The 144,179-nt window shown below is 34.3% G+C and overlaps 5 protein-coding genes and 1 pseudogene across 5 annotated transcripts in view; 2 read left to right on the plus strand and 4 right to left on the minus strand.

Annotated features, from left to right (window-relative positions):
• Positions 1 to 23,368: 23,368 nt before the first annotated feature.
• LOC139888009 (UDP-glycosyltransferase 88B1-like) lies at positions 23,369 to 32,581 on the minus strand (annotated as a pseudogene).
• A 2,951-nt stretch (positions 32,582 to 35,532) lies between these two features.
• Positions 35,533 to 38,149, plus strand: LOC139891064 (large ribosomal subunit protein uL13c-like). Its single transcript, XM_071873989.1, has 4 exons — positions 35,533 to 35,924; positions 36,505 to 36,690; positions 36,790 to 36,960; positions 37,887 to 38,149. Exons 1-4 carry the CDS (start codon positions 35,688 to 35,690, stop codon positions 38,001 to 38,003), a joined length of 711 nt encoding a protein of 236 aa, XP_071730090.1. The 5' UTR covers positions 35,533 to 35,687; the 3' UTR covers positions 38,004 to 38,149.
• On the minus strand, positions 38,119 to 51,546 carry LOC139888010 (protein trichome birefringence-like 42). The gene is made up of 7 exons (XM_071871047.1): positions 51,417 to 51,546; positions 42,237 to 42,296; positions 41,076 to 41,256; positions 39,364 to 39,535; positions 39,096 to 39,271; positions 38,558 to 38,716; positions 38,119 to 38,477 (listed from the first exon to the last, which is right to left on the minus strand). Exons 1-7 carry the CDS (start codon positions 51,544 to 51,546, stop codon positions 38,186 to 38,188), a joined length of 1,170 nt encoding a protein of 389 aa, XP_071727148.1. The 3' UTR covers positions 38,119 to 38,185.
• A 3,655-nt stretch (positions 51,547 to 55,201) lies between these two features.
• Positions 55,202 to 60,019, minus strand: LOC139891065 (uncharacterized). Its single transcript, XM_071873991.1, has 7 exons — positions 59,254 to 60,019; positions 57,480 to 57,713; positions 56,838 to 56,927; positions 56,467 to 56,616; positions 56,255 to 56,379; positions 55,869 to 55,998; positions 55,202 to 55,490 (listed from the first exon to the last, which is right to left on the minus strand). Exons 1-7 carry the CDS (start codon positions 59,830 to 59,832, stop codon positions 55,365 to 55,367), a joined length of 1,434 nt encoding a protein of 477 aa, XP_071730092.1. The 5' UTR covers positions 59,833 to 60,019; the 3' UTR covers positions 55,202 to 55,364.
• Positions 60,020 to 138,249: 78,230 nt separating this feature from the next.
• On the plus strand, positions 138,250 to 142,294 carry LOC139891066 (uncharacterized). The gene is made up of 5 exons (XM_071873992.1): positions 138,250 to 138,516; positions 139,101 to 139,997; positions 140,080 to 140,280; positions 140,832 to 141,027; positions 141,898 to 142,294. Exons 1-5 carry the CDS (start codon positions 138,442 to 138,444, stop codon positions 142,083 to 142,085), a joined length of 1,557 nt encoding a protein of 518 aa, XP_071730093.1. The 5' UTR covers positions 138,250 to 138,441; the 3' UTR covers positions 142,086 to 142,294.
• A 485-nt stretch (positions 142,295 to 142,779) lies between these two features.
• Positions 142,780 to 144,179, minus strand: part of LOC139891067 (BES1/BZR1 homolog protein 4-like) — a 2,328-nt gene continuing 928 nt past the window's right edge. Inside the window, exons 2-3 of the mRNA XM_071873993.1 lie at positions 143,375 to 144,090; positions 142,780 to 143,040 (exon numbers count right to left, since the gene is read on the minus strand). Coding sequence (XP_071730094.1) covers positions 143,037 to 143,040; positions 143,375 to 144,090 — 720 coding nt within the window. The 3' untranslated portion in view covers positions 142,780 to 143,036. The remainder of the gene's footprint in view (positions 143,041 to 143,374; positions 144,091 to 144,179) is intronic.

Raw genomic sequence — 144,179 nt, forward strand, 5'->3', positions numbered from 1 at the left:
AGATTTTTGGGCAGCTAGTACCCGCACTCGCGGAGCTGTCTGACAGACTGAAACCTGGCACAACATTAATTACGTTTTAGGGTTTTAATTATTATTAATATTATTAATTGATTAAGATTAGGGTTATATTTAATATTAATTAATTTTAGTTAAATTTGTAATTTTAAGTTTTAATTAGTTTTATTAATATACAAATTAATACTTTTATAAAATAATAATATAAAAATAATATATTTATAAAAATTGTACTTTTATAAGTTTTATTTTTATATTTTGTATCTTTTTATTTCGTTTAATCGTAATTTGTATATTTATCGTTTGTAATTAGTTTTAAACTTAGTTTTTGCCGTAGTATTTTATATTTCTAGATTTTTAGGCTTTGTCATAAAATCCCTTAAGTGCTTTTTCTATAGAATAAGATTTAGATGCTTTAGAATTTTGTGACGCTGTTTTAAAATTTTAGTGCCTTTTAAGTTATTGTCGTTTTGGATATAGAATTCCTTTAAGCTTTAATACCTTTAGACGTAAGTTTTAATTCTTAGTTTTTAGGCTTTCAAGTTTCGACGCTCTACTTTCTTATTATTAATTTTCGACTTTTTGTTTTTCGACGATTTTTTTCGACTTTTATTTCTCGACGCGCTTTTTCTTTTTCATTTCGACGCTCTAGTTTTTAGGACATAGAATTTTCTTAAAACTTCGACGAAAAATTATTTTAAGCTGTTAAATTGATAGACATCCAAAATTTTCTGGTTCGTAGTAATAGTTGGATTTGTTAGTGGCGAGTTGTGGGCTTCCGATTTAAAGGGTCCTGGCTAACTGCTACATCTATTGGCTATTCGAAACGTGGGCAATAGCAGAAAAGTCTATTAATTTGATAACTTATATAATTTTTATCTTTTATAACTAATAGGATATTCAGTGAATGCACCGAGCAAAACGTTCACTACCTTTCATACGTTCACCACCTGTAACTCGATCAAGACATCTAGCCAATATTTTCGCCATTGATTTTTCTTTAGAATCGTCATCTAGTCGACCAAGTACTCCAATTCAAATTTTTGATAATCCATTTTTTGAACCCGACCTCACAATTGAGAATCCGGAGGATATTCAGGGACAATTTAGAGATCCTGAACCACTAATCATTCCTCATGAACCACAAATCACTCATCCAGAGATTGTCGAGGAAGAAACTATTAAATCAGAATCCTCTAGTGATTCAGATTCAACAAACTCAATCATGGAAAATCCGGAACCTCTAAGTATGGAAGATCGAATGAGGGCTAAACGCACTGGCCAAGGTCATGCAATTACTCAACCAGACATTAATGCGCCAGATTATGAAATCAAAGGACAAATCCTACACATGGTAACTAATCAATGCCAATTTAGTGGTGCGCCGAAGGAAGATCCAAACGAACATCTTCGTACCTTTAATAGGATCTGTACTCTATACAAAATCAGAGAAGTTGAGGATGAACAGATCTATCTCATGTTATTTCCCTGGACTTTAAAGGGAGAAACCAAAGATTGGTTAGAATCATTACCTGAAGGGGCGATTGATACATGGGATGTCTTAGTTGAAAAATTTCTTAAACAATTCTTTCCGGCATCTAAAGCTGTGAGACTTCAAGGAGAAATTGTTACGTTCACGCAAAAGCCAAATGAAACTCTATATGAGGTGTGGACAAGATTTGGAAAGTTGTTGAGAGGATGTCCTCAACATGGTTTAGATACTTATCAAATAGTACAAATATTCTACCAAGGATGCGATATTACTACACGAAAAGACATCGATATAGCAGCTGGTGGTTCCATTATGAAGAAGACCGCAACTGAAGCTTACAAAATTATTGATAACACTGCCTCCCACTCACATGAGTGGCATCAAGAAAAAGACATCGTTAGATCATCTAAAGCGGCTAGAGCCGATTCTAGCCATGACTTTGATTCCATTTTCGCAAAGTTAGATGCTTTCGAAAGACGAATGGAAAAGATGACTAAAGATATTCACGCAATACGAATTAGTTGTGAGCAGTGTGGAGGACCACATTTGACAAAAGATTGTCTCGGTATTGAACAAACAATGGAACAAAGAGAGAATGTTTCATATATAAACCAAAGGCCTGGAAATAATTACCAAGGTAATTATCAACCGCCAAGACCAAACTACAATCAAAATCAGAATTATAACCGAAATGTTCCATACAACAATCAACAAGGTCCTAGCAATCAACAAGTATCCAATAATACTTACAACCAGCCAAGACCTATTTTTCCAAATAAACCACCACAAACCAATGATAAAAAGCCAAATTTAGAAGATATGATGTCAAAGATAGTTGAATCTCAAACTCAATTTTTCACATCTTAGAAACAAACTAATGAACAAAATGCTCAAGCATTTAGAAATCAACAAGCTTCAATCCAAAATCTGGAATAAGAAGTAAGCAACCTAGCAAGGTTGATAGGTGAAAGAAAACCGGGAAGTTTACCTAGCGATACAAATGCTAACCCCTGGAATGAAACAGCTAAAGTCATTACCACGAGAAGTGGTATTACACTTAAACCACCTAAAATGCCTGTAATTTCTGATGACGCTATTCCTACTACACAGGCACCACAACCTGAGCAAGAAAAGGAATCAGAACCGGTAGTTGAAAAGGTTAATGAAGATAACACAGTTAAGGCTAAACTGTGATGGCCCCGTCAAAACACTTAACGGCTCCGTCACTTGGTCCCACAGCTTGATCGAACTTAAATGAATTTAATAAACGACTTTGCATTCTTTTATTTCAAAAGTTTTCCCAAAAAGGAAAGCATACTAAATTATGTAGTTTAAATAACCCAACATATTAAATACCGAAGTTGACATAAAACATTGTCAACAAAACCCACAAGTTAAAATTATTACAAAAACAGAATGCAAAACAGAAATTAATAATACACGCCCGTAACATATCCTCCAAAGTTTGATTCGTACGTTCGGTTTGACCGTCTGTCTGAGGATGATACGCCGTGCTCAATTTCAATTGTGTGTCCATATCTTCATGAAACTTTTCCCAAAACCGAGATGTGAATCGGGTATCTCGATCGGAAATAATAGATATAGGAACTCCGTGTCGAGAGATGACTTCCTTGATAAACAACTTATCCAAGGTCTCCGACGATATCGCTTCCCGAATGGGAAGAAACAAGGCACTCTTCGTCAATCGATCAACTATCACCCAAATCGAATCGAATTGGGTTCTCGCCGTTTTAGGTAACTTTGTGATGAAATCCATGGTAATGTGCTCCCATTTCCACTTCGGGATTTCTAACGGTTGTAACTTACCATACGGCTTTTGGTGCTCGGCCTTAACTTGCAAACACATGACGCATTGCTCAACATACTTTACAACATCACGTTTCATGCCCGGCCACCAATGATCTTTCCTTAAATCAAGATACATTTTTGTCGCGCCCGGATGAATGGAATACTTTGACTTATGTGCTTCATCAAGTAGCACTTGTCGATAATCACCCATCTTAGGCACCCACACTCTTCCTTGAAAAGACAACAAACCACGCGAGCCCATAGTAATGAACTCCGATTGTCCCACAATTCGTTCCGCATGCTTGTTGTGAACGTTTTGAATCACACCAAGTTTTTCAAGAAAATCGTTAGTAATAATCATACGTAACAATCCCAATCGTAACACCGGGTGATGACTCTTTCGACTTAACGCATCCGCGACCACATTCGCCTTTCCCGGATGATAAAGTATCTCACAATCGTAGTCTTTCACCACATCCATCCATCTACGTTGACGATAATTCAAATCTCTTTGATCAAAAAGATGTTTCAAACTCTTGTGATCCGAATAAATTGTACACATGACACCATACAAGTAATGGCGCCAAATTTTCAACGCATGAATAACCGCCGCCAACTCAAGATCATGAGTCGAATATCTCGTCTCGTGTTCCTTTAATTGTCGAGAGGCATAACCGATGACTTTACCCCTTTGCATTAGAACACAACCGAGCCCATTTAAAGAAGCATCACAATAGACCGTCATGTCTTCCACCCTTCCGGCAAAACTAGCACCGGAGCTTGACACAACTTCTCTTTTAACAATTTAAAAGCAATTTCTTGCTCGTTCTCCCAATTAAATCTCGCATTCTTTCTCGTTAACTTCGTCAATGGAGAAGCGATCTTAGAAAAGTCTTGGATAAACCGACGATAATAACCGGCCAATCCGAGAAAACTTCTGATTTCTGTAGGCGTAGTCGGTCGTCCCCAACTTTTTACCGTCTCTATCTTCCCCGGATCTACTTGAATACCATTTTCGTTCACAATGTGGCCAAGGAATTGAACTTCCCTTAGCCAAAATTCACATTTGGAGAATTTAGCATACAACTTCTCCTTCTGCAACGTCTTTAAGACACTCCACAAATGATGTTCATGTTCCTTCATACTCTTCGAATAGACAAGTATGTCGTCGATGAACACAATTACCGACTTGTCCAACATAGGTTGGCACACTCGGTTCATAAGATCCATGAATGCCGCCGGTGCATTCGTAAGACCAAAAGGCATAACTACGAATTCAAAATGCCCATAACGCGTTCGAAAAGCCGTTTTCTCGATGTCTTCCTCACTGACCAGCATTTGGTTATAGCCGGACCGTAGGTCGATTTTAGAGAAATACGTAGCACCTTGGAGTTGGTCTAACAAATCGTCAATACTAGGCAATGGATAACAATTCTTGATCGTCACTTTGTTCAACTCTCGATAATCGATGCACATCCGCATACTACCATCTTTCTTCTTCACGAACAAAACCGGAGCGCCCCATGGCGAAGCACTCGGTCGGATAAAACCCTTTTCAAGTAGCTCTTGGGTTTGATTTAACAACTCTTGCATTTCCGTCGGCGCTAAACGATAAGGAGTTTTAGCAATGGGGGTAGCCCCCGGAACCAACTCAATGCGAAATTCAACTTGTCTTTCCGCCGGAACACCCGGTAACTCATCCGAAAAAACGTCTTCAAATTCACTCACCACCGGAATTTCACGAATGGGTGGTGGCCCATCACGAGTATCAACAACATGGGCAAGAAAAGCCATGCCACCACCAACATGAAAACGACGTGCCCGTGCAAAAGTGCATATCGGCACAAGTCTTCTTCGTTTATCACCATGAATAATTAACTCTCCCCCACTAGGGGTCTTCACTCGAATAGATTTTTCATGGCATGCAATCAGCTCTATTATGATCGAGCCAATCCATACCAATAACGATATCAAAATCACCCAAAGTCATCGGGATGAGATCGATTTTAAAGTTTTCGACACCAAACACAACATTACAATTTTTACACACATCAACCACTAGCACCGTCTTGCCATCCGCTATTTCAACTTCTACCAGACGACTTAACTTAGCTAACGGTTTATTAAGTTTGGGCACAAATTTTGGTGACACAAACGACAAGTTTGCACCACTATCAAAGAGTATCCTTGCCGGATTGGAATTAACCATGAAAGTACCTGAGACAACTTCGCTAGATGGCTTGGCCTCCTCATTGGTCATTAAATAATTTCGACCCCTAGCCGTAGCCGCCGCCTTCTCTAGTCGCTTAACATTATCGTTGCGCAATTCAGGACACTCCGGCCTCTTGTGCCCCTCTTTGTTACAATTAAAACAAACGATTTTGTTGGAAGATGAGTTCGTACAATCACGGGTCAAGTGCCCTTGTCGACCATAATTGTAGCACGTGGGCCCAAAACTCTTAGAAGCCCCCTTTTTCGCACTACCGACGCTCTCAGCCACACTCTTGTTCTTCTTGTTCGAGTGGCTAGTAGCTTCAAATTTTCGTTTGCCAAAGGTGAAGTCACTCTTTCTTGGAGCAAGCGACTCAAAACCGTTAGCGATATCAAATAGCTCATCAAAAGTCTTCGCCGAATTCCTACTAATCCTTTCTTGATAGTTATCATTCAAGGTTCCGTAGAAATCTTCTTTCAACATGTGATCGTTCCCGTCATACTCCGGGCAAAATTGGGTCTTTGATAAGAAAGTGGACTTGAGAGTGTTCAAATTCGTTGACCCTTGCCTTAAAGTACGTAACTCGTCCTTAAGCTTTGAAAGATCGGCCGAAGTTCGGTACTCCTTGAAAAATTCTTCTTTAAACTCGTCCCACGTCAAACTCATACTTTGTTCGTTGCCATAAAGTCGGATTTTCGCGTCCCACCACAACTTGGCATCACCCCTCATCATGCTACTACCAAACCTCGTCTTTTTATCGAGAGGGCACTCACTAGTACGGAAAGCCCCCTCCATATCGGAGATCCATCAAGCATTCTTGAGTGGGTCTCGTTCACCTTCAAAGGTGGGAGGTTGAGCATCTTTGAAGTTTTTATAGTGAAAGTCTCGTCTTCCCGCGTTATCCTCTTTAAGGACAATCTTAACTTGTTCCTTGACTAGATTGACTACTTGTTCGTTAATCGAATCCAAGAACATCTTCTTAACGTCCTCTAAGAAGGCCTCATGACACCTTTGCATAATGGCCTCAACCTTGGCCGTAAACTCACCATCCTCGCTCGAACCCCCTTCATTGGTCTCGGGTCCATTTCTCGTCTTCATACTATAAAACGGAAAAGGTTAAGCAACGAACGAGAAAAATTAACACATATGTATATACATATACACCACACTACCCCATCTTGCTCAACAATCGTCGTACATCACTTGTTTGACACGATTTGAACTCGTAACAATGGTAGCTAATCATTGTTACGCGAGCACGTCACATTAACTTGCTAGTACAACGTCTATCTTGCTTGATGATTGCTAGCACAACACAAAACAATTAGCGCAAGGTTAGTTCACATAAACCTAAGCACTAATCAACTCCCAGTCCAACCCATCTCCTACAAGTCCCGCATAAAGCGCATACACAAATAAATCTAAGACTAGGCACCTATCTCAAGTCGCCTAAATCCCTTAGACCATGCTCTGATACCACTTGTAACAACCCAACCCAATATACAATCGAACACGCATAAGAATTTTTTATTTTTACAGGGGAGTGCGCCACGCGCACCACCTCAGGGTGCGCGGCGCGCACAGGTCTATTTTCAGTTCTGTCCGATTTTTCAATTTTTCAAATAAAGATCTCCCACTTCCCGACATATTTAGACGAAACGCTTTTCACAACATGTTCTGATATGAAAAACTCATACGATTCAAACATAAAATGAGTTTTACAAAACGGGGCCCACATCGGCCATTTTACGAGTTTCATACAAAAGTTCGAGTTTCGACCACACTAGTTTAAATTCCAAACGACACTATGAGCATGGTGTTTGGGGTTAAACTACCCATATCTCGGTCAAACTCCAAAAGCTATCACATCCCAAAAGCGTCCCCTATACAACAAGCTGGATCTCTAATCCAATCGAAGGCCCTTACCCTTGTCAACGCCGGAGCCTATAAAAAGATAAACAACGAGATGGTAAGCAAAGCTTAGTGAATGCAATAATTATACCCATATATATATATATAATATACCTACTTGCAATCACTTACACATTTACCGCATACACGCTAGCAATACAATTAGCATACCATCTCAAGTACAAAGCTAATAATCTCCAACAAACCGCTACTAGCATAATCAATAACATATAATCGACATAATATAATATGCTACAAAACAATACACAACCATGGTTAACCATTCTCGCGTCATGGTGCTACCGGCTCTTTGGTTCACACCATACGCATTTGTCATGATGCTACTAGCTCTTTGGTTCACATCACAACTCGAGTCATACTCACGCTAGAGTGCTACCGGCTCTTTGGTTCACAATCTAACAACGCTAAGGTGCTACCGGCTCTTTGGTTCACACCCTAACAAATCGTGCTATAGCACTACCGGCTCTTTGGTTTACACTATAACACACGTACTATGACGCTATCGCCTCTTTGGTTCACATCATAGCACGCTCGTAGATACTATGGCACTACCGGCTCTTTGGTTCATACCATAGCATTCAAATAAATACATTACATACATATGCATATAATCATTCCACTCACCTTTAACGATTTGGTGACAGTTTTATACTTCCGCAAGCTTCAAAGCAAAGTACCTAATATAATAAGTACTTCAATCAACCCACATAACTAGTTGGACTAAATACCAACAATTTCACTTATGTGCATTTAATGACTTAAATGCATTAAATGCCCCATTTTCACCAAAACCGCCCTTTAAGGGTCAAGACCATCATTAATCACTTAAAAGCTAGTGATTAAGGTCCAACAACACTAACCATTACACAATTAGGGTATTTCATACCCATATTTCCCCAATTGGGTCAATCATTAGCCCTTTGACTAATTTAAAGTCAACACACCCATTTCGAGTTATCTACTAACCCATCTAACACCCATTTACTAATTTAACTAGGTGTGCTAGTGATTAACTAACCAATTAGAACTCATAAACATCAATTAACCTTTTGAAACCCTAGGTTAGTTACCATTGAGTCTTTATGACTCCATTTTACCCAAGAACACCTAAAATCACCAAATATGGTTTTATGTTCATCACTAACTCAAACCCTAACCCTTACACAAAATTAAGGTAAGGAAATTAAAGTTAGAACGTACCACTACAACCAAAACGAAGCTAGAGAGGAGATGAACAACTTTAATACCCGCACTTTGGTCCGAGAACAACTTCTTCCTCTTGGATTTAAGCTTTCTCACTCAAGAATCACACACTCTCTCTCTAAAATTTAAGTGAAGAGGATAAGGTTGTTGATAATGGAGTTAATGATACTCCACAAACTGACCAACTGGCCTTTAACTCGTCCACAAGTGAAATTACCAAAAAGCCCATCAAAATATCTGAATAAAACAGCAAAAAAACAACTACAGTAGGGAGTGAGCGGCACGCTCCCTTTGGTGTGCGCGGCGCGCACTAAGCTCAGATCGCTCTCTGACTTCTGTTTAACTGCACAATCATTCTCACACTTTATGTACTCTATATACTCTGCTGTACAATGAAGAAGGGTCTTACAATCATAAGTTTAATTAAATGTTTAATTAAATCATAAGTAATTAATAAATGATATAATAAATATATATATATCATAAGTCTTAGATTAAATTAATTACTTTTTATATCATAAGTAATTTATTAATAATGAAATTCATTACTTATATCATAAGTCAAATGTTATAATCATAAGTTTTAATTAAAAGTTCGTCTGGTCATAACTTGAGCCCCGGGAATCAGTTTTCGGCGAGCCTTACATATATCTACGCCTAACCAACCCACCTGACACCTTATTGTGCTCAAGAAAATCCCAAGAACAGTAACCAAGTTGTGACTTACAGCCCTTAATCAGTTTGGATCTTTAATCCGCTCAAAAACGTGTTTTAGACATAACGGGTGATCCGTGGCTCGGATTTCGATGACCCGAACATGAAAGTTCATCCCATCATCAATCCTAACACACTAGTACATCCTAAAGACTCTAAAAATGGTCACAAAGTCAGACCACACCTGGTTCAATTCTTTTTTATATTTTAATCTCAATAAAACACCATTTTAATCATAACTTATGTTCTGGGAATCGAAATAACATGAATCCGGAGTCTAAAATTAATGTATTGATGAGAGGAACTCACTTAGACACTTTAATTTCACTTTTATATCAGTTATGTTTACAGAAAATAACAAATAAACCGCTGTCCCAAAATAATCAAACCGAAAACATATATAATCGAGCATTTCTACGCATACCATCAACAATACAATAACATATAAGTATCATACTATCATAATGACATATAAAATCAGTAAAATTAATTGAAAATGAAAAGGTTAGGGTTTATTTATATACCCTAATCAAGAATCGAGAAGAAGAGGATGAAAGAACGCGAAAATAGCAACCCGATTATGTCACTAGCCTTGCAAAATGATGAAGAATTGTATGTTAATTGATGGTGGCTGAAATTTTGAATATGGTAGGGTAGGAAGTCGTCAAAAATGGGAGGGAGAAGAGAAAGAGGGAGAAAATTAGGGTTAGGGAATTAATGTGTGTGAAAAATGAGAGTAAAGTGAAAATGAGATCAAAATTCACAAAGTTAAGGGGTGTGAGGCCATGGGTCGGCTGATTATGGCATGGGGATGGGCCCCACCTAGCCCAAACATGATTCCATGAATTATCTTTTAGCCCGAAAGTTCAAACATAACCCAATTCGCAAAAACACTGTTACGCGATTTAAATCCGGAGAAATAACAAATACGCGACGAAAAATATATATAAGCACTATATATATTCATATGACATTAAAATATCATATTTAAAATAATTAGGACTTAAAAATCCCAAAAGTTTGACCGTTGGTTTGAAAACCGAAAAGATTCGCCGGATAGAAATCCATGACACGTAGAAACGTGCAATTTAAAATATGAATATAAAAATTCATTTAACACATAATAATTAATATATTATTACAAAAATAATAATATAGGTCATAGAAATGACATGGCATGAATAACAGTTAACGGTAGTTAAATAATTAACGGTAAAAGATAACGGAAAAAGTAGGGTCGTTACATAAACCTTATGTTAAACCATACCAACCACCACTTCCTTACCCAAGTAAAATGAGAAAAGAAAGACTTGAAGCCGAGCAATCTAAATTCTTGGATATGTTTAAACAAATAAATGTCAATCTTCCTTTCATTGATGTGATTTCAGGAATGCCTAGATATGCAAAATTCTTGAAAGATCTAATCACAAATAGAAAGAAAATGGAAGAACTCTCGGCTGTTACTATGAATGCTAATTGTTCTGCAGTACTGTTGAATAAACTACCAGAAAAACTCTCTGATCTAGAAAGTTTCACAATTCCATGTTTTCTGGGTAGTCTTAGTTCAATAGAAGCATTGGCAGACTTAGGTGCTAGTATAAATTTAATGCCATATTTATTATACGCTAAACTAGACCTCGGAGAATTAAAACCAACACGAATAAGCATACAACTAGTCGGTCGATCAGTAAAATATCCTAGAGGGATAATGGAGAACATGCTAGTTAAAGTTGGTACTTTAGTATTTCCAGTAGCTTTTGTTATTCTAGACATGGAAGAAGATTCTCGAGTTCCTCTCATACTAGGAAGACCATTCTTAAACACGGCCAAAGTAATAATAGACGTGTTCGGTAAGAAACTGACCCTAAGTATAGAGGACGAGAGTATTACCTTTTCTGTTGATAGAGCCATGCAACAACCGTAATCTGCAGATGATACATGTTATTACATTCAAACTATAGATTCACATGCAGAATTGTTACAAGAATTTCCAGAATTACAAGGAACAGGAGAATGTTCTTTAGGAGAAGGAACTGAGCCAATTGATGAAGCTGAAATGTTAGCTACACTTATGGCTAATGAATACGAACTAACAACAGAAGAACTTCAAATGCTAAAAGAAGAAGACAGATATCGATACAAATCATCGATAGAAGAACCACCGACATTAGAGTTAAAGCCACTTCCAAACCATATGGAATATGCTTATTTACATGGTGAATCTGAATTACCTGTAATAATATCGTCCTCTCTTACGGAAAATGAAAAATCTCGATTCATTTCTATGCTAAAAGCTCATAAACCAGCTATTGCATGGAAGATTCATGATATTAAAGGAATAAGTCCTTCGTATTGCACACATAAAATCCTTATTGAAGAAGGCCATAAAACCTATGTGCAACGCCAACGAAGACTAAATCTAAATATGCAAGATGTTGTTAAGAAAGAAATTATTAAACTGCTAGATGCAGGTTTAATTTATCCAATCTCTGATAGTCCATGGGTAAGCCCAGTTCAATGCGTACCTAAGAAGGGTGGCATGACTGTCATCACAAATGAAAAAAATGAGCTTATTCCTACTAGGACTGTAACAGGATGGTGTTTCTGTATTGATTATAGAAAATTAAATGACGCCACCCGAAAAGATCACTTTCCCTTACCTTTCATTGATCAAATGTTGGAAAGATTAGCCGGAAATAGTTACTATTATTTTCTTGACGGTTTCTCCGGATACTTTCAAATTCCAATCGCACCCGAGGACCAAGAGAAAACCACATTCACGTGCCCTTATGGTACTTTTGCTTACAAACGCATGCCATTTGGACTTTGCAACTCCCCTGCAACCTTTCAAAAGTGTATGATGGCGATTTTTCACGACATGATAGAAGAATGCATGGAAGTTTTCATGGATGACTTTTCAGTCTTCGGTGATACTTTTGAATCATGTCTAGTTAATCTTGAACGAATGCTTATTAGATGCGAGCAATCAAATCTAGTTCTTAATTGGGAGAAATGTCATTTCATGGTTAAATAAGGCATCATTCTTGGTCATAAAATTTTAAAGGAATGAATTGAAGTGGATAGAGCTAAAGTAGATGTAATTGCTAAACTTCCACATCCCACCAATGTTAGAGGAGTTAGGAGTTTTCTAGGGCATGCCGATTTTTACCGATGTTTCATAAAAGATTTTTCTAAAATTGCCACTCCTATGAATAAACTCCTAGAAAAGAATGCTCCATTCATCTTTTCGGATGAATGCATTAAATCTTTTAATATTCTTAAAGAAAAACTCCCTAATGCGCCGATCATGATAACTCCAAATTGGAATTTACCATTTGAACTCATGTGTGATGCAAGTGATTTTGCAATGGGAGCCGTTTTAGGACAAAGGATTGAAAAACGATTTCAATCTATTTATTACGCTAGTAACACGTTACAAGGAGCACAAACGAATTACAAAACTACTGAAAAAGAACTCCTTGCTATTGTCTTTGCTTTTGACAAATTTCGTTCATATCTCGTTCTAGCTAAAACGGTGGTCTATACCGACCATTCTGCTCTTAGATACCTATTTTCAAAACAAGATGCCAAACCACGATTAATCCGTTGGATCTTACTCTTACAAGAGTTCGATATTGAAATCCGAGACAAAAAGGGAGCAGAAAATCTCGCCGCTGATCATCTTTCTCGTCTTGAAAATCCCGAATTAGAAGTTCTAAACGAGTCGGCCATACAAGACAACTTTCCTGATGAATATCTATTGAAGATAGATTATAATGAAATTCCATGGTTTGCAGACTATGCAAACTACTTAGTATGTGGATTCCTTGAAAAAGGGTTGTCGTACCAAAAACGAAAAAAATTCTTTAGTGATATAAAACACTATTTTTAGGAAGATCCACATTTGTTTAAAAGTTGTCCCGATGGAATAATATGCCGATGCGTATTCGGAGATGAAGCTAGTCAAATCTTAAACCATTATCACACAAGACCAACAGGCTGGCATTATGGGCCTCAACTCACAGCAAGAAAAGTCTACGATGCTGGATTTTGTTGGCCTACAATTTTCAAAGATGCACACCTTCTCTGTAAATCCTATGATGCTTGTCAAAGGGCCGGAAAAATAAGTCAACGTGATGAAATGCCACAAAATATCATTCAAGTATGTGAAGTATTTGACTTTTGGGGTATTGACTTTATGGGTCCATTTCCAAAATCTCATAATAATCTCTATATTCTCATTGCCATTGATTATGTATCTAAATGGGCAGAAGCACAAGCTCTCCCAACTAACGATGCACGAGTTGTAGTCAACTTCTTAAAACGTCTTTTTGCTAGGTTCGGAACACCGAAAGCTTTAATAAGTGATCGGGGTACTCATTTTTGTAATAATCAACTTGAGAAAGTTCTTAAAAGATATGGAGTAACTCATAAAATCTCAACCGCTTATCATCCATAAATAAGTGGACAAGTTGAAAATACCAACCGAGCTTTAAAATGTATTCTAGAGAAAATCGTAGGATCAAATCCGAAGGAATGGTCCATGAAATTGGTGGATGCACTCTGGGCTTTTAGAACAGCCTACAAAACTCCAATTGGCACCACACCTTTTAAACTCATTTACAAAAAAGCATGTCACCTTTCAGTATAAATTGAGCACAAAGCATTTTGGGCTTTGAAGACATGTAATCTTGATTTACATGAAGCCGGACGTCTACGGTTAAGTCAATTAAACGAATTAGAAGAATTAAGACATGAAGCATATAAAAATTCGTTAATCTATAAAGAAAGAACGAAGAAATGGCATGATAAAAGAATCAGAAGTTCAAAAGAATTTAAAGAAGGAGACAGAGTTCTTCTTTTCAATTCACGATTCAAGCTATTTCCTGGAAAATTGAAATCAAGATGGTCTGGACCATTCATAGTCAAAAGAGTTTTCCCATATGGAACAATAGAGTTGATAAATTCAAATGGGATTGAATTTAAAGTTAATAGTCACAGAGTTAAACATTACATACATGGTCCAATGGAAGTTGACAATGAAGTCAATCATAATTTCACCACCCAAGAAAACCCTCAGAATGAAAACATAAATATGTTATCAACAACATATGAAAAACCAAAATTGGAAGACGGGGAAGCTTCAAATTGGAGTGTTGAAGAAGAATTCCTATACAAACCTTCCATTCCAAGAAACGAAGAAAAATGTGAACAAGAAGTTCAAGTAGAAGTGAAAGAACCAAGAACATATCACCCGGAAAAGGTTAACAAACTAACTCTACTTACTAAAGTAGGAGACCCAGGTGAATTTATCATTTCTTGCTTGCTTAATGATGGTGCTATGTATAATGGACTCGCAGATTTAGGAGCAAGTGCAAATGTTATGCCTCTTTCCTTATACAAAATATTAAGTGTGGGTAAATTAAGACCAACCAGCATAGGTGTTCAATTATTTGACCAAACCATTAAACACCCGGTTGGAATAGCCAATAATTTACTTGTTAAAGTGGGAAGTTTGACCTTTGTTGCAAACTTCATAGTTATTAATATGGAGAAAGACCTTGATATTCCTCTAATTTTAGGTCGCCCATTTTTAGCAACCACCAAAGCATTCATTTATGTAAGAGAAGGTAGAATGACACTTAGGGATGGTGACAAATCGGTTACCTTTATGAACCGAAAGTTTAGATCTCCATCAACCAAAACTGTTGAACCCATAAAAATGCCTATGTGTGGGAAAGATGAAGAAACACCTAATGATAACCTGATAATAAAGAACCCCATTATTGATATGAAATTAGATGAACCCATTTTCAACAGTTCAACGAAGAAACTTTATAAACGGATTCAAGATGCTAGGATTAAGGGGAACTTTAAGTTATGTAACTGATTAGTATCCAATTTGTCGCCTAAAGAAAAGGCAATGTTAATTGAATTTGTGAATGTTACAGAAGAAATCAATCAATGGCTTGAAGCCAAAGTCAGAGATGTGCAAGTTGTTGATGATCCAATTGAAGATAACAATGAAGTTAATCACAATTTTAACATCACAGCTAACTAAGTTTGGGAAGAATCAAGTCTTTTTAAGGATAATATATATTTCTGTTAGAGTTAGATTTTCTGTTTTCGTGTAGTTCTCGAAAATGGAATCCGAATGGTCTTTCTCTAGCAGACCCTAAAGAACTAGTCTTCTCCCCCCATTTTGAATTTTTATTTTTTTAGGTTTTACGAGATGAAGAATTCCTTTGATTTGAACCATGGTCTACTACTACACGCTTTGATTACTAAACGTAATAATGACACACTCCCGAGTGAATTGGTATCATTCATAAGAGGCAAAATGGACGAAGTGAGGAATGAACTCAGGAAGAATCATAATAAGATACCTTTTGGTAAAGGAAAATCAAAATCCGCAACAAAAAGAAGAGCAAGACACCTTGAAAGATGTCATAAATGCGGAAAATGGTCACACGAAGGTAAATGTTCGAACAATCAAACATATTCAAATACCGAATTTGTTACTCTATGCAGAGAAGGACCGTTCATATGTTTAGAAGAAAAATTATTGAAAAATCGAGGCTACACTTATGTAGCTATGGAAAACCAAATTACACGACTCTCCTATGAGTCGGCTAAAGCAGGTCTCTGAGAATTCTATCTCACAGGTAGGTATGTATAGTTTTTATTTTTACTTTTTTTATTTTATTGCTTTTAACCTTTTGATAATAAACGCTGAATCGTTCGCTATAAAGTATTAAATTGATATTCAATAAAATTATGTATGCGAAACCGAAATTATTGATATCATACAAAAATTTATTACATCACTGCGAAATTTACCGTTTATTCATAAGGTATAAATATCTTTAATCAATCAGTTCAAAATATTTCAGAAATTCGTCAGGAGTAAAACTAGGTAATATAGCCGAAATTACTTTACCCAAAAAGAGGGACGTATATTTTTGTTAATATTTGATTGATTAAAGTGGGATAAAAGACCAAAAAGATTTTTATTTTTATTTTTATCTTGTTTAAAAAAATTAATATATAACTATATTTTCAAATCTAAGATTGTAAAAATATTAGTATTTTAATGAAATTTTATTTTATGCATTTTAAATTTAAGTTTGGTGTGAATTTAAAAAAAAAATAAAAATTTACTTTATTTCATTAAGTTAAAAAATTTTGATATTTAAAATTCGTCGTGAGTTGAAGACTAGGTCGTTGAACCGAAATTGCTTTACCCGAGGGCGGGACGAGAAATTTTATTATCATTATTTTTAATTTTATTGATTTAAAGTATGCCAAAAACATTTAAAAAAACTCAAAAATCTTTGCTTTTTAAACAAACGCTGTAAAATGACAAATTTTAAATTTGTCGAAGGACGGACTAGGTAAACGTACCGAAACGCCCTCAATCTAAGGAAACAAAATTTTAAAAATTAATTAATTAATTGTTTTATAAGTGAAAGATTTTATTAAAAAAAAAGAAAAAAAGAAAATCTGCACTCGCGGAGCTTGTTGGGGAGCCTACATCCGCACTCGCGAGCTAAGAAAAACCATAGACCAGATAACTGGTCGAGACAGATCAGTTTCAGCACTCCACCATCCCATTTTTCTGCGAAGAAACACACACAAACACCTCTAAAAACGCGATTTTTACCCATTTTCCATCAAATCTTTCATAAAATCACGATGAGGAGATACTTGCCAAGAAGTTTTTCAAGGAAATTGGTAATTTCTACATCCAAACACTCTTTAATTCGGATTTTTAGTATTCTTGAGCAAAATTATACCTAATTTGATTTTGATAATTTCTAGCTTAATTGTGCTTAAATTGTTTGTATATTATGCTTGTATAACCTAGATTGATGCTATTTAACATGATTAGAAGCCTTAAACTTCAAATTTTGAGTAATCTAGGGTTTGTGTTCTTGAGCAAAATTGGGGCTTTTTGATATAAACGGGTTATGGCCGAATTTTGTTGATGGTTCATGCTTAATTAAGTAGTGTAACATGTTAAGGTTGCTAAATGATCAAAACTTTGATCCTAAACATGATTTTTGAGTATTAAAGTGGACTTTTTGAGTCAAAAATGCATGAAATCGATTTAATTGATATGAATGCCATTTGAAACTCGTTTAATTGCTATAATGATTATTTTTGACATGATTTAGAAGATGAATGCTAAAGAACATTGTATACATTTTCATATATGTTTATTTGTAAAAGTGTAGAATTGATGATATTGTGAAAATGCGTATAAAGTTTAATATGGATTAAACATGTCATTATGATTGTTTTGATTTATGATTCTGCTAACACTAATGCATATTTGGATGCACAAAAATTGTGTTTAATGTGTTTTGCAGACTAAAAGGGGTGAATCTTCATCCGCATCTCAGGCTCGCAATGCTCCTCCTGAGAATGCAGACGAACAGGAGATTAACGACCAATACAGACAAAATATACCTCATCAAATCATTTCATTTTCAAATATCCATGAGGCAGATTTACACCCAAACTTGAGGTTTGACAGATTTTGGATAGAATATCCAAAATATCAAAGGAACTTACACACCCTTCAGTCTAATGATGTTGAAGTACCCAGGGTAATAGATTGAGAACCGTTAGAAATAGTGGGATTGACCGATCCAATCAGAGAATTACTTACACAAAGGTATGGTAATTCTACTTTTAATGATTAGGAACGTTTATTCAATATACGTAGGCATGTATATAGAGAATGGTGTGTGGAATTATTATGTAGTGTTGAAATAAATGATCGGGTAGCTGGCTTAACCGATCGAAGTTTTATTAGATTTTTATTAGCAGGTGTGATGCGTCATATGTCTCTACTAGATATGGCTTAGGCTTTATGTATATATACGCCTGAGGAACTAGTATCTACTGATTGTCAAAGGTTGATAGTTAATGGTAGGAGGGTTGATGAAAATTTTGATATGAATGGAATATGGAGTAGAATGACTAGCCATAACCGATTTCGTGGGGGGAATTACTCTTATACTGATATTCATAGGGCTGAGCTAAGAGTAATCCATAGGTTCTTAGCAAACTCGATTACACAGCGAGGTAGGAACAAAGAGAAGGTAAATGAGAATGATTTATTTTATCTCATGTGTATTCGAGACCCACAGAGCGCTGTGAGTATACCTTATTGTGTGGGTTATTATTTATCGGCTATGGTTAGGGGTATACGGCCTAATAGTATAATAGGAGGTGGTATCTATGTTACTTTAATTGCTAAGTATCTCGGTGTCGATAGAAGTCAGGGGGGATTAATAATTGCAGCACCAGAACCCCGTGATACAATTGGTTTGAAAGTATATCATGGTGCTAAGGTTTTAAAGAAACGACATAACGCTGCAGCACCATATGATGGCAAACATCCACAGGTCGAAAGAGATCAGCAGCAAGGTAATATGGGAGGGGGGAATCAGATGACAGAAATGCAAATTTTTATGGCTCAACATGAGTATGAAATGGCTAGATAACGAGCATTTCAAGATTGGCAGTATCATCAAAACCAAATCATAAGTCATTGTGCATACATAAATACAAACTACATTCCTACTCAAATGCCCATATTTCCTCCCTGGACTACACAGACCCGACCACCGTACCCTACATATGACCCAGCTCAAGCATTCTACAGCACTTATGGCTATGAATGGAATCCCTACTGGAACCATCCTCATCAACCCTAATTTTCTTTTATGCCTATTTTTATTTATTTTGTAACTTGTAATTTTATACTTTTAATACTTCTTTTGATACTATAATAGTTTTTATAATTTTCTAACTTTTATTATTAGATTTTAATAATTTTTGAATGTGGGGTGATATACCCAACTTCAAAAATATGTATATATATATATATATATATATATATATATATATATATATATATATATATATATATATATATATATATATATATATATATATATATGTTTGTAGTTTATCTCATGTACAAAACAGGGTAAAACAGTGCACTTTCAAAGACTGGCATTAAGTTCAGCAAAAGCTATTAATTTTGACGACAAAACGAAAAACAAGTGTGATGTAACAACAGACGGAATGAACAAATGAAGTGCACCATTTATCATTCAAAACAAACACCAATATGTTTGGAAACTTTGGTAAAATTTTAATCATTTTTCTACGCTAATCACCTTCAATAATTTAAATTGTTACTGATTTCTTGCAAATGAGGGCATTGCAAGATCTTAAGTGCGGGAAGGGGTTAAATTCTTTCGGTTTTTGACCGGGAAAAATTTTAATTTAAACACTTGGTTATTATTAAAAATACTAGTAACGCAGTAGTTGTATTAGAATCTAGTGCTCTCTGATAATAAAGAACAGCCCTAGTCTTATATACTAACTACCCACTTCTAGTAAAATTTTTAAAAATTTTCAAATAAATGAATTCAAAATCATGTTTATACATATTTATGAACAATAAAACTAGGTGTTAATACCGAAATTGTCATTACCTCGTAAAGGACATAAATTGAGAAACAACCCAAAATGTTAGAATTCATTTAAAATGGAATAGAGGAAAATAAAAAGGCAAAGAAAGGAAAATAAAAGCCAAGTGTGGGAAATTTTTACCAAGTTATTTAAATCACATATCACATATCTTTGTACAAATAATTAAAGATACTTTTGTTTTGAATGATTTTATCAGTTTTACCCGATTTCTTATAATATATTTGAAAGAAATGTGCCAATTGATTTAAAAGGAAGTAAAGTCTTCCGAGAAAAAGACACGCGCTTCTTGATTTAGGTCAGGAAGTTGTCGTCCAGACCAGTTATAGAGTTTACGAAAAACCTTGAAAAGTTTTCTCGAAAATCAGCTGAAAATTCACGGACCTCAGCATCAAATAGGGTCGCTAAGTGGTCAGACTTATCCTAACCATGAGAGGATCTGTCTCGTACAATGGGGGGCACCGTGCAAATTAGCTTATAAGACTAATGAATCAGATCCCCAGAAAGGATAATCTCCTTAAAAGATCAAAAATCAGCTTTTAAGCCTGATATTACTCAATCCTTGAGATTGACCTTAAAGATTGAGAATTACAAACTCATGGAATTCGATGATATCTAAACTCGAGCTTGAACGAGAAAATATTTTGATCAAATTACAAACCGATTTGTTTTCTAAAAACCCATTTTTAATGCGTTCATTACCATTGAACATAAAATCCTAAGAATTCACCGGAATTCATTAGGTCACCTGAACCAAATCGGGTGTCAACCATAAGAACGGTGGTTGCATAGCAGGGTCGAAGACAGGACCTTGTGTCAGATCAAAAAATTATAGGGTGATCTTTACTATTGCTCCTACAAAGGATAGTAATTGCACCCGACACGATATAGACCATAATCAAAAGCATGTCATTAGACATTGCCTTAACAATTGCTTGTTCAATGCTTTCCTTTACAATCGGACGGTAGTTTACCGAAAGGTAATATACGGAGCAAGTACACTGGACGTGTTGCTTTCCCAATACAAGGTTAGCAAGAGGGTGACACAAAATCGTAAGTTTTGAGCTAAAATTTTAAAAAATCTGAAACCCACAAAACCCACAAAAATATTTTGCAAACACCGGTGAAGGGTTATTCCGGAAAACTTATCTAGGGTAAAAGCTAGATTGAATTTTCAAAAGATCAAATGCTTTCATAAAGATCCAATTTCCTAAAGGATCTAAATTTGTATAGTCATGTGAGACTATAAACCACATCGTTACCATCATTGTTCATACCGCCGTATTGAAATCACTGATGTACAAAGTGTGAAGAATAAGGAAGTGATTCTAGTAACGTTTTATTCAAGATCTATATTGCTTGAGGACAAGCAACGCTCAAGTGTGGGAATATTTGATAATGCTAAAAATGAACACATATTTCATAGCATTATCCTTCAAGAAAGACAAGCTTTTAGTTGCAATTGTTCTATTTACGAGTGATATTCGTTTAAATAATAAAAGGTGAAGACAAAAGACAGAATAAACGATTTGAAGACGCAAACAACCAAAAAGCTAAAATGTACAAAGTACAATCCAAGTGGTTCAAATTATTGATGAGAAACGTTTAGAAATTACAAAAGTACAAGCCGCAAAAAGCAAAGTACAAGATATTAAATTATACGAAAAGACGTTCGAAAATCCGGAACCGAGACATGAACCAACTATCAACGCGCAACGCAACAGACCAAAAATTACAAGTCAACTATGCATAAGAATATAATATAATATATAATTAATTATATATATTATTATATATTATAATTTAAAGCAGCCCAGGTTTAAATCACTATGGTGAGCTGGAATTCATATCTCCACACTCGCGGAGCTGTGAAGCATAAAACCTCCACACTCGCAGAGCTGTACAGTTCAAAGTGGGCCTATAAAAGGCCGCGCATTCTGATCGATTTCAATAATCCTTTTCCTTCTTTCTATCTACGTAACATATATATATATATATATATATATATATATATATTTTAATTATAATTATAATTTTAATTTAAAGTTTAATAATAATAAGGTTATGTTGGCGAATGTATGAAGTTTGTAAGTCGAATTTCTGTCCGTGTAACACTACGCGATTAATACTCATTGTAAGTTATGTTCAACCTTTTTAAATTAATGTCTCGTAGCTAAGTTATTATTATGCTTATTTAAATTGAAGTAATCATGATGTTGGGCTAAATATTAAAGACCAAGTTATTGGGCTTTGTACCATAATTGGAGTTTGGATAAAAGATCGACACTTGTGGAAATTGGACTATGGGCTATTAATGGGCTTTATATTAACTAAACGATACCTCGTTAATTTAATATAAAGGTTACAATTTGACGTATCTACATATAACCACATACGCTTAATCGGGTACGGTGGGCGGAATATTTATAAATACGAATTATTGTTCATTTGACCGGACACGGAGATGGATTAATAGTCACTGGACTCATTAAAATAGGGGTGGATTACATTCAAGGGTAATTGGTGTAATTGTTAACAAAGTATTAAAACCTTGGATTACACGCAGTCGATAACCTGGTGTATTCATTACACAAAGTATTAAGACCTTGTTACAGTTCGAATCCCCAATTAGTTGGAATATTTGACTTCGAATAATAAGATTAATTTGACGAAGACTCTCGCACTTTATAATTATGACCGATGGACTATTATGGACAAAACCAGATGGACATATCGAATAATTCAGGACAAAGGACAATTAACCCATGGTAATAAATTAAAATTAACACGTTGAACATCATGATTGCGGAAGTTTAAATAAGCATAATTCCTTTATTTTATATCGCATCGTACTTTTAATTATCGCAATTTTATTTATCGTCATTTTTTTATCGCACTTTTATTTATCGCATTTTTATTTATCGTCATTTACTTTACGCTTTAAATTAAGTTGTATTTATATTTAATATTTTACATTAGGTTTTAATTGTGACTTAAGACATAAAATCGACAAACCGATCAATAAACGGTAAAAAACCCCCCCTTTTATAATAATAATAATAATATTACTTTTATATATATATATATATATATATATATATATATATATATATATATATATATATATTGATACAAATGTAGTTTAAAATAAATATAGCGTTAAACTCAGCTAGCTCCCTGCGAAACGAACCGGACTTACTAAAAACTACACTACTTTACGATTAGGTACACTGCCTATAGTGTTGTAGCAAGGTTTAGGTATATCCACTCTATAAATAAATAAATAACTTGTGTAAAATTGTATCGTATTTAATAGTATTTCGTAATAAAAATATAACTATTTCGTATACACCTCGCATAACATCAGGTTCTGTATCATAGATGGATTCTCCATCCTTACCATCAGTATAATAGACGGGTTCGTCATCCTTACCATCCGTATCATAGATGGGTTCTGAATTGATTCGTTCTAAATCGTACTACGCAAGGAATCGTTGTTGGTTCAGTTCCAACTCGGCGATTCGTTTATATAGTCGTTCAATTTCTGCGTCTCGAGGGTCTTCGTTGCCTCTTTCGGTGTGTCTACGATTATCCCCATCCCTGCCTCGATCGGCGGTTCTGCAATAGTCTCCTCGATAACCTCCACGAAACATTGTTTGGCCAAAACCTGAGCTCTGGTACAAAATAATGTAAAGATTGTGGCCAAACAGATATTAACGAGCAAAGATAAATGAAACAAAAGCCAATATGGCTACTTGTAACAAAACGTAAACACGTATTTTTTTTATTCAATATCAAAAACTGGCTTTTAAAACCATATGTACACCATATTAATAGCTCATGGTGAATAAGGCAACAAGCAAAGTTTTTAAAAATAAGATAAACACAAATAAAAGATAAAGATAGAATAATAAATTTTAGAAACATAATCTCCTTATTATTTTGACCGATTGCTATCCTTGGCCAGTTGGCCACTTTCCAGGTCCACACTTTTGATCCCAATATTTGGCTCAATATTCTTGCAGCCTAATCCATGTAAACCCATTAAACCCAACATTTTTTTAGCCCATTAAGGCATTTATCGAATCCTGCATCATATTAGATTATCAAATAGATTATCGTCATTTAAGATTTAGGATCAAGTTTAATCCAAACCTTTTAATTAACCAGAAAGCATAGGTAGAACTTTTGAAAGGAAGACATTGGCGAGTAGATGTTTTGAACCATTCAATTTAGTCATTTTGTTTTACCAAAATGCGTCAGATTTCAAATAATGTATTTATTTGTCATAAATGGCCTATTTATTTATAAAGAAAATTAAGTTTCTTAGAACCTGTTTCTAACTTATTTTGCCACTTGATAAGGTAATCAGGCTGTTATCTTCATAACCAAACTTAATGCAAGTTTCCACTTTCCACCATTTTTCAAGTATCGATTCGTGTTCAGAGTTACAAATCGATTGAAAACTTGTGCACAAATAATTATCTTTACGTATAAAAGAGACTTTAACAAACGATAAATTGAGGTTTAATCCAAGTTCCAACTGAAATATGAAAACAAAGCAAAAGTTGGTGATTTATTCAATCCCCTAACTAACTTTAGTAGCAACAATTCACAATCAACAATACTTAAAAGCTTAAGGAAAGGAAACAACTTATAATGTGAGAACTGATCACACGAGATCTTGTTACATGGGAACTTGCGGGCATAGCCCAACAGTTTATTGGATATAGTTTTGGTTAGAAGAATTAGATATAGTTGCATAGTATTTGTGAAGGATGTTATCCCACATAGGTAGGAGAAAAAAGTTGGAGGGGACTTGCTTGGTTATAAAAGAGGGGTTAAGTCTTCATTCCAAATTGCACCAATCAATACACTTTAAGTATTTGATTATTTCTTTTTTTCTTACCCTTGTTTGAGAGTTGTATTAGTTAAATATTTTGGATAGTGTAGTTGGCTTAAGAGAGTCGTCTATATCATTGTAACAATTTGTGATATAGTGTATTTCTCTCTTTGGGGGCCGGTGGTTTTTCTCCTGTTTTAGAGTTTCCACGTTAAATCTTGTATTGTGTATTGTTCTTATTTCTTTACTATTATTGTTGAGCTGGGTGGTGGGAATTAGTGAAACCGTAATTTCCCAACAACTGGTATCAGAGCATCAGGTTTGACGGGAGTCTCGGTTATAGGAGTCGGAGTATGCTCTGTGGTTGCCACGGGAGTGGATAGTCCATATCAGAAACGAGTTCTATTGATCGTATAGGGTATCTGGTTAGACAATATTTTTTCTGATTCAGAGTAAGTGGTGTCTAGAATTTGTAGTGGACCGGGTGTTGGATTTTCCAATTTAACGGATCCTGTGCGCCACTCCACTACATCTGTCGGCCAGTCGAAACGTGAGCAAAATCAGAGAAAGTGTTATTTATAGGATACGGATACGATGTCGAAGTTCAGTCCAATGAGGTTTGATGTAGAGAAATTTGATGGGAGGATCAATTTTGTCTTATGGCAGATTCAAATCAAGGATGTGTTGATTCAGTCCGGGTTACACAAGGCATTGAAAGGTAAACCCACCTTTGTTCCTGGCAGTGATTCTAGCAGTAAGTTCGATGAAGAAGAATGGGATGATATGGATTTGAGGGCAGCAAGTGCGATTCGTTTGTGTCTTGCAAAGAACGTGCTTGCAAATGTGCACGGGTTATCAACGGCAAATGAGCTTTGGGTTAAACTAGAGCAGTTGTACCGGGGCAAGGGAATCTCAAATCGGTTGTGTCTTAAAGAATAATTTCATACTCTGCGTATGGATGGGGGTTTAAAGATTTCAGATCATCTAATTATTCTTAACGGTATTGTTTCGAAACTGGAGGCTATTGGAGTTAAAACGGATGATGAAGATAAATCTTTGAGGTTGATATTATCTTTATCATCATCCTATGAGCACATGAAACCTATTCTAATGTACGGGAAAGAAACGTTGAAGTTTGAAGATGTTACTAGCAAGCTCCTATCAGAGGAGAAAAGATTGGAAGGTAACGGAGTCTCGTCATCATAAGCTACGGTACTGTTGTGTTTGGATAGGCAGAAGAGAAACTCTAGAAAGAATCTGACATGCTGGAAGTGCGGGAAGATTGGGCATGTAAGGGTTAATTGTCCAGGTGGAGCTAATCCGGCAAAAGGCTCCAAAGATGCTAACATTGTCTCCGTTGTTACGGAGAGTGACGAATTCTTCTGAAGTCACGTCATCCTCATGGTGTGTCCGCGCCACCATGGAAAGGGATGTTCGTTAGCGGTTCCACAATTGCACATGGGCACTGGTTTGGCATTGGTGCAGGTTGTGTGGTGGAAACTGATGTTGTAGCTGATGAAACTTCCAGGGAAAGCCAAATAGGAAGTTGCACCATAACTGTTCAGCTGGTTATACAACATGTGCCGAGGTGAAATGCTTGGAATGTGATATTCTAACTTCTAAGTGTGATACTCTTTATGGTGGGGTACGATAATTCTGTTTAGAGTTATGATTGTCTATTATGACAATGATTGTCGGGTCTTGACAATGTTCGATGAAGATGCAAGTTCTCTTGGGAGATAATGTCAACGGCATGAAGATGAGGATCTTGAAGTTGTCGTCGAGGAAGCGTCTACATCGGTTATCCTTGCAATATGGAAGCATGGTTATCTTCTTCTATCCAAAAGGTGGAGATTTGTTGGATATAGTTTTGGTTAGAAGAATTGGATATGGTTACATAGTATTTGTGAAGGATGTTATCCCACATAGGTGGGAGGAAAAAGTTGGAGGGGACTTGCTTGGTTATAAAAGAGGGGTTAAGTCTTCATTCCAAATTTCACCAATCAATACACTTTAAATATTTGATTATTTCTTTCTTTCTTACCCTTGTTTGAGAGTTGTATTAGTTAAATATTTTAGAGAGTGTAGTTGGCTTAAGAGAGTCGTCTATATCATTGTAACAATTTGTGATATAGTGTATTTCTCTCTTTGGGGGTCGGTGGTTTTTCTCCTGTTTTGGAGTTTTCACGTTAAATCTTGTGTTGTGTATTGTTCTTATTTCTTTACTATTATTGTTGGGCTGGGTGGTGGGAATTAGTGAGACCGTAATTTTCCAACACGGTTCTCGCCATGTACTTTGTGTCATGGGATAAGTCATGGGATAGGGAGAGGTCATGAGTTCGATCCTTAGGGATGACATGATTTTCTTTAAACCTATTGAACACCAATAATGGTGGTATATATTGACCCTATAGGGAGGTTTTATCGGATTCGTTCACGGACCCCTACCCGGAACCACTGCCCGAATGGATGTGTGTTCACGGGTACCGTCGATCGGGTTCGGGTTTCCGCCCGAACATGTGTGTTACGTGCAAATGATGAGGGTCGTTGAAAGAAATGATTCACTGATGCCATAAAAATGGCCGTTCGAAAAAGAAAAAAAAAAGATCTTGCTATACGGTCCATGACCGGGTTGCCCAAAATATTCAACATGAGACGAACGCCATATTGAACCGCAACCTTTGCCACATCACTCACCTCCGTAACTCGTTCTCTAACCACTCTCCCTTTTTCACCCTCCATCAACTCCTTCATTGTCTTACTTAAATCATCTGCCTTAACAAAACCATTAGATGACATTTTAACCGCTAATCCCACCTTCATTTCTTCAACCATAACCACCTGAATCATTTTTTGTTCCGCATACAACGGCGACCCAACCATTGGCACCCCAGCAACTGCGGCTTCAAGGACCGAGTTCCACCCACAATGGCTCACGAATCCACCTACTGACTCATGGTTTAGTATCGCGGGTTGAGGTTGTAGTGACCCGAACTTTTCCATGTTTATATATATTAATTGAGATTGATGTTTACATGATTAAATGTTTCCAACATGTTAAGCAATCAAACTTGTTAAGACTTGATTAATTGAAATAGGTTTCATATAGACAATTGACCACCCAAGTTGACCGGTGATTCACGAACGTTAAAACTTGTAAAAAAAAACTATATGATGACATATATATGGTTATATATATAGTTAACATGATATTATGATAAGTAAACATATCATTAATTATATTAACAATGAACTACATATGTAAAAACAAGACTACTAACTTAATGATTTTGAAACGAGACATATATGTAACGTTTATCGTTGTAACGACATTTAATGTATATATATCATATTAAGAGATATTCGTACATCATAATATCATGATAATATAATAATTTAAAATCTCTTTTGATATTATAAACATTGGGTTAACAACATTTAACAAGATCGTTAACCTAAAGGTTTCAAAACAACACTTACATGTAACGACTAACGATGACTTAACGACTCAGTTAAAATGTATATACATGTAGTGTTTTAATATGTATTTATACACTTTTGAAAGACTTCAATACACTTATCAAAATACTTCTACTTAACAAAAATGCTTACAATTACATTCTCGTTCAGTTTCATCAACAATTCTACTCGTATGCACCCGTATTCGTACTCGTACAATACACAGCTTTTAGATGTATGTACTATTGGTATATACACTCCAATGATCAGCTCTTAGCAGCCCATGTGAGTCACCTAACACATGTGGGAACCATCATTTGGCAACTAGCATGAAATATCTCATAAGATTACAAAAATATGAGTAATCATTCATGACTTATTTACATGAAAACAAAATTACATATCCTTTATATCTAATCCATACACCAACGACCAAAAACACCTACAAACACTTTCATTCTTCAATTTTCTTCATCTAATTGAACTCTCTCAAGTTCTATCTTCAAGTTCTAAGTGTTCTTCATAAATTCCAAAAGTTCTAGTTTCATAAAATCAAGAATACTTTCAAGTTTGCTAGCTCACTTCCAATCTTGTAAGGTGATCATCCAACCTCAAGAAATTTTTGTTTCTTACAGTAGGTTATAATTCTAATACAAGGTAATAATCATATTCAAACTTTGGTTCAATTTCTATAACTATAACAATCTTATTTCAAGTGATGATCTTACTTGAACTTGTTTTCGTGTCATGATTTTGCTTCAAGAACTTTGAGCCATCCAAGGATCCATTGAAGCTAGATCCATTTTTCTCTTTTCCAGTAGGTTCATCCAAGGAACTTAAGGTAGTAATGATGTTCATAACATCATTCGATTCATACATATAAAGCTATCTTATTCGAAGGTTTAAACTTGTAATCACTAGAACATAGTTTAGTTAATTCTAAACTTGTTCGCAAACAAAAGTTAATCCTTCTAACTTGACTTTTAAAATCAACTAAACACATGTTCTATATCTATATGATATTCTAACTTAATTATTTAAAACCTGGAAACACGAAAAACACCGTAAAACCGGATTTACGCCGTCGTAGTAACACCGCGGGCTGTTTTGGGTTAGTTAATTAAAAACTATGATAAACTTTGATTTAAAAGTTGTTATTCTGAGAAAATGATTTTTATTATGAACATGAAACTATATCCAAAAATTATGGTTAAACTCAAAGTGGAAGTATGTTTTCTAAAATAGTCATCTAGACGTCGTTCTTTCGACTGAAATGACTACCTTTACAAAAACGACTTGTAACTTATTTTTCCGACTATAAACTTATACTTTTCTGTTTAGATTCATAAAATAGAGTTCAATATGAAACCATAGCAATTTGATTCACTCAAAACGGATTTAAAATGAAGAAGTTATGGGTAAAACAAGATTGGATAATTTTTCTCATTTTAGCTACGTGAAAATTGGTAACAAATCTATTCCAACCATAACTTAATCAACTTGTATTGTATATTATGTAATCTTGAGATACCATAGACACGTATACAATGTTTCGACCTATCATGTCGACACATCTATATATATTTCGGAACAACCATAGACACTCTATATGTGAATGTTGGAGTTAGCTATACAGGGTTGAGGTTGATTCCAAAATATATATAGTTTGAGTTGTGATCAATACTGAGATACGTATACACTGGGTCGTGGATTGATTCAAGATAATATTTATCAATTTATTTCTGTACATCTAACTGTGGACAACTAGTTGTAGGTTACTAACGAGGACAGCTGACTTAATAAACTTAAAACATCAAAATATATTAAAAGTGTTGTAAATATATTTTGAACATACTTTGATATATATATGTATATATTGTTATAGGTTCGTGAATCAACCAGTGGCCAAGTCTTACTTCCCGACGAAGTAAAAATCTGTGAAAGTGAGTTATAGTCCCACTTTTAAAATCTAATATTTTTGGGATGAGAATACATGCAGGTTTTATAAATGATTTACAAAATAGACACAAGTACGTGAAACTACATTCTATGGTTGAATTATCGAAATCGAATATGCCCCTTTTTAATAAGTCTGGTAATCTAAGAATTAGGGAACAGACACCCTAATTGACGCGAATCCTAAAGATAGATCTATTGGGCCTAACAAACCCCATCCAAAGTACCGGATGCTTTAGTACTTCGAAATTTATATCATATCCGAAGGGTGTCCCGGAATGATGGGGATATTCTTATATATGCATCTTGTTATTGTCGGTTACCAGGTGTTCACCATATGAATGATTTTTATCTCTATGTATGGGATGTGTATTGGAATATGAAATCTTGTGGTCTATTGTTACGATTTGATATATATAGGTTAAACCTATAACTCACCAACATTTTTGTTGACGTTTTAAGCATGTTTATTCTCAGGTGATTATTAAGAGCTTCCGCTGTCGCATACTTAAATAAGGACGAGATTTGGAGTCCATGCTTGTATGATATTGTGTAAAAACTGCATTCAAGAAACTTATTTTGTTGTAACATATTTGTATTGTAAACCATTATGTAATGGTCGTGTGTAAACAGGATATTTTAGATTATCATTATTTGATAATCTACGTAAAGCTTTTTAAACCTTTATTGATGAAATAAAGGTTATGGTTTGTTTTAAAATGAATGCAGTCTTTGAAAAACGTCTCATATAGAGGTCAAAACCTCGCAACGAAATCAATTAATATGGAACGTTTTTAATCAATAAGAACGGGACATTTCAGAGGTGCCCAGTCTTTCACTATCAGACCCTTATCTTTAGCCCGGGCTAAAAAGCCTCGAGGAAGAATAGCATCAAAATCATTAAACTCTTTAACTGTTGACCCGTTTTCATCATCTGATGGCGGATCACGAACGACCCACAAAAATCTTTGACCACTTTTTCTAACCCAATAGCTATTTCCACCAACTGGTCTTTCTTAAACGCGTAACCCATACTACCAAAACATAAAAACACCACACTTTTACTCGGTTGTGAGTCAAGCCATTTTAAACACTCATTTTCGCCTATGTCAACCACTTGATCAGTCTTGATTAAAGGTCCGAGTAGATAAACGGGTGGGATTGGCCCGTTATCCGGGCTGCATTGACCATGCCGAAGTGAGTCAACTGCTCTTTCTTCTAACCCAACAAAGCTGTTTACAACAATACCATTAGAATTAATCATGTTGTCTGCAGTTTCTAACAAGTTTTTGTACGAACTATTTTTTGCATCAAAATAAATTTATGAATATCAGAAACATTCACAGGCGGCATTCCAGGGATATCCATTAAGTAATTATTATTGTTTGCAACATCTTCATTATAATTCTTATTCTTATTTAAATTTAAAGTAATGTTTTTGTTGTGGATAGTAATGAGATATAAAAAAGCAGAAAGACTACAAGCACCAGATATACTGTTAGTAAATGGGTATGAAATTGATAATCCTTGATTGTTCCTTGAATCGTGAATCACTTTCCTAATCAACTATTTCGACCCTGCAAGCCTCGGGTATCACGAAATGTTAATTGGGATAAGACAAGAAATCAATTCGATTGCAAGCAAGAACAATTCGAATTATAGTATTAGTGAGAACGTTTTGTGAATTCTGTATGTGTTATCTGAAAAGCAGAATGCCAAAAAACGAATTGTATATTCTGTTGATGGTAGTTAACATTGAAAGGATACAACCCTTTCAAATTGGCGAGAATAACTGTTAATTAACAGTCACGACTGTTGGCGGGAAAACATGTTGGAAACACCAGCCAGGGGCTCTGCCGCTTGGACCCCGCCAGGGGCGCTGCCCCTTGGACCCCGCAAGGGGGCGCGGCCCCCTTGACCCCCGCCATATTGCGGCAGTGTCTAGTTAACCCTTATGGGCGTGCACTCCGCACTCTCCAAACCCGTTACTAAGTATAACTAGATACTCTTGTTTTTTCTAGTAAATCCCAATTACCTAAAATAATTGTTAGATGACACTAAAATTACCAACATATACAAAAGAAATAAGTTGGCAAGTTTAGATTTTTAGAGACATGAAAAGCAGCATTTGAAAATATATCAAGAACAACACCTTTGATGGTTGACTTTTGTGAAATTGATACAAGTTTTTTGTTAACAATTGGGTTGTAAAGTTGAGGGATACCAAAAGCAAAAGTAATGGGTGGTTGAAGAAACAGAGTTTATGTACGTAGTTTTGAACAGAGTTAGTTTCAATTGGTGATGGGATTATGAAGATGAAAATAGAGAGTGAAGGGTGATGAATATGGATAAGTTTTGCAAACTCAACCAGGGAAACAAGGTGACCCATTGCCGGAAAAGGGTACAAAACCACCGTAGAAGATGATGATTCCATGATTATTTGAAAGAATTGTTTATTGATGTAGAAGTCAATTAAGAAGTACAAGATCTCAATTAAATAGGCGAACAACTGATGACACCGCTATTATATGTTACTGGTTAAACACCCGCAAATTCGCATGATTCTTTAAAGAATTTTGTCATAGTAAAGTACGTTATATGAATAGTAATATGTTGAACTTGATAAAACATAAAGTAGTAATCAAATCAAAATTTAACAACGTTGGAACACAAAAATCCAATTCAAAATAATATAAACTTAAAAGAATTTACTAAACGTTATATAGGTATAGTTTCTCATTGGTAATTAAACGACTTCAATCATTTTAGGTAGTTGAATTGTGAGCGAAAGTTTGACATGTTGATCCCGACGCTGTTATGGCCAGTTATTCAACCTGACCAACTGGCCCATCTTGCAACATTTAGTCATTGTGCATGTTAATTTAAAGATTTGGGAATTAGAAAAAGTAAGTTAACCGAATCCATGGATGGAAACACGCAATAACAAAGAACAAAGAAAACTGAAGATAAAAGTGACTTCAGTAAAAAGAGTGCAACTATCACTTCAATCACACGTGGTGCATGAACTTGTAGGCAAATAAGAGCATGACGTGCTCTGCTGCATGAACCTTTTCATGTAAATGTCCAAAGAACTCTTGCTACACCTTAGGAAGATTTAGCTCTTTTAGACTAATGGAAAAAGAGACCAGGGGCAGCTTCTTCTACACCTTTTTTAACTACGATCGCCAAAAAAACAAACATTAAGAAGCATGGAATTTGAAAACCAATTAAATCCTTTCTTAAATTTATGTGGTGTATTTCATGTATCACATCCTTAGTTCTGTGCAGCCTTATTTGTCAACCATGTTTTTACCGAATGGCTTATCACAGACTTAATTTATCACAGCCTCAGGTGACATGCACAAATACACAAATGCACAAATTAAATATACCAAAAAAACCTGCACGGATATATATATCACAACATCCTTTTGTTTTAATAGTTAAATTCCCAGTCTTTAGTTTGCATGTTTCTATCGTTTTCTAGTTTTTTATGCATCTGTTTCTCTTTGTAAATGGCATTATCTAATATGCCAAGTTGTATCCCTTTCTATTTTATTAAAATTTCTATTGGTCTTTCAAAAAAAAAAAAAAATTCCCAGTTTAAAACAACAGTTAAGCTGAATATGAAAAATTAAAAGCAACATCCTAGACAATGAACATTTGAGAATATCAATAACGTAACAAATAATTCAGATGCTATATATTATATATAACACAAAAACAGCCTAATGTTTAAACTTGTGAAATCTATATATCTCCCATGATTAAATTTTCGAATGATGTCAACAACAGATACATTTGCTGTCGTTATTACTTTTTTATAGTTATAAAGTCACACAGTACGGTCTATAAGCGCAATAAGAGTTATGAAAAAAGTGACACAATACATCTGGTGGGGACTCACAGTTGCAGTTTAGTTGTTCAGTACGCATATTACCGGTGCTAGGAATTGCATTACTCTCGAAATCATTCTTCAGATTTGGAGCCTGTCATGTAAGGTGATAACATATAAATTAGGATAGTTTGAGTGTAAGATCTGAACATCCAATGGAGCAGGGAATTGAAAGAGAGGGAAGAAGAAGATGATGGGTGGGATAATTAGGGGCTGTTAATTTGTGAGCGTGAATGAAAGAATTGTTTTAAGGGAGATCAATGTTAAGAATGGATTTATTAGTTAATAGTGATAAGAAATGATTTTAAGTTATTGGATTAAAGGGTATGAGTAGGTAATTTTTTGATGTAAGAGCTCTTAAGGAGGATTTAGAAATCTTTATTACTTAATAATTATTCTCTTTTAATGTATAGAGATGTTGTACTACGTATGTGTCTAATGAAATGATAATATAAAAATCTAGGGAGTGATCTAACATGCTGTATTTGAAAGGTCAAAGATTAAAGACAATGCGAAAGGAGTTTGTTTTAATAATCCTTCTAAGTTGAAAAAATAAAATAAAAAATAAGGGTGAAGGTACCGCGAGAATTGATTAACACAAAGAATATTAGAAATGATTTGATGGAGTGGCCAAGTAGTTTTACTCGAGGGTTATTAGAGTGCTCCCAACCAAAGGACTAGATGCCACATAAGTGTTACATCATTACTTCTTGAACCTTTTCAAGATTAAATCGAGACTAAACACTATGACATACTTTCTTATAAAAAATAGGACTCACTATATTAATTAATTAATCAATTTTACAAGTATATAAGTAAAAAGTACGACAAAATCTTCAAACCCTTCCGTCCAACAACATTTCTGAGAAAGACATGACATCGGACGAAACACCTGGGCGGCTCGTGGGCAGAAGGGAGAACACGTTGCTGCCATTGGTGTCCTTGTGGGCGGATGCGGACCTTGGGTGGAAGGGAGGACACGCTGCTGCCATTGGTGTCCTTGTGGGCGGAGGGAAGGATCCCACCGTTGGGACACTACCCTTAGTAAGTGATAATCTGTCAAATAGCAAAATGCCACTCGGTTAGCCTTAGGTTATTCCCTATCCTAACCTCCCTTAAGTGAACTTATATCCTTCACATTAGCACTAATCCTTTAAATTTTATTGCACTAACCTTTCACTAAATTCTTCATATCCTTCACCAAATAATACCCACAAACTTACGAATAAAATATATGTACAATATATAAAACACAAATTACAAGTAAAAAACATTGAGTCTCATCCCATCCACACCAAGGGACGTCAAGATAGTAACCTGCACATGATTTCACGTTTCACTCCCTATCTTTGTGACTAGTTTGACGCAAGCCACCTACCTTCACTAAGACACTAACGAAGGTAGGAATTGGCCAAAAAATTTCTTTAAAATGACATATTCAATAAACCCTTTTTATTTACTCGTATAAATAAAAAGAGATGAGAGATAAGAGTTTTAACAGGTTTTCAAACGTTTAAAGGATAAAATCATACCATTGGAGTAAGCAAATACTATCATCCCCTACTGTACTAAAGACCTTATCCTGTACCAAAATCCAAAACCCTAGAATTCAATCAATCAATCAATTGAAGTGTGAATCTAACAAATGGCGATGACGTACGCAACCTCATCGTCTGTGATATTTGCACCATCACACAACAACAACAACAACAACATTAGGTCTCCACTTGTCTTAGGGTTTTCAACCATTTCGAAACATAAGAATGCAGCTCGAGTTAATAGAAACTTTCAAATTCGTTGTCAAGAACAGCAAGTTCAACTACGAAATCTCGCACCTGTTGAGCAACGATGGATGTTTACTGATTCCGATTTCACTGGACCGGTACGATTGGTTTTTAAAATTTTAATTCATCATGTTTTTTTATTGCAGTGTAAATTAGCTGTTAAAGCTTTTATGATTATATGCTTGATTTTTTGTTGTTAATTGAGTAATAGTAGTATCATGTAATGCTTGTAGTATCCTGTAACACCTTGATAACACTTTGACATTCAACTTTGCACCTTTTAGCACATGAAAACATGAAATTCCCTCTTAACTTTGCATAAAATGCATTACAATCTGATTGTAAGTATCTACTAATGGGTTTTATGCAAAGTTATGACGTTTATACCAGATTAGGACGGTTGTGCAATACTTTCACCTTTTTACGCCATGTTTTACTTTTTAACAAAATTTTGACTTGTGTGCGAAATTTCATTTAACTTTTTGGCATACTGGGTAATTATGTTTAGTTCTAATCTGCTAGAAATTGTTACTGGTCGAAATCCTCATGAACAAACTTGATCATTGCATTGTCCTTGTTACCTAAACATTGGTCCGAATTGATGACTTGGAATCGAAATTTAAGATTTGGGATTTTGTTTTTAGACTATGTGGTTCACGTGTATGGTGTTTATGCCAGGATGTATGGAACAAGACATGGTACCCAAAAGCAGAAGATCATGTCAACACAGAAAAGACATGGTATGTTGTCGATGCGACTGATAAGATTCTTGGAAGGCTGGCATCTACTATCGCCATTCACATACGCGGGAAGAATCTGGCTACCTATACGCCTAGTGTAGACATGGGTGCGTTCGTAATTGTGGTATGCAAGTCTTGCTGATTGAAAATTTTAGCTACAATTTGTTTTTTTTTTTTATAACAAATTATTGGCATAATGTTGTTTTGATGTCAATTAATGTAGGTAAATGCCGATAAAGTTGCGGTTTCAGGCAAAAAGAGGACGCAAAAAGTGTATAGGAGGCATTCAGGAAGACCGGGTGGAATGACAGTAGAAACTTTTGATCAGCTTCAACAAAGGATTCCTGAAAGGATTATTGAGCATGCAGTCCGTGGTATGCTTCCTAAGGGAAGGGTGAGTTCGCATTTCTTTGACAATGTTTTTTAAAATATTTGGAGAATGGTGGCATCTCAAGGTGGTGAGTTGGGTGAGTTGGGTAACGGGTCAAAATTGGTTTGGGAGTTTGGATTAAAACTTCTTTGTATTTCAACTATTAATATGTAGTTATGTACTTAATGGATTAGTTGAAGTTTACAGAAATAACTCCGAAAATTATATGCAAATAATCTAGGAGGTTGTATGCGCCCAAATAGTCTTTAGGTAGCATCAAACCCGGTCGACCTGTTCCCCTAGATAAATTTATGTGGCTTTGTGATAAAGCACATAGACCAGTTCATAGCTTTTCAAAAAGAAAAAGAAAAAAATCATTGACCAATTCATAGGTAAATGGGTCAAAATCGTCCACCTACGGTTAGGGATGGCAATGGGCCAGGTTTAGGTAATCCCAGACCCCCAACCCAATTAAAAAAACCCGTCCGAAACCCGAACCCGGACCCGTCATGTCCTTATTTAGTTACTAACTAGCGGGTAATGGGTTTCCCCATGGTATTCGGTTTCCAATTATTCGTGAACTATCGGGTAAACGGGTTTTCCACGGGTATTTGAGTTTTTTCGGGTATATGGGCTGGGTTATCGGGTTTGCGGGCAGGGTATATGGACTCAGGTCTTTTTATAGTATACGGGCTCGGTAATCGGGTTTGTGTCTAAAACCATCCCCGGACCCGTAAAAAAATTAAAAACCATTCCTATACTCGGCCCTAAACCCATTTACCCAGCCCAAACCCGGCCCAAAAATATCGGGTTTCCCAATCAGTTGCGGGTTTTTTTTTTTTTTTTTGCCATCCCCTACCTACAGTGGCATTCAAAACAGTCGTCCATTCTCAATTAGTGCCATCCTTTTTGTTGTCAGTATATATGATTCAAATAACTTGTTATTGCAGCTTGGGAGAGATCTGTTTACCCACCTTAAGGTATACGTGGGCGATGAACATCCGCACCAAGCACAAAAGCCCATCGATTTGCCTATAAGAGACAAAAGGATTCAGAAACGGACCTAGCCTCTCCTATTTTGTTCTTGTATCGTCATTTCACAATTTGTAATCTAAAACTGTAAAAGAATAATCAAAATATATTCCTCTTTTATGTAATTCCATAATGTATGAGGGACCAAAAATTAAATTAATGCAGTTGTTTTGCTTAGTTACTTCTTAAAGTCACCTCATAATATACAAAAAAAAAACTAATTTCTAAGCAAGATGTTGTACAAAATTTGGTTCCAAGTATCTGGAACCCCAGCAAGGCACCAATGGCTGCAATCTACTCCTCCATTACCATACTTCGACGGGTGCCCGTCTTTTCGTAACTGCGTAAGAAGCGTTATATCCAATAAATAAGCTGGATTTTTCATTTGCGCTAAAACGTCTTTTACCACTTGTTGCCCTGGATAACTATCCCCAGGATAATGAAGTCCTCGAATTGGTAAAGTTTCCCCATTACAGTTCCGAGTAGCAGGTTCGTTCCAATCCTTGCCACTGGTCACATAAAGTCAACACACAGTTAGAACTAAAACCGCATGGCGCAATTCTTGAATTCGAAATTGTTTGTATCTTACTGGTCGTGAATAGCAGATATCCCTTGGAAAAAAACCCGGGTTTTCGTAGGATCTATATTGGAGTCGACCCATTTCGACCATGTTGTCAAAGCGATCTTGTAAGCATCCATACGCCCCATGTCTCTGTATATATCTTCACCAATTTGATAGTAGTCCCACCTGCAGCCAAAATTAAACATATAAAAAGTCTACCTGGCAAGCGGGTCAGCCAAAATTAAACATATAAAAAGTATACTTGGCAAACGGGTCATGTTGGGTCGTTTGGGTAACGGACCAAAACGGTTTTGGGTTGAAATGGGTCATGAGTCAAACATGTCAGATTTTTAAACGGGTCTAAATGGGTCAGATTGGACCGGGTTGGGTAGCATATCTAAACAGGTCATGGGTCAAATGGGTCCAAGCGGGTCATCTACTTTTACATTCGACTTTTACATTTATGTTTACGTTTTACCAACGGTTGATATTAAGAAGCATGTAGTAAAATGTGCAAAATGAGTTGCACCTAACGGTTTGATATTAAGCTCGAAATGGCACATACGTTTGACGGTTTCCGCTGTGGGTCCACCAGTGATAGCTGTTGAAGATGAGAACGTCTGCTCCTTCCCATTTACCGTACCTGCTAATGGAGTCCAGTTTCAGAACCCGTCCTCTTTTTTCCACCACCAGGTCTACAAGAAACCCGTTTTTCAAGTACATAACTGAGACCCCATAGTCCTTCATTGCACAAAGTAAATGTTCAAAATTAAAAAATGGCACTTATGATAAGTTACTGGACAACAATGCAGAGCGTAAAGTTGAGTGCTTACAGGGAATGACAGAGTTGAGAGTGGGCCCCGACGCTCGAATGTGTGCTTGGAAGGAGGAACAGTGTGGTAAAGCATGCATGCTAGTGACTGCCATTGGTTTGAACTCAACGAGTCACCCACAAACATGATTTTCTTGCCCCTGTTTCGTCTCAGAAACTTGTCGCCGTTGAACCTGTTGATCACCATTGTAATTGAGATTGTAAGATTTCGTGTTGAACCGAGTTTTAACACAATGTTTTGGAGGTTCAGCAAAATTTTAGGTACAGAGTTGGTATTTGAAAAACTAAACCCTTAAAACCCAAAGTAAATGTATCATTTGCTCATGTATGGATTAATGAAGAACTTCAATTATCAATAAGGAATAAAATTTATGATTAAATATGATTGCATTGCATATATTTTGTTCTATATCTTGTAAGATGTCAACCAAAGATGCTTGAATAATTTTGTTAATACATTTGTAGAGAATAAGAAAAAGTCAAAATACCTACGATGCCATTAAACAGATAGTCATGACAGCTTTATAGGGTAAACAAAGTATTCAATATTCCATATAACGTTATAAGAATTGATGAGCACATGCATGGAGAACTTCCATTATCTTACATCTATTATTAGGGAGGGACTTCCTGATAATTCTACTAAAATTTGCATTCTGTTTTTTTAATGGCAAACTTAGACACCCGTTATACGAATATTTACAATAATTCACGAAATATGCTCACATCAGGACTTGAACCCTCAACCTCTTAGTTGAAAGAGTCACCACGATACCACCAGGTCAATGACACTATTAATTTGTATTATGTTTGTACAAATCAGTACCCTATAAATAGGGGCCATATCTTATGGAGTAACTAACGGAATTTGTAGCCTTTGTGTTACGAACGTTTAAACTTTTAAATCAACTAAATCAGAGTCTGTATGAAGGAGATATGAGAATGATTGCACAATACGTATGCATCATCAGTTTACTTATATTTCTTTATCTCTCGATCATTTTTGAACTAAAGTCAGTTTTAAATAAAATAAGTATCATTAAGGTCAGAAAATTAATTTAGATGATCCACAAGGATCTCATCCAGATATGTATAAAATGTGTGTATATAAATTTTCGTTCTTCTGAAACCTGAGTTCAAATTCAGCCACTAACTATATAAATATATACTGTGTTGTGTTAAGTTGTAAAACTAATATATTTCACAATAAAAGAATATAGAGTTCTAATAATGAGCCCACAAAACTAGTTAGTGTGAAACAGACAATATCTAACAAGCTTATATTTCACATAAAGTATAAGATATACACAAAGATAATAATGTTGTTTCATCCAAAACCTTTAACGGCTTAAAAAAGTGCTTAGAAATATGCTTTTTAATTTTAAAAATCCCAAACCCCACATGAAATATAATCCGTTTATTTTGAAAGTAGTAATCTATCAATTTGTCACAACCAAGTATAAAAAATAAAAATAAAAAAAATAAATAAAAAAAAAAAACATTTCCACAACAAAATTTCAAGCATCTAGTACCCAACTTGGTAAATAGATGTTAGATTTTATTACGAATTAAAGGGCTTGTCTGTTTGCAAATATTATTTATAGGTGATTATTCATCAAAACATATAAAGACTGCAATCTGCAATAGCGCCTGTTTTCATTATAATTATAAAAGTAAGAAAAAAAGAAGATTAAAATTAAAAGAGTGAGTGACCTGGCAAGTGCACAACCATGAGGCTGCCATCTGAAGTTTAAATACATTTTATCAGTTCTTCCATTCTTCTGGCAGTTCAATCCCGGGTCAACAAATGGGCATTCAGATCCGTTGTACATGGAGTTGGATCGATCCATAATCCAACTTCCTTTGAACAAATCACATGATTTAGTTGATTGTGCTTTATTATTATTTGCCTTGCATTGCACATGAGCTGATAGAAGAGCTAAAACAATGGGGAATAGAAAGAAAATGGAGAGTGTGAATTTTAACATGATGATACACAGACAGGATGAGAACAATAAAGACCTGTGGTTGGGGAACGTGAGTCTCATTATATACGGAGTAGTATTTATTTATTTTATTTATTATTATTATTATTATTATTATTATTATTATTAGGGGATGATTCTCACACACACTTTTTTGATCCTCACACACCAATTTAAAGAAATGGAGTATTATTATAAGAGTATAAGGTTAAAATAGGTGTGTGAGGATCAAAAAATGGTGTGTTAGAATCATCCCCCTTATTATTATTATTATTATTATTATTATTATTATTATTATTATTATTATTATTATTATTATTATTAATTATTATAATAATAAAAAACTTAAAAGTTTTAAAACTTACAAAAAATTAGTGGGAAGCCTAGAGACAATCTGGGCCCCACACCTCTAACAATAGCAAAACCTATCCTAGTAAAAATATGAGCAGCAGCACCGGCACTAATATCTTGCGCCATCGAACTCTTCTGAACCCGCTTTAGCAAAGAAACAGCCTCCTTCTCTAATTCCCCCAGGGAAGAAAATGAGAAAGGAATGAAACCATAACCAATCGCCTGACAGCTAGATTCGTACTTGACCCGCTTCCGACGAGCCGCATCAACCACAGCACGTCCAGGGACAAAGTCAGAAAGTCCAGACTGCGTCAAAGGAGAAGACCCTGTCAAGTCAACACAAACATCGCGACCACAATCCCAGGAATAAAGTAACACATCTGCAGGTCTGAGGGCTCTGTCGTTCCCTCCAGACAACCTAATGCCAACCTCCTTTCTCGCTGAAATCCCAGAGCGATAACAAACATCAACAAAGGAATCCCGAACAATAATAATAATAATAATAATAATAATAATAATAATAATAATAATAATAATAATAATAATAATAATAATAATAATAATAATAATAATAATGTGATGACCCGAAAATTTTTGACTTATTTAAACCAATTCTCTATACGATTTATTATTTTAACACGCTAAACAAAGTCTGTTAGATTGAGTCTCAAAATTTTAGAACTGTTTCATATATACAATTACCTTTGACTACTCTCAACGATTCATGAACAATTATATGTATGTATATATATATATATATATGTACAAGTAAAAACGACTTTCCTACAGTAAAACCCTAGTTGCTACAGTAAAAATTACTTTGCTACAGTAAAACACTATTTGCTACAGTAAAACACTATTTGCTACAGTAAAACCGTATTTGCTACAGTGCTACAGTGAAACGACTTTGCTACAGTGATTTGCTACAGTAAACACTATTTGCTACAGTAAACACTATTTGCTACAGTAAAACACTATTTGCTACAGTAAACACTATTTGCTACAGTAACACTATTTGATGTCGACAAACTAGCAAACAAAAAGGGTTCAGGCGGCCATGCGATCGCATGGCAAAAGCACTGAAAACCCATGCGATCGCATGGGGACTAAATTCAGGAAATATGCCTATAAAAGGCCAGCTTGTTCGACGTAAAATTTCACATTAAACTCTCAATATTTATATTTATATTATAATTATAATTTTAAATTTAAGTTTAATAATAATAAGGTATATACGAGGGTGTTTTTAATTCGGGTTTCAAACCGCTTTAAGCTAAGGAAATATTAGGTATTATTCGGGGTATTGTTCTTGAATCCAAGGCCAACCATACAGTCGTCTACCATCATTACGTCTACGCAATTTGCCTACAATATTGAATCGCAATATTGAACTGTGAGTTTATAGTCCCCCTTTTTAAATACTTTAAATATTTTTGGGCTGAGAATACATGCAATTTATTTTAAACGCAATAAGACACAAGTACATACAAAATTCTACACTGAGTTAAACCGGAAATCCCTTAGCTTTGGTAATTAGTAGCTGCCAGTACATAGGATATGGACTGGTGGGCGTGAATAATTGTATATGGATCCATAGGGCTTGACATCCCCGTCCGAGCTAGAGCACTAGCCTTTTAACGGACGTATGTTATTTGAGTTTAAGACACGTTGGTTTGCGTGTATTAAAACGAATGGGGTAATTATCACTATAGCGTTAAGTTTAGTTACCAGGGTGCTCTGTTACGTAGAATCTATTGATAAACTTTTGATGAAATCTTGTGGTCTATCTTTATATATGTTTATGACTCGAGCAATTAAACCTATAACTCACCAACATTCGTGTTGACTTTTTAGCATGTTTTATTCTCAGGTCCTTAGAATGCTTCCGCTGTGATGTGCTTGTTGCCTGCATGGAGTCTCTCATGCTTTGTACAAAGTTTATTGCATTCAAAATAAAACTGCGTTGTGTAATAAATAATTGGACTGTGATGTCAACCTGTAAATTAAAGACTTATGTATTTCGGGGTTTTGCTTATACCTAAGCACTCGCCCACATGTTTATAACTTTCTATGTTTAGAAAGTCACTTATTTTAATGAATGCAATATTTTATCAAAACGTATCATATAGAGGTCAAAACCTCACTGTGGAATCAATGATTAACGTGCCGCGTCAATGGCGATTTTGACGGGTCGTTACAGTTGGTATCCGAGCTTGAGGTCATAGGGAACCAGAAATTACATTATTGTGTTTAACTGGTAATTGTTAGGATGCATTAGTGAGTCTGGACTATGACCATATCTGTTTTTCCTGATTTTTGCTTATTATTTGGTCAAAAACATTATATGTGATATATTTATATGCTAACGTAATTGTTGTTTCAATTATGTGATAGATGACTTCCTCTAATCCTATCATTTTGTACGACTCGAAATCGGACACTGAATCTATTCTATCCACAACTGAAAAGGGCGTTCCAATACCTATTAAAGAAGAAATTGTGTTAGCCGGGGAATCTCAACTCCCGGTAAACCCAGAGGAGGTTCCGGCTCCACCCAGCTTTAGTTTTCCGGAGCCACAGTATCGTTGGCATGGACCCATGATCCCTGGAGTAAAAGAGGATCGTCCATTTCTAAACAAATATGGACATTGGTCCAGATATACCCCCGGCGGGCGGGTTGTGCCGATTACGCCTGGCAGATTTCGGTTCATGACCACCGGTACATATTCTTGCAGTTCGTCATCATATTCTCCTACACATGACTCAGACAGTTCGTCATCAGACGAGATCAGTAAGGAGGAGGATTTCGCTAATGAAATAAAAGAGATCACTAAGGAGAAATTCCAACTTGCTATAGATAATAAAAACAATCACAATAATAAAATGTCCTTAATTATTAAAAAAGAACAGGACCATTCGATTCTTAACCACCCTTATTGTATTAAACCCACTGAGGCAACGGGTACCTCAAAACCCCAACTAAAAATAAAATACACTGCCAGAATGTCTGTCGGACCATGTGCACACAAACAATTGGCAGAGAGAACCAAATGGGAAGAAGTTTCTGATAGTTCTGAATAAACGACCTAGCAACCATAAATCTTCCATGCGCTATTTTATTGCTTATGTGTGCTACTCTATCTTGTTATGTAAAATAAGCATATGTAAAATATCAGTATTGTATGGTATTGTATTATTTTGGTTTATTAATAATAAATGCATGGAATGATTAATTGTATTATTACTACTTCTTATTATTATTATTATTACATAATAATGTAGTAACTCGCTATAATTTTTATAGTGGAATATTATTAGGATTTTAGTAGTTAATTCCTTGTACTAGCTATTATGTATGAACTTAACGGGTAGGTAATACCCTAGAAATAATTATAAAATGCTAATAAGAAGAAAAGGCTTTTATAATAATTGGTTCATATCATTAATATGCTACGATTAACTATTGACAACTCATTTTACCGATAATATTCTATATGATTAAATTATATCTGTTGTGTTTATTGAAGAAACATGTCTCAAATGTCGGATGCTGAGTTTGAGCAACTAGTCGAGAAACGTGTGAATGAAAGAATTGCCGCAACCGAAGCAGCAAAAGCAACAGCCGAAGCAGCAGCCAAAGCAGCAGCAGTAAACACAAACTCACGAAACGGATGCTCATACAAAACTTTTCAAGGATGCAAACCACAGACGTTTAGTGGAACCGAGGGACCAGTCGGTCTAACCCGATGGTTTGAAAAGATGGAGTCCGTTTTCAAAATCAGTAATTGTGCGAATGGAGACAAGTCAAAGTATGCTTCGTGCACGTTGCAAGATGGTGCACTTACTTGGTGGAACAATTATGCTAAAGCAGAAGGAATAGATACGGCATATGATATCTCTTGGGAAGAACTGAAAAAGATGCTAATCGAGGAGTACTGTCCTCGAAACGAGATCAGAAAAATGGAATCTGAGTTACGTAATCTGAAGGTTATCGGCGCGAATCTCAATAACTATGAAAAGCGTTTCATGGAACTAGCCTTGTTGTGTCCCGAATTGGTGCCAAATGAGAAACGAAAGATAGAAATGTATATTGACGGTTTATCGATCAATATCAAAGGAAATGTTACATCGTCCAAACCAAATACGATGCAGGAAGCCATGACAATGGCACACCAACTCATGGACCAGATCACAGAGAGTTCGATTAAGGCACCAATTACCGAAGTCAAGATAACTGAAGGAAAGAGGAAATGGGAAGACTATAAGGGCAAAAGTACTCACCTGAAGAAACAAGAAACTTTTAAAGGTAAACAAGATGGGGCAACTGCAAGTCCAAACTATAAGGGACCCCATCCGTTCTGCAAAAGATGTTACACACATCATGCAGGTTATTGTCAAGTGGTCTGTGATAAGTGCAACAAGAAAGGACATGTGGCGAAAGATTGTTATGCCACCGTTTCTGAAGTAAAGACAAAACTGACCGATGTCAAGAAATGTTTTGGATGCGGGAAGTCTGGTCACTTTATAAATCAATGCCCTGATAAGGAGAAGAACAAAGAACCCGCGCGTGGGAGGGCATTTAATGTTAGTGCCAGTAAAGCACGTGAGGATCCTAATCTTGTCACGGGTACGTTTACCGTTAATAATCAACTAGCTTCTATTATGTTTGATACGGGTGCTGATAGAAGTTATATGTGTAAAGACTTTAGTTTTAAACTAAAATGTGCATCATTACCTCTAGACGATAAATATACTATTGAATTAGCTAATGGTAAACTGATAAAAGCCGATAAAATTTGCCATGGTTGCGAAATGAATCTCGCTGGTGAAACCTTCAAAATTGATTTGATACCCGTAGAATTAGGAAGTTTTGATGTAATCGTTGGCATGGACTGGATGTCCAAAACAAGAGCGGAAGTTGTTTGCGCTGAGAAAGCAATCCGCATCCCTCGTAAGGATGAAACGTCATTAATGATTTATGGGGAGAAGAACAACTCAAAACTGAACTTTATCAGCTGTATGAAGGCCCAGAAACTTATAAGAAAATGTTGTTATGCTATTCTGGCACACGTAAAGAAGATCGATACTGAAGAAAGAAGCATTGATGACATGCCGGTTGTAAGAGAATATCCCGGAGTATTTCCAGAAGAATTACCGGGGCTACCTCCACACAGATGTGTAGAATTCCAGATTGATCTCATACCAGGAGCTGCACCTGTAGCCCGATCTCCATATAGACTTGCACCTTCAGAAATGCAAGAATTACAAGACCAGTTGCAAGAATTATCGGACCGTGGATTTATTCGTCCTAGTTTTTCACCTTGGGGTGCTCCTATTCTGTTCGTCAAGAAGAAGGATGGATCTATGAGAATGTGCATAGATTACCGAGAATTAAATAAATTAACGATCAAGAATCGGTACCCATTACCGAGGATTGATGATTTGTTTGATCAATTGCAAGGATCAAGTGTTTATTCTAAGATTGATCTACGCTCCGGATATCATCAGCTGAGAGTGAAGGAAGAAGATGTTCCTAAAACCGCGTTCAGAACCCGTTACGGTCACTATGAATTTCTAGTCATGCCTTTTGGATTGACTAATGCTCCAGCAGTATTCATGGATCTAATGAATCGCATCTGTAGACCGTATTTAGACAAATTTGTCATTGTTTTTATCGACGACATATTGATTTACTCGAAGAACAAGGAAGAACATGAGCAACACTTAAGACTGGTACTAGAGATACTCAAGAAAGAAGAATTGTACGCAAAATTTTCGAAGTGTGATTTCTGGTTACAAGAAGTACAATTTTTGGGACATGTTGTCAGTAAACATGGAATTAAAGTTGACCCTGCCAAGATCGAAGCCATTAGTAAATGGGAAACACCGAAGACTCCAACACAAATCCGCCAATTCTTAGGTCTTGCTGGTTACTACCGAAGATTCATTCAAGATTTCTCTAGAATCGCCAAACCCTTAACTTCATTGACTCAAAAGGGAAAGAAGTATGATTGGTCCACGGAACAGGAATCCTCATTCTAGTTGTTAAAGAAGAAGTTAACGTCTGCACCCATTTTGTCATTACCAGAAGGAAATGATGATTTCGTGATCTATTGTGACGCTTCGCGCCAAGGTTTAGGATGTGTATTAATGCAACGCACAAAAGTTATCGCATATGCCTCACGACAACTAAAAATTCATGAAAAGAACTATACAACGCACGATTTGGAACTTGGAGCAGTAGTTTTTGCACTCAAAATATGGAGACACTATCTATATGGCACCAAGTGTACAGTGTACACCGACCATAAGAGTCTTCAACATATTTTTGATCAAAAACAACTCAATATGAGGCAACGTCGCTGGGTAGAGTTGTTAAACGATTACGATTGTGAAATCCGTTACCACCCCGGAAAGGCTAATGTTGTAGCTGATGCCCTAAGTCGAAAAGAAAGAGTAAAACCTCTTAGGGTCCGAGCTTTGAATATTACAATTCATACCGATCTCACAAAGCAAATTCAAGCAGCACAGTTAGAAGCTTTAAAAGAAGAAAATGAAAAAGGCGAAATGAGCAGAGGGTTAGAAAAACAGCTTGAGGTAAAAGCCGATGGAACCCTGTATTATGCTGATAGGATATGGGTACCAAAATATGGTAATCTAAGGCAACTAGTACTAGATGAAGCACACAAAACGAGGTACTCAATTCACCCAGGAAACGGGAAAATGTACCACGATCTCAAGAAGTTTTATTGGTGGCCTAATATGAAGACAGAAATTGCTACTTATGTAAGCAAATGTTTGACGTGTGCAAAGGTCAAAGCTGAGCACCAAAAGCCGTCAGGATTACTGAAACAACCAGAAATTCCGCAGTGGAAATGGGAAAGAATAACTATGGATTTCATTACGAAATTGCCAAGGACTGCAAGTAGTCATGATACTATTTGGGTGATAGTTGATCGTCTAACTAAATCAGCTCACTTTCTACCAATAAAGGAGACAGACAGTATGGAGAAATTAGCACGCCTATATTTGAAGGAAGTAGTTTCCAGGCATGGTGTACCCATCTCTATCATATCTGATCGCGACACCCGATTCACATCACGTTTCTGGCTGTCATTACAAAAAGCATTGGGAACTCGATTAGATATGAGCACCGCTTATCACCCACAGACAGATGGTCAAAGTGAAAGAACAATACAAACATTGGAAGACATGTTACGGGCATGCGTGATTGACTTTGGAACCAGTTGGGATCGACACTTACCGTTGGCAGAATTTTCATACAATAACAGCTATCATACGAGCATCAACGCAGCGCCATTTGAAGCACTTTACGGTAGAAAGTGCAGATCTCCTATATGTTGGAGTGAAGTAGGAGAAAGACAACTTACTGGACCAGAAATTATTCACGAAACCACCGAAAAGATCATTCAAATACAACAGCGATTGAAAACGGCCATGAGTCGCCAAAAGAGTTATGCTGATGTAAGAAGAAAACCGCTAGAATTTCAAGTGGGCGACAAAGTCATGTTGAAAGTGTCACCCTGGAAAGGCGTTGTACGATTCGGTAAACGAGGAAAGCTAAGTCCTAGGTACGTAGGACCCTTTGAAATCACCGAAAGAATTGGAGCAGTTGCTTATCGATTAAAGCTACCGCAAGAACTTAGTAGTGTTCACAACACATTTCACGTGTCAAATTTGAAGAAATGTTTAGCTGAAGAGGATGTCGTAATTCCTCTTGACGAAATACGAATCAATGATAAACTCCATTTTATCGAAGAACCTGTTGAAATCATGGACCGTGAGGTCAAACAATTAAAACAAAGCAAAATACCGATAGTTAGGGTTCGTTGGAACGCAAGACGAGGACCCGAGTTTACTTGGGAACGTGAAGATCAGATGAAGCAAAAGTATCCACATTTGTTCACTGATATCGCTCATGAAACAGGTACTACTCAAAATTTCGGGACGAAATTTTCTTTAAGGGGGAGGTACTGTGATGACCCGAAAATTTTTGACTTATTTAAACCAATTCTCTATACGATTTATTATTTTAACACGCTAAACAAAGTCTGTTAGATTGAGTCTCAAAATTTTAGAACTGTTTCATATATACAATTACCTTTGACTACTCTCAACGATTCATGAACAATTATATGTATGTATATATATATATATATATGTACAAGTAAAAACGACTTTCCTACAGTAAAACCCTAGTTGCTACAGTAAAAATTACTTTGCTACAGTAAAACACTATTTGCTACAGTAAAACACTATTTGCTACAGTGAAACCGTATTTGCTACAGTGCTACAGTGAAACGACTTTGCTACAGTGATTTGCTACAGTAAACACTATTTGCTACAGTAAACACTATTTGCTACAGTAAAACACTATTTGCTACAGTAACACTATTTGATGTCGACAAACTAGCAAACAAAAAGGGTTCAGGCGGCCATGCGATCGCATGGCAAAAGCACTGAAAACCCATGCGATCGCATGGGGACTAAATTCAGGAAATATGCCTATAAAAGGCCAGCTTGTTCGACGTAAAATTTCACATTAAACTCTCAATATTTATATTTATATTATAATTATAATTTTAAATTTAAGTTTAATAATAATAAGGTATATACGAGGGTGTTTTTAATTCGGGTTTCAAACCGCTTTAAGCTAAGGAAATATTAGGTATTATTCGGGGTATTGTTCTTGAATCCAAGGCCAACCATACAGTCGTCTACCATCATTACGTCTACGCAATTTGCCTACAATATTGAATCGCAATATTGAACTGTGAGTTTATAGTCCCCCTTTTTAAATACTTTAAATATTTTTGGGCTGAGAATACATGCAATTTATTTTAAACGCAATAAGACACAAGTACATACAAAATTCTACACTGAGTTAAACCGGAAATCCCTTAGCTTTGGTAATTAGTAGCTGCCAGTACATAGGATATGGACTGGTGGGCGCGAATAATTGTATATGGATCCATAGGGCTTGACATCCCCGTCCGAGCTAGAGCACTAGCCTTTTAACGGACGTATGTTATTTGAGTTTAAGACACGTTGGTTTGCGTGTATTAAAACGAATGGGGTAATTATCACTATAGCGTTAAGTTTAGTTACCAGGGTGCTCTGTTACGTAGAATCTATTGATAAACTTTTGATGAAATCTTGTGGTCTATCTTTATATATGTTTATGACTCGAGCAATTAAACCTATAACTCACCAACATTCGTGTTGACTTTTTAGCATGTTTTATTCTCAGGTCCTTAGAATGCTTCCGCTGTGATGTGCTTGTTGCCTGCATGGAGTCTCTCATACTTTGTACAAAGTTTATTGCATTCAAAATAAAACTGCGTTGTGTAATAAATAATTGGACTGTGATGTCAACCTGTAAATTAAAGACTTATGTATTTCGGGGTTTTGCTTATACCTAAGCACTCGCCCACATGTTTATAACTTTCTATGTTTAGAAAGTCACTTATTTTAATGAATGCAATATTTTATCAAAACGTATCATATAGAGGTCAAAACCTCACTGTGGAATCAATGATTAACGTGCCGCGTCAATAGCGATTTTGACGGGTCGTTACAAATAATAATAATAATAATAATAATAATAATAATAATAATAATAATAATAATAATAATAATAATAATAATAATAATACGATCACTTATATTCATTTTGGCTCTCGAAAGAAAGTAGTACACGATGACGGTTCGGCCAAATCTCCCATTAGTGGTCCTTGTTTTGATTCGGCTAAATCATCAAATATAACGAATTTAAAGAAGTGTTCAACTAAGGCTTTTAGGTGTGAGGTGTTGAGTGAAGCATCCATACATGAAACGTCTTCATCAAAGTGTGTGGCGGTTGCTCCTACGGAGTCTCACAATTTTTCGACGCCTAAAATGGTTAAGGGCAAGCTAATTGGTTCAAGACAATCTAGAAATGAAAGCCGCAGTTACGAAGAATTTTTTGAAGTCCTGGCTAAGTATTCCGTTCCACGTCAGAATAAAAAACCCTCACAGTGAGAATGCAAGAAGGTTTGTTTGGAAGAATGTGTCTTGTAGTTGTAGGTTCATCAATATGGTTAGTGTTCATTATATCTGGCAAACGGGTCGAGATGGGTCGGGTTGGGTCAAAGATCAAATGGGTTTGGGTCAAAACGGGTCATGGGTCGAAATGAGTCAGAATTAAAATGGGTCGAACGGGTTGGGTCGAGACCCGGGTCGGGTTGGGTCAAGACCCGGGTCGGTTGGGTAGGGCTAGTAAAATTATTCTTAATTGTATTTTTTGATGTGTCTCTTCCGAACACGCGTCTTTTTAGAACCCCGTTTTTGATGTATTTTTTGGACCCCGTTTTTGCAACGAAAACACGTGCCGAAAACGCGCCTCGAAAAAGGCGCGTCGAAAACACACGTAAAGAACGAGCGTCGAAAAACGCGCGCCCAAATCGCAGGCCAAAAACACGCCTCGAAACCGAGATACGAAACCGGGGGAAGAAAACGCGCGCTGAAAACAGGCGCCGAAAATGGCGTGCCGAAAACGGGCGCCGAAAACGGGCGCCGAAACCGGGCGCCGAAACCGGGCGCCGAAACCGGGCGCCGAAAAAGGGGGCCGAAACCGGGCGCTGAAACAGGGTGCCGAAACTGGGGATGAAATCGGGGGCAAAAACCGGGGGCCGAAAATAGGGTCCCAAAACGGGCGCAAAAAAAAGGGGTGCCAAAACCGGGCGCGAAAACGGGGGCCGAAACCGGAGGCCGAAAACAAGCACTGAAAACGCGCGTCGAAAACGGGGTGCCGAAACCGGGCGTCAAAAACGGGAGCCGAAACCGGGCGCCGAAACAGGGCGCCGAAACCGGGGGTCCCAAAACGGGTGCCAAAAACGGGGTGCCGAAACTGGGCGCAAAAGGGGGGCCGAAAACGGGCTCTGAAAACGCGCGCCGGAAACGGGGTGCCGAAACCGGGCGTCGAAAACGTGGTCCAAAAACGGGGGCCGAAACCGGGGTCCAAAAACGGGGGCCGAAAACGGGGTCCCGAAACGGGTGCAGAAAACGGGGTGCCGAAACCGAGCGCAAAAACGGGGGCCGAAAACGGGCGCTGAAAACGCGCGCCAAAAACGGGGTACCGAAACCGGGCGTCTAAAATGGGGGCCGAAAACGGGGTCCCGAAACGAGCGACGAAAACGGGGTGCCAAAACCGGGCGCGAAACCGGGGGCCGAAAACGCGCGCTGTAAACGCGCTCCGAAAACGGGGTGCATAAACCGGGCGTCGAAAACGGGATCCAAAAACGGGGGCCGAAACCGGGCGCCAAAACCGGGGTGCTGAAACCGGGCTCCGAAACCGGGCGCTAAAAACGCGTGCCGAAAACGGGCGTCGAAACCGGGTGTCGAAAACGCACGTCGAATAACGCGCCTCGAACTCGCGCTCTGAAATCGAATCTTTTGAATTAAACCCATTTGGACCCATTTGGGTCCTCAAGTAATTTTCTATAATGTGATTGGACCCATTTGGGTCTTGGAGTAAATTTTGATATTATGTGCTTGGACCCATTTGGGTCTTCAAGTAAACCCAATCAACCCATTTTTTAAGCTATGGGTCTTGTTTGCCATGTCTAGTGTTCATCAATATGTCTTGTTTGGAAGAATGTGTCTTTGATCCCATGAGTTTGTGGTGATCATTTAGTAGTTGTTAGTTTAGTTTAGTGTTTAATTGGTTGGTTGTTTGATTATGTCGCTTTGATATTTTTATGGTAGGCTCGATCGTAGATAGCGGTTAGGCTTTCCTTTTCTAGTTACAAGCCTACATTATCATTTTGTATCCTTGTTCGGATTGTTCATCTTTTGATGAATTATCCTTTGTATTATAGTATTCGTTATTTTAGCCAAATAATAATAATAATAATAATAATAATAATAATAATAATAATAATAATAATCAAAATAAAGTATTTTCTAATGACAACAGTTATCATTAAACAACAAATTTGTGCATTAAATTAAATTGAATAATACTCTGTAATACATTGAGGGTAGTTTTTTGAAAAAGAGGTCGTTATTAAATTATACAAATTGAATTCGTATGTCCTATTTTGTTAATAATTATCTTTCGGATTGTCACTGGATAATAGAAATATTGAAACTCAGATTCTGAATATTATGAAAGTTTGTAGTTCATCAATATGGTTACACCAATTGTAAATGGATCTCATAATCTTAAATTATATATCCCGTACATCATATGTTATGTTTCCTGCTTGGGTTTACCAATATAACAGTTTTTTAGGCACCTTTTTTCATACTAATATATTACTCCCAACATTTTAGCTTTATAGTTTCATACCATTATTTTATTGCTTGTCGATTACTTGCTTTTATTACTTTCTGGGTAGAAGTCATATTTTTTTCGAATATAAAATCTGCAACGGTCAAATATTTGTCGTTCAGGTAGCAGAGGGGTGCAGCCAAGACTCAATTTTCCATTGGAATATTCCCCCTATAAAGAATAAATAAATACTCCACATACATTTATAAAAATTAGCATGTATTACCATATATACATTTATAAAAATTAGCATATATACTTCTTCTAAAATATTCAATCAAATAAGTATCATATCATTGATGAAATATTTGTATATAAATAAAATATAAGTGTTCAACTTCTGAAGCCAACTATTAATTTATTATTTACTTTTTTTAAACGCAAACTCATACCCACACATACAACAACAACAACAACAATAACAACAACAACAACAATAAACAATCCCACGAATGTAGGGTATGGGAGAGGTGTAGACAATCATTCCTCGTACTCTAGATTAGAAAGAAGTCACTACTCCACCCGCGTGTATAGAACCCGCGACTAGATAAGATCGTCACTCCCTCTACTCGAGAGCCAAGAGATTGCTTCCTAAATGACCTCCGGCCAAAAATGCTCATAACCCACACATAATGCACGAATATATTCATGTCTACCATAGGACTTAGAACCCCCAATCCCAACCTCTTAGTTGAATGGTCACCTCGATACTGTTAAGCCAAATGTTTGAGTCATGCAGTAGCGATAAACTTCAGGATTCTTCACTTGAAATCGTACACAAGATTCGATTCCAATGATTGTAAGACATCTGGAAGGCACCAATGGGCATTGGCTACACTCGGCGCTCTGGTTTCCCCGTTGTGATGGGTGTACATCTTTTCTTAACGGGGTGAGTAACGTCATATTCAACAACTAACGGGGTGAGTAACATCATATTCAACAAATAAATAAACGTCATCTCTTCAAATTTTTCAAAACATCTTTTTATAACCTTTCCCCGGGATACCTAGCTGGATCCTGGAAAATTTGGTCCCGGTATCAGATCCTTTAGCCCATCACAATTTACCACACTTTGGATCGGGCCAATAATGCATATAAATTGCACGGATCGATATGTGGATGAGAAATCTTTCGTTAAAGATCTTCTATTTCCAAATTAAGTATCCGCGTTAATTAACACCGTGTCTTATTGTTAAAAAAAAATGAAATGATACATTTACATAATTTTGTTCGCACACTTGGAAGTTTCATTCAAACCGATCTTTTATATACATGAACGAAAAACCTGTTTTCCAAAACGATGATAATATTCACAGTCGTTCCGTCAAAAATTCAAAAGTCTATGCCACTATTTAATTGAACAGAAAAAGACGGCTGGCCAACGTTTCCCAGAGGAGTTTCAAGTTTTAAAACCATCCCCGATTTTCCAACATTTCCGTTCCACTTTGACCTACCTACCTGCATTTGTAGAAAACATAAGACGGTTACAGAGTTTACAATCATCCGTATGAAGTCAACTACATACACCATTAATCATAGAAAAACAGAACCAGAATCAATATATCAATATATATGCCTATAATAGAGACCAAATATAATGCCTAACCCTTCTATTGTTTGACATCTAAATTCAACTTATTCCTTTTCCTTATACCTCGTCAACATCAGTTATCTTTACATGCTACCATTCATATTTAATTAAGATTGCATAAAAAAAAATTATTTAATTAAGATGACAGACTCACAGTTAGGCAAGCATTATAGGCATATGCATGTTTTTTCAAACAGAAAATATAAACAAAAGTAAATGACTAAGCAGTTATTGGAAAAACATACGGATACTGAAGCAAATGCTGATGGATGTGATGTAAATGAACAACCACCAATCAGATTCAAGTCCTCTTTTACCGAATGCACAACTTCAGCCTTCACTCCAGGATTGCTCCCGCCAATAGTTGGATGTAAGCTAGTCAGGAATAACATAACAGATTTAAAAAACAAAAAACAAAAAAAAACAAAAAAAAACAAAAAAAAACAAAAAAAAAAAAAAAAAAAAAAAAAAAAAACTAACAACAAACTATTCAACCATTTAAGCGCTAATTTATGATACAAAAACAACAGTATTACAGTCATAAACTAAGGATTTGAAATAAAACAACTTCAAAAGCTGACTGTATTATATACCTGAGCCATTAAGCCACAAGGTTCAATGAGTAATTTACCTGAATTGGACAGTAGGTTTGACCATGAGACCAGATCTCTTCCATGCTAAAGCTTGTTCAAAACCCATCGTGAACGATCTTTCAGGCAATTGCACCATTGGCGTAATTCGTGTTCCCCATTTATTCTACAACCCCAACTCCAAGTCAGACAATATACCCAACAACAAAACTGAACGCTTTTCTTATGCATAAAACACAAGAACAACTCTCACCTTGCATGAATAACTGAATCTCATATCTCCCGGATATTGACCTTGAGCTTGAAGTAGACCCCCCAAAAATGGTAAAAACGCACTAGTCGATAACCCTTCACCGGCTACATATGTTAGCTGACCGTTCGGGAACTGCAAATCCATGAACGACTGCAAGATACGGCACCAAAAGTATATAAATATAAATAACTGAATCAAGTTAAATATTCCTTAGAATCTATTGAAGATGTTTAATTATGATCAATGGCAAAACAGAAATAAAGAAGACTGAGGGCACCAGAATAACCAAAAATTACATTGGGACACTGTATATTTTTTTCAGAGTATGGACAAAGACAGTTAAAGAGTAACAAGGGTATTTTAGTACTTACACAAGCCAACGGATTAAGGCAAACCATTGACATCAAGAGCCACCTTCTATGCTTTGACCACACTGCTGGACAAAGAGAATGCATTCCATTCTGGTAATAAACAAAAAACAAAGTGTTATATACCTTTATTCCAACAACTTAAAACTTATAGTACTATTTGCACGAGTGAAATTGGGTAATTATGGTACTGGTGGGGCCGATCCAGAACATTATTTATTCAAAAATAGAAGATGATTAATAGTATGACAAATGTGATCATTATTGTATTTCAATAATACTGAGCATATAAACAGGTTTTAAGAATTATGAATACACCTTATATAACATTTGACAGCTTTTCTTTCCCCTTTGAAGAGCCAAGAAATAGATATATAAATATATTAAAAACAAAATTCAAGAATTATAGAATCAAAAAGCCACCGAGCTCTAAGATTGAGCATCAAAACCCAACCAAATTTAAACATGAACACTATCAACAATCCATGTGAAGCATCCAAATTTCACTTTTGAGTTCCTTTTTTGCTTAACTTTGTATATTTCACGTGTTTGACCCATTGGACATAAAGCATAACCACATTGACTCACTCACATGTAAACGGGTCAAAACTGTCACTTCATATATAAAATTGGCACAAAACCTACCTTTCTGTCATAACCATACCAAAGCAAATGTTGCTTTGACAAATGAACTGGCAGAAGAAGAGTAGAATCGCGAACAAAAAGTAATGGGCCAAGCTGTACAAGAAAAAGATTTCCGTTTCCTGACGTCGAACTTCCAAGTGATGATTCTACTCTCCAAAAATCTCCTCTTGCAACAAAAGAACTTTCCACTTCACGGGTCCGGCTATCATATGTTGATGATAAATTAAGCATCCCCTGAAATTAATAAAAAAAACTGTTCAACACGAAAGAATTTATACATAGATCAAAGAATTTATACTTCTAACAAAGTAACTCTAGATTAATAAAAAAATGTGTTCAATAGTTGAAGACTGCATATAGTTTATGAAATCTAGCAGTAAACTAGACATGCAAAACAATTACATGAAATGACTATAGGAAGACTTATACTCGAAATAACGTTTTACAAGGTGATAATAAAGTTTCGGTTATACACAAATCTTATACATCAAAGTCTTGAAGAGCATGTTACTGTTCATATAACTATAGAAGTAGAAGAGAGGTTTTCAACTGAAGTGTACTTATCATTGATTATGATATGTTCTCGGGATAAAATAGCAATAGGCGTAAGTCGTTCAAAGTGTACTTAAAAGCCTACAACCTCCTAAATCAATTTTTCTCCGAAAAATGTTAATTTATCGACTTTTAGTAATAGTATAGTTTTGTAAACATATTAATACATATAGCATCTATATCCTTTAAGGTGAAAAGGACACAAATTTGTTGGTGGGTCAAACAAGCCTGAACCGACTCATTGACTTGTATTAGAGATTACCGTAATTTACCCTGTTACCCAACTTGCATGACCCACAAGTTGCTCCACTACCATAACACAGATAAACTGCGTTCTAAGCTCTCGAACGAATTATTTAAACAGTCTCCAATATAAAAAATATAAGATATAGTAATATATGCTAACTATGTAGTGTGGCATCTAAATTCCATTCTTTACATGCAATGCTCACAATTTATATATATATATATATATATATATATATATATATAAAGACCCATATGGAAAATTTGTTCAACAGGAGATAGTATGTTACACGCTGAATCGCTGATTTAACAATATACAATTACATGCACAACTCGAGTAACTAACACCTGACATGTTATTCGATAGAAAGATCTTTAACTAATTAATTACAATATATTCCAAATACATATATCACAAACGAATCTTCTAGTTGTCACAAGTTTGTTCATAGATGATGTCTTAACTGGTATTTGAAACTGCATTTAGACTTATTAATGCATTTTTAAGGCATCACAATATGTTATATGTGTTCAACTAAACTAAACTAAAAAGTTATCTGAACTTATGAATATTTAGAGTCAGTCAAACCAGACCTAAATTAAGTTAAAGCTACTGCTAAACACCCTCCCTATAGCTTCATGTAAAACTAAGGTACTTGAAAACAATAGTAAACAATAAATTTCCATAATTGCTTACCACAAAAAATACTGTAAAACCTTCATGTTATCCGATTGCAAGGTAGAAGAAGCTTTAACAAAAAAGATTAAGCTTCATACGAAAATCGTCAAAAAATAACTTCAATCACCAATCTACTTGCTCATATTCTACTTACTAATCAAACTAACTTCACCTTATCCAAAAGTACAGAACTCAATGGTATTCATCATGTAATCAATTTCAAGATGTATAATTTAACAAAAAGATCAAATATTTATACCAAAATAGTACTCCATTAGAAACAACTTCAAGTATTACCTGAGGTTTACCCGAAAACTGAGCAAGTTTCAGATTAAATCCAGAACCTTCATCTTCATCAGCATCAGCTTTCACCATTTCATTTTCACTAAAACCAACATCCTTAAACCTTTTGGTCAAAGTCCCAACATCTTCATGAACCATCTGCAAATTAACCCCTAAATCACCACCCCTGTGAACACCACTATCCACCCTTAACACAACACTATCTTCCTCATGCTTAAAACTAGGCACAGGTAAACTCATAAAAAACTGCTGAACGACACCGTTTAAATTAGCCCCAAAATCCACCCCAGCTTGACCTAATTTATTCCCAATATCAAAAATTGCAGACACACCATTGATTCCATAAGTATTATTCTGAATTACAAGCGCTAGATCTCTCGTAACAAAGTTTGGAGTAGGGAATTCAACATCAAACAGCTTGTGCGAATTAGGGTTTGGCCATGTAAATGATGGTGGATTAATTATATGTGATTGAATTAGACCTGTAACACCTTGTGTTAATCGATCGGCTAAATCTAATCCATGTCTTTGTACTTCTTCCCATGCTTCAAATGATCTCTCAACTGATGACATGTTTTATGATAATTTTGGGATTTATAATAATCTCATGAAATTGAATTAGGGCTTTATTATAAAATATGTGATGTGATTTGGTTGAGTAGTGTTTAATGAAATGAATTAGTGTGGAAGAAGATAGATTGTTGATGTTGATTTTAAATACAGAGTGAGTGAATTGTAATAATTGTGGAAATGAGTATAAAGACCAGATATTGCAATTTTTGGTAATTTTATGTGTGCTGAGTTTTCTTCATTTTTAAGAAAGATGAATTAATTTATGGGGTACTCTTCTTCTCGCGATTTTTTTTTTTTTATTTTTTTATTTTTTAAAGTTTGCTGACTTTTTTTTTTTTTTTTAGAAGGTGATTTTTTTGAAAGATAGAAAATTTTATTAGAAGCCTATAAGAAGCGAGCAAAAAGAACAATACAAGGCTAAGAAGGAAGAAAAAACGCAGCTCCAATAACAAATAAAGCATCACAACAAACACTAAAGGCTACAAAATATAAAAGAATTAAAATTAAACTATAGAGCAAATCGGATCCGGCCCTCCATTCTTCAAAGCTATACCTGACCATCTGTGATCTGCTTGTTAATCAAAAGAATGATAAAGTCTTGAGATTCGCCATAAGATCTTCTTTTAGAATTGAATTTCTTGGGATGGGGGGTGAGTGCGCCACTTTATTTAGTCATTTTCAAATCAACCATGGAAGAATGAACCTTGTTGCTAAAAAAGTTTTGCTAGCGTTTGACGAATCAAGAATATTGATCAAACGTATTTCTGTGACCCGGTAATGAGATAGTTCCTGGTAATGAGACGGTTCTCGGTAATGTACTTGAGTGCTAAGTGTTGGGTGAGTGTTTGGGGATTGGATATTCACTCTCCTGTCCGGATACCATGAATAACCTAGTTAGAGATGAGAAGCTTTAATGGGTGGCGCACAACCAAGCTAGATGTATTCGACTCGCATATGGACCGAGTGAGTGAGTTGACTATCGAGTGAATATCTAGAGAGAGAAAGTATCAACTCTCATGATTTGGCTAATTATGTGTGTCGCATAGTGTCTTTCTTGAGATTTGCAGTAACATACTTATAGGCAAATACTGTGGTTTAGTATTGTTCATGAACCTGATCATGTTGACGTGTCATTCCTTTCTGGGATGGCCAACATTGGTAATTGGGGTCAAGCTTCTTAGACCATATTCATTGGTTTTACGTGGCACACTATTAACACGTGTACGCACTGCCATTGGTAAGGCTTATGTGACGTCATTGTCTTGTACTGTGCTTATGTGTAAACATTGTCGTAACTTGTGAGCAGTGGACCGTGAACCTGTCACTGAATATTTCTGTATTCAGTCTTACTAATGGTCAGGATAGTGACGTCATCTATACGTCGATCCGGGAGCCATATGTAACGACCCGGCTTTTTCGACTTGCTTTTGTGCCTTGTGTTTTTGCGAAACTGCGTATTTGTGCGTACTGTGTTACTTTATACTCTGGAAACTTGATTTACGTGGTTTACTTCCATTTATATGTTAAAACGTGCCTTAGAGTACGTAGGATACATAACTTGATCATTGGAAGCCTTTATAACCGTTAGTGTTATTTGACGTTTCGAATAAACTGTGAGCTTGCGCGCACGTTTAACTTTTGTCATAATCGGAATATTATGACTGCGAAATATTAATTATTATTTTATAATAATAATTACCTGGGTTTTTGGATGCTTAATTACGCGTAGTAATTTAATTATGCACAATAGTTAGTCTTGTTGGACTTTCTACCTTGTTGGGCTCAAGCCCACCCTACTCTAGCTAGTGACCCAATTAATTAGCCCTTGTCCATGTCATCAATCCTTGTCAAATTCCTTACTTATAAATACTAGCCCTTGTCCATGTCATCAATCCTTGTCAAATTCCTTGCTTATAAATACTAGCCCTTGTCCATGTCATCGATCCTTGTCAAATTCCTTGCTTATAAATACTAGCCCTTGTCCATGTCATCAATCCTTGTCAAATTCCTTGCTTATAAATACTAGCCATTTACCTCTCATTCAAATCACTTGCTCATTTGGTTTTCAGACACACTTGTTCTTTCTTTCTTCCCTTTCTAGTATTGCTTGTTGACGACCTTTCGGACCGACTTACTACTTGCGTACTTTCATTACCGACTTTACCACTTTTATCACTGTGAGTTATAGCATTCCCTTTTTACTTTAACTTATTTTGGGAACTGAGAATACATGCGGATTTTATGTTTTACATACTAGGCACGAGTACTTAAACTTATATATGTGTGGGTTATACAACGGCATAAACATTCCCTTTAGCTCGGTAACGTTTAATCATTGGTTTTTGAACCATGAACGCGAATCTTAGATATGGATCCATAGGGTTTGACATCCCCACTCGGGCTAGTCGCGCTAGCATTTAACGAGTGTTTAATACTTTGTAGACATACGCACTTGCCAAGTGTACTTTCAGGGGGTATAAACGTTAAGTTAGTTACCGAGTGCCCACGGTTATACATATACTTTATCATACTGATTTGAATTACTGATTTGAATTACTGATTTGAAACGCTTGTTTGAAGCACTGAAATCTCGTGGCCTACATTACATTACTGAATACAAACAAACTATAGCTCACCAACATTCGTGTTGACTTTTTAAGCATGTATTTCTCAGGTGTTTAGACGTTGTTGCTTCTGCTATTAGCCTTGCTGTTCTAGTCTCGGTGTATAGACTTGCTGTTACAGACTTGCTGTGTTAGACTTCCGCTGCATTACTTAGAGATGTCTCAAGCATGAAACTTTTACTTTGCATTCCCAACTTATGTTATTTTCAAAACAATAGCTTTGTAATGACCTTAGTATCATGTACTCATGTTAATGTTTCCTATTCATCTTTTGTAAAACGTTATCTGTTCATGAATGCAAAACTGGTTTTCAAACAGCATATAGTGTTTGACCTTGTAATGATCCTGTTGTTGATGTACCGTACACGATGATTTTGTACGAGGCGTCACACCATATGCTGGCTTCGATGTACTTGTTGTCTTTTGCTTGTGACAGCTTCCTTATTTGGATTATGACTCGTTACTAATCGGACTGATAATGCTAAAAACGAACATAAATTTCATAGCATTATCCCTCAAGAAAGACAAGCTTTTAGTTGCAATTGTTCTATTTACAAGTAATATTCGTTTAAATAATAAAAGGTGAAGACAAAAGACAGATTCGACGAATTGAAGACGCAAACGACCAAAAAGCTCAAAAGTACAAAGTACAATTAAAGTGGTTCAAATTATTGATGAGAAACATCTCAAAATTACAAGAGTACAAGACGCAAAACGCAAAATACAAGATATTAAATTGTACGCAAGGACGTTCGAAAATCCGGAACCGAGACCAAAGTCAACTCTCAACGCTCGACGCAACGGACCTAAAATTACAAGTCAACTATGCACATGAATATAATATAATATATAATTAATTCTTAAAATTAATATATATATATATATATATATATATATATATATATATATATATATATATATATATATATATATATATATATATATATTATTATATATTATAAACGTCGGCAAGCTAGGAAACAAGCTCTTGTGAGCTGGAAAAAGGGGCCATGCGATCGCATGGCCTGGAAGAACAAATTCCATGCGATCGCATGGCAGTAGGTGGCTGGCCACATCCTATAAATTTCGCAGTTTGGTGATCAGTTTTATATATCTTTCCTCTATCTCTCACTCGTATAATATATACTACATATATTATAATTTTAATTTTAATTTTAATTTTAATTCTAATAATAAGGGTATGTTAGCGAATGTTGTAAGGGTGTAAGTCGAAATTCTGTCCCTGTAACGCTACGCTATTTTTAATCATTGTAAGTTATGTTCAACCTTTTTAATTTAATGTCTCGTAGCTAAGTTATTATTATGCTTATTTAATACTGAAGTAATCGTGATGTTGGGCTAAATATTAAAATTGGGTAATTGGGCTTTGTACCATAATTGGGGTTTGGACAAAAGAACGACACTTGTGGAAATTAGACTATGAGCTATTAATGGGATTTATATTAACTAAATGATACCTCTTTAATTTAATATATAGACTTATAATTTGACGTATTTATATATAACCACATACGCTTGACTGGGCACGGTGGGCGGGATATCTATAAATACCAATAATTGTTCATTTTACCGGACACGGAACTGGATTAATAGTTAATAGACTTGTTGAAACAGGGGTGGATTACATTCAAGGGTAATTGGTGTAATTGTTAACAAAGTAGTAAAACCTTGGTTTACACGCAGTCGATAACCTGGTGTATTCATTAAACAAAGTATTACGACCTTGTTACAATTCGAATCCCCAATTAGTTGAAATATTTGACTTCGGGAATAAGAATAATTTGACGAAGACTTTCGCACTTTATGATTATGATTGATGGACTATTATGGACAAATCCGTATGGACATATCGAATAATCCAGGACAAAGGACAATTAACCCATGGGAATAAACTAAAATCAACACGTCAAACATCATGATTACGGAAGTTTAAATAAGCATAATTTATATATTTCATATTTAATTGCACTTTTAATTATCGCACTTTTATTTATTGTCATTTTATTTAATTGCATTTTTAATTATCGTACTCTTTAATTATAGCAATTTTATTTTATCGCAATTTTATTTATCGCAATTTCATTATCGTTATTTACTTTACGCTTAAAATTAAGTTATATTTATTTTTAATATTTTACATTAGGTTTTAACTGCGACTAAAGTTTTAAAAATCTACAAACCGGTCATTAAACGGTAAAAACCCCCTTTTTATAATAATAATATTACTTATATATTTTTGTATTTTTACAAATATAGTTTTTAAAAATATAGCGTTAAGCTTGTTTAAAAAGATCCCTGTGGAACGAACCGGAATTACTAAAAACTACACTACTGTACGATTAGGTACACTGCCTATAAGTTTTGTAGCAAGGTTTAGGTATATCCACTCTATAAATTAATAAATCACTTGTGTAAAATTGTATCGTATTTAATAGTATTTCCTTGTAAAATTTAATAGTATTTTATACTCCTTCGCTTTAACATCAAGTATTTTTGGCGCCGCTGCCGGGGACACTAAAACGCCGAAAGTGAAACGCTATATATATAAAAAAAAAATTAGTTTACTTTTGTAAAAATACGTTTTTGTAAAAATATGTTTTTGTAAAAATACGTTTTAATACAAAAATATAAAAAGAAAAACAAAATAAAGTATATATTTTTAAGAATTGTTTAAAATACATAAATTATAAAGTACTTTTATTTTCTATTTTAGTTTTTAAAATTTAAGTTTTTTTATTTTATATAAATAATTTATATAATTATAAAAATATATATATATATATAAAAATCACGAGGCCTAGTACTGTAGCAGCCCAAAGTCTGGCCCGAAACCCTAGCTCATACGATCGCATGAGCCCGAAGGCAAAACTTCATGCGACCGCATGAAGCTGTCTGACACGCCACAGTTGATCCCTTCCAGCAATAATTACGGAGTATAATATTATTATTATTAAAACCCTAATTAGGGTTTAATTTTAAATTAATTAAGTTTAGTTTTTATTATTTAATTTGTATTTTAAGTATTAATTAGTTTTAATAAATTATAAAATTAATAGTCTTATAAAATAAATAATATAAAAATAATATTTTTATAAAAATTGTACTTTTTACAACTTTAAGTTTATTTTTATATTTTGTATCTTTTTATTCGTTTTAGCGTAATATTTGTATTTTTCGCTCGTATTTAGTTTTAAGTCATAGTTTTTGCCATAGTTATTTTTATTTTTAGATTTTTAGGCTTTGCCGTAAAATCCCTTAAGTGCTTTTTCTTTAGACTAAGATTTAGGTGTTTTAGAATTTTGCGACGCCGCTTTTATATTTTAGTACCTTTTTAAGTTATTGCCATTTGGGATATAGTTTTTCTTTTAAGCTTTAATACCTTTACACGTAACTTTTAATTTTTAGTTTTTAGACTTTTAAGTTTCAACGCGCTACATTCTTTTTATTATTTTTCGACTATTTATTTTTTGACGTTTTTCGACGCGCTCTTTTTCTTTCTTATTTCGCGACACTCTAGTTTTTAGGACTTAGAATTTTCTATTTCTTCTCTAAAATTTCTTTAAATTTCAACGAAAAATTATTTTAAGCGGTTGAATTGATTAAACATCCAAATTTTCTGCTTCGTAGTAATAGTTGGATTTGTTAGTGGCTGAGTTGTGAGCTTCCGATTTAAAGGGTTCTGGCTCCCTGCTGCATCTATTGGCTATTCGAAACGTGGGCAAAAGCAGAAAAGTCTATTAATTTGATAACTTATATAATTTTTATCTTTTATAACTAATAGGATATTCAGTGAATGCACCGAGCAAAACGTTCACGACCTTTTGTACGTTCATCACCTGTAACTCGATCAAGACATCTAGCAAATATTGTCGCCGTTGATTTTTCTTTAGAATCGTCATCCAATCGACCAAGTACTCCAATTCAAATTTCCGATAATCCATTTTTTGAACCCGACCTCACAATTGAGAATCCGGAGGATATTCAGGGACAATTCAGAGATCCTGAACCATTAATCTTTCCTCCGGAACCACCAATCATTCAAACGGAGATTGTCGAGGAACAACCCATTAAATCAGAATCCTTTAGTGATTCAGATTCAACAAATTCAATTATGGAGAATCTGGAACCTCTAAGTATGGAAGACCGAATGAGAGCTAAACGCACTGGCCAAGGTCACGCAATTACTCAACCAGACATTAATGCGCCAGATTATGAAATCAAAGGACAAATCCTACACATGGTAACTAATCAATGCTAATTTAGTGGTGCGCCGAAGGAAGATCCAAATGAACATCTTCGTACTTTTAATAGGATCTGTACTTTATTTAAAATTCGAGAAGTTGAGGATGAACAGATATATCTCATGTTATTTCCCTGGACTTTGAAGGGGAAAGACAAAGATTGGTTAGAATCGTTACCTGAAGGGGCGATTGATACATGGGACGTTTTAGTTGAAAAATTTCTTAAACAATTCTTTCCGGCATCTAAAGCCGTGAGACTTCAAGGGGAAATTGTTACGTTCACGCAAAAGCCAAATGAAACTCTATATGAGGCGTGGACAAGATTTGGAAAGTTATTGAGAGGATGTCCGCAACATGGTTTAGACACTTGTCAAATAGTACAAATATTCTACCAAGGATGCGACATCACTACAAGAAAAGACATCGATATAGCAGCTGGTGGTTCCATTATGAAGAAAATCGCAACTGATGCTTACAAAATTATTGATAACACTGCTTCCCACTCACATGAGTGGCACCAAGAAAAAGATATCATTAGATCATCTAAAGCAGCTAGAGCCGATTCTAGCCATGACTTCGATTCCATTTCCGCAAAGATAGATGCTGTCGAGAGACGAATGGAAAAGATGACTAAGGATATACACTCAATACGAATTAGTTGTGAGCAGTGTGGAGGACCACATTTGACAAAAGATTGTATTAGTATTGAACTAACAATGGAACAAAGAGAGAATGTTTCATACATAAACCAAAGGCCTGGAAATAATTATCAGAATAATTATCAACCGCCAAGACCAATCTACAATCAAAATCAGAATTATAACTGAAATGTTCCATATAACAACCAACAAGGTCCTAGCAATCAACAAATATCCAACAATACTTACAATCAGCAAAGACCTATTTTTCAAAACAAACCACCACAAACCGATGATAAAAAGCCAAATTTAGAAGATATGATGTCGAAGCTAGTTGAATCTCAAACTCAGTTTTTCACATCTCAGAAACAAACCAATGAACAAAATGCTCAAGTATTTAGAAATCAACAAGCTTCTATTCAAAATTTGGAACAAGAAGTGAGTAACCTAGCAAGGTTGATAGGTGAAAGAAAACCGGGAAGTTTACCTAGTGATACAAATACTAACCCCCGGAATGAAACAGCTAAAGCCATTACCACAAGAAGTGGTATTACACTTAAACCACTTGAAATGCCTGTAATTTCTGATGAAGCTATTTCTACTCCACAAGAACCACAATCTGAACAAGATAAGGAAAAAGAACCGGTAGTTGAAAAGGTTAATGAAGATAACACAGTTAAGGCTAAACCTTATGTTAAACCATACCAACCACCACTTCCTTACCCGAGTAAAATGAGAAAAGAGTGACTTGAAGCCGAGCAATCCAAATTCTTGGATATGTTTAAACAGATAAATGTCAATCTTCCTTTCATTAATGTAATTTCAGGAATGCCTAGATATGCTAAATTTCTGAAAGATCTAATCACAAATAGAAAGAAAATGGAAGAACTCTCGGCTGTTACTATGAATGCTAATTGTTCTGCAGTGCTTTTGAATAAGATACCAGATAAATTATCAGATCCAGGAAGTTTCACGACTCCATGTTTTCTGGGTAGTCTTAGTTCAATAGAAGCATTGGCAGACTTAGGTGCTAGTATAAATCTAATGCCGTATTCACTATACGCTAAACTAGACCTTGGAGAATTGAAACCAACACGAATAAGTATACAACTAGCTGATCGATCAGTAAAATATCCTAGAGGGATAATGGAGAACATGCTAGTTAAAGTTGGTACCTTAGTATTTCCAGTAGATTTTGTTATTCTGGACATGGAAGAAGATTCTCGAGTTCCTCTCATATTAGGAAAACCATTATTAAACACGGCTAAAGCAATAATAGACGTGTTCAGTAAGAAACTGACCTTAAGTATAGAGGACGAGAGTGTTACCTTTTCAGTTGATAGAGCCATGCAATAACCGCAATCTGCAGATGATACATGTTATTATATTCAAACTATACATTCACATGCAGAATTGTTAGAAGAATTTTCAGAATTACAAGGAACAGGAGAATGTTCTTTAGGAGAAGGAACTGAACCAATTGATGAAACTGAAATGTTAGCTACACTTATGGCTAATGGATATAAACCAACAACAGAAGAAATTCAAATGCTAAAAGAAGAAGACAGATATCGATATAAACCATCGATAGAAGAACCACCGACATTAGAGTTAAAGCCGCTTCCAAACCATTTGGAATATGCTTATTTACATGGTGAAACTGAATTACCTGTAATAATATCGTCTTCTCTTACTGAAAATGAAAAATCTCAACTCATTTCTGTGCTAAAAGCTCATAAACCAGCTATTGCATGGAAGATTCATGATATTAAAGGAATAAGTCCTTCGTATTGCACACATAAAATCCTTATGGAAGAAGGTCATAAAACGTATGTGCAACGCCAAAGAAGACTAAATCCTAATATGCAAGATGTTATTAAGAAAGAAATTATTAAACTGCTTGATGCAGGTTTAATTTATCCAATTTCTGATAGTCCATGGGTAAGCCCAGTTCAATGCGTACCTAAGAAGGGTGGCATGACTGTCATCACAAATGAGAAAAATGAGCTTATTCCTACTAGGACTGTAACAGGATGGCGTGTTTGTATTGATTATAGAAAATTAAATGACGCCACCAGAAAAGATCACTTTCCCTTACCTTTCATTGATCAAATGTTGGAAAGATTAGCCGGAAATAGTTACTATTGTTTTCTTGATGGTTTTTCCGGATATTTTCAAATTCTAATAGCACCCGAGGACCAAGAGAAAACCACATTCACGTGCCCTTATGGTACTTTTGCTTACAAACGCATGCCATTTGGACTTTGCAACGCCCCTGCAACCTTTCAAAGGTGCATGATGGCGATTTTTCACGACATGATAGAAGAATGCATGGAAGTTTTCATGGATGACTTTTCAGTCTTCGGTGATACTTTTGAATCATGTTTAGTTAATCTTGAACGAATGCTTATTAGATGTGAACAATCAAATCTAGTTCTTAATTGGGAGAAATGCCATTTCATAGTTAAAGAAGGCATCGTTCTTGGTCATAAAATTTCAAAGGAAGGAATTGAAGTGGATAGAGCTAAAGTAGATGTAATTGCTAAACTTCCACATCCCACCAATGTTAGAGGAGTTAGGAGTTTTTTAGGGCATGCCGGTTTTTACCGACGTTTCATAAAAGATTTTTCTAAAATTGCCACTCCTATGAATAAACTCCTAGAAAAGGATGCTCCATTCATCTTTTCAGATGAATGCATTAAATCCTTTAATATTCTTAAAGAGAAACTCACTAATGCACCGATCATGATAACACCAAATTGGAATTTACCGTTTGAACTTATGTGTGATGCAAGTGATTTTGCAATGGGATCCGTTTTAGGACAAAGGATTGAAAAACGATTTCAACCTATTTATTATCCTAGTAAGACGTTACAAGGAGCACAAACAAACTATACAACTACTGAAAAAGAACTCCTTGCTATTGTCTTTGCTTTTGACAAATTTCGTTCATATCTCGTTCTAGCTAAAACGGTGGTCTATACCGACCATTATGCTCTTAGATACCTATTTTCGAAACAAGATGCCAAACCACGATTAATCCGTTGGATCTTACTCTTACAAGAGTTTGATATTGAAATCCGAGACAAAAAGGGAGCTGAAAATCGCGCAGCTGATCATCTTTCTCGTCTTGAAAATCCTGAATTAGAAGTTCTAAATGAATCCGCAATACAAGACAACTTTCCTGATGAATATCTATTGAAGATAGATTATAATGAAATTCTATGGTTTGCAGACTATGCAAACTATTTAGTATGTGGATTTCTTGAAAAAGGATTGTCGTACCAAAAACGAAAGAAATTCTTTAGTGATATAAAACACTATTTCTGGGAAGATCCACATTTGTTTAAAAGTTGTCCCGATGGAATAATACGCCCATGTGTATTCGGAGATGAAGCTAGTCAAATCTTAAACCATTGTCACACAGGACCAACAGGAGGGCATTATGGGCCTCAGCTCACAGCAAGAAATATTTACGATGCTGGATTCTATTGGCCTACAATTTTCAAAGACGCACACCTTCTTTGCAAATCCTGTGATGCTTGTCAAAGGGCCGGAAAAATAAGTCAACGTGATGAAATGCCACAAAATGTCATTCAAGTATGTGAAGTATTTGACGTTTGGGATATTGACTTTATGGGTCCATCTCCAAAATCTCATAATAATCTCTACATTCTCGTTGCCATTGATTATGTATCTAAATGGGCGGAAGCACAAGCTCTCCCAACTAACGATGCACGAGTTGTAGTCAACTTTTTAAAATGTCTTTTTGTAAGGTTCGGAACACCGAAAGCTTTAATAAGTGATCGGGGTACTCATTTTTGTAACAATCAACTTGAGAAAGTTCTCAAAAGATATGGAGTAACTCATAAAATCTCCACTGCTTATCATCCACAGACAAGTGGACAAGTTGAAAATACCAATCGAGCTTTAAAACATATTCTAGAGAAAACCGTAGGATCAAATCCGAAGGAATGGTCCATGAAATTGGAGGATGCACTCTGGGCTTTTAGAACAGCCTACAAAACTCCAATTGGAACCACACCTTTTAGACTCGTTTACGAAAAAGCATGTCATCTTCCAGTAGAAATTGAACACAAAGCATTTTGGGCTTTGAAGACATGTAATCTTGATTTACATGAAGCTGGACGTCTACAATTAAGTCAACTAAACGAATTAGAAGAATTAAGACACGAAGCATATGAAAATTCGTTAATCTATAAGGAAAGAACGAAGAAATGGCATGATAAAAGAATCAGAAGTTCAAAATAATTTAAAAAAGGAGACAAATTTCTTCTTTTCAATTCACGATTCAAGCTATTTCTTGGAAAATTGAAATCAAGATGGTCTGGACCATTCATAGTCAAAAGAGTTTTCCCATACAGAACAGTAGAGTTAATAAATTCAAATGGGATTGAATTTAAAGTTAATGGTCACAGAGTTAAACATTACGTACATGATCCGATGAAAGTTGACAACGAAGTTAATCACAATTTCAACACCACATCTAACTAAGTGTGGGGAGGTTCGAATCTTTTTAGGGTGATATGTATTTCTGTTAGAGTTAGATATTCTGTTTTCGTGTAGTCTTCGAGAATGGAATCCGAATGGTCTTTCCCTAACAGACCCTAAAGAACTAGTCTTCTCCCCCCATTCTGATTTTTTATTTTTATTTAGGTTTTACGAGATGAAGAATTCCTTTGATTTAAACCATGGTCTAATGCTACACGCTTTGATTACTAAACGTAATAATGACACCCTTCCGAGTGACCTGGTGTCAGTAATAAGAGCCAAATTGGACGGAGTAAGAAAAGAACGCAGGAACGATCATAATAAGTTATATTTTGGTAAAGGAAAATCAAAATCCGCAGCGAAAAGAAGAGCACGACACCTTGAAAGATGTCACAAATGCGGAAAATGGTCACACGAAGGAAAATGCTCGACGAATCAGACATATTCCAATACCGAGTTCGTTACTTTATGCAGAGAAGGATCGTTCATATGTTTAGAAGAAAAATCGTTGAATGCTCGAGGTTACGCCTATCTAGCTATGGAAAATCAATTAGTCCGACTATATTATGAGTGGGCTAAAGCAGGTCACTGAGAATTCTATCTCACAAGTAAGTATGTACAGTTTTATTTTTATTTTATTGTTTTTAACCTTTTGATAATAAACGCTAAATCGTTCGCTATAAAGTATTAAATTGGTATTCAATAAAATTAGGTATGCGTAACCGAAATTATTGATATCATACAAAAATTTATTACATCACTGCGAAATTTACCGTTTATTCTTAAGGTATAAATATCTTTAATCAATCAACCCAAAATATTTCAAAAATTCGTCAGGAGTAAAACTAGGTAATATATCCGAAATTACTTTACCAAAAAGAGGGGCGTATATTTTTGATAATATTTGATTGATTAAAGTGGGATAAAAGACCAAAAAGATTTTTAATTTTATTTTTTCTTTGTTTTTAAAATTAATATTAAAATAATATTGTAAACTTTTTAAAATTAATATATTTAAGTTTGTAAATATTTGAAAATTTTATGTGTTTAAAATAAGTTTGTATGTTTAAAAACAAAAATTTTAATATAAAGTTTGTATTAATAATATGAATTTTTAATTTTATGCATTTTAAATTTAAGTTTGGTGTGAATTTAAAAAAAAAATTTACTTTATTTCGTTAAGTTAAAAATATGATTTTTAAAATTCGTCGTGAGTTGAAAACTAGGTCGTTGAACCGAAATTGCTCTACCCAAGGGAGGGACGAGAACTTTTATTATCATTATCTTTAACCTTATTGAATTAAAGTATGCCAAAAACATTTAAAAAACCCAAAACTCTTTACTTTTAAAACCGCGCTTTGAATTGACAAATTTTAAAATTTTGTCGAAGGACAGACTAGGACAACGATCCGAAACGCCCTCATCCTAAAAAGAAACAAAATTTTAATTTTTAATTAATTATATGTTTCATTAGTATAAGATTTTTATTTAAAAAAAAAACAAGCAAAATGTTACTGTACCCGAACCCCATGCGATCGCATGGGATTTGGCCTTCAGGACCATGCGATCGCATGGTGCTGGATTTCAGGCCAGGAACAAAAACTCAGCGAGTTCTGCTCTGCAACACTCCACACACACATACACGAGCACTCTCCAAAAATCTCTCAAATTTCATCATTTTTTCACCAAATTTCTTGCTACAATCCACTCTAAACATGAAATTGTTCAGAAGTTTATCAAGAAAGGTAACAATTACATCCCTAAACCTCTTTAAATTTGATTTTTAGTGTTCTTGAGCTATATTTTTCCTAATTTGATTTTGTTAATTTCTAGTGTAATTAGAGTTAAATTGTTAGTATTTTATACATGTATAACCTAGATTGATGCTATTTAACATGATTTGAAGCCAAAAACTTCAAAATTTTTAGAAATCTAGGGTTTGTGTTCTTGAGCAATTTGGGGCTTTTTGATATAAACAGGTTATGGCCGATTTTTTTCATGAATTATTGCTAAATTAAGTAGTGTAACATGTTTAGGTAGCTAAATTATTTAAACTTTGATCCTAAACATGATTTTTGAGAATTAAAGTGGACTTTTTAGGTCCAAAATTCATGAACTTGATTAATTTGATGTAAATGTCATTTAAAACTTGTTTAATTGCTAGTAATGGTTGTTTTAACATGTTATTTGAGTTGAATGCTTATGAACTTTGTAAACATTTTTATTTATGCTTATTTGAAAAAGTGTAGAATTGTTAAAATTGTGAAAATGCGTATAAGTTTAAGTTTGATTTAACATGTTATTGTAATTATGTTAATTTGTTATTTTGCTAACACTAATGCATATTTGGATGCACAAATTTTGTGTTTAATGTGTTTTGCAGAGATTTACTAATACTGAAACTGGAGGTTCATCATCATCATCTAGACGACCTGCTCCAGAACCTGAACCAGAAATGCAATATGAACCTGAACCGGAGCAACAACAGGAACCACAACAATAGCCTGATCAACACGTACCTTATTATGATCCGCTACAATTTGTTGATGCCTTCATAGTATTTCCGATACATCCACCAGTAGAATACCCAACAATTCCTGAACACACGTTGCATCCTAATCTGAGATTCGATAGAAGCTGGAGAGATTACCCATCATATCAAAGTAACAAATTCAAACTGCTACCGAAAAATGTAGAGGTGCCAAGGGTAATCGATTGGGATCCTTTGGAAAGGGTCCAACTAGCTAACTCAGTTAGGGAGCATCTGATCCAAAGGTATGGCAGTTCTTCTTTTCACGATTGGAAACGTTTATTCACCATCCGTAGACCTGTATATAAGGAATGGTGTGTTGAGTTGATTAGTACTATAGCATTAAATACAGATGTAGATAGGTTAGATGATAGAAGTTTTCTTAGATTTATACTTGGTCGTAGGATGTACAGGATGTCCATGCTGGACATGGCCAGGGCTTTACAGATATATACTCCTGGTGAATTACTACTACCCGATTGTATAAATTTGATTTATCGTGGTGAAAGGGTAGATAGGAATTTTGACGCGAACGCCGTCTGGAGGCGTATGTCAAACTATAATGTTTTTACGCTGGGAGGAAAACACTCCTACTTACATATTAACAAAGCCGAACTTCGTATAATTCATAGATTTCTGGCTAACTCGATTACACAGAGAGGTCACAATAAAGAGAAAATGACCTTACATGATTTATTTTACCTAAAGTGTATTCGAGACCCAAGAAGCTTTGTTAATATCCCCTACTGTGTTGGTTTTTATTTATCAAAAATGGTGGAAGGAATACAGGAAGGGGGGATAATAGGAGGAGGTATTTTTGTTACTCTCATTGGAGAGTATTTAGGTGTAGATAGGGACCAAGGGGGTCCACTTTTGAAATGTAGGGAACAGGTTGAGCCTTTAGGATTGAAGGTCTATCAGGGTGCTAAGGTATTAAAGAGCAGACGCAACCAGCCAGTACCCTATGAAGGTAGTCATCCTCAGGAAGAGAGAGTTTTAGATGAGGAAATGGAGGAGGCGGATGACATTAGGGATGTCATTAGGGAAGCTATGACTGACGTCTACCAGCGTGTCGATGAGGTAGATATGACAAACGCGGAGAGATTTCGTCGGATGGAGCAGTGGCAAGCCCGGAATGATTACGAGCATTCCAGGCAACGACAGCATGATAGATGGGACTATCATCAGCGTCAGATTATGAGCCGGCTGTCACCTCAGGATCACTACGTCCCAACCCAACCCGCTTACTATCCTCCACACCAGCCCGAGATGAGACCACCATATACTCTCTACGACCCTAACCAGACCTACCAGTACACCTATCACCAACCATGGAACCCGGACGACGACATAAACTGGAACCCCTATCCAGATTGATATAGTTCCTGTTGGTGATTTCTATGATTTTTATCTTTTTATGATTTTTATTTATGTTTAAACATATGATATTGTGATACATTAATGTATTGTTTAATATTTTTATTATTTTGTACTAATATTTCATATTTGATTTGAAAGTGGAATTTTAAGTCCCATTTCAAATTACCATGCATGTTTATATTTGTATGTATGTATATTGTCAATTGTACACAACAGGGTAAAACAACGCATTTTCAATGACTGGCATTAAGTTCAGCAAAAGCTAGTACTTTTGACGACAAAACGAAAAACAAAAGTGATGTAACAACAAGACGGAATGAACAAATGATGTGCACAATTTATCATTCAACAAACAAACGCCAATATTTTGTAAACTTTGGTAAAATTTAATCATTTTTCTACGCTAATCACCCTCAATAATTTAAATTGTTACTTTGCAAATGAGGGCATTGCAAGATCTTAAGTGTGGGAAGGGGTTAAATTCTTTCGGATTTTTAATTTTAAATTTAAACACTTGGTTACCATTAAAAATACTAGTAAAGCAGTAGTTGTATTAGAATCTAGTGCTCTCTGATAATAAAGAAAACAGCCCTAGTCTTATATACTGACTACCCAATTCTAGTAAAATTTTCAAAATTTTCAATTAAATGAATTCAAAATCATGTTTATACATATTTAGGAACGATAAAACTAGGTGTTAACACCGAAATTATTGTTACCTCGGAAAGGACATAAATTGAGAAACAAACTAAAATGTTAGAATTCATTTAAAATGGAATAGAGGGCAATAAAAAGGCAAAGAAAGGAAAATAAAAGCCAAGTGTGGGAAAAATTTACCAAGTTATTTTGAACATATATCACATATTTTTGTACAAATAACTGAAGATGCTTTTGCTTTAGACTAAACTAATCAGTTTTACCCGATTTACTGTAATATATTTGAAAGAAAGATGGATCTACACGATGAATCAATTCCATCATTAAAAGGAAGTAAAGTCTTCCGAAAAAGACACACGCTTCTTGATTTAGGTCATGAAGTTGTCGTCCAGACCAGCTGTAGGTTGACGAAAAATCTAGAAAAGTCATCTCTAAAATCAGCAACAAATCCACGGACCTCAGCATCAAACAGGGTCGCCAAGTGGTCAGACTTATCCTAACCATGAGAGGATCTGTCTCGTAAAATGGGGAGGGCGCCGTGCAAATTAGCTTGATAAGACTAATGAATCAGATCCCCAGAAAGGATAATCTCCTTAAAGATTAAAAATCAGCTTTTAAGACTGATATTACTCAATCCTTGAGATTGATCTTAAAGATTGAGAATTACAAACTCATGGAATTCGATGATATCTAAACTCGAGCTTGAATGAAAAAATATTTTGATCAAAATTACAAACCGATTTGTTTTCTGAAAAACCCATTTTTAATGCGTTCATTACCATTGAACGTAAAATCCTAGGAATTCACCTGGAATTCATCAGGTCACCTGAACCAAATCGGGTGTTAACCGTAAGAACGATGGTTGCATAGTTAGAGATGAGAAGCTTTAATGGGTGGCGCATAACCAAGCTAGATGTATTCGACTCGCATATGGACCGAGTGAGTGAGTTGACTATTGAGTGAATATCTAGAGAGAGAAAGTATCAACTCTCATGATTTGGCTAATTATGTGTGTCGCATAGTGTCTTTCTTAAGATTTGCAGTAACATACTTATAGGCAAATACTGTGGTTTAGTATTGTTCATGAACCTGATCATGTTGATGTGTCATTCCTTTCTGGGATGGCCAACATTGGTAATTGGGGTCAAGCTTCTTAGACCATATTCATTGGTTTTACGTGGCACACTATTAACACGTGTACGCACTGCCATTGGTAAGGCTTATGTGACGTCATTGTCTTGTACTGTGCTTATGTGTAAACATTATCGTAACTTGTAAGCAGTGAACCGTGAACCTGTCACTGACTATTTCTGTATTCAGTCTTACTAATGGTCAGGATAGTGACGTCATCTATACGTCGATCCGGGAGCCATATGCTGGCTTCGATGTACTTGTTGTCTTTTGCTTGTGATAGCTTCCTTATTTGGATTATGACTCGTTACTAATCGGACTGATAATGCTAAAAACGAACATATATTTCATAGCATTATCCCTCAAGAAAGACAAGCTTTTAGTTGCAATTGTTCTATTTACAAGTAATATTCGTTTAAATAATAAAAGGTGAAGACAAAAGACAGATTCGACGAATTGAAGACGCAAACGACCAAAAATCTCAAAAGTACAAAGTACAATTAAAGTGGTTCAAATTATTGATGAGAAACGTCTCAAAATTACAAGAGTACAAGACGAAAAACGCAAAATACAAGATATTAAATTGTACGCAAGGACGTTCGAAAATCCGGAACCGGGACCAAAGTCAACTCTTAATGCTCGACGCAACGGACCTAAAATTACAAGTCAACTATGCACATGAATATAATATAATATATAATTAATTCTTAAAATTAATATATATATTATATTATATATTATAAACGTCGGCAAGCTAGGAAACAAGCTCTTGTGAGCTGGAAAAAGGGGCCATGCGATTGCATGGCCTGAAAGAACAAATTCCATGCGATCGCATGGCAGTAGGTGGCTGGCCACATCCTATAAATTTCGCAGTTTGGTGATCAATTTTATATATCTTTCCTCTATCTCTCACTCGTATAATATATATATATATATATATATATATATATATATATATATATATATATATATATATATTATAATTTTAATTTTAATTTTAATTTCAATTTTAATTCTAATAATAAGGGTATGTTAGCGAATGTTGTAAGGGTGTAAGTCGAAATTATGTTCGTGTAACGCTACGCTATTTTTAATCATTGTAAGTTATGTTCAACCTTTTTAATTTAATGTCTCGTAGCTAAGTTATTATTATTCTTATTTAATACCGAAGTAATTGTGATGTTGGGCTAAATATTAAAATTGGGTAATTGGGCTTTGTACCATAATTGGGGTTTGGACCAAAGAACGACACTTGTGGAAATTAGACTATGAGCTATTAATGGGTTTTATATTAACTAAATGATACCTCTTTAATTTAATATATAGACTTATAATTTGACGTATTTATATATAACCACATACGCTTGACTGGGCACGGTGGGCGGAATATCTATAAATACCAATAATTGTTCATTTTACCGGACACGGAACTGGATTAATAGTTAATAGACTTGTTGAAACGGGGGTGGATTACATTCAAGGGTAATTGGTGTAATTGTTAACAAAGTAGTAAAACCTTGGTTTACATGCAGTCGATAACCTGGTGTATTCATTAAACAAAGTATTAAGACCTTGTTACAATTCGAATCCCCAATTAGTTGGAATATTTGACTTCGGGAATAAGAATAATTTGACGAAGACTTTCGCACTTTATGATTATGACTGATGGACTATTATGGACAAATCCGTATGGACATATCGAATAATCCAGGACAAAGGACAATTAATCCATGGGAATAAACTAAAATCAACACGTCAAACATCATGATTACGGAAGTTTAAATAAGCATAATTTATATATTTCATATTTAATTGCACTTTTAATTATCGCACTTTTATTTATTGTCATTTTATTTAATTGCATTTTTAATTATCGTACTCTTTAATTATAGCAATTTTATTTTATCGCAATTTTATTTATCGCAATTTCATTATCGTTATTTACTTTACGCTTAAAATTAAGTTATATTTATTTTTAATATTTTACATTAGGTTTTAACTGCGACTAAAGTTTTAAAAATCGACAAACCGGTCATTAAACGGTAAAAACCCCCTTGTTATAATAATAATATTACTTATATATTTTTGTATTTTTACAAATATAGTTTTTAAAAATATAGCGTTAAGCTTGTTTAAAAAGATCCTTGTGGAACGAACCAGACTTACTAAAAACTACACTACTGTACGATTAGGTACACTGCCTATAAGTGTTGTAGCAAGGTTTAGGTATATCCACTCTATAAATAAATAAATCACTTGTGTAAAATTGTATCGTATTTAATAGTATTTCCTTGTAAAATTTAATAGTATTTTATACTCCTTTGCTTTAACATCACGGACATTAATTGGTTAATGGATTCTGTTTGGTGTGAGCTTCGAGTAATTATTTATAGGTACCGGATATGATATTCGGTGCGTGTATCATTAAGTCCCCCAGTTCGATAGTGCTACTATGCAAGTGGTGGCGTTACCGAACTAAAAATCATTGCTATAGCCCCATAGGTCTGCACTGAAACCTTCCTGAGTTGACGTGCACTTAATGCTTTGTCCTGGATTTGACGGCTATTTTTTGAAATCATTACGGTTTGTTGGTAACGCGCCTTTTCAGTTGTTAGTGCTAGGCACTAAAAGTAATTAATTGATTCCCTCCTTTGATTCATACCTTACACGTGTATGATTTGGATTATGGCCCATTCCTCGGCCCGTTTTTTAATTTGCATATTAATATTCATTTCTTGCTTTTCATTTATTTTGTACGCTCTCCAAATCTTCAAAGCATTCTTGAGTTTTTTCGATTGCATTCCTTCTTTCGACAGTCGTTGAATTCTTCCATCATCTTAAGGTTAGGTTTTATACACGGAATGCATCTGTGTGGAACTAGTTCTTTTTCTTAATTTGTTTATATATGTCGACGCCTCGAATAAACCATACTACATTTTGTGGTTTATGCAGCGGAACAACGTTCGGCCTAACCGTTTCATCCCGGCCTCAATCCTTATTTGGTCATGTTGTGATTTATAAGGTGGACCACTGCCAACGGGAGCTGGAATGCATCCCTTATCGGGGCAGGCTTGGCACAAATTCGGACGCGTCATGTTTATACTAGTGTGTCGTGATGTGGCATTGTGTATTGGAACTTTGGCGGTTAATAGAATGCAATTCAAATATAATGGATTAAATCATTTTAAAACTTAAATTTTCATTCCCTTCGGATAACAAGAAGATCTTACACGGAATTCCTACTACTAAGTGCTCTTGTAGGGGTGATCAATCCTCATAGAGCTAGTATTCGTATGCATGTACTTCTTTATTGAAGGCTTGATATGTGTGTACATATAAATATAACGTAGTAATCTTGTTACGCTCCCAGATATGGTTGTCCGTACTTCTCATACATCATCTTTCTGTTTGTCATCTTCTTGGATTCAAACTCTGCTGGTGTTAACTTCAGTGGGACCTTTAAAGTTTGATCACGCTCTTGCTTCTGCTCTTGCTTCTGCTCTTCTTGCCTTCTGGTGTGGCACGGGTATCCTATGGTTGCCTTTTTAGGTGATTTACTGATGTTTGCTCTTACTGGTGGCTCCCTGCACGCGGGTACCGGTTTTGATATAATTGTTGCAATCCCTTCTGGTGTCGGGAATTTCATCAAGCCATGAATGGTGGATGTGATAGCTCCAAATTTCCTCATTGTCCTCCGGCTAATTAGGGCGTTGTACTTGGACATGTTTACCATAACAAACTCCATAATTTATGAGTGCATTTTTGGATACTCCCCCAAGATTACTTCCAATATCCCTCTGATTGGTTCTATTGATGCTCCCGTAAACCCGTTGATTCTGGTTGTCATACTTCCCAGTCTTGCTCTCACGTTGCTTGAAAAACTCAAAAAGCAGTGCTTATACAAGATGTTTGCTTCACTCCCATATGGCCATTGTCTAACATATTTGTATTTATCATGTCAATTCATAATTCCTTATCTGCTTGCCCCTTGTCTTTGAGTCGTATCCTTTCATTACTTCTTTAATTATCCTTTTCCCTTCTTCCCATTCCCTTATGCCACTCGAAAGTTTTGTTCATATATGCCTTCATGAAATTCTTTCCAGGGAGTAGGTGGTTCAACTCGCCAGACTTGAGATTGCTGTAGAGACCCGTCCTAATCCATTTGGACGAATACATTACATTTGGTTACATCGCGAGGTACTTGACTTCTATATTGTCATAACCCGTCCTTAACCATAAGAACGTGTTAGATAACGTATGATTTCATTGCGAGGTATTGACCTCTATATGCGACATTTTTTTAAAGAAAAACTGCATATATTATACATTACAAACCATGATCCTTATTTTTGATACAAGCTTTGGACAAAATAAAGATGATTATCGTTTAGCGATAATCTTCGACTTACAAACTTTACAAATGATAATAACAACCCGATTTCTAGCATATTTTACAACACAAGTTCTTGGATATGCAGTCTTATTTTTGACACAAATATGCGTACGCAAGATCCTGCTTAGATTCAACATGATGCAGCGGAAGCTTCTAATTATCACCTGAGAATAGACATGTTTAAAACGTCAACATAAAGTTGGTGAAATATAGGTTTAATGCCGGCAGCGATATAAATATAGACCACAAGATTTCATATATAAACATTTTAATAAAAATATTCTAAGTGGTTGAGCACTTGGTAACCATACTTAACATTTAATCACGTCGCATATTCCCTTTATTATGAAATCTTACTACACCGTACCAAGTGTAGTCACGAAACGAAGTACTGTGCAACCGTTGAATACTGGTCGTCCAGTCCGGTTGGGGTTGTCAGGCCCGATAGATCTATCAACAGGATTCGCGTTTACAATACCGCTGTAAATAACAGTTACCAAGCTACAGGGAAGTATGCCAGTGGTACAACTCAACGTAGAATATATTTTTCAGTTACTTGTGTCCATATCGTAAAACATAAAATACATGTATTCTCATCCCGAAATATTTAGAGTTTAAAAGTGGGACTATATACTCACTGTTGTCTTGAAGATATATATAATTTGACTTGGTCTCCGGTTGATATCACGAACCTATCCATATATAATATATCAATACCTTTTCTTTTTAAACAAACGTCACATATATATACTTGTTATACTTTTAATACTTTGAATAATTCCTTAGTCCGTAGTTAGCAGTTCGTTGTTAGTAATTCAATTTTAATGGTTCATTTTTAGATGTTTAATATACCCGCAATGAAATAAATAAAACCCCCTAACGAAATAAATAAAACCCCATCGTATATGTATTGGTCGAGATTAATCTTGACCCACGGTACCGGTGTTGTCAAATGACGTGTTGCGTATATAAAGTACCGGTGTTGTCAAATGACGTGTTGCGTACAAACATGGGATCTTATGATTAATCTTCTCGTGTTGTTTGCGGGTGATCCTGAACCATATAAAATTGAATTATAAGTACATATATATAAAATATCATGTTATCTTAGAAATATGTGATTTTATTTAATTTTTCCCAATTAATCCCGAAGTTAAACAAGTCTTAGATATCCGATCTCGTTTTGGTCATAGTTTCTTCGTTACAACTCCGTTTTCGTTGATTCAACTTGTCACTTCCTTGGATCGAGTCCCTCTTTAAGACTATGAACTGTAAATACCTTAGTTTGTATTCGAAATCACAGGTCATAGGTCAAACTTTAGTGAAACTTATGAAGTTAATCATTTTCCATCATGTAAACAACCTTAAATGATTATTTTTCTAAAAATACTTATACTTTGAGTTAAATCATGAAATTTTTATGTGTTATCATATTCATAGTAAAAATCATTTTTCAAGAAAATAAACCTCCAATTCAAAGTTTAAGATGGTTTTTAATTATCCAACCCAAAACAGCCCCCGGTTGCACTCCGACGTCGTAAATTCAGTTTTTAAGGTGTTCTTTGAAAAACCAAGTTATACCTTGTTAAATTAGCATATATTTATGATATATTACAGGTCTTGAAGTATTTTAAAAGTTAAGTTAGAAGGATCTATTTAGTTTGCAAACAAGTTTGAAAATATTCAAACTATGTTCTTGTTGTTAAAATTTTATACCACAAAATAAGATAGCTATATATATATGAATCGAATAAGGTTATGAACATAGATTCTACCTCAAGTTCCTTGGACAAGGTTGCTGTAAAAGAGGAGTAAAAAGCTAGAACCAAAAGGGTGATGGAATTGGATGAAAGATTGGAAGTAAGTTTGTGTTCTTGGAAGGATTTCTTGAAGTGTTTTTGTATGGTTTTCTTATGGTGATTAAGTAAGGTTTTTGAAGCTAAATGATGGGGAAAATGCTTGGAGATGATCAAGTATGAAGTTAAGAGTATTTTGAGAGAGAAATGGAAGTGTAAGTATGAGAAAATGGGGTGAAGAAATGGTGTGCATGCATAAAAACGTTTTTAGGTTATAAAGGAAAAAAAAAAGATACCTAACTTTGTTTTCTTGCTAAATAATTCATGCTACTTGACAAATGGTTGGTTCCACATGTTTCTTAATCATTTAAGGCTGCTAAGGAGCAGATTTTTATTGGTATATACCAATAGTAAATACATCTAGAAGCTGCGTATGATACGGGTACATATACTCTAGGTATACGTATAGAAATCTTTGAGGAAACGGAACGAGGATTCAAATATAGCTATCTTTTGTAAATATACTTATATTGTTTTATGTATGTAAGCCCTTTAAAAGTGATAAAATACATATCTATACGATGCATGTATAAGTAATATAGGTTATAAGTATTTACGTCGAAAAACATTACGTATAGTTATCGTTTTGAAAACTTAAGTTAGTAGTTTTAAAATATACTTATAACTTATTGTTATTAATACAAAATGAGATATTAAAACATTCTTAGATCATGTTAAATATGTATATATACATATATATACACAAACGTATAATTATCATATGTTATATAGTTCGTGATATCATCGGTCAAACTAGACGGTCAAACGTTGTGTAAACTCTTTTCGGAAATATAAATCTCGACAATTTGGATTGCTTATCATGTTGGTAAGGTTTAATTTATGTAAATATTAATCTTATAAGTATAGAACGATCGAAAAAGTGCGGGTCGTTACATTACCTCCCAGTTAAATAAATTTCGTCCCGAAATTTTAAAATTGTACCTATTTTGCGTCATCGAGAAACAAGTGTGGATACTTTTGTTTCATCTGATCCTCTCGTTCCCAAGTAAACTCAGGACCTCTTCGAGCATTCCAACGAACCTTAACGATCGGTATGTTGCTCTGCTTGAGCTGTTTAACTTCACGGTCCATGATTTTGATTGGTTCTTCGATGAATTGTAGTTTCTCATCGACATGGATTTCTTCAAGAGGAATGGTGATATCTTCCTTTGCAAGACACTTCTTAAGGTTCGAGACGTGAAAGGTATTATGTACTCCGGCGAGTTGTTGCGGTAACTCGAGTCGATAAGCTACCGGTCCAATGCGTTCAATAATCTTGAACGGGCCTACGTACCTTGGGTTCAGTTTACCCCTTTTGCCGAAACGTATTACACCTTTCCATGGTGACACTTTTAACATAACCATGTCACCGATCTGAAACTCTAATGGTTTCCTTCGAACATCGGCGTAGCTCTTTTGGCGACTACGGGCTGTTTTCAATCTCTCCTTGATTTGTACAATCTTCTCAGTCGTTTCGTGTATGATCTCGGGACCCGTTAATTGTCGATCTCCTACTTCATTCCAATAGATAGGAGATCTACACTTCCTTCCATACAATGCTTCGAATGGCGCAGCTCCAATGCTCGCATGATAACTATTATTATACGAGAATTCTGCTAACGGTAGATATTTATCCCATCCGTTTCCAAAATCGATCACACATGCCCTGAGCATGTCTTCAAGAGTATGAATTGTTCTTTCACTCTGCCCGTCTGTTTGCGGATGATATGCGGTACTCATATCCAAACGAGTTCCTAGTGCCTCCTGTAGTGATTGCCAGAACTTTGAGGTAAATCTACTATCACGATCAGATATAATGGAAATAGGTATTCCATGCCTTGAAACTATTTCCTTTATATATAATCGTAATAATTTCTCCATTCTATCCGTTTCCTTTATAGGCAAGAAATGTGCAGATTTGGTAAGACGATCAACAATTACCCAAATAGTGTCGTATCCCCAGGCAGTCTTTGGTAACTTCGTGATGAAATCCATGGTAATACCGTCCCATTTCCATTCTGGGATTTCTGGTTGTTGAAGTAATCCTGACGGCTTTTGGTGTTCTGCTTTGACTTTGGAACAAGTTAAACACTCCCCAACATATGTTGCAACGTCTGTCTTTAAATTAGGCCACCAATAATGCGTCTTAAGATCTTGATACATCTTTCCAACTCCAGGATGTATCGAGTATCTTGTCTTATGTGCCTCATTCAATATCAACTTCCTTAATCCACCCAACTTCGGTACCCAAATACGGTTTGCAAAATATCGAATTCCGTCTTCCCGTATAACGAGTTGCTTCTCATACTTCTTCATTATTTCATTTCTTATGTTTTCTTTAGTAAGTGCTTCTCGTTGAACTTCTTTGATTTGTGAGTTGAGATTCATGCGAATTTTTATGTTCATCGCTCGTACTCGAATTGGTTCTCGTTCCTTTCTGCTTAGAGCATCGGCCACCACGTTCGCCTTCCCGGGATGATAACGAATTTCACAATCATAGTCGTTTATCAGCTCGACCCACCTACGTTGCCTCATGTTCAGCTGTTTTTGATCGAAAATATGTTGAAGGCTTTTATGATCAGTAAACACAGTGCATTTAACCCCATACAAGTAGTGTCTCCATATCTTCAATGCAAACACGACTGCTCCCAGTTCTAGATCATGCGTCGTATAATTCCGCTCGTGAATCTTTAATTGTCGGGATGCGTATGCAATAACTTTCTTTCGTTGCATAAGAACGCAACCAAAACCTTGTCACGAAGCGTCACAATATATTTCAAAATCATCGTTCCCTTCTGGTAACGATAAAATAGGCGCCGTAGTCAACTTCTTTTTCAGTAATTGAAATGCACTCTCCTGCTCAGAAGTCCATTCATATTTCTTCCCTTTTTGCGTTAACGCTGTCAACGGCTTAGCTATTCGGGAAAAATCTTGAATAAACCTTCTATAATAACCTGCTAAACCCAAGAATTGGCGTATCTGCATTGGTGTCTTAGGAGTCTCCCATTTTTCAATGGCTTCAATTTTTGCTGGATCAACCTGAATTCCTTTGCTACTAACAACGTGGCCAAGAAATTGCACTTCTTTCAACCAGAAAGCACATTTAGAAAATTTAGCATATAGCTGTTCTTTTCTCAACAACTCTAATATCAACCTTAAATGCTGCTCATGCTCTTTCTCACTCTTGGAATAGATAAGAATATCATCAATGAAAACGATAACAAACTTATCTAAATATGGACTACAAACTCGATTCATGAGGTCCATGAATACAGCTAGCGCATTCGTCAATCCAAACGGCATGACCAAAAATTCGTAATGACCGTAGCGTGTCCGAAAAGCAGTTTTCAGTATATCTTCTTCTTTGACACGTAATTGATGATAGCCCGATCTTAGGTCAATTTTCGAGTACACACATGATCCTTGGAGTTGATCAAATAAGTCGTCAATTCTCGGTAGTGGATACCGATTCTTGATAGTTAACTTATTTAATTCACGATAATCTATACACATTCGGAAAGATCCGTCTTTCTTCTTGACGAATAAAATTGGAGCTCCCCACGGTGAAGTACTTGGTCGTATGAATCCACGATCCAGTAATTCTTTTAACTGACTCTGAAGTTCTTTTAACTCGGACGGTGCAAGTCTATATGGAGCACGGGCAACCGGTGCAGCTCCTGGTACAAGATCTATTTGAAATTCTACAGATCTAAATGGAGGTAATCCCGGCAACTCTTCCGGAAATACTTCAGGAAAATCTCTTGCCACAGGCACGTCATTGATTCACTTCTCTTTTTCTTTCTTTTCGACTTTATTAACATGTGCTAAGATAGCATAGCACCCTTTCTTCAAGCACTTTTGAACTTTCAAATAACTAATGAGTTTTAGCTTTGATTTACCCTTCTCTCCATAAATCATTACTGGCATTTTATCCTTACGAGGAATGCGAATTGCCTTCTTGGCGCACACAACTTCAGCTCCTATTTTGGACATCCAGTCCATGCCGATTATTACATCAAAACTTCCTAATTCTACGGGTATCAAATCAATCTTAAATGTTTCTCCGGCTAAATTTATTTTACAATCACGGCAAATTTTATCGGCTTTAATTAGTTTACCATTAGCTAACTCAATCATGTACTTAGCATCTAGAGGTAATGATGAACAATTCAATTTAGCGTGAAAGTCTCTACACACGTAACTTCTATCAGCACCAGTATCAAATATAATAGATGCGGATAAGTTATTAATGGTAAACGTACCCGTAACAAGCTCCGGGTCTTCACATGCCTCTCTAGCATTAATAACAAATGCTCTCCCACGTGCAGGTCCGATATTCTTCTCTGGATTCGGGCACTGGCTCTTATAGTGACCTTGTTTTCCACACCCAAAACAAGTAATGGTAGCCAAAGCAGTTCTATTTGCATTGGTGGCAGGAGTCTTGGTACCATTTGTATTTGTAACGAGAGCCCTACAATCTTCAGCAAGATGACCCTTTCGATTACATTTGTTGCATACCACATTACAGTAACCAGAGTGATGTTTGTGGCATCGGTTGCATAAAGGATTTTGTCCTTTATAACCAAAGCTTAAACCACTACCCGCACCTTGCGTGTTTTCTTGTTTCTTAAAAGATTGTTGTTGGTTACCTCGATCATAATTTCCATTCCACTTTCTTTTGTTACCTGATACCTTCACATCAGTATTGGATACTTTCTTATCCATGATGACCTGATCCATTAGCTCGTTTGCCATGGTTATAGCTTCATGAATTGTCTTAGGTTTCGATGCTGTAACATTTGCCTTGACCTTTTTGGGCAAACCATCTTTGTACATTTCAATCTTCCGTTCTTCGGTTGGAACCAATTCAGGACATAGCAAAACTAATTCCATGAATCGCTGATTGTAGTTGGTGATTTCAGTACCAATAACCTTCAGACTTCGTAACTCATCTTCCAACTTCCTAACCTCGTTCCTTGGACAATATTCGTTGATTAACATTGTTTTGAATTCTTCCCACGGAGTATCATAAGCTACATCTCCTCCTACAGCCTTCACATAATTTTTCCACCACGTGAGTGCACTATCTTGTAAAGTGCACGATGCATACTTGGTCATGTCCTTTTCAACACAACCACTGATTTTAAACACAGTCTCCATCTTTTCTATCCACCGGGTTAAACCGATCGGTCCTTCTGTTCCACTGAATGATGAGGGCTTGCAAGCTTGAAAAGTTTTGTAAGTGCACCCCACACGAGGATTTGGGTTAACTGCAGCACCTCTTGCAGCCTCGACCCATAACATTCTGTCGTTCACTCGCTGATTGATGAGTTCCTGGATTTCTTGTTCCGTCATTCGGTTCAATCGCGCCATATTCTTCTATAAGAATGAAAAGAAAATAATTATTCACATGGAATATTATAGATGTAGTGTATATTTACAGTACATTATAGCTTATTAATAATATGAACCAGGTATTATTATAAAAGCCTTTTCTTCTTATTAGCATTTTATAATTATATCTAGGGTAGTACCTACCCGTTAATGTCCATACTTAATAGCTTAGTACAGAATCAATTACTACCATCTAAATAATACTTAACCATGGAAAATTATTGCATTTCACACTTCACTATTTTACATATGCTTATCTTACATCGAACATTAAACAAACCACACTAATAATATTATACAAAACATTATATGATCCCACGGTTTAATACGGCAGCGCATCGTTTGGTCTATTTTCTAGGACGTTTAGGTTCAAAGAATTGCTTAACGCTTATCCTGGCTGTCTGCCTATATTTTGGCTGTGGGACTAAAGAACTGGATGCCGGGATAGAACGAATAGGAATAGCGGGAATAGGGGTGGTAGTGTCTAGTGGAGTTGGTGCCACATCATCCTTACTAAACTCGGGATTTGAATTTTCTAATTCATTAGCCTTTCGTTTCTTTCCTAGTTCGAACTCGTCTTTTGTAATTTCCTGTATTTCTTCCTCGGGTTCACTTTCCTCCTCGGGTTCACTTTCCTCCTCGGGTTCACTTTCCTCCTCGGGTTCACTTTCCGGGTTCTCTATAGTCGGTTCATCCGGAATTTGTGAGTCTTCCCCAAAGATATTATTTTCGTCATCGGATAGGTTAATGACTGGAACACCATCTGAAGATTCTGGTTCGGAGTCGCTGAACGTGATGATAAGTTTTGAGCCCGACATCTATCACACAACAACTAACCCATTAGTACTACATAATATTTACATATAAATTTTAACCAACAATGATAAGCAATGGTTTTTAAATCAAACCCGGTCAAAGTCCAGACTTACTAATGTATCCTAACGACTTATCAGTTAGACACACTAATGCAAACCTGGTTCGCTAAGACCACCGCTCTGATACCACATGTCATAACCCGTCCTTAACCATAAGAACGTGTTAGATAACGTATGATTTCATTGCGAGGTATTGACCTCTATATGCGACATTTTTTTAAAGAAAAACTGCATATATTATACATTACAAACCATGATCCTTATTTTTGATACAAGCTTTGGACAAAATAAAGATGATTATCGTTTAGCGATAATCTTCGACTTACAAACTTTACAAATGATAATAACAACCCGATTTCTAGCATATTTTACAACACAAGTTCTTGGATATGCAGTCTTATTTTTGACACAAATATGCGTACGCAAGATCCTGCTTAGATTCAACATGATGCAGCGGAAGCTTCTAATTATCACCTGAGAATAGACATGTTTAAAACGTCAACATAAAGTTGGTGAGATATAGGTTTAATGCCGGCAGCGATATAAATATAGACCACAAGATTTCATATATAAACATTTTAATAAAAATATTCTAAGTGGTTGAGCACTTGGTAACCATACTTAACATTTAATCACGTCGCATATTCCCTTTATTATGAAATCTTACTACACCGTACCAAGTGTAGTCACGAAACGAAGTACTGTGCAACCGTTGAATACTGGTCGTCCAGTCCATTGGGGTTGTCAGGCCCGATAGATCTATCAACAGGATTCGCGTTTACAATACCGCTGTAAATAACAGTTACCAAGCTACAGGGAAGTATGCCAGTGGTACAACTCAACGTAGAATATATTTTTCAGTTACTTGTGTCCATATCGTAAAACATAAAATACATGTATTCTCATCCCGAAATATTTAGAGTTTAAAAGTGGGACTATATACTCACTGTTGTCTTGAAGATATATATAATTTGACTTGGTCTCCGGTTGATATCACGAACCTATCCATATATAATATATCAATACCTTTTCTTTTTAAACAAACGTCACATATATATACTTGTTATACTTTTAATACTTTGAATAATTCCTTAGTCCGTAGTTAGCAGTTCGTTGTTAGTAATTCAATTTTAATGGTTCATTTTTAGATGTTTAATATACCCGCAATGAAATAAATAAAACCCCTTAACGAAATAAATAAAACCCCATCGTATATGTATTGGTCGAGATTAATCTTGACCCACGGTACCGGTGTTGTCAAATGACGTGTTGCGTACATAAAGTACCGGTGTTGTCAAATGACGTGTTGCGTACAAACATGGGATCTTATGATTAATCTTCTCGTGTTGTTTGCGGGTGATCCTGAACCATATAAAATTGAATTATAAGTACATATATATAAAATATCATGTTATCTTAGAAATATGTGATTTTATTTAATTTTTCCCAATTAATCCCGAAGTTAAACAAGTCTTAGATATCCGATCTCGTTTTGGTCATAGTTTCTTTGTTACAACTCCGTTTTCGTTGATTCAACTTGTCACTTCCTTGGATTGAGTCCCTCTTTAAGACTATGAACTGTAAATACCTTAGTTTGTATTCGAAATCACAGGTCATAGGTCAAACTTTAGTGAAACTTATGAAGTTAATCATTTTCCATCATGTAAACAACCTTAAATGATTATTTTTCTAAAAATACTTATACTTTGAGTTAAATCATGAAATTTTTATGTGTTATCATATTCATAGTAAAAATCATTTTTCCAGAAAATAAACCTCCAATTCAAAGTTTAAGATGGTTTTTAATTATCCAACCCAAAACAGCCCCCGGTTGCACTCCGACGTCGTAAATTCAGTTTTTAAGGTGTTCTTTGAAAAACCAAGTTATACCTTGTTAAATTAGCATATATTTATGATATATTACAGGTCTTGAAGTATTTTAAAAGTTAAGTTAGAAGGATCTATTTAGTTTGCAAACAAGTTTGAAAACATTCAAACTATGTTCTTGTTGTTAAAATTTTATACCACAAAATAAGATAGCTATATATATATGAATCGAATAAGGTTATGAACATAGATTCTACCTCAAGTTCCTTGGACAAGGTTGCTGTAAAAGAGGAGTAAAAAGCTAGAACCAAAAGGGTGATGGAATTGGATGAAAGATTGGAAGTAAGTTTGTGTTCTTGGAAGGATTTCTTGAAGTGTTTTTGTATGGTTTTCTTATGGTGATTAAGTAAGGTTTTTGAAGCTAAATGATGGGGAAAATGCTTGGAGATGATCAAGTATGAAGTTAAGAGTATTTTGAGAGAGAAATGGAAGTGTAAGTATGAGAAAATGGGGTGAAGAAATGGTGTGCATGCATAAAAACGTTTTTAGGTTATAAAGGAAAAAAAAGATACCTAACTTTGTTTTCTTGCTAAATAATTCATGCTACTTGACAAATGGTTGGTTCCACATGTTTCTTAATCATTTAAGGCTGCTAAGGAGCAGATTTTTATTGGTATATACCAATAGTAAATACATCTAGAAGCTGCGTATGATACGGGTACATATACTCTAGGTATACGTATAGAAATCTTTGAGGAAACGGAACGAGGATTCAAATATAGCTATCTTTTGTAAATATACTTATATTGTTTTATGTATGTAAGCCCTTTAAAAGTGATAAAATACATATCTATACGATGCATGTATAAGTAATATAGGTTATAAGTATTTACGTCGAAAAACATTACGTATAGTTATCGTTTTGAAAACTTAAGTTAGTAGTTTTAAAATATACTTATAACTTATTGTTATTAATACAAAATGAGATATTAAAACATTCATAGATCATGTTAAATATGTATATATACATATATATACACAAACGTATAATTATCATATGTTATATAGTTCGTGATATCATCGGTCAAACTAGACGGTCAAACGTTGTGTAAACTCTTTTCGGAAATATAAATCTCGACAATTTGGATTGCTTATCATGTTGGTAAGGTTTAATTTATGTAAATATTAATCTTATAAGTATAGAACGATCGAAAAAGTGCGGGTCGTTACATATATGATACATTTTACAAACTGATAATGCTAAAAACGAACATATATTTCATAGCATTATTCCTCAAGAAAGACAAGCTTTTAGTTGCAATTGTTCTATTTACAAGTGATATTCGTTTAAATAATAAAAGGTGAAGACAAAAGACAGATTCGACGAATTGAAGACGCAAACGACCAAAAAGCTCAAAAGTACAAAAGACAATCAAAGAGGTTCCAATTATTGATAAGAAACGTCTCGAAATTACAAGAGTACAAGATTCAAAACGCAAAATACAAAATATAAAATTGTACGCAAGGACGTTCGAAAATCCGGAACCGGGACCAGAGTCAACTCTCAACGCTCGACGCAACGGACTAAAAATTACAAGTCTACTATGCACAAGAATATAATATAATATATAAATAATTATATTAATTATTTATATTTTATATTTATATATAAAATCCGTCGGCAAGAAAGACTCCAAAAGATGTGAGCTGTAATTTCAATCTCCGCGACTCGCGGAGTGTGAAGGCCAAAAGGGCCGCGAGTCGCGGAGCCCCAATTTCAGAAACTTCCTATAAAAGCAAACGAATTCTGATCGAAAAAACCACCAAAATATCCATCTCTCTATCTATATCGTATATATTTATATATAATTTATATTTTAATTTTAATTTTAATTATAATTCTAATAATAAGGGTATGTTAGCGAATATTGTAAGGGTGTAAGTCGAAATTCTGTCCGTGTAACGCTACGCTATTTTTAATCATTGTAAGTTATGTTCAACCTTTTTATATTAATGTCTCGTAGCTAAGTTATTATTATGCTTATTTAAAACGAAGTAATCATGATGTTGGGCTAATTACTAAAATTGGGTAATTGGGCTTTGTACCATAATTGGGGTTTGGACAAAAGAACGACACTTGTGGAAATTAGACTATGGGCTATTAATGGGCTTTATATTTGTTTAACTAAATGATAGTTTGTTAATGTTAATATAAAGATTTACAATTGGGCGTCCCTATAAATTACCATATACACTCAATCGGACACGATGGGCGGGGTATTTATATGTACGAATAATCGTTCATTTAACCGGACACTGGAATGGATTAATAGCCACTAGAATAATTAAAACAGGGGTGAAATTACATTCAAGGGTAATTGGTGTAATTGTTAACAAAGTAGTAAAACCTTGGTTTACACGCAGTCGATAACCTGGTGTATTCATTAAACAAAGTATTAAAACCTTGTTACAATTCGAATCCCCAATTAGTTGGAATATTTAACTTCGGGTATAAGAATAATTTGACGAGGACACTCGCACTTTATATTTATGACTGATGGACTGTTATGGACAAAAACCATACGGACATATTAAATAATCCAGGACAAAGGACAATTAACCCATGGGCATAAAACTAAAATCAACACGTCAAACATCATGATTACGGAAGTTTAAATAAGCATAATTCTTTTATTTCATATTTAATTTCCTTTATTTTATATTTAATTGCACTTCTAATTATCGCATTTTTTATTGTTATTATATTTAATTGCATTTTTAATTATCGTACTTTTTAATTATCGCAAGTTTATTTTATCGCACTTTTATTATTCGCAATTTCATTATCGTTATTTACTTTAAGTTTTAAATTAAGTCTTTTATTTATTTAATATTTCACATTAGGTTTTAACTGCGACTAAAGTTTTAAAATCGACAAACCGGTCATTAAACGGTAAAAACCCCCTTTATAATAATAATATTACTTATATATATGTTTGTATTTTTATAAAAGTAAACTAATATAGCGTTGAGCTTTGTTTAAAGATTTCCCTGTGGAACGAACCGGACTTACTAAAAACTACACTACTGTACGATTAGGTACACTGCCTATAAGTGTTGTAGCAAGGTTTAAGTATATCCATTCTATAAATAAATAAATATCTTGTGTAAAATTGTATCGTATTTAATAGTTTTTTCTGCTAAAATTAATAACTATTTTATATACACCTCGCATAACATCAAGTATTTTTGGCGCCGCTGCCGGGGAACACTCTTAAACGCCGGAAGCGCAACGCTAATATAAAAAAAAAAAAAGATTTTTTGTTTACTTTTATTAAAATTCGCTTTTGTAAAAATATGTTTTAAATATTCGAAAATATAAAAAGAAAAAAAACAAAAATATAAGCATTTTTAAGATTGTGTTAAATATTTAAGTTTTATAAGTTTCTTTATTTTTATTTTAGTTTATAAAAATATAAGTTTTATTAACTATCTTTTATTTATAAAAAAAAAAAAGAAAACAGATATAAAAAAAAAAATAAATAAATAAAGAAAAAACGCGTTGAAATTATAAGCTGTCAGCTGAAATTTGAAACCCCGCGACTCGCGGGGTTTGATGCAATAAATACCGCGACTCGCGGAGGGTACCTGACACACGGACAGAAGCCCTAATTCAGCATTTATTACGGATTATTAATTATTATTATTATTATTAACCCTAATTATTATTAATATTATAATTAAGTTTTATTTTAATTTATATTTTAGTTTATTAAGTTTTATTAAAATGTAAAATTAATAGTTTAATAAAATAAATAATATAAAAATAATATTTTTATAAAAATTGTACTTTTTACAACTTTTTGTATATTTTTATATTTTGTCCCTTTTTAATCGTTGTAGCATAACTTTTGTATTTTTAGCTCATATTTAATTTTAAACTTAGTTTTTGCTATAGTTATTTTTACTCCTAGATTTTTAGGCTTTGCCGTAGAATTCCTTAAGTGCTTTTTCTTTAGACTAAGATTTAGGTGCTTTAGAATTTTGCGACGCCTTTTTAAGTTTTAGTTTCTTTTTAAGATATTTCCATTTGGAATTTAGTTTTTCCTGTAAGCTTTAATATTTTTAGACACTTTTTACTATGTATCAATTATCATTCCAATTAGTAATTTCAATTTGCGATTATAATTTTAAGTTAGTTGTAGTAATAAGATTAGGTTAGTCAAGTATTTTTAAGTTTTTATAAGTTTCTTTTATTTTTCCGTCACCTTTTATTTTTCAACCATTTTTCGTTTTTCGACCTTTTGCGACGAACTCTTTTTCTCTCTTATTTCTCGCTATTCTAGTTTTAGGACTTAGATTTTTATTCTACTTCTTATCTAAATTTCTTAAAATTACGAAAATTTATTTTAAGTGGTTAAATTAATAGACATCAAAATTTTCTGGTTCGTAGTAATAGTTGAATTTGTACGTGGACCGGGTTATTGGAGCCAAACAGTCCTCAATTATATTGAGACCAAACGAATCCTGCCCCTCTGCTGCATCTTTTGGATATTCGAAACGTGGGCAAAATCAGAAAAGTCTATTGATTGGATAACTTATTATAATTTTTCTTTCCTTTTTAAAAACTAATAGGATATTCAGTGAATGCACCGAGCAAGACGTTCATCACCTTTTGTACGTTCACCACCTGTAACTAGATCAAGACATTTAGCAAATATAACCGCCGTTGATTTTTCTTTAGAATCGTCATCCAGTAGACCAAGTACTTCAGTTCAAATCTCCGATAATCCATTTTTTGAACCCAACATCACAATTGAGAATCCGGAGAATATTCAGGAACGGTTCGTAGATCCTGAACCACTAAACTTTCCTCCGGAGCCACCAATCATTCAAACAGAGATTGTTGAGGAACGAACCATTAAATCAGAATCATCTAGTGATACCGATTCAACAAATTCAATTATGGAGAATCTGGAACCTTTAAGTATGGAAGACCGAATGAGAGCTAAACGCACTGGCCAAGGTAACGCAATTACTCATCCAGACATTAATGCGCCAGATTATGAAATCAAAGGACAAATTCTACACATGGTGACTAATCAATGCCAATTTAGTGGTGCGCCGAAGGAAGATCCAGATGAACATCTACGTACCTTTAATAGGATCTGCACACTATTTAAAATCCGAGAAGTGGAGGATGAACAGATATATCTCATGTTATTTCCCTGGACTTTAAAGGGAGAAGCCAAAGATTGGTTGGAATCATTACCTGAAGGGGCGATCGATACATGGGACGTTTTAGTTGACAAATTTCTTAAACAATTCTTTCCTGCATCTAAAGCCGTAGGACTTCAAGCAGAAATTGTTACGTTCACACAAAAGCCAAATGAAACTCTATATGAGGCGTGGACAAGATATGGAAAGTTATTAAGAGGATGTCCGCAACATGGTTTAGACACCTGTCAAATAGTACAAATATTCTACCAAGGATGCGACATCACTACAAGAAAAGACATAGATATAGCAGCTGGTGGTTCTATTATGAAGAAAACCGAAACTGATGCTTACAAAATTATTGATAACACTGCTTCCCACTCACATGAGTGGCACCAAGAAAAAGATATCATTAGATCATCTAAAGCAGCTAGAGCCGATTCTAGCCATGACTTAGATTCCATTTCCGCAAAGATAGATGCTGTGGAGAGACGAATGGAAAAGATGACTAAAGATATTCACTCAATACGAATTAGTTGTGAGCAGTGTGGAGGACCACATTTGACAAAAGATTGTCTCAGTGTTGAATTAACAATGGAACAAAGAGAGAATATTTCATACATAAACCAAAGGCCTGGAAATAATTATCAGAATAATTATCAACCGCCAAGACCAATTTACAATCAAAACCAGAATTATAACCGAAATATTCCATAAAACAACCAACAAGGTCCTAGCAATCAACAAGTATCCAATAATACTTACAATCAGCAAAGACCTAATTTTCAAAACAAACCACCACAACAAACCGATGATAAAAAGTCGAATTTAGAAGATATGATGACGAAGCTAGTTGAAACTCAAACACAGTTTTTCACATCTCAAAAACAAACTAATGAACAAAATGCTCAAGCATTTAGAAATCAACAAGCTTCTATTCAAAATCTGGAACAAGAAGTGAGTAACCTAGCAAGGTTAATAGGTGAAAGAAAACCGGGAAGTCTACCTAGTGATACAAATGCTAACCCCCGGAATGAAACAGCTAAAGCCATTACCACAAGAAGTGGTACAACACTTAAACCACCTGAAAAACCTGTAACTTCTGATGAAACTATTCCTACTCCACAAGAACCACAACCTGATCAAGATAAGAAAAAAGAACCGGTAGTTGAAAAGGTTAATGAAAATAACACAGTTAAGGATAAACCTTATGTTAAACCATACCAACCACCACTTCCTTACCCGAGTAAAATGAAGAAAGAGAAACTTGAAGCCGAGCAATCCAAATTCTTGGATATGTTTAAACAGATAAATGTAAATCTTCCTTTCATTGATGTGATTTCAGGAATGCCAAGATATGCTAAATTCTTGAAAGATCTAATCTCAAATAGAAAGAAAATGGAAGAACTCTCGGCTGTTACTATGAATGCTAATTGTTCAGCAGTGCTGTTGAATAAGATACCAGAAAAATTATCTGATCCAGGAAGTTTCACAATTCCATGTTTTCTGGGTAGTCTTAGTTCAATAGAAGCATTGGCAGACTTAGGTGCTAGTATAAATCTAATGCCGTATTCATTATACGCTAAACTAGACCTTGGAGAATTGAAACCAACCAGAATAAGCATACAACTAGCCGATAGATCAATAAAATATCCTAGAGGGATAATGGAGAACATGCTAGTTAAAGTTGGTACTTTAGTATTTCCAGTAGATTTTGTTGTTTTGGACATGGAAGAAGATTCTCAAGTTCCTCTCATATTAGGAAGACCATTCTTAAACACGGCTAAAGCAATGATAGACGTGTTCGGTAAGAAACCGACCCTAAGTATAGAGGATGAGAGTGTTACCTTTTCAGTTGATAGAGCAATGCAACAACCACAATCTGCAGATGATACATGTTATTATATTCAAACTATAGATGCACATGCAGAATTATTAGAAGAATTTCCAGAATTACAAGGAACAGGAGAATGTTCTTTAGGAGAAGGTAATGAACCAATTGATGAAGCTGAAATGTTAGCTACACTTATAGCTAATGGATATGAACCAACAACAGAAGAAATTCAAATGCTAAAAGAAGAAGACAGATATCGATATAAATCATCGATAGAAGAACCTCCGAAATTAGAGTTAAAGCCACTTCCAAACCATTTAGAATACGCTTATTTACATGGTGAATCTGAATTACCTGTAATAATATCGTCTTCTCTTACTGAAAATGAGAAATCACAACTCATTTCTGTGTTGAAAGCTCATAAACCAGCCATTGCATGGAAGATTCATGATATTAAAGGAATAAGTCCTTCGTATTGCACACATAAAATCCTTATGGAAGAAGGTCATAAAACGTATGTGCAACGCCAACGAAGACTAAATCCTAATATGCAAGATGTAGTTAAGAAAGAGATTATTAAACTGCTAGATGCAGGTTTGATATATCCAATTTCTGATAGTCCATGGGTAAGCCCAGTTCAATGCGTACCTAAGAAGGGTGGCATGACTGTCATTACAAATGAGAAAAATGAGCTTATTCCTACTAGGACTGTAACAGGATGGCGTGTATGTATTGATTATAGAAAATTAAATGACGCCACCAGAAAAGATCACTTTCCCTTACCTTTCATAGATCAAATGTTGGAAAGATTAGCCGGAAATAGTTACTATTGTTTTCTAGATGGATTTTCCGGATATTTTCAAATTCCAATAGCACCCGAAGACCAAGAGAAAACCACATTTACGTACCCTAATGGTACTTTTGCTTACAAACGCATGCCATTTGGACTTTGTAACGCCCCTGCAACCTTTCAAAGGTGTATGATGGCGATTTTTCACGACATGATAGAAGAATGCATGGAAGTTTTCATGGATGACTTTTCAGTCTTCGGTGATACATTTAAATCATGTCTAGTTAATCTGGAACGAATGCTAATTAGATGCGAAAAATCAAATCTAGTACTTAATTGGGAGAAATGCCATTTCATGGTTAAAGAAGGCATCGTTCTTGGACATAAAATTTCAAAAGAAGGAATTGAAGTGGATAGAGCTAAAGTAGATGTAATTGCTAAACTTCCACATCCCACCAATGTTAGAGGAGTTAGGAGTTTTCTAGGGCATGCCGGTTTTTACCGACGTTTCATAAAAGATTTTTCAAAAATTGCCACTCCTATGAATAAACTCATAGAAAAGGATGCTCCATTCATCTTTTCAGATGAGTGTATCAAATCTTTTAATATTCTTAAAGAGAAACTCACTAATGCGCCGATCATGATAACACCAAATTGAAATCTACCATTTGAACTAATGTGCGATGCAAGTGATTTTGCAATGGGAGCCGTTTTAGGACAAAGGATTGAAAAACGATTTCAACCTATATATTATGCTAGTAAGACGTTACAAGGAGCACAAACAAAATATACAACTACTGAAAAAGAACTCCTTGCTATTTTCTTTGCTTTTGACAAATTTCGATCATATCTCGTTCTAGCAAAAACGGTGGTCTATACCGACCATTCTGCTCTTAGATACTTATTTTCAAAACAAGATGCTAAACCAAGATTAATCCGTTGGATCTTACTCTTACAAGAGTTTGATATTGAAATCCGAGATAAAAGAGGAGCAGAAAATCTCGCCGCTGATCATCTTTCTCGTCTTGAAAATCCCGAATTAGAAGTTCTAAATGAATCAGCCATACAAGACAACTTTCCTGATGAATATCTATTGAAGATAGATTATAAAGAAATCCCATGATTTGCAGACTATGCAAACTACTTAGTTTGTGGATTCCTTGAAAAAGGATTATCGTACCAAAGACGAAAGAAATTCTTCAGTGATATAAAACACTATTTTTGGGAAGATCCACATCTGTTTAAAAGTTGTCCCGATGGAATAATACGCCGATGTGTATTTGGAGATGAAGCTAGTAAAATTTTAAACCATTGTCACACAGGACCAACAGGAGGGCATTATGGGCCTCAACTAATAGCAAGAAAAGTTTATGAAGCTGGATTCTATTGGCCTACAATTTACAAAGACGCACACCTTCTTTGCAAATCCTGTGATGCATGTCAAAGGGCCGGAAAAATAATTCAACGTGATGAAATGCCACAAAATGTCATCCAAGTATGTGAAGTATTTGACATTTGGGGTATTGACTTTATGGGTCCATTTCCAAAATCTCATAATAATCTATATATACTCGTAGCCATTGATTATGTATCTAAATGGGCGGAAGCACAAGCTCTCCCAACTAACGATGCACGAGTTGTAGTCAACTTTTTAAAACGTCTTTTTGCAAGGTTTGGAACACCGAAAGCTTTAATAAGTGATCGGGGTACTCATTTCTGTAATAATCAACTTGAGAAAGTTCTTAAAAGATATGGAGTAACTCATAAAATCTCCACCGCATATCATCCACAAACAAGTGGACAAGTTGAAAATACAAACCGAGCTTTAAAACGTATTCTAGAGAAAACCGTAGGATCAAATCCGAAGGAATGGTCCATTAAATTGGAGGATGCACTCTGGGCTTTTAGAACAGCCTACAAAACTCCAATTGGAACCACACCTTTTAGACTTGTTTATGGAAAAGCATGTCATCTTCCAGTAGAAATTGAACACAAAGCATTTTGGGCTTTGAAGACATGTAATCTTGATTTACATGAAGCTGGACGTCTACGATTAAGTCAACTAAACGAATTAGAAGAATTAAGACATGAAGCATACGAAAATTTGTTAATCTATAAAGAAAGAACGAAGAAATGGCATGATAAAAGAATCAGAAGTTCAAAAGAATTTAAAGAAGGAGACAGAGTTCTTCTTTTCAATTCACGATTCAAGCTATTTCCTGGAAAATTGAAATCAAGATGGTCTGGACCATTCATAGTCAAAAGAGTTTTCCCATACGGAACGATAGAATTAATAAATTCAAATGGGATGGAATTTAAAGTTAATGGTCACAGAGTTAAACATTACATACATGGTCCGATGGAAGTCGACAACGAAGTTAATCACAATTTCGACACCACAGCTAACTAAGTGTGGGGAGAATCAAGTCTTTAAAGGATAATATGTATTTCTGTTAGAGTTAGATTGTCTGTTTTCGTATAGTTCTCGAAAATGGAACCCGAATGGTCTTTCCCTAGCAGACCCTAAAGAACTAGTCTTCTCCCCCCATTCTGAATTTTTATTTTTTTTAGGTTTTTACAAAATGAAGACTGCCTGTGAACTAAACCATGGTCTAATGCTACACGCTTTGATCACTAAACGTAATAATGACATACTCCCGAGTGAAATAGTATCAGTAATCAGAGAAAGAATGGACGGAGTTAGAAAAGAATCCAGATGCGAAGATAATAAGTTACAATTTGGTAAAGGAAAATCAAAATCCGCAGCGAAAAGAAGAGCACGACACCTAGAAAGATGTCACAAATGCGGAAAATGGTCACATGGAGGTAAATGTTCAAATAATCAAACCTATTCAAATACCGAATTTGTTACTTTATGCAGAGACGGACCGTTCATATGTTTAGAAGAAAAGACACTGAATGCTCGAGGTTACGCCTATATAGCTATGGAAAACCAATTAAACCGACTATCTTATGAATGGGATAGATCATATAACTAAGAAATCTATTCCACAGGTATGTCTGTACAGTTTTTATTTTTATTTTTATTTTTAACCTTTTGATAATAAACGCTAATTTGTTCGCTAAAAAGTATTGAATTGGTATTGAATAAAATTAGGTTTGGCGACCGAAATTATTGATATCATTCAAAAATTTATTACATCACTGCGAAATTTAACGTTTATTCTTAAGGTATAAATATCTTTAAACAATCAACCCAAAATATTTCAAAAATTCGTCATGAGTTAAATTAGGTCTTGGAACCGAAATTACTTTACCGAAAAGAGGGGCGCATATTTTTGATAATATTTGATTGATTAAAGTGGGATAAAAAGACAAAAAGATTTTTAATTTTATTTTTACCATGTTTTTAATCTTAATATTTAAATCTTAAATTAATATTGTAAACTTTGTAAAAACAATATATTTAAAATTGTAAATATTTGAAAAATTAATATAAGTTTAGTATGAATTTATAAATTTTTAAATTAAGTTTGGTGTGAATTTTTAATTTTTAAAATATTAATTTTTAATTTTATGCATTTCAAATTTTAAGTTTGGTGTGAATTTTTAATAATAATTTTAAATTTTATATTTAAGTTGTGTGAATTTAAAAACAAAAATTTACTTTATCTCATTAAGTTAAGAATATGATTTTTAAAATTCATCGTAAGTTGAAGACTAGGTCTTTGAACCGAAATTGCTTTACCCGAGGGAGGGACGAGAACTTTTATTATCATTATTTTTAATCTTATTGAATTAGAGTATGCCAAAAACATTGAAAAAACCCAAAAATCTTAGCTTTTAAAACAATCGCTACAAAAAGACAAATTTTAAAATTTTGTCGAAGGACGGACTAGGACATCGATCCGAAACGACCTCGTCCTAAATAACAAGGGAAACAAAATTTTAAAATTAATTACTTAATTGTTTTAATAAGTTATTGATTATAAAAAAAAAAAAAAAAAAATACCAAACTCCGCTAGTCGCGGAGTTTGGAGGGTTAATCCCCGCGACTCGCGGAGGGACCGAAAATCAGAAAAAAAAAATAAAAGAGCTGAACGATCAGTTTATGGACACACAACTCCACAACTCAAAAACACAGCAGCGAAAAAACTCCGAAAAACCACCCAAAAACACCCCAAAAATCACAATTTTTAACCGTTAATCACCAAATCTTTTGCTAAAATCATGTTGAGAAGGATGCTATCTAAGAATTACTCAAGAAAAACGGTAAATTTCTACACCTAAACACCATTTAATCCGAAATTTGGTGTTCTTGAGCTATTTTTTCCCCAATTTGATTTTGATGCTTTTTAGTGTAATTAGACTTAAATTGTTTATGTATTATGCTTGTATAACCTAGATTGATGCTGTTTAACATGATTAGAAGCCTTAAACTTCAAATTTTGAATAATCTAGGGTTTGTGTTCTTGAGCAAATTTGGGGCTTTTTGATATAAACAGGTTATGGCCGATTTTTGTCATGAATTGTTGCTAAAATAAGTAGTGTAACATGTCTAGGTAGTTAAATGATCCAAACTTTGAGCCTAAACATGATTTTGAGAATTAAAGTGGACTTTTTCAAGTCTAAAATTCATGAACTTGATTTTTGAAAGATAATGCCATTTGAGACTTGTTTAATTGCTAGTAATGATTATTTTGACATGTTATTTGAGTTGAATGCTTATGAACTTGGCGAACATTTTCGTATATGCTTATTTGAAAAAGTGTAGATTTGATAAAAATGTGAAAATGAGCTTAAGTTTGATATAAATTGATAATGTCATTGTAATTATTTTGATTGATGATTTTACTGACACTAATGCATATTTGGATGCACAAAAATTGTGTTTGATGTGTTTTGCAGAATGAAAGGGGGGAATCTTCATCCCAAGCCCGCAATGCTCCTGCTGAGAATTTGGAACAACAGGAGGTGGATAACTACTACAAGCAGGATATACCTTATCCAGTCATGACCTTTTCCGATATGCACTTGGAAGAGTTGCACCCGAACCTGAGATTTGACAGACTTTGGATAGATTATCCAAAATATCAACGGGGTTTGCATACTCTTCATTCTAAGGTTGTTGAGGTACCAAGGGTCATAGAATGGGGACCCTTAGAAGCTGTAGAATTGGCCGGGCCAATTAGGGAATTACTTGTACAGAGGTATGGTAATTCTTCTTTTAATGACTGGGTACATTTATTCACCATACGTAGACCTGTATATAAAGTATGGTGTGAAGAATTGTTATGTAGTATAGAGTTGAATGATCGGGTAGCTAGTTTAACCGATCGTTCTTTTATTAGATTTTTGTTAGGCGGTTCGATGCGCCACATGTCTTTACTGGACATGGCTCAGGCTTTACGTATATATACGCCTGAGGAGTTAGCGTCTGCCGATTGTAGAGGATTGATACTAAACGGTAGAAAGATAGATGAAAATTTTGATACACACGGTGTGTGGAGTCAAATGACAAGCCATCACTATTTTAAAGGGGGAAATTACTCTTATTTGGATATAGATAGAGCCGAATTAAGAGTGATACATAGGTTTTTAGCTAATTCGATTACACAAAGGGGTAAGAACAAGGAAAAAGTAAATGAACAGGATTTGTTTTACCATATGTGTATTCGAGACCCACAAAGCGCTGTAAGTATACCATATTGTGTGGGTTATTATTTATCAGCTATGGTTCGGGGGATGCGACCGCATAGCATAATAGGAGGTGGTATTTTTATTACTTTGATTGTTGAATATCTCGGTGTGGATATAAGTCGGGGGGGGGATTATTAGTAGAAGAACCAGAACCCCGCGATACTATAGGTTTAAATGTATACCATGGTGCGAAAGTTTTGAAGAGGCGAAATAACGCCGCAGTACGATACCATGGTAGACATCCACAGGTGGAGAGAAACCAGCAGCAAGGTAATGTAGGAGGGGGGAATGAGATGCAAGAAATGCATAGGTTTATAGCTTCTCAGGAATACGAAAATGCTAGACAGAGAGCATTTGAAGATTGACAAGTTCATCAGAACCAGATCATAGCTCATTGCCAACATATAGGTAGAAACTATATTCCTACACCGAAACCCATCTTCCCTCCTTGGTCTATAGAGATGCAGCCACCATATCCTACGTATGACCCTGCCGAAGCATTCTATATCACTTATGGTTATGCCTGGAACCCCTATTGGTACCAATATCATCCTTAGTTTACTTATTATTATTTTTTATTTTGTAATTTGTAATTATTGATACATTTAATATTTTTGTTAATATTGTAATCATTTTTATAATTATCTAACTTTTATTCTTAGATTTTAATAATTTTTTGAATGTGGGGTAATATACCAAACTTCAAAAATATGTATATATGTTTGCAGTTTATCTTATGTACACAACAGGGTAAAACAACGCATTTTCAAAGACTGGCATTAAGTTCAGCAAAAGCAACTAATTTTGACGACAAGATGCAAAATATATGTGAAATAACAACAAGACGGAATGAACAAATGATGTGCACCATTTATCATTCAGCAAACAAACGCCAATATAATTGGAAACTTTGGTAAAAATTTAATCATTTTCACACTAATCACCCTCAATAATTTAAATTGTTACTGATTTCTTGCAAATGAGGGCATTGCAAGATCTTAAGTGTGGGAAGGGGTTAAATTCTTTCGGATTTTAAAATTTTTATCTTAAACACTTGGTTACCATTAAAAATACTAGTAAAGCAGTAGTTGTATTAGAATCTAGTGCTCTATGATAAAAAAGAACAGCCCTAGTCTTATATACTGACTACCCAATTCTAGTAAAATTTTTCAAAATTTTCAATTAAATGAATTCAAAATCATGTTTATACATATTTATGAACGATAAAACTAGGTTTTAACACCGAAATTATTGTTACCTCGGAAAGGACATAAATTAAGAAACAAACTAAAATGTTAAAATTCATTTAAAATGGAATAGAGGACGATAAAAAGGAAAATAAAAGCCAAGTGTGGGAAAATTTACCAAGTTATCTTAAACATATGTCACATATATCTGTAACAAATAACTGAAAATACTTTTGCTTTGGACTAAACTAAACTGTTTTTACCCGATGGATCTACATGATAAATCAATTCCATCATTAAAAGGAAGTAAAGTCTTCCGAAAAAGACACGCGCTTCTTGATTTAGGTCATGAAGTTGTCCTCCAGACCAGCTGTAGGTTGACGAAAAATCTAGAAAAGTCATCACTAAAATCAGCAGGAAATCCACGGACCTCAGCATTAAACAGGGTCGCCAAGTGGTCAGATTTATCCTAACCATGAGAAGGATTTATCTCGTACAATGGGGGGGCACCATGCAAATTAGCTGGATAAGACTAATGAATCAGATCCCCAGAAAGGATAATCTCCTTAAAGATTAAAAATCAGCTTTTAAGACTGATATTACTCAATCCTAGAGATTGACCTTAAAGATTGAGAATTCAAACTCATGGAATTCAATGATATCTAAACTCGAGCTTGAACGAGAAAATATTTTGATCAAAATTATAAACCGATTTGTTTTCTGAAAACCCTATTTTCAATGCGTTCATTACCATTGAACGTAAAATCCTAGGAATTCACCTGGAATTCATTAGGTCACCTGAACTAAATCGGGTGTCAACCGTAAGAACGGTGGTTGCATAGTGGTCAAAGACAGGACCTTGTGCCAGACCGAAAAATTATAAGGGTAAGCTTTACTATTGCTCCTACCAAGGATAGTAATTGCGTCCGACACGTTATAGACCATAATTAAAAGCATGTCAGGGGACATTGCCTTAACAGTTGCTTGTTCAACGCTTTCCTTTACAACCGGACGGTAGTTTACCGAAAGGTAATATACGGGACAAGTAAACTGGACGTGTTGCTTTCCAAATACAAGGTTAGCAAGTGGGTGACACAAAACCGCAAGTTTTGAGCTAAAATTTTCAAATCTGAAACCCACCAAACCCACAAAAATATTTTGCAAACACCGGTAAAGGGTTATTCCGGAAAACTTATCTAGGGTAAAAACTAGATTTAATTTTTAAAAGATCAAATGTTTTCATAAAGATCCAATTTCCTTAATGGATCTAAATTTTTATAGTCATGTGGGACTGTAAACCATATCGTTACTACCATTGTTTATACCGCCGTATAGAAATCACTGATGTACAAAGTGTGAAGAATAAAGAAGTGATTCTAGTATTTCAAGACAATATTGCTTGAGGACAAGCAACGCTCAAGTGTGGGAATATTTGATAATGCTAAAAACGAAGATATATTTCATAGCATTATTCCTCAAGAAAGACAAGCTTTTAGTTGCAATTGTTCTATTTACAAGTGATATTCGTTTAAATAATAAAAGGTGAAGACAAAAGACAGATTCGACGAATTGAAGACGCAAACGACCAAAAAGCTCAAAAGTACAAAAGACAATCAAAGAGGTTCCAATTATTGATAAGAAACGTCTCGAAATTACAAGAGTACAAGATTCAAAACGCAAAATACAAAATATAAAATTGTACGCAAGGTCGTTCGAAAATCCGGAACCGGGACCAGAGTCAACTCTCAACGCTCGACGCAACGGACTAAAAATTACAAGTCTACTATGCACAAGAATATAATATAATATATAAATAATTATATTAATTATTTATATTTTATATTTATATATAAAATCCGTCGGCAAGAAAGACTCCAAAAGATGTGAGCTGTAATTTCAATCTCCGCGACTCGCGGAGTGTGAAGGCCAAAAGGGCCGCGAGTCGCGGAGCCCCAATTTCAGAAACTTCCTATAAAAGCAAACGAATTCTGATCGAAAAAACCACCAAAATATCCATCTCTCTATCTATATCGTATATATTTATATATAATTTATATTTTAATTTTGATTTTAATTATAATTCTAATAATAAGGGTATGTTAGCGAATATTGTAAGGGTGTAAGTCGAAATTCTGTCCGTGTAACGCTACGCTATTTTTAATCATTGTAAGTTATGTTCAACCTTTTTATATTAATGTCTCGTAGCTAAGTTATTATTATGCTTATTTAAAACGAAGTAATCATGATGTTGGGCTAATTACTAAAATTGGGTAATTGGGCTTTGTACCATAATTGGGGTTTGGACAAAAGAACGACACTTGTGGAAATTAGACTATGGGCTATTAATGGGCTTTATATTTGTTTAACTAAATGATAGTTTGTTAATGTTAATATAAAGATTTACAATTGAGCGTCCCTATAAATTACCATATACACTCAATCGGACACGATGGGCGGGGTATTTATATGTACGAATAATCGTTCATTTAACCGGACACGGGAATGGATTAATAGCCACTAGAATAATTAAAACAGGGGTGAAATTACATTCAAGGGTAATTGGTGTAATTGTTAACAAAGTAGTAAAACCTTGGTTTACACGCAGTCAATAACCTGGTGTATTCATTAAACAAAGTATTAAAACCTTGTTACAATTCGAATCCCCAATTAGTTGGAATATTTAACTTCGGGTATAAGAATAATTTGACGAGGACACTCGCACTTTATATTTATGACTGATGGACTGTTATGGACAAAAACCAGACGGACATATTAAATAATCCAGGACAAAGGACAATTAACCCATGGGCATAAAACTAAAATCAACACGTCAAACATCATGATTACGGAAGTTTAAATAAGCATAATTCTTTTATTTCATATTTAATTTCCTTTATTTTATATTTAATTGCACTTCTAATTATCGCATTTTTTATTGTTATTATATTTAATTGCATTTTTAATTATCATACTTTTTAATTATCGCAAGTTTATTTTATCGCACTTTTATTATTCGCAATTTCATTATCGTTATTTACTTTAAGTTTTAAATTAAGTCTTTTATTTATTTAATATTTCACATTAGGTTTTAACTGCGACTAAAGTTTTAAAATCGACAAACCGGTCATTAAACGGTAAAAACCCCCCTTTATAATAATAATATTACTTATATATATGTTTGTATTTTTATAAAAGTAAACTAATATAGCGTTGAGCTTTGTTTAAAGATTTCCCTGTGGAACGAACCGGACTTACTAAAAACTACACTACCGTACGATTAGGTACACTGCCTATAAGTGTTGTAGCAAGGTTTAAGTATATCCATTCTATAAATAAATAAATATCTTGTGTAAAATTGTATCGTATTTAATAGTTTTTTCTGCTAAAATTAATAACTATTTTATATACACCTCGCATAACATCACAAACATTGCATTCATTTTTAAAAAACAAACTTTCTTTACATCGAAAGTTGACGGCATTCATACCATTTCATAATACATCCAACTATAATTGACTTAATGATAATCTTGATGAACTCGATGACTCGAATGCAACGTCTTTCGAAATATGCCATGAATGACTCCAAATAATATCTTTAAAATGAGCTAATGCACAGCGGAAGATTTCTTTAATACCTGAGAATAAACATGCTTTAAAGTGTCAACCAAAAGGTTGGTGAGTTCATTAGTTTATCATAATCAATCATTTTCATCATTTTAATAGACCACAAGATTTTCATTTCTATTTCTCATAAATATACGTCCCATACATATAGACAAAAATCATTCATATGGATTGAACACCTGGTACCGACATTAACAAGATGCATATAGAATATCCCCATCATTCCGGGACACCCATCGGACATGATAAACTCGAAGTACTAAAGCATTCCAAATTCCAGAATGGGGGTTGTTAGTTACCGTAGATCTACCTTTAGGATTCGCGTCAATTAGGGGCCAGTTCCCTAATTCTTAGGCTACCAAGCTAAAAGGGGCATATTCGATTTCGATCATTCAACCATAGAATGTAGTTTCAATTACTTGTGTCTATTTCGTCAAACATTTATAAAAGCACATGTATTCTCAGTCTCAAAAATATATATTGCAAAAGCATTTAAAAAGGGAGTAATGAAACTCACGCATATAAATATTGTAAAGCAGTTAATAAAATATTGCATGTATTATCAGCCCAAAAATGTAAAGAGTAAAAAGGATCAAATGAAACTCACAATATGATATCTTGTAGTAAAAATATTCATACGACGGAACTGAACAATGCATGGTTGGTCTCGGATTCACGAACATATATATATATATATATATATATATATATATATATATATATATATATATATATATATATATATATATATATATATATATATATATATATATATCAACACATATAATTGTAATCGAACGAATATATATGTTATTAATGATATACTTGTTAAATTATATGTTATATGTATTAATTATGGATTTATGTAACTAATTGTTATTTGGTAAAATAATAATATATAAAAGTTGTATTATCTTATAATAATAATAGTAATAGTAATAGTAATAATACTTTATTAACAAAAATAATTGTAGTAATAATAACCATGATAATAATAATAGAATTAATGATAATCAAAATAATGATAATAATCATGTATATTTATAAATCATGATAATGATATTTAACAATATACTAATTTGTGTAAGTTGCCCGCTACAGTATAACAGTACCCTCACTTTACTGTTATACTGCAGCAGTTTTTTTTTTCCAGGGTTTCTCTGCTTTTCTCCCCAAAAACACCTATCGTGGTGTCTTCTTCAAATCGATTATACAATCAATTTATTTATACCTGTTAGGGTTTGGAGACCCCATTTCTTGCTTACTGGCGATGGCGATGGTTTCATCCTTATTGCCTGGCGTCTCCACAAGTGACCGATGATTTGCTAAAGTAGATGTTCTTAGCGGTGGCGTTGGGCATGATTTTCGTGCCCTAAAATTGATTTTCTGATGATTGATGACCTTTATTTTGGTCGTCGGCTTGCTCGGCTTAATTTTTGCCGGAATTTTGCCTTGGTCGGATTGATTTTAGTTTTCGGCCGAAATTTTATTATGGTCTTCTCCGTTCATCGCTTGTTCACCAGGGTAACTTTCATCTAACCTTATTCCCACTATAACCTCCATTGAAACCCTAATGGTTGTGATTGTATCGGCAAACAGAAATTAGTACCTGACTTCTATTTAGAAATTATAATTGACTTTTATAAGTAACTTTAATAAGTGACTTTTATTAAGAAATTATAAGTTACTTTTAGAAATTAGTAGTTGACTTCTAGATGAAGACTTCTAGATGAATTTGATATATTTGAGTTTGCGTGTTACTGACTATAGGCTTTTGAATCATAACTGAGAATTTGCTACAGTTAAACTGTTTGGTTATTTGAGATGATCCATATTTTTCTATGTGTTATTATAAACCTCTAACATGTAACATTCAAATTGGTGACTTCTTCGATTTAACGACTTTTTTCTGACGTTTAGATTGTCACGACTGACTTGCAGCCATGGCAACTCATGCACATAAGTGAGGTGTATCTTGGCAGAGGATATTAGTTTACATGCTGAAAATGGGCAAGAGTCGGGTCATATCTTGGCACGACAACAAATTAGGTGCAGCCATGATTATCCCTTCTCTCATGATTTAAATTTTTAATTGTAACACCTACATGGGCAATGATGATGAACATGTGGCAGCTTAATTGAGAAATTATAATAAACGAGTTCGTAACTTGGCGGGGCAACATAAGTTGCAGCCATGGTGATCGATTATTTGTTGCTTAAGTTATGCACATGCCCGAGTCCTAAACTTATTATCCTAATATACTAATTCCAAAATTTGCTTACTACCCCTCTTGAGTTACTGTTTGCTTCGGAGTGAGTTGTCTTTTTACATTATCCTTTTTGGGTATTTTGGTCAATTTGTGGCTCATGCTCAAGCCTCATATTTAAAACTGATAGGGTTTTGAGACCCCATTTCATTATCTCATCTACTAGATTGTTTTGACCGTATGTATGATTTCATTTATCAGTTGCTTAGTCGCTATTAATGTGTTGAAAGTGTACACTCTTTGAGAATTACTTGCAGTTCCCAAGTTACACAAAGGAAAGGCTGTGATGATAAACACGCGGGAACTCGGCGAGCAATAAAAAATAATGCATCCGCATCTTGGCGAGGCAACCTACAGGTTGCAGCCATGGCGGTTCATCTTTCCTTGCTCGGCTTTGTACGTATCTGAGCCTGATTTCTTATCTTACAAGTTATGAATGTTTAATACAACTTGCAGCTACCGAGTTTTTAAAAATTAAAGGTCGTGATGATGAATATGTGGGAACTTGGTTGTATCGTTGACTTTTTATACTATTGAATTAACTTCTTGATTTGGTTTGCCTCTCTTAAATGATCTGATCGGAAAGATAAGTAAGTTCTATTTTTATAACTTAACATGTTGAGTTTCGCTATATAAATGATCCTGTAGACAGAATGCAATTAAACAATCGATTTATAAATATAGGTTGCAGCTATAGTAGATTATTTGTGAACAGACGTTTTGGAAAGGTTTGTGTCACGCTGGCTGCAGTTAATTTTTTTTTAAAAATAAAGGCTATGATGATTGATACGTCGGAAGTTGGCCAGGTAATGAGAAAGAATGCATGCGCATCTTGGCGAGGCAACCTGCAGGTTGCAGCCATGGCGGTACGTGTTCCCTTGCTTGGTTCAATATATATCGGAGCCTGGTACTCTCTTTTTTTACACATGAAATATATATATTTAGGAGTCTTTTAACATTTAGCTAAATTTAATATTTCTCCGCAACTGCTAAAATTGTATTTGTATTAGACTCATTTACTGAGTCGTTATTATATATTATACTGCTCTTGATGATTGATGACCAGGTACGTATCACTTCAAGTATATGGTTCTTTTTTCGATTGATCTTTTATGGAAATCTTGAATGTTGGTTTGGCTTGTATCTGGTCTGTGAATTTGAGTTTTGACTTAACTTGATTGGCTTGGTAATGTCTACCTTTTTAAGTTTTTAGGTTTGTTTTACTGACTTGGATGTGAGGATGAAGCCACATTCTTGAATCTGGATGGCTCAAAAAGTTATGGTGGAGTTCGATACGTTCATTATTGAATTTTACAGAATATCAAACTACGTTTATTTCGTCAATAGTTAAGCTTCCAATTGTTTAGTCGATTACTTGATTAATATAAATATTGTTTGTAGTCGGAAGCATTTGTCATTTACTTTAGAAATCTGATATTACAATTACTGAATGTTTATTATGTAGTTGTTATTGTGTTTGAGGTTTTTGTTTTCGGTAGTACTTTTTCATACGTTAACTGTTGTTTAATTGTATTTTAGAAATCTCATACTCCTCCATTCAAATGCAGATGAAGCTTCTGTTAGAAAGGAAAGATTGCTGCTACTACTAGCAAACTTCACATGCTGCTACTGGAGCTGCTACTTGCATGCTGCAGCTGCTAGACAGCTGCTATAACGACCCTCATTTTTCCATCTATATAATGCCCGAACAAAAGATTTAAGTATAATGAATAAACTCTAAGTACTAATAAAAGGTCGTTATATACATACGAAATTAACGAACATTAAACGAATAATAAATTTTATTCAACAACGTACGCGTAAGAATTTTTATAAAAAAAAATTTATGTCATAACATGATTACATATAAAATACTTATATTAATTTTGTATTTAGTTAATATATTATACAATTAATAAATACAAGTATATATAAATGTAGTAACATATATAAAACTAATAAAATTATAAAGTAATAATTTAATTAAATAAAAACCACATTTAGTAATTATAATTTTATAAATACAGAATATATATTTATATTTATCAAAATTCGTATTTAATAATTAAATAAAAATAGAAATTTAGTTAGTTAACATTTTTAGAACTATGAAATATATATATATATATATATATATATATATATATATATATATATATATATATATATATATATATATATTTTAAAAAGTAGTATTTTTTATATATAAACTAGATCTAGATCCACTTTTATTTATTTTATTCCTACTTTTAACTTTACTTTTATTTATTTATATTTTGAAATGGTGGCATGACTGGCCATAAATACTTTTAATTTTTTTACAAGACACTAGTTATTTTTTTATATAAACTTTTTTATTTTTTTATTTTCTCTTTACCAAAAATTGTAACTATAAATACCATAGCCTAGTTCACAAATTTTGTACACCAAAAACTTGAAGAATTCTCTCTCAAACCTCTGCAAAAATTATTTTTGTAAGTTCTCTATATTATTTTTATAGTTTTTATTTAGTTTTTATCATATTTTTGTGCTAGTTTTATGTTAAATATCAAATAAATACGAAATTAATTATAATAAATAATGTAAATACATGATAATTAGTATTAAGTATCCTAATGACTATAAAAATTATTTTTATGAATTATACATTCGAATTTATATTTATTAAAAATCAAAAACTGATTTTTTTTTATATTCGGTATATATAGATATATAATAAATAAATAGTAAACGATTATATATATATGTTTTTACAATTTTCGCTTATCACATATGTTATGCAAGTAATTATAAAAATTAATGTTTGATTTAATTGTCATTTTAAATAATTAATTTGTATTTTCTTTAGTTTTGCTACAGTAGCCGAAAACAGTTTTTTTTAAAATAAAAAGAGAACTAAATGGTATAATATTTTTATGACTACAATAATTAATAGAAACTACTTTGGAACTATTAAGAAAGTTATAAAAATTATTTTTTTGAATTAATGAATATATATTTCTAGTTAATTTCGAATTTAAACTAATAACAATACAAAAGTTGAATTAAATAGTTAAACTATTAATATAATTATAAAAATAATTTTTCTAAGATTAATATACTAATATAAGCTCACGAAAATTATTGGTTGAATTAATTTAGTTGATTTAATAATTATTACTTTATAAACTTTGATTTATTGCAAACCGAAAAAGAAATTAGCAATAAATACTTTTACACCATAACAAAAATTTATAAAATTTTCCTAAGTTTATTTTGATCAGTAGAACCTAAGAAAAATATAAGATGTGGTGTTAAACTTGTTTACCTATTTATTTTCATTTTAACTATTAAAACAATTATAAAAAGTAATATTTAATACACAAAACTTAATATTAATGTATAGAAATTTTTTATTATGTTTTATACAAGTTACTTACTGTTATGAAATCAATAAAACACTTGTTAGCATCATTAGATAATTATTGGTGCTTATATTGATCTAAAACATAATTTAAACTATATATATATATATATATATATATATATATATATATATATATATATATATATATATATATATATATATATGTATCCTTACATATATATAATATATATATATTAAACACTTATAAGTAAAGTATATAAAGTGTTGTATTTCTATACGCACCTAAAAACGTATTGGAACGGTATATTAGATGGGTATAGATCTTGATCTTTCTCGAGTGGATGGACGCTCGAAAGTCTAGGCGGAGAGTTTGGATTACCGAGTTAAAGGATCCTGTGGCTCAGAAACCTATGACCTGAAAAGGCCATTTTAAATTGAAAGTGTTAGATTGGAAGCTTGTCTAGTATGAAAAGCCTTTCCAAAACGATAAACCTTCTTTAAACTTACTATAAAAGAAAATACTTACACTTATCATAATACGGGCAAAACATCTAAACTATTCTCAACTTATTCTTAGGTTGACTTCTCTGTGCTTCGATCATCCATACTTTCTCTTTAAGGAATACTTTCACTCACCGAATTACTAAGGTGACTTTCATAGCCCCACTCTTATTGCTATAGCACTTTTTATACTTACTGGGGTGAGACACATGCTGCTTTTATACTTTAAACAACTTAGACACAAGTACGAACCTAAACTGTACTATGACTAGCTTATGCTACTAAGACCCCACAGTGATATTTTTTAATTGCTTTCAGGATAAGGCATTCTTAATTATTGGGGGTAGGCCTATCGGGAGTAACGTCCCCGATACATTTGACCGCGATGTCTTTGTATTACTTAATAATGATTTAAACATGGTGATAAGGTACTGCCAACTTATCATCGGGGCAACAAAACAAACGTTTAGTCTAAAATATCACGAATCATTACTACTTTTGGATCTGTGTGATCTACTTTTATAACAAATCTTGTGGTCTAAGAACAAACGGTCAATCATATTTGTTAAACCTATGAATTTCACTCAACCTTTTTGGTTGACACTTTTAGCATGTTTGTCTCAGGTACTGAATGATCAGGACCTCTATATCTACTGCTTATGTGATGACTTACTTGGCTAGGATCAAGACTTATCGCATATTTACTTTTCTGCATTTGAACATTTTATAATTCTTGTAACGACATTATTAATCCTTCCGCTGCAAATTTGGTTTTATTCATATAGTATTTGTTCTCGTATTATAATATGTTGGTTTATTTGATATTAGTAACGTTTCTTCCAGACCCTATTGGGAGGACGTTACAGATTGGTATCAGAGCATAACCAGGCTGTTATAGAGAACCAGGATTGCATTTTATGTGTGCCTTACTTGTTAGCTAGGGTACCTTAGCGATCTAGGAAACTATAACCTTTCCTGCCTTAGACTTTAAAGCACTTAGGATTACCTTAGAATGTTTAAGCAAAGAGTTCAACCCTACCTCTCATTCTTTACAATCCTAGCTTAAAAATCTAATCAAAATCTCTATCTTAATGTTAGGATGTCAAGCTATCATCAAATAAACAAAATGACTCTTTTCAAACCAGCTGAGAAAGATACTGAAGGATCTTCTACCGAAAAATCAGTTCGAAGCCCACTTTATAATCCTCCTTCACAACCAATGAACTATAGCCCGAACACTCGTTACAACTCGCGTGGGTCTCCCGAATATTATCCAACCCCGAGAAATGAAAGCAAAGGAAAACGTCATGCCAATACTGCTGACTCTCATCAACCGATGAATACTCCCAAACGGAATGCTCTTCAAGACCTCCCTAACTACGATAGTGACTTCTCAGGTTATGAGCCTGAAGAAGAGCCTATTAAAGAATCATCTGAAAACTCATCTCGAAAGAGAAAACAACCCGAACCCGCCGCCACTAGAGAAGCCGATCCATTATTTTGTAATAATATGGAACACGTAAGGGTGAAGTCTGATATCCTCAACCTTCAGCGAAGTTGTGATAAGAATAAAGAGTATAGTAGGCGCCAAGTTGCTCGGATAGAAATGCGTCTAAACAACCTAGAAAAAGAAAACACAATCTTGAAAGAAATCATCAAAGAGTCCTTCGACTCTCAAACTGAAAAACTAGAAAAACTTGTGAAAAATAACATGGACAAAGTAATGGAGACAGTAATGAAAGTGAAGACTGAGGAAGAACGGAATACCCGTTGGGGAAAGCAATCTCTTGCCTACCTCCAAGAACTAGTTGAGTCTAAGATGAAAATAGAGAAAAACCGAATCAATCATCAACTGGCTATCAAGGATTTCAACAACAACTTTGTCAACAGCCGCATCACTAACCTTTACGATAATTTTGAATACCTCCACGAGAAACAAAAGGAGAAAAATGAAAAGATAGAGAAATTTATGAAGGAAGCTGAGAACGAGAAAAAGAAGAACTAAAACCTATCTTTTGTTTTCCTATTTTCCATTTACCCATCTATGTAAAGGCTTATGCCTAAACTTTTTCCATTCCAAACTCGTGTAATAAAGGCTTATATAATGTCTCGTTTCCAATAATGTTAAGTGTTTATTTAAGCATATTGTCTTATTCACCTATGTGTGTTGTGCAAATGTTATAAATCATGATTGTAAACTTATAACATCTTGATTCTTCAACTAATAATGTATTTATGTTTTGAAGATCAATGGCTCACTCAACTCGTGGTAACAACAACAACAACAACAATCTTATACCAAATGTCACTCTTTCTACTGAGCAATTTCAATTGCTGCTAGCGGCCGCCCAAGGCAATAACAATAACAAACAACAATCATAATGTTCTTTCTAAAACTTGCTCCTATAAAGATTTTAAGAACTGTAGCCCACCCACTTTTAGTGGAAAAGAAGAAGCCGTAGAACTGGTCCGATGGTTTGAAAAGCTAGAATCAATCTTCCGTATCTGTAACTGCGGAGATAATGATCGAGTGAAGTTTTCCACAAGTTCACTCACTGGCAATACTATGACATGGTGGACTGCTCATGCCAAATCTGTGGGAATAGATAATGCTAATACTACCCCATGGGATGAACTCAAAGGCATGATGATCACTAAGTTTTGCCCAAGAAGTCAAGTCCAAAAGCTCGAAGCTGAGTACTGGGAACTCAGAGTTAAAGGAACCGATATCGAAAGCTATACCAATCGTTTTTTGGAGCTTTCTACCTTATGTCCCGAAATGTTCCCAACTGAAGCCCGCAGGATAGAGCGGTATATCGAGGGTCTACCCGAGGATGTTCAAGGGAATGTGATTTCTGCCGAGAAGGTTACTGTGGATGCTGTGATCCACATGGCACAGAGTTTAATGATGGCTAAACGTAGGAGAGTTTCGGCTAATAAACAAGTCGAAGTTAAAAACGGTGACAATAAGAGGAAATTTGAACCATCTCAGGGTTCAGCTCAAAATGTTAACAAGAAACCGGGAAATGGTACGAGACCCGGTTATTAGGGTACTAGTCCGTTTTGTTCTAAATGTGAAAGGCATCATCCGGGAAAGTGCACTGCTGTGTGTACAATATGTAAGAAGATAGGCCATGCTGCAAAGACTTGTAGAACCCTACCTCAGAATAGAGCCATTGTTCCGGCTAGAGCTCCTCCAACATGCTATACTTGTGGTGAAAAGGGGCATATTAGCCCGAATTGTCCAAAGAAGAAAGATACTCCAGCTACTGGAGCAAATGCTACTGCCAAAGGTCGTGCTTTTGTGATTACTGCTGCAGAAGCCAGTGATGAGGATGAGGTCATTACCGGTACGTACCTCGTCAATAATTATTATGCCACTATTTTATTTGATACGGGAGCCGATAAGAGTTATGTGTCAAATGAGTTTTGCACCCTTTTTACTGAAAAGCCCCAAACCCTACAAACCAGACGATTAGTAGAAGTGGCTAATGGGAAGTTAATGAAAGTTGATAAAATATATAAAAACTGCAACCTAATTCTAGCCGATAAGGAATTCAAGATAGACCTTTTGCCGGTCGAGCTAGGTAGTTTCGATGTAGTGGTTGGAATGGATTGGTTAGGTCCATTGAGAGCAGCCATCATGTTTTTCGATAAGACCGTTCAAATTCCGTTAGGAAGTGGAGAAACTCTTATTATCCAAGGCAAACGGAGTTGTTCCAATCTTAATATCATCTCATGTCTTAAAGCCCGTAAGTACCTTGTGAAAGGTTACTCCGCCATACTAGCTCACGTTAAAATGATCGAATTCGAAGAAACGCGTATTGAAAATGTCCCGGTTGTTAAAGATTTTCCCGATGTGTTTCCCGAAAATCTCCCTGGTCTTCCACCGCCTCGTCAAGTTGAATTTCAAATCGATTTATCTCCAGGTGCTGCACCCATTGCTAAAGCACCGTATCGTTTAGCACCTTCCGAAATGAAGGAACTTTCTAACCAACTCCAAGAACTTTTGGATCTAGGTTTTATTCGTCCAAGTTCGTCCCCGTGGGGAGCTCCTGTCTTATTTGTCAAAAAGAAGGATGGTACATTGAGAATGTGTATTGATTACCGAGAGCTCAACAAGCTTACCATAAAGAATCGTTACCCGTTACCTCGCATTGATGATCTATTCGACCAACTTCAAGGGTCAAGCGTTTATTCTAAGATTGATTTAAGATCCGGTTATCACCAGCTCAGAGTCAAGGAGTCTGACATTCCTAAGACTGCATTCCGCACCCGATACGGACATTACGAATTTTGTGTTATGCCTTTCGGTTTAACCAATGCTCCAGCCGTATTTATGGATCTTATGAACCGTGTTTGCAAGCCTTACCTTGATAAATTCGTTATTGTTTTTATCGACGACATCTTGATCTATTCTAAAAGCGAGAAAGAACATGAGCAACATTTACGATTGATTCTTGAACTCTTAAGAAAAGAAAAACTCTACGCAAAATTTTCTAAGTGTGAGTTTTGGCTTAGAACCATACAATTCCTTGGACATGTTGTAGATAGTAATGGAATACATGTCGATCCCGCTAAAATCACCGCTGTTCAGAATTGGGAAGTGCCAAAGACTGCGAAGCATATTCGCCAATTTTTGGGACTTGCCGGTTACTACCGAAGATTTATTAAAGATTTTTCTCTTCTTGCAAAGCCTCTCACCAAGTTAACTCACAAAGGGAAGAAATTCGAGTGGTCCGAAGAACAAGAGTCTGCATTTAAGATTCTGAAAGAGAAGTTGACCACTGCTCCGATCTTATCTTTACCTGAAGGTTCCGACGATTTTGTTGTCTACTGCGATGCCTCGAAACAAGGGTTCGGTTGTGTTCTAATGCAACGCAAGAAGGTTATCGCTTATGCCTCCCGACAATTAAAGAAACATGAAGTTAATTACACCACACACGATTTGGAGTTAGGTGCTGTGGTATTCGCTTTGAAGATGTGGCGACATTATCTATACGGTACTAAGTTTACGATATTCACCGACCATAAGAGTCTGCAGCATGTCTTTAATCAGAAACAGCTAAACATGAGACAGAGACGATGGCTCGAATTGTTAAATGATTATGATTGTGAACTAAAGTATCATCCGGGAAAGGCAAATGTAGTTGCCGATGCTCTAAGTCGAAAGGACGAAGTTAGGCGTGTTCGTGCCTTGAATCTTAAGATCAAATCGAATCTCATCTCTCGAATCTGCGAAGTTCAAGTTGAAGCTATCAAACCTACACTTATCGAAGGAGAAGGACCTATAAATTTCGAAAACCAACTGCAAGTTAAGTCCAATGGTACAAGATACTTTGGTAATCGAATTTGGGTTCCTCGTTATGGTAATCTCCGTGAACTAGTCTTGGATGAAGCACATAAGACTAGGTATTCTATTCATCCCGGTTCTAGTAAAATGTATCAGGATGTGAAAGAGTTCTACTGGTGGCCCAACATGAAAGGCGACATTGCTACTTATGTGAGTAAGTGTCTTACTTGTTTGAAAGTCAAAGCCGAGCACCAAAAGCCTTCTGGCCTTCTAACTCAACCCGATATTCCACAGTGGAAGTGGGATGGTATAGCTATGGACTTTATCACAAAATTGCCTAAGACTGCAAATGGCAATGATACGATTTGGGTCATAGTTGATCGTCTCACTAAGTCTGCACATTTCATACCAATCAAAGAGACTGACAGAATGGAAAAGTTAGCTCGACTCTATGTTAAAGAGATTGTTACTCGTCATGGTGTCCCTACTTCTATTATCTCGGATCGCGATAGTCGATTTACTTCCAATTTCTGGAAATCCTTGCAAGCGTCTCTTGGAACTCGACTCGACATGAGTACAGCTTATCATCCGCAAACGGACGGTCAAAGTGAACGAACTATCCAAACTTTGGAGGATATGCTACGAGCATGTGTTATCGATTTCGGTAAAGGGTGGGATAAACACCTACCTTTAGTCGAGTTTTCTTACAACAACAGCTATCACTCTAGTATTAAAGCTGCACCATTCGAAGCTTTATACGGTCGCAAATGTAGATCTCCGTTGTGTTGGGATGAACTCGAGGACAGACAATTAACTGGTCCTGAACTTATTCATGAAACTTCCGAAAAGATCGTGCAAATCAAGAAGCGTTTAGAAACCGCTCGTAGTCGACAAAAGAGTTATGCCGACCCTCACCGAAAACCGTTAGAATTCCAAGTTGGAGATAACGTTATGTTAAAAGTATCTCCTTGGAAAGGTGTTATTCGCTTCGGTAAACGAAATAAACTCAGTCCGCGTTATGTTGGACCTTTCAAAGTTATTCAAAGAATTGGTCCCGTTGCGTATCGATTAGAACTTCCAGCTGAACTAAGTCAAGTACATGATGTGTTTCATGTCTCAAATCTGAAAAAGTGTCTCGCCGAAGATACTCTTGTTATTCCTTTGGATGATATCCGCATTGATGAGCAAATGCACTTTGTCGAAGAACCTATAGAGATTATGAAAGAAGAGGTCAAACAGACTCGTAAGAGCAACATACCTATTGTTAAAGTCCGTTGGAATTCGCGTAGAGGCCCCGAATATACCTGGGAACGCAAAGACCAAATGATACGAAAATACCCCCATCTCTTCCCAACTGTTGATGAAGCAGACGGGAACTCCACTTAAAACTTCGGGACGAAGTTTTCATTAACGGGGAGGTACTATAACGACCCTAATTTTTCCATCTATATAATGCCCGAACAAAAGATTTAAGTATAATGAATAAACTCTAAGTACTAATAAAAGGTCGTTATATACATACGAAATTAACGAACGTTAAACGAATAATAAATTTTATTCAACAACGTACGCGTAAGAATTTTTATAAAAAAAAATTTATGTCATAACATGATTACATATAAAATACTTATATTAATTTTGTATTTAGTTAATATATTATACAATTAATAAATACAAGTATATATAAATGTAGTAACATATATAAAACTAATAAAATTATAAAGTAATAATTTAATTAAATAAAAACCACATTTAGTAATTATAATTTTATAAATACAGAATATATATTTATATTTATCAAAATTCGTATTTAATAATTAAATAAAAATAGAAATTTAGTTAGTTAACATTTTTAGAACTATGAAATATATATATATATATATATATATATATATATATATATATATATATATATATTTTAAAAAGTAGTATTTTTTATATATAAACTAGATCTAGATCCACTTTTATTTATTTTATTCCTACTTTTAACTTTACTTTTATTTATTTATATTTTGAAATGGTGGCATGACTGGCCATAAATACTTTTAATTTTTTTACAAGACACTAGTTATTTTTTTATATAAACTTTTTTATTTTTTTATTTTCTCTTTACCAAAAATTGTAACTATAAATACCATAGCCAAGTTCACAAATTTTGTACACCAAAAACTTGAAGAATTCTCTCTCAAACCTCTGCAAAAATTATTTTTGTAAGTTCTCTATATTATTTTTATAGTTTTTATTTAGTTTTTATCATATTTTTGTGCTAGTTTTATGTTAAATACCAAATAAATACGAAATTAATTATAATAAATAATGTAAATACATGATAATTAGTATTAAGTATCCTAATGACTATAAAAATTATTTTTATGAATTATACATTCGAATTTATATTTATTAAAAATCAAAAACTGATTTTTTTTATATTCGGTATATATAGATATATAATAAATAAATAGTAAACGATTATATATATATTTTTTTACAATTTTTTCTTATCACATATGTTATGCAAGTAATTATAAAAATTAATGTTTGATTTAATTGTCATTTTAAATAATTAATTTGTATTTTCTTTAGTTTTGCTACAGTAGCCGAAAACAGTTTTTTTTAAAATAAAAAGAGAACTAAATGGTATAATATTTTTATGACTACAATAATTAATAGAAACTACTTTGGAACTATTAAGAAAGTTATAAACATTATTTTTTTGAATTAATGAATATATATTTCTAGTTAATTTCGAATTTAAACTAATAACAATACAAAAGTTGAATTAAATAGTTAAACTATTAATATAATTATACAAATAATTTTTCTAAGCTTAATATACTAATATAAGCTCACGAAAATTATTGGTTGAATTAATTTAGTTGATTTAATAATTATTACTTTATAAACTTTGATTTATTGCAAACCGAAAAAGAAATTAGCAATAAATACTTTTACACCATAACAAAAATTTATAAAATTTTCCTAAGTTTATTTTGATCAGTAGAACCTAAGAAAAATATAAGATGTGGTGTTAAACTTGTTTACCTATTTATTTTCATTTTAACTATTAAAACAATTATAAAAAGTAATATTTAATACACAAAACTTAATATTAATGTATAGAAAATTTTTATTATGTTTTATACAAGTTACTTACTGTTATGAAATTAATAAAACACTTGTTAGCATCATTAGATAATTATTGGTGCTTATATTGATCTAAAACATAATTTAAACTATATATATATATATATATATATATATATATATATATATATATATATATATATATATATATATATATATATATATATATATATATGTATCCTTACATATATATAATATATATATATTAAACACTTATAAGTAAAGTATATAAAGTGTTGTATTTCTATACGCACCTAAAAACGTATTGGAACGGTATATTAGATGGGTATAGATCTTGATCTATCTCGAGTGGATGGACGCTCGAAAGTCTAGGCGGAGAGTTTGGATTACCGAGTTAAAGGATCCTGTGGCTCAGAAACCTATGACCTGAAAAGGCCATTTTAAATTGAAAGTATTAGATTGGAAGCTTGTCTAGTATGAAAAGCCTTTCCAAAACGATAAACCTTCTTTAAACTTACTATAAAAGAAAATACTTACACTTATCATAATACGGGCAAAACATCTAAACTATTCTCAACTTATTCTTAGGTTGACTTCTCTGTGCTTCGATCATCCATACTTTCTCTTTAAGGAATACTTTCACTCACCGAATTACTAAGGTGACTTTCATAGCCCCACTCTTATTGCTATAGCACTTTTTATACTTACTGGGGTGAGACACATGCTGCTTTTATACTTTAAACAACTTAGACACAAGTACGAACCTAAACTGTACTATGACTAGCTTATGCTACTAAGACCCCACAGTGATATTTTTTAACTGCTTTCAGGATAAGCCATTCTTAATTATTGGGGGTAGGCCTATCGGGAGTAACGTCCCCGATACATTTGACGGCGATGTCTTTGTATTACTTAATAATGATTTAAACATGGTGATAAGGTACTGCCAACTTATCATCGGGGCAACAAAACAAACGTTTAGTCTAAAATATCACGAATCAGTACTACTTTTGGATCTGTGTGATCTACTTTTATAACAAATCTTGTGGTCTAAGAACAAACGGTCAATCATATTTGTTAAACCTATGAATTTCACTCAACCTTTTTGGTTGACACTTTTAGCATGTTTGTCTCAGGTACTGAATGATCAGGACCTCTATATCTACTGCTTATGTGATGACTTACTTGGCTAGGATCAAGACTTATCGCATATTTACTTTTCTGCATTTGAACATTTTATAATTCTTGTAACGACATTATTAATCCTTCCGCTGCAAATTTGGTTTTATTCATATAGTATTTGTTCTCGTATTATAATATGTTGGTTTATTTGATATTAGTAACGTTTCTTCCAGACCCTATTGGGAGGACGTTACAGCTGCTGCCACTTAGCCAATCGACATCAACAACGGTAGAGACGTACATGAATAAGTACGTCATTTTACACAAACATTCGCAGAAAAGCGCGGCAACGCGCGCCCCCTATTACTAGTTAATAATAATAATAATAATAATAATAATAATAATAATAATAATAATAATAATAATAATATAATGTTAATAATAACAATGATAATAATATTAATGGTGATAATAATATTTATCCTTAATCATAATAATGATGTAATAATAATAATAATAATAATATCAACAATAATATTAATAATAATAATAATAATAATAATAATAATAATAATAATAATAATAATAATAATAATAATAATAATAATAATAATAATAATAATAATAATAATAATAATAATAATAATAATAATAATAATAATAATAATAAAAGTAATAATAATAATAAGTAAATAGGAATTCTACCTCAAAGAAGTAATACTTAAAAAAAATACCCAAGTCCGGCTTTGAACCCGCGACGTCTCGCTTAAACACAAACACGCCCAACCATTGAACTACTCAACTCTTTCTATCATCATGATCACTCGCTTAACATCATCATCGTCGTTATTTTTATTATCATTTCATTATGTCAATATTAATCGTTCATCATCATCCATCATTATCACCATATCATGATCATCATCAATATCTTATCATCTCGCCATCATCATTCCCGTTAATATTTATCATTATCAGCTCATACCTTCTCAGCCCAACCGAAAAGTAAATACTCGGCCCAACATAAAATAGTTATATGATGGCCCAACAATTCAATCTCCAACCCAACTCCAAGAAACAAACGCAAATACATTAATGTGGGATGTTTAATGTCGGTGTCGAAAGAAAAAAAAAATTAAAACTAATAGCAGTGGACAACAAACGGGGCAGGAGCTTCGATTCATCTTCATCATCATTTTTATAACCATGGCATCCGTATCATCGTCATCATTTAACATCATTATCGAATTCTTACATCATTTAACATCATTATCGAATTCTTACTTCACCACCATCGTTGTAATTATCAGAAATAAAAAAAATAGAAACGTAAGAGTAGCAGCATAAACGGTTTCATCATCCTCATTTGTTCTCGGTTCCAACAAGTAGCCCATCACACCACTTAAACATCAATGGCATATCAATTATCTAAGCCCAATAAATAATCATTTGGCCCAATAGAAAAGTACACGACCCAACTGCAAATATAAATACCTTGGCCCAACTAGAATGCAGAGATAGAACCGCCTATTTAGAAAATGGGATTACGACAGCCATAAGAGGAAATCGATTACTTATATATATATATATATATATATATATATATATATATATATATATATATATATATATATATATATATATATATATATATATATATATACATACATATATATACATATACATATATATATATATATATATATATATATATATATATATATATATATATATATATATATATATATATATATATATATTATTAACAGCCTACAACTTGGAAGATACACGCATACCTCCAGCTGTTTTCTCTTTTTCTTTATATGTTGACCGACAGGAGTAACAACTCTTTAACTTTATCAATCCATCAACATCATCCATGATTGTTTCAAAATAGAAATGGGAGATTGTAGCAGTAGATTAAAAAAAAAGGGTTTGGATCGTAGAAAATGTACACAGAAGCATGGTGCAACAATTTAGATGATGTAGTTTTGGGGTTGATGGATGTTTGTTTTGATTCGAAAACAGAAAGAATTAAAGTGGTGGTGATGTCGGTTTATGGTGGTTTGTGATATTCAAGAATGAGAGTGGTGATTTCGAGTTGGGTTTGTTCTTGATGGAAATAGAATTAGAAGTTCTAAAGTAGTAGTAGCATGTTATAGGTTGTGGGTTGATCTTAATATTAATACAAGTGGGTTGGGTCGAATAAGATAGAAACAGATGGCAGTTCGGTTAGTATATGGTAGTTCGTGGTGGTTTACGATGGTTTTGTTTTGGATTATGATAAATAACAGCAACAGCAAGTAACACTATAGCTGTAGTAGGATAACGGATTATGTTGGGGTGGGTTTATGGGTTTGTGACTCCACAGAAGAAGAAGGAAAAACAAAATTTAGAGAGAGAGATAAAAGAGAGATGGTTTTAGATGATCTCAATCAAACTAGAATGAAACAATAAGCAAAAGTGGAGTGTGGTGATTCTTATTTAATTGTAGTGATGAGCAAAGGTGTAGGAGTTCATATAGCAATTGTAATTATGCAGTTTTTCTTCATGTTTTAACTCTAATAGAATCATAAGATAAAATAGCAGCAGCAGGTACAAAACAGATGGTGTGATTTGGTGGTTGTTCGACTGGGAAAGCGGTAACAGCTATACGGCTTAATCGTGATACCAGTTGGGTGATAAATGATGATTTAGATGATGATGATGTACTTTAAACAGTAGGTATGGTATAGCAATAGCAGATGGCGATGGTTTTATGAATTAAGAGAGGTGGTTTGTCGATAATTATGGCGTGTTTCAGATTCACAAAGAAGGTGCAGAAACAAAAAGCAATTGAATTCCCTTTCATATGTATATAATATATTTGTATATATGTAAAGTAGTAATACAAACAAGTAAACTTTAATTATCAATCAACTAACACGGGTGTAATATAAATTAATTAGCTGTCTAATATTATTGATTATAATTGGTGTGTGGTACTATTGGAAAAAGAATATGGAATTGGTTATTGAAGTGATGGTGGGGTTTCATGAATGAAAAAGGGTGATGTGCATATCTCTTTCTATCATACAAGAAAGAAAGGAAACAGCAAAAAAAATTGCAAGTGGTGATAGTCTTGAATGCATTTTATATGCATATATATGTAATACATATTCCGTAAGCATTTGCTAGTGGGGGAATATGTGGCTAAAAAGTTGATAGAATATAGATGAAGATTTTGTATTGCTTTCGAATCTGTACCTGAAATGGAAAAGTGAGGTGTGGGGTATTTGGGATATCAATCAACAAGAAAAATAAACACATTAGTCCAATTCAAAAAGTAGGTTTGTTTGAGTAATCGTACGTGAGCAGTGGATGGTGAATGAGAAAAGGAAAGGAAACAGAAAAGAAAACTCAAGTGGGGTTTATATCTATATCTATAGGTGTAGTATATATATATATATATATATATATATATATATATATATATATATATATATATATATATATATGTATATATATATATATGTATATGTATATATATATATATATATATATATATATATATATATATATATATATATATATATATATATATATATATATATATATATAGACAGATAATCAATCTATAATGTATTTAATATAATCTATTATTACCTCTTATTCATAATGGAGTTAAAATAGAACGTGCACACAATTGAGTAGCTTTTCACTATGTCATAATCTGCCGACACCCTAAGGCCATGAGTATAATGTATTTCACTTACTAAAATGTATGGATAAAGTTGGTTAACTTATTGTGCTAGTGATATAAATTAATAATTATAAAGCATAAAACTATTAAATTACAAAAGCAACTGCATTATAGGTTTATTAGTGACAAAATTCCAAGTTCTTACATCGAATAAAAATCATCTATTTGTTACATGTATTAACTTTTAAGATAAGTTAATGTTTATATAACATATAGGTTAACATAATTATAGAACTCATATCATAAATGTATTAGCAACTAAGTTTATTATGAATACAGTTGTTTAATATCGATCGAAATGACAAACGAGTGTTACAATCGTTTACTAATTAAACTCGAAACTATTCAATATACTTTATTTATATATATAGATATGTTTTAAATAATAATTATCATAATATCATATTTTTATTTTATTTTAGTTTATTTTACATAATTGATTTTAATAATAACAACATATAATATTCCAAATTATATTTACAATTATTATTTTTATATATATATATATACACACATATCTATTTACAAATAGTGGTTCGTGAATTGTCAAGAACAGTCGAAGGATAATTGCATACATGAAACAGTTCAAAAATTTTGAGACTCAACCTAACAGACTTTTCTTATCGTGTCAAAAATATTAAATCATATCGAAAGTTTGGTTTAAAATTAGTCGAAATTTTTCGGGTCGTCACAATTGTTTAGTATTTATCGCATCACATTCCTATAATTGTTTGTTTCATGCCCAAAATTTTCGTGGAACTCACACCATTTCTTGCTTGTTTCGTCCCATTTTTCCATTTGTATAGGTGGATTGAACTTGCACTTAATTGGATATGTATTACATTTTTTCTTGGGGGTTTCATAAGTGAGTGGACTAGTTCGTTTCTTGTGAACGACTATCCGTGCTCGCTTCTCCTGTCATCTTGTACTTATACTTTTAGCTGCTAGCCGTAAATTAGTATAAACAATCAGCATCTAGATTTTAAGGTATATTCACTCTTTATTAATGTTACTATTTTAGTAATTTTCATTTTTTGGCATATATATATATATATATATATATATATATATATATATATATATATATATATAAGATCGTAAAGATCCGATGGAATACACAAACGACAAAAATTGAACGTCCTACACACATTGGACGATAACATTGGAAGAGAGCGACCTCATTGAAATTGAAAGATACAATACATTTGTACAAACCACCAAACCTAAATCTAGAACATACATAAACCGATCTTGTATCTAACACCACATTTGCTACTACACAGAAGTCGCACACCTAAAAAGAACGTCGGGCACTCCAGCAGCACCTAACCCGAGGCCTGCAAACCAAAGAAACCTCTCGTACCCGAAAAACCCTGTATAAACTCAAAACCCATAGAACCAGTAGACAGTCGAATAAGATTAAATCCCCGGTTTGAGCGAAAAAAGGGACCCCGAGAGAACACTCCAACAAACATCAATTTTCCAAGGTCAACTAAGTCGAAAAACGTCAGCAACGACATCGAGCCCACCCAAATATACTCGACTACGGGAAAAGTATAAACTAATCAGATAAGCAACAACCAACCAACGCAAAATGCAGAATCAAACCAATAAGAAACCAGGCCATCTCCGCCAATTTTTTTGAGGATTTACAAACTCGCATACCCCAACGGCCACCAACCAGCAGTTAGATTCCTCCTACGACCATAAGCTACACCGGCAACCGTCATTAAAATCCAACTACCATCGCCTTAGGCTGCAGGCTGCCACTAATGGATACCAACAACATCACAACAACAAGAATCGCCGACTGCCATCGGCAACCACTAGTAGCCACCAAAGCACCCAGAAATAGAAGCCATTCACTAGATGGAGCATCTCGCAGCCACCATAACAGACGTTGACCGCCAGCATCCAACAAAGGCTGCTAGCAGTCGTCCTCCGTCAATAGTATCCGTCGGTAGCAAAATACCGCCGGAGTCCACCGAATTTCAGAACAATGCAACAAACAATCACCGTTCAATCAAAATCAACCCCTACCCCTAAACGAAGCCGAAAACATACCTAAAGGAGTGTAGAATTCTGCCGGAATTCATTGCCTACAACTGCCAAAAAAAAGAGAACGACATCGCTGAGCGGAGAGGAAGAACCGGAGAGCAATATGAACGCGACAACGACCCCCGAAACCCAAACAAACCCAGATCCAAAGGAGAAGGATCGTCGCCTGGAAATTGTTGAGAAACCAAAGAAGCCGACCGGACATAGAAATGAAAGGACCTGTTCATATCGATTATAAACGATTCACAATAGTTGATTACATCGCGAGGTTCTGACCTCTATATGATACATTTTACAAACATTGCATTCATTTTTAAAAGACAAACTTTCATCACAACGAAAGTTGATGGGCATGCATACCATTTCATAATATATCAAACTATAAATGACTTATAATAATCTTATTGAACTCAACGACTCGAATGCAACATCTTTTGAAATATGCCATGAATGACTCCAAGTAATATCTTTAAAATGAGCAAATGCACAGCGGAAGACTTCTTTCATACCTGAGAATAAACATGCTTTAAAGTGTCAACCAAAAGGTTAGTGAGTTCATTAGTTTATCATAATCGATCATTTTCATCATTTTAATAGACCACAAGATTTTCATTTCCATTTCTCATAAATATACGTCCCATGCATAGAGACAAAAATCATTCATATGGATTGAACACCTGGTAACCGACATTAACAAGATGTATATAAAAATATCCCCATCATTCCGGGACATCCATCGGACATGATATAAAACAACATCGAAGTACTAAAGCATCCGGTACTTTGGATGGGGTTTGTTAGGCCCAATAGATCTATCTTTAGGATTCGCGTCAATTAGTAGTTCGGTTTACTAATTCTTAGGCTAGCAAGCAAAATGGGCATATTCGGCTTCGATCATTCAATCATATAATGTAGTTTCAATTACTTGTGTCTATTTCGTAAAACAGTTATAAAAACAGCGCATGTATTCTCAGTCCCAAAAATATATATTGCAAAAGCATTTAAAAAGGGAATAATGAAACTCACAATACTGTATTTTGTAGTAAAAATACATATGACGATATTGAACAATGCAGGGTTGATCTTGGATTCACGAACCTATATCAAGTATATATATTAACACATATAATAATATTCAAATAAATATATATATTTTGATATTAGTAATATACTTGTGATATTAAATTTAATATTAATAATTACTTAAATATATATATATATTTTTTATATTTTATTAAATTATCATAATAATATATTATATACCTTATTAATATATTTTGAATAAATACTTAGTATTAATATTTTTAAATACTCATAATTTTTAATATGATAGTATTTTTAATAGATTCGAGTTATATTAAACCTTAAATGAACGAAAAGTAACTTAGTAGTAAACGTAGTATACTTATTATATATACTTTTATATATCTAATTTTTTTGTATCTATTTTATGATATATATCTTTTTAGTTTAAGATTATAACAATATAGTTATATTTTATATACAAAATACATTTAAAACTAAAGTTATAGTTAGTAATGTTAACAATAATAATAATAATGATATTAGTAGTAAAAATAATAATAACAATAATAATAATAATATAGTTGTAATAATAATATAGTTGTAATAATAATAATAATAATATTAATAATAATAAAAATATTAGGAATAATAAGTATACTACCTTAAGGAAATAGCTAAAAATATAGTGTCGCAGCCCGGGCTCGAACTCACGACCTGTAGTTCATCAACACAACACCCAACCATCCATCTGTTTCTCTCATTTCTGTTTAATATCTCTACTTAAATTTCCTTAACCCTACTTGACTGTATTCTTTTTCTTCATCGTCTCACTCTCATTCGTAACCATCATCATATCTTAGTCATTAGCACTATCACCCTAACTCTATTATCATCATCTATATTACATCATAACCGTACCATCACCATCATATTTATCATCGTTTCTATTCATCATCTCGTCGTGATCATACTTATCATATCTAGTAATTTAATTACCTCTTTAATATATGGCTCGAACATAATCTGTCCAACATTTATACAAGCCCAAATAATCAAAATCATTTTCAAACTTCAAAGCCCCAACAGAAAAATAATAATTCTTGGCTCAAAAGGAAAACGACCCATAGCAATAAACAAAAGAAATTCGGTGGTTTATTGAACAAGGAGGCAGTGATATCGAGCTGTAAAGAAACATCATGAACTAACTTCACTAGCTCCATTATTATGTGTCCCTTATAAACAAATAAATAAATAAAAATGAACCATGATGGCCCCCTTTGGACCCATAATCCCACTAGCAATTTGGTTGGTCGATTGACCCAATTCCCTCACACCACAACCGAAAGAAATGACATTATAGAACTTGTTTATGCAGTAGTGGTACACAACATCCTTTCACTCATTATCTTAGCTAAACTTTAATCATACTTTACAAGTGGGTGGGGTTCATTCGGTAAATGCATCATCAACTTATACATCACCAATCATCAAATATCATTATCATTTGGTCACCTTTTAAATTTAGCCATTATTATTGTTTTATAAAATGGTAACATTATTATCAATCATGTACCTTATTTTAAACAACTAGTGGGAGAATTTGTTTGGAAACTCTCGGCCAGAATGAGATATAAAACACATAACCACAGCCTCTTTATCGCATAAGGGAATTTAATTCAATAATAGCCGAACTATTGAGGGTTTTATAGTGATCAAAGGTGGCGGTTCTTGCTTTGGTGTTCGTGGTTAGCGGTTGGACAGAAAACATATATATATATATATATATATATATATATATATATATATATATATATATATATATATCTGTAAGAGGTGGTGTATACAAGGTGGTCTCAAGATGGTGTACCAAGTGGCGGTTTAACATGGAAACATGAAGAAAAAGTAATAAGGTTGTAACATATGGTGATTGAGGTAGCCGGTAGTGGTGGTGATGGATATTAGGGTTTTGTTAGAAAAGTGGTGAATAATGATGAAGATGTACGGTTGTAGAAGATTGAGTGGTGGCGTGAAGATGAAGGCGCCCATGCGTGTGTGTATGTGTAAACCAAAAAGTAGCAGTAAACGAAAAGGTGTATTGAAGATAATGAATTAATGTGGTGGTCATGGTGGTGATATAGACCGAAGATGTTGATTGTTTCATGGTGATGTTATGGGTTGTACTTCGTGGAAGAAGCAAGAAGTATTTGGGCATGAGATCGGTTACAATAGTGAGGGTGGTGATGATTGATTAAAGAAGATGATAGATGGCGATTCAATATGGTGATGGGAATGTAATTCTCTAACTCTCTCCCTCTATGTACATTTGTATTGAAATTATATGAGTGATATCGTATCAATAACTGATCTAATTTTATTTTGTAGGATTGATAGTGGTTGACAGAAATATTCGAGGCCAGAAGGAGAAGACAAGAAAGATAAAAAGAAGAAAGGAATTGCTAACAGATTTTGAATTCGTTCCTGTAATTCGATCACTGATTTGTACGATTTAGAGACAAAGAATATAATCAAGCACAGTGTGATCGTGATTGGAAACTGAATATGTAATTATCTAGATTTATTTATGTAAATCGTAGTTATATATCAGACTATGTATTTGAATATGAATATCTGTATATTTTATTTTATATATATAAATGTGTTTATTTATATATATATATATATATATATATATATATATATATATATATATATATATATATATATATATATATATATATATATATATATATATATATATATCTTAAATTCTTAAATTTTGATAATTAACAAGTATAATATATTAATACAATTAATAATACTAATAATAATAATAATAATAATAATAATAATAATAATAATAATAATAATAATAATAATAATAATTTTAGTAATGTTTTTATAAATCTAAGTATGATAATAATAATAATAATAATAATTATAATGATATTCATAATACCAATTATAATAATACTGATTATAATAATATTATTATTATTAATGATAATAGTAATATTAATAATAATAATATAACAATATGCATATATATACATATATATTAAATTTTCATATTCATATCATAATATTATTAATTATTAATACAGATATTTATTTTAATAATAATAATGAAAGTAATAATATTATTATAACAACTATATTTAAATTTGTTTTTATATATATATTATTACTTATGTAATATTTAATGATCATATAATACATTATATAATAACTTTTATTAAAGATTTATTATTTATACATTTTATATAATACAAAATTATAATAACCATACATATTTATATAAAGCTTCATTTTAAATTACACTTAATTATTTTATGTCTTATTTTACATATTTAACTCAAATAATATATCCACTTGTATTTATATATATATATATATATATATATATATATATATATATATATATATATATATATATATATACATATTTATTTACAAAAAAAATTGTTCGTGAATCCCCGAAAACAGTCAAAGGTAATTGAATCCATGTAAACAGTTCAAAAGTTTTTAAACTCAACGTTACAGACTTTACTTATAGTGTCAGAAATATATAATGATTAAGTTTAAATTTGATCGGAAATTTCCGGGTCGTCACAAGAAACACCGCCGGAAAGAATGAACGAATGTTGCATTTATTAGAAACATAAAGCGAAAAAACTGAAACCACCGGCAAGATGCCGGTGGTCAGAAATCAGAGCATCGGGGAGGCTACAAAACCACGATGAATGAAGGATTTAGAGGAAAGGAGGATGATGGTTGAAAAAAATTAAATACAAAGCGTTGCTACTAGGATTGAAGAAGAAGAAATTAATTCTCTAAAAAAGGAATTTCTCCAATGATCATGGTTTGATCATGGTTTTGTAATGATCTATGCATTTGTGGTATTTGTTTTTAGATATCTATTTTCTTTTTTTTTTGTCTAAGTGAGTATTTATTTATTATTTGGACAATACCGTAGTTTGAGAAAAATCCAAATAATAAAAGGCAAAGAAAACCTAGTTAGATTAGGTTCTTCTTTATTAGCATCCGACGTTCATGTATAAAAACACACTCTTATGCTATCAAATTAGTAAAAGGACCCGCGCGATGCCGCGTGCCCTTCGGGTTCCATATTCACAGTTGACGTAGCGCTATGTATTTACATAATTAAAAAAATGCTTTGTTACGAATGTGTTTGGATACACATGGTTAGTACCTAGTATATACATAATAGCCTGTGCGTTTTTAACGGCGTAAAAAGGAAAACATAATCATCGACATGATGTAGGTAGTTTGGGTTGTTTATTATACGTGTATGTATATGTATAGAAGATAGCCGAAGTATTTAGCGTTTTTTTAAAAACGCCCGTTTCACGTATAGTTAGTTCCGTTGGGTTCGTAAAATTATTTCGAGTTGAACGGTGGTCTCGGGAAAATTTAACGCGCGGCGAGGGAGAAGACATGGCCCGTTAAGAAATAGAGTGGAGTTTGTTAATTAAAATAACGATTTTACGTTTTGCAACCTTTTTTTTGGGGGGGGGGGGGGGGGGTAAAAGTGCATAATAGTCTTCAAAGTGTAGGGTTTTTTTTTTTTTTTTTTTTTTTTTCCATTGTAGTTTTGTTGTTTGGTTTTGGTCAAAACGGCAAGTTTCTTCATGCGTTTTAGTATATAGATAAATAAATAAATAAATAAATAATAGTCATCAAAGTGTAGGGTTTTTTTGTTTCCATTGTCGTTTTGGTGTTTGGTTTTGGTCAAAACGGCAAGTTTCTTCATGCGTTTTAGTATATAGATAAATAAATAATATTAATCAAATCCTCCATTTCAAAAAAACAAAAAACATTAAACCCCAAAGTGTACCCGCAATATTGCGTGGACCGTACCGATGCTAATAATAATAATAGTAACAACAATAATAATAATAATAATTTCCCTATATACTAATTAGCACGCCGGGTTTGGTCGTTTCACCCCAAACCCCGGGAAAAAAATGGTCAAAACGACAATCAAGGAAAAAACACCAAACACCCCCAACTTTATCCAATTTTCAACTTCAGTCCCCAAATAAAGGGTACAAAATAAATCTTAACCAAACTTCACCCATATTTTCAACGGGACATATCTTTCCGCTCGCCTCGCGTTAAATTTTTTCGAACCCACCGTTCAACTCAAAAAATCTTACGAACTTAACGGGACTAACTATACGCGAAACGAACACTTCTAAAAAAACCGCTAAATACCTCGGACTATATTCAATACATATACACACCTATAATACGCTCCGTTGACTATGAATACATAACCCAAAAGCCCCGAGGCATCGCGCGGGCCCGTTTTACTAGTTATTTTTATTATTATTAATTAATTAATTAATTAATATAATAATGATAATGTATAATTTAAATTTAAATTTAAATTTAAATAATAATAATAATAAAATAATTAATCATTTATCATTAATAATTTTAATAATTAATAATAACGTATAATATAAAAATTGTTTCGTTTCCGATAAAATAGGGGAAAATTACTAAACATGAGAAAAGATTGGGGGAAAACATAGATAAGTATATTCTTATACGCACCACCGTCGTCATCATCATCATCATCATCTTCATGAGTAAATGATTTAATTTTCGTGACGCACAATAAACCCTAATCCGAGTTTATATCAATTAATCAATCAATCAATCTTCTGTTTGATCATCGCAACGATTCGAACAAACTATCATACAACCATGGATGAATCTAATGTTGTCCGATACCCTATAATTCATCTCGATGGTTATCAACCTAAATTCTGCTCTCCCAAGGTACTATACTAACATATATATACACAAATATATATAATATATGTATATATGTGTGTGTATTTGTGTTGTTTATGATGATCATGCCTAGTTTAGTTCCGTGGATTAAATCCTTCAATTTTGTTATATAGGTTTATATATAAAAAACAAAATTAGGATGAAAAACTAGTTTGATTAGCTTTGATGTTTACATACTTTATATCACTTGATCATATGTTGTTGCAAAGTGTATATTTTTCTAAATTATATTGGTTAAGTGGTCTAATAATGTAACGAACTTTAACTGTTTATCCGACCTACTGTTATATGTATTCAGCTACTATGAAATAGTATTGTATGTATCGAATTTTCAGTTATTGATTTACTTATTGTATGTATTTAGTGACTGCAAAACAGGTAGCCAATAGTTTTTTTTCTAAACATTGCCACATCATTTATTTACAAGTTACAAGCAGTTGTATACATACAATAACATAGTTGAAATTCTGATATGTTCGTTTAAAGTTGATACATTTTCACACTTTTAACCAAATTTTGTGTGTAAACTTTTTTTCAAATGTTGAAACTAAGAGAATGTAATTAATTAGGAACCTGAAGGAATCGATGAAATTGGTAAAACCAGTGATGTAGAGGGAGGTAGCGATGGTACTAAGACAGAAGAAATTTCGGAACTTGAAGTTGAGAAAACAGACGTATTGAATGAAAGTAAGGATCTGGAATCTGATAATGAGAAAGAAAGTCCGTATTTTTATTATGACCCACCTCTCAACGAAGACACTGGCGTTTGGATTCCTGTTTCGGTCCCACCGATGTCGGAAAGTCAACGTGAAGAGTGGAATAGAGGTATCCGTTTAAACACGAATTACCTACGTGATAATGAAATGGAATGGGATCAGTTTGCTGGTGAAGATAAAGAATTAACCATGTGGGACGTTGTTCTTGATATGTTACTTGCAGCTCAAGGGAAGATGAGATCCGTAACGTCTGGTGATACTTACGCGTATCAAATTTCGTGGTTATCGGATCAGCTACTTGAGCGTACATGGAAAGAAGTGTCTGATAATCTAACAGAGGTTAATGCTGATGTTATAAAGGAACTTCTAGAAGCGGACCCACCAAAATGGTTGGCGGATAGTGCTGCATCTTATTGTATGTTGTGTAATGTGCGGTTTCATCCTATACTATGTTCACGACATCACTGTCGATTTTGTGGTGGGATCTTTTGTAACGATTGTTCTAAAGGGAGGAGTTTATTGCCCGCAAAGTTTCTAAAAGGGGACCCGCAACGGGTTTGTGATGTATGTTTTGTTAGGCTTGAGTCGGTTCAACCGTACTTAATGGACCAAGTGAGTCGCGCAGCACAAGTGCCGACACAGGACTTGACCGATCTTAGTACGTTAAGATCATGGCTTAACTTCCCTTGGGGACAAACCATGGAATATGAGATTTATAAAGCTACAAACACCATTCGAGGTTACTTTAAGGTAAAGAGTGTTTCTTAAACTTGTTTAATTTGAAGATATATTGTAGAAAGTTCGTTGACTTGTGGAATTTTTTTATTTATAGATTGGTGCATTGACACCAGAAAGATCAATCCCGGATTCGATTTTGAAACAGGCAAAAGGACTTGCGATTCTTACTGTTGCTAAAGTTGGCATGATGGTCACGTACAATATCGGTACAGGTTTGGTTGTTGCACGTAGAGAAGATGGATCTTGGTCTCCACCATCTGCTATTTCTTCATTTGGTATGGGTTGGGGAGCGCAGGTGAAATATACAACTTTAGCCTCTCTTTTTTTGTTTTTTATTTTTTATTTTCTAGAGGTGACAAAATGGGTGTGTCAGCTAGGTTGAGGAAACAAGTTAAATTGGGTATGGATCAAGACATTTCTTGTCAAAATTCAATTATTTTTCAATAATAGATGCGTTGATATGTATCGTTACTGTTTCCAAAAAAAATACATGTTAACATTATTCTTCGCATAAAGAGATTCAGGAGGTTGTGTACATGTATAATTGTGTGTATAAATACACTTTAGGCAACTTTTTATCCAGTTTGCATGTTTTTCTTTCTAACTAAAGTTTAATGAGTTGATCCTTTTGACCCTTTAAAGATAAGACATATATTGTTCACTCATTCTAACGTAGATGAATCAAATGTGCCACGTCGTCTTTTTTTTTTTTTTTTTTTTTTTTTTTGTAGCCAAATTATAGTTTTAGCGACTGTTACGCCTGAAAACGTTTGATCTAAAATGCTTTCTACTGTGTTCTTTGCCTGCATCATCAAGCTTTGGTTTTTGTTTATTTTGGATAAACAGGTTGGAGGGGAGGTTACTGATTTCATAATCGTGCTCAGAAATAGTGATGCTGTCCGGACTTTTAGTGGAAATGCACATTTATCAGTAGGAGCAGGTGTGAGTGCTGCTGCTGGTGTTATTGGACGGGCTGCTGAAGCTGATTTTCGGGCCGGTGATGGTGGTTATGCTGCGTGCTATACATACAGTTGTAGTAAAGGTGAAGTGAAAACATAATTTCAGATAACCAATTGTGATCGTAAACAATTGCTATTTTAAACAACTTTGATCATAAACAATTGATAGAGGTGGCAATTTCAACCCAATTATTAATAGCAAGTCCAAGGGTAAAATAAAATTTCAATTATAGGAAAACATAGGGGTGTTCATTGGTTCGGTTTTCAATTTCCTCTTTTATTCGGATCTGTTTTGAAAATTCTAGAGGCCAAATCGAAAACCGAATTCAATTTGGAGACCGAAACCAATCCAAAAAACGAATTTGAATACGGGTCAGTTTCGGTTTCGTTTAAAACCGAAAAACTCAAAAGATCACAATTTAATTCAAATAATCATCACAAATCAATTTTAATTTCATTTTTTTATTTTAAAATTGTTTTTCATCCATGTATATTAATAATTTGAAGTTTTATTGGTTGTATTCGGTTTTGAAATTGGTTTCGGTTAAATCGAATTTAAAAAAGTTAAAACCAAAAGCCGAATTCAAATCTGAAGACCGAACCGAAATCCGAATTCAAATTGGGTTTGTTTTGTTAGGTTTTCATTCGGTTCGGTTTTCGGGTTATCGGTTTGAAACCACATATTGAACACCCCTAGGAAAACGAGTTAAACGGGCCAATTGGGCCAAACAGGTAGAAAGTCGTCTTAAGTGTATTCATATATGACATACAATACTTTATGAAAAAATGGACAGCAAGTGTTCTGGATCTACCTAGCCCAGCCCGTTTTGACTTGAACCAAAAATGGCCCGTTGTGACCTGTTACCATCTCGCTTAATCCCCTTTTGCCATCTCAAATTATTAGATACCAACATATACTTGATTGCACCTTTGACGTTTTGGTTGCCTTGCAGGTGCTTTTGTTGGTTGTTCACTTGAAGGTAGCATGGTGACGACACGTGTACAGGAAAATTGCAGGTTTTATGGTAATCCAGCTATCAAAACATCTGATATTCTTCTCGGTTCATTACCTCGACCTCCTGCTGCCGCTATTCTTTACGATGCACTCTCAGAATTGTACATGAAAGTTGAGAGGTATTAATCAAGTTATTCATTGTTCTTGTTTAAGTGTCACTTGTACAGTTAAAACTTTTGCCCATTGTGTAAATTCTTTTGCATATATGGAGCAAGTATTTGAATTCGAATTGATTTGTGCATAAATAACAAAACTAAAAATTGATTTGATTGTTTTATTATATGAAGATGATTTGTGTTATATATAGTACCAGTGTACCACCTCTGTAACAAGGTTCATGTGCAACTGTACTATAAATTTGGTTGATGTATCATATTTCACTATCTATATGAAAAGTTAAAAGCAATAAATAGGTCAATCTAATCGTTAGTCGTACTAAATGCAAAATCACGTCGTTTTGGCTTATGAACGAGGAACCAAATTTGAAATAAACAGACCATTTCTAGTCCGTCTCTTCAATTTCCAAATCTGATCGAAAATACCAAAACTGAACAGTGCCAAAACTGAACAATTGTATATGTTGATTGTCTGCTGTATCGGTTTTGTAGCACGTTGAATTTATATTATTGTATTTTCTGTAAAAATAATAATAATAATTGTATTTATCACTTTTGGATTGATTGTTACGTAGTATATGATTTCTTTTTGTTATGTCTTCTTACTTATTCTTTTATGTGAAGTTTGTTGAATATGAAAAGGGGTTATCAAAAGTCAAAATTCAAAAATATGCAATTATGAAAAACTTGCCGTGCTATCCTTTTTTTGTTTGGCTTTCTGTTAAAGCCAACATTGGATCCTCACCATGAACAAAAAGTCATCATTTTGCACACCAACATACATACAAATATTTGCAACTCCATTTACTAATGTATTCATAGCCACATAAGACTGGAATACAATTGCAACTGCATCTTTTGTTCATACATATAACATACTTAATAGACTACAAACAGAGATGGTGTGTAAACACGAATTCGGCACAACGCTAGATGAACATCTCTTCTTTGAGTCACCATTTTATCTGCAACATTGTAAAGTATTAGACATGAGAAAATTGAATAATAACACGTTCGTAAATGAAAATTTAAGATTTTTTAGTAGGATTTTCGGTCAATAAGTTACGAATTCTCTGTATTATTTAGTGACTTGCATTATGTATGACTGTTATTTACTTATTTTAGTAATTCTTACACTACTAAAATTAATCCGTAAACCACTTTATTTTGGAAGACAAATAAATTTCAATTTATTTAGTGGTGTACATATATTTTTAGTGGTGTACGGAATCACCTGTTTGAAAGTCTTTTGATCTGATCCTGACACCATAATATTAATTTCTTTGAATTCGCACGAACCTTGTCTTTGAAGTCCCAAGAGTAAGCTCGAGATCATCGCAACCACACTCCTCGTGAATCCTCTCGCCTTCCCACGGCTTCACTCTTCCGAACGCAAACTCATCGGATACAACTTCAGCCATAGGGATATCGGCATTGTTATCAAACCCTGACGGAATCGCAGGAGAGCACGTCCCGCCTTGACCGGGAGTCCACATTCGTGATCCACCATTACCCGTATTCGTTTCCTTGAACCCAAACCCGTTTGCCGCCACAAGCGTGAAAGTCGGGGAAGCTGGCCCACTTTGTGGGACTCGAATCCCAGAGTACCAATCGTAGTTAGGAAACGACTGGCGAGATGGGCTTTGTGGGGTCGACGAGGGGAGGTAAGGGTAGTGGGGTGCTCGTGGACCCCACGTGGAGCCTGTTTTGATTCGAGGAGGGGATCTTGCTCTTGGTGAGCTCGCGGGTGGGGTCACCGGTGCACTCATAGAACCATTGTGGATTTGAAAATGAGGAAGCTTGGAAGAGCTAGATGACGAGGATGAAGACGAGAGATTCTTGAGCCAAGGAATTAGAGAATCGGGATGAGGGGTGATTAGCCCAGTCGGACTCGCAATCGAAGAGGAAGGCGGGCTTTGATTACATGAAGCGTACGGGCTCGGTTGGTAAGATGAGCCCGGGCTCGCTGACACCGAACCACCAATGTGCATCCTCTGATCCAAAGGCTTGCATCCCTGATAATCAGATTAACATCAACTTTAACAAACAGAAACTCGTACATATTTGTACATGCATTCTAATTAACCATTAACCATATACGGAG

Source organism: Rutidosis leptorrhynchoides, chromosome 2, assembly GCF_046630445.1.
Source record: "Rutidosis leptorrhynchoides isolate AG116_Rl617_1_P2 chromosome 2, CSIRO_AGI_Rlap_v1, whole genome shotgun sequence".
NCBI classification, from domain to species: domain Eukaryota; kingdom Viridiplantae; phylum Streptophyta; class Magnoliopsida; order Asterales; family Asteraceae; genus Rutidosis; species Rutidosis leptorrhynchoides.

Excerpts from the sequence above, each read along its gene's own strand:
- LOC139891064 (XM_071873989.1), top strand. The coding sequence starts at position 35,688 with ATGGCGATGACGTACGCAACCTCATCGTCTGTGATATTTGCACCATCA. Across the intron at positions 35,925-36,504 it reads ATTCCGATTTCACTGGACCG|GATGTATGGAACAAGACATG; the intron begins GTACGATTGGTT and ends TGTTTATGCCAG. Across the intron at positions 36,691-36,789 it reads TGGGTGCGTTCGTAATTGTG|GTAAATGCCGATAAAGTTGC; the intron begins GTATGCAAGTCT and ends CAATTAATGTAG.
- LOC139888010 (XM_071871047.1), bottom strand. The coding sequence starts at position 51,546 with ATGGATGCTTCACTCAACACCTCACACCTAAAAGCCTTAGTTGAACAC. Across the intron at positions 39,536-41,075 it reads CATGGTTGTGCACTTGCCAG|GTTCAACGGCGACAAGTTTC; the intron begins GTCACTCACTCT and ends GGTGATCAACAG. Across the intron at positions 39,272-39,363 it reads TCTCAACTCTGTCATTCCCT|GACTATGGGGTCTCAGTTAT; the intron begins GTAAGCACTCAA and ends TGTGCAATGAAG.
- LOC139891065 (XM_071873991.1), bottom strand. The coding sequence starts at position 59,832 with ATGTCATCAGTTGAGAGATCATTTGAAGCATGGGAAGAAGTACAAAGA. Across the intron at positions 56,928-57,479 it reads GGTATGGTTATGACAGAAAG|AATGGAATGCATTCTCTTTG; the intron begins GTAGGTTTTGTG and ends GTTTATTACCAG. Across the intron at positions 55,999-56,254 it reads AAACCTACTGTCCAATTCAG|CTTACATCCAACTATTGGCG; the intron begins GTAAATTACTCA and ends ATTCCTGACTAG.
- LOC139891066 (XM_071873992.1), top strand. The coding sequence starts at position 138,442 with ATGGATGAATCTAATGTTGTCCGATACCCTATAATTCATCTCGATGGT. Across the intron at positions 140,281-140,831 it reads GTATGGGTTGGGGAGCGCAG|GTTGGAGGGGAGGTTACTGA; the intron begins GTGAAATATACA and ends TTGGATAAACAG. Across the intron at positions 141,028-141,897 it reads TACATACAGTTGTAGTAAAG|GTGCTTTTGTTGGTTGTTCA; the intron begins GTGAAGTGAAAA and ends GTTGCCTTGCAG.